General features: G+C 38.0%; 1 protein-coding gene across 1 annotated transcript; it reads left to right on the top strand.

Annotated features, from left to right (window-relative positions):
• Positions 1 to 28,224: 28,224 nt before the first annotated feature.
• CSRNP3 (cysteine and serine rich nuclear protein 3) lies at positions 28,225 to 110,044 on the top strand. The gene is made up of 4 exons (XM_010602861.3): positions 28,225 to 28,490; positions 81,302 to 81,561; positions 106,723 to 107,019; positions 108,937 to 110,044. Exons 1-4 carry the CDS (start codon positions 28,343 to 28,345, stop codon positions 109,984 to 109,986), a joined length of 1,755 nt encoding a protein of 584 aa, XP_010601163.1. The 5' UTR covers positions 28,225 to 28,342; the 3' UTR covers positions 109,987 to 110,044.
• Positions 110,045 to 144,179: the final 34,135 nt, after the last annotated feature.

Here is a 144,179-nt window from a genome sequence, read left to right as displayed (position 1 = left end):
ATCCAACTGTGGGTGGGTTGGTTTGGAGGATCCAAGGTGGTTTCACTCACGTGTCTGGTATCAGGAATGGCTAGAATCCTGGGCTCAGTTCGAACTGTTGACCAGAGTACCTACATATGACTTTTAGGACATGGCAGTCTCAGAATAGTCAAACCTCTTAAGTGGCAGCTCAAAGTTTCCAGAGAGTTTTCCTAGAAGCCCAAGTGGAAGCTACAAGGCAGCTTTTGACTTAACCTTAGAATCCCCAGAACATCAACTCTGTAGCCTCCATTGTGTTAAACAAATTTGCTAAGGTCACCTTAGAATCAAAACCCAAGCCCAAAACCCAAACCTATAGCTGTGGAGGCAATTCCAACTCATACTGACCGTGTAAGACAAAGTAGAACTGCCCCATGGAGTTTCCACAGAGCAGCTGGTGGATTCAAACTGCTGACGTTTTAGATAGCAACCAAGCTCTTAACCACTATGCCACCAGGGCTCCTTAGAATCAAGGGAGGGGAAATTATACACTGACTTTTAATGGGGGGAGTAGAAAAAAAATTGCAATATATTTTATATATCTATCTATATATAATATATATATATAAATATTTTAGTATGAGAAAAATGTTCTCTCTTCTAGGTTACAAGATCCAAAAGGAACATAACATAATGATATTTACAATTTGACATTTACCTTTTTTTTATTGTTCTTTAACTGAAAGTTTACAAATCAAGTCAGTCTCTCCTACAAAAATTTATATACATGTTGCTATATACTCTTAGTTGCTCTCCCCCTAATGAGACAGCACACTCCTTCTCTCCACTGTGTATTTTCGTGTCCATTTGGCCAGCCTCTGACCCCCTCTGCCCTCTCATCTCCCCTCCAGATAGGAGCTGCCTACATAGTCTCATGTGTCTACTTGAGCCAAGAAGTTCACTTCTCACCAGTATCATTTTCTATTCCCTGGTCGAGTCCAATCCCTATCTGAAGAGTTGACTTTGGGAATGGTTCCTGTCTTGGGCTAATAGAAGGTCTGGGGACCACGACCTCCAGGGTCCTTCTAGTCTCAGTCAGACCATTAAGTCTGGTCTTTTTACGAGACTTTGAGATCTGCATCCCACTGCTCTCCTGCTCCCTCAGGGGTTCTCTGTTGTGTTCCCTGTCAGGACAGTCATCAGTTACAGCCGGGCACCATCTAGTTCTTCTGGTCTCAGGCTGATGCAGTCTCTGATTTATGTGGACCTTTCTGTCTCTTGGGCTCATAATTACCTTGTGTCTTTGATGTTCTTCATTCTCCTTTGCTCCAGGTGGATTAAGACTAATTGATGCATCTTAAGTGGCTACTTGCTATCGTTTAAGACCCCAGATGCCATTCTCCAAAGTGGGATTCAGAATGTTTTCTTAATAGATTTTATTATGCCAATTGACCTAGATGTCCCCTGAAACCGTAGTCCCTAAACTACCACCCCGGTTACGCTGGCCTTTGAAACATTCAATTTATTCAGGAAACTTCTTTGCTTTTGGTTTAGTCCAGTTGTGCTGACCTCTCCTGTATATAATTTCATATTTGATAAGTGATTTTTTTAAATTATGCTTTAGGTGGAAGTCTACAGAGCAAATTAGCTTATCATTCAAAAATTTATACACAAATCTTTTAGTGACATTGGTTACATGATAAAAGATCATTAATTACAACAATTTCTGATTTTACAAAACACTATTGAAAATAAATTGTTTTGATTGTACATAAAAGATATGTTCATCAATAAAATACTCAAACTTTAAAAAAAAAAATGTTCTTCTTTGCCTTCCTGTAATACACTCAACAGTTTTTTTTTAAGATAGAGAGATTATGATCTTTTTGGGAACAGTATATATTTCATTTTTATATCCCTAGCAACTGTCTCAGAGCTTGGCACATGGTAACCTCTCAATAAATGTTTGTTGAATTGAATTAGTCCTGGATTTTGAGGTTGACATGGCCAACTTACTGACGTCTCTAAATGTGTTGTGAAGGAGGTTGAAATGTAGCAAGAAAATTCACGCTGATCAAGGGTAAATCCAACAGGAGGTGTGGTATATATGCCAATTCATATGGCTCTAGGAAACACAGGTGATGGTGTCTGCTAATCCTTTACTTCCCCCACTAGACAGTTCAAGGGCTCTTCCTTTTAGCATAAGTAAATGCCTAAAATTACTGCATGAGCTGGATAGCAAGTATTTTGGATTACTTCTGACAAGGTTTGGTTATTTTGTTGAAAGGGGGAGCAAACAAAAAGATTCTGTAATGCTTCTTTGTCATTAGGGAAAAACCAAGCTGGTTAAGAGGCAATAGTAAGAGTCAAAATATATTTTTCAATTCTCAGCTTTTAATATAACAAAGTGAAGTAAACTGTCCTTTTAATATTCGATGGAATTTGCTTCTTTAAGCTGTGATCTTGGGTTTCTCTGTTAATTTCAAATTTAAAGAACTCTTGGCTGATGAAAGAGTTATATAAGCAGAGGCACTGTTGTTCATTGTGTGATATAAAAATCAGAAACTCTGCTGAAATTCTCTTGCCATGTTGCTGACAGAGAGTTCCTGAATTTTGATTGGAAGGATGGACATGTTTTGTAATTTGTCTTAATCCTGAGGCAATTTTTTTGAGATTTAAAAAAGTTACTTCCTGAATTAATTTCTTTTTCCCTGCATATATTAGATAAAAATCACCTCTGTTTCCGGAATTGACGGCACTGGGTGGGTGGTTTCCAAAATTCCTGTCTACTTATTGTATCTGTTTGTCTGTGCTATTAGGATAATTCATTTCAAAATTCTTTTAAACAGTTATTAGAATTTTATAACATTTCCTCATTTTACTACTATTGGTTGACAATGTTTGGTGAATACCAATTTAGGGAATTGAACTACAAATGTATTGCTATATATTTCCTTGTCCTGTTTTCCAAAGACACTCCTGCTCTTGTTTTACAGATTTGAAAACTAAGGCGTAAGATGCTAGAATAACTCATCAAGGTCAGAGTAGACATTAGTAGACCTGGAAAGATTATTACTATTTCATGATTCATTCTGTTTCTTTTTAGCTCCCTTGTCTGCCTTCAAATCCCTTCTCAACATTAATGAATACAAAAGGCTGTAACCTTTTAATACATTAAGGTTATAGACCATAGTCTTCCCACCGGATACTCACAATTTTACTGGTAATTTATTTTAATTGCTTGCTGTTTTTATATTGCTTGTATTTATGTTTCTTAAAGCTAAACTTTTCTTTACTATGTACACGCAAACGTCCAAGAACTTGGAAATAACTTAGTTTTTTGCTGATTCTTTCCTTTCATTTGGCAACCATTTTATTTCACTGTTTTAGAAGTGATGCAGTAAAAGAAAAATGGCTGCCTTTTGTTTATTTCCTTGTACATTAGCATGATGACATTATCAAAGATATTAACTAGAATGTACATATGTTTAAGAATTAGAGGTACACTGTAAGCTGGGAATACTCCATTTTCATTTTTCTGTTAATGCCCCCAAGGTTTTGTAGCTTTAAGGGTAGTTCTTGTGTGCAGAGGGAAGATTGAACATGAGCCTTTTGGAACAAGTGCACTAAAATGGTGACATTAAAGACATTTCTGAATATTTCTTACAGTGTTAAGAAAACACTCACCAACATGCATTTATTTAAATCATGAAACATAATAAATCAATGCTATCCCAACTAATAAAGAAAAATGTTAAATCATTGTGGTTAGGGGCTGGGCTCTTTAGTCATGCTTGCCTATTCTGACTTAAATTATTTTTAAAAATTTCAACTGACATTTAAAAAAATTTTCAGTTACAATTTTTTCCAGAAAAAAGATATATTAATAATGGAAGGCTTAAACAGTGATGTATATTCACTCTTTTTGGGTTAATTGTTGTATTATTTACAAACATTATTAATATCCACGGAATATAATATCTGTATCTAGCTATACAATTTATTTTTCTAATCTTCAATTATGGTGCTTCTGACTTTCCTGTACCATTATTAGGAAGTAAATTTTCTGTGCTCTTTGTTGCACTTTGCATGTATTTGTCATGAGATTTTCACTGAAACTTAAAAGCAAGAAGGTTTCATTTATCAATTCAATTTACACAGATTATTAGAGGTAAGAAATTGATTTTTTTCAACAAATTCTAATGACTAAAATTCTTTTGTAATTTGGGCAACCTATAATTTATTTTCAAAAGTTGAGAAATTTAAGTATTTTTTAATATTTCAAGATTATATATATACATATATATATACATATATAAACTCAGCATCTATGCAACAGAAAATTCCTGTAAACGTTGAGCAGTCATCTCTAAAACTACTTGTTAACACTGAAATCAGATAAGGTAAACCATATGCTCATTGAGGTAAGCTGTCTAAAATAAGTTACTGTGATTTTAAGAATTAATATGAACCATATGTCCCCTAGATCTTTAAATTGAAATCTTTATTGTTCTTTTAAGTCAGCTGTTCTTCTAGGAATATGTCATCTTTTGAGAAGAGAAATTAATCACTGACTTCATTTATATACATTAATAAAAGAGACTTGCCCTTTCATCTCTTTATTAAAAGTAATTAGAATATCTTCATTTTTATTTGTATATAATAACTATTAGTGATTGAGATTTTAATTGAGGGCATCTTGTGGGAAAAAAAAAAACCACTCATCCTTTCAGAAAATAACCTCGAAGAAAAAGAAATGCCAGCAATCTAAAGGTTAAAATATATTGTCAGATCATTCAGCAGAGCAAGGCTCTTTAATGACATTTGTACAAAAGTTCTCTTAGAAAGCATAAGGTAGAACAACAGCTTTTTGCCGTTTCCCTTCATTAAATTATTATTCAGCCCCTTATTAAAATAAAATCTAGTTAACTTCTTTTGAATGCCTGCTCAAACGTTTTCTATAACAAAAAAAAATCTTGTGAAGGGTATTTCCATAAGTTGAGCTGTATTAATGACTTAAAGCAGCTTCATAATCTGTTATTCCTTCCTCCTAGTAGACCTTAGCTGATAAAAATATCCATAGACACAGTGAAATCAGTGGCATGCCTGGCCCTCTCAGCCAAAACTCCCATGTGATCACACATAGGCAGTCTCAGTAAGGCTGATGCTGTGCAGCAAGCAGTAGGTAATGAGTCTTTGTGCAGAGTGAAGCTCTTGTCGCTGAACAATAAAGCATATGGTACCAGCAATAAAACACAGGGCTGGGAAATTTAAGAAGATTCCGCTGAACCAGAAGACACAGTGCCTTCGGTGATGCTGACACATATTATAAAATGATAATCAATTTCTTTTGGATTCTAATGAATAAAGAGTGCAAGGTCTAGGACTACAGCTATTTGAACAAACAGGTCGGTGATTTTATAAATTACTCCAACACTTCCTTACGTTTGATTGGATTTAAATTAGGATGGGCTGATGTGTTTTGCCTTAAACAAAAACTTTGCAAGATATTTGTGGTGTGTAATATGCAGGATGCACTTGAATAGACCCAATGCGATTACATTGTTGATGTAGTCAGATGTGATAGAGAAATGTTTATGTCATTACATTAAACCAAAAAGTTATTTATTCTATTAAAAAAAGTATGGATAAGAAAAAACCATATAATTAGTTATAATCATCTATATAAGCAGAAATAATATAAAGCAGAATACTACTAAATAGATAGCTCAGGTAAAAAGCTTCAAAATTAATGTTTCCAGTATTAAAAAATTCTTTATTGCAATAATTTACATGTCTTAGAAATTAGATGGTATATAATTCAGAATTTATTGGTATCTTTCAGTATATTGCAAGAGGAAGGTTTGGAATATTTAATACTTAAAATAAATTATAAAACTAAAATTTTGGAATGTTTAATAGTGCATCTATAAGAACAATATATTTTATATTTAACAATAGTAGTGTATATATAAACTTGCTGTGTGCTTTTAATTTTTCATGTTATATTTCTTTTGATAAATGGAAAAGGTTATTTCATAAAACCTTTTATTTCATAGATATTATTCCATCACGTATTAAGAAAAACAAATTAGCTTAATTTTAAAAAGAATGGATTAATTATGTGATGATGCATATTGCCACTCATTCACCATTTAGAAAAGAAGAATATGTGCTTTCATGTGTATTTCTAAAAATATGTATACACATGACCTTTATGTAGAAAATAACCACTTTTGGGGTTTATGAGCAGTAGAGAAGTTTATGTTTCAAATAGAGAGATTGCTGTGTGTAGGAAGACAGGGGAAGAAATAACTCTAGGAAATAATAGCACAATACTGCACATCTTTGCCAAAGACAGACAAGCAGTAGTGCTGTGTGAATCTTTAGATTTAAATACAGAGTTTAACTTTGCTCAACATGTTTGCTGCTGTATTGTTTAAAGGCATCCTGGGACCTAAATTCTTTACAGTTAAATTCTTGGACACCATTTAGGATGATGATCTCTAAAGCACTAGGGCACATTTAACGTTGTATAGAATTACTATAATGACCTCATGTATTTGTATACTGACTAATATAAATTTATGCCTGTATGATGCTGTTGAAACCACAATAACACAAATACCTCATGCCCCTGCTTATGTGTGCAATATGTATTTGAATGAAAAAAAAAAATCTGTTTCCAAAATATATAAAAAAAAAAAAAAAGAAGTTAATGAAAAATTTAAATTGGCCTTCCAAATGTATTTAAATAAAGGATTTGACTATTTGGGTTTCCTTGGTTACCATAGTCGCTGCCGGCAGTTTCTTTGGGGGTGGGGGGAGCGGTGAGAATAAGACTCCGAAACAAAGAGTTAAAAACGTTTAGCCATTAATAGACATGGAGGAATGTGATACTGACAGCCCAGTAAAATCCGTGCCCACTCCCCATCGCGTATGCCTGCTCCCCCGTGATTCAGGTATTCTGGCAGACCTGCAGTTCCACAGCTCCTTACCCAGCATTCCATTTCAGCTGCTGGAGGACTGCCGGAGCCTTATGCAAATGAAGCAGCTCGGAAGCTTTGACTGCAGAAGCGAGAGGAGGGGGGGCAGAAGCGAGTTCAAAGGTCACAGGGCTGGTGGAAAGCTGGATCCGTTGCCTGAAAAAAAAAAAAAAATGTACTGGGCTCCTCTGCAGCAGTGTTTTGCAGCAGTGAATGAAGTGTGCTTTATTTCTCAGAGTGAAGATTTTACAGCGTGTGCGCCGTAGTCCTTTAAAGTGCACGCAGGTATGGTGACAGATTTCATGATGGGCCTGCTTTTATTTCTAAAGAAGACACTAATGATGAGGCTTGGCTATTTTAATTCATTGGGGACAGTGGCAGGGTGTTCCCTTTTTTTTCAGATTTCCCTTAACTAGGTTATTCTTTCAACCTTATCAACGTTTTCTGTATTTGAAACATAGATGTTTTGTTCCAATGGAGTAATTTTATGTATGAAAAAATTGGGTTTGGGTTGCTAAATAACTGCATTTTTTGAAAGTTTTTGATTGCAGAGAGATACCTCAGTTGAAACACCTAGATAAATATCAAGACTTTGAACTTTTAGAGGGTTTTTCAAATTATTAAAAGATGTATTTTAAATAGGAACTGGATTTCTGGACTAAGATTCTTGTGAGGTATCTGGAATTAAATAATGGAGTCCTTTTGTTCATATCCTACAGAAAATCCTATGGACAGTTCTAAGAAAGTTACATTTTCATTTCAAGAGAAGGTGTTGGTTTTGAGAATTTTCATTCTGTATTTCCTGGCTAAACATCTTATCAGAAAAATCATTTCTAATTCTGGGATTAGATCTCTTAAATGCTTTGAATTTCCTAGTTGTTACTAATTTTCTTTGGGACTTCTTAGAATGCTGTTTTGAACTCAATATGTTCAACTTCCTATGACTTTTCCTTTCAGTTAAGTCTGGGTTGTAAAGTGATCCTGATAAATGTCACAGGATAAAAGTCTTCTTTTTCCTGGCACTAAATATCACACTTTTGTAAAATGTGTGATTAATGATGTGATTACATCATAGTAAATCTGACCCGCACCAAACAAATATGCCCTCGGTTTTATTGTTCATAAGCCTGTGTTGTTTTTATTTTCAAAACATATATTTTAATAAACTTCCTTGAAGCAGCAGATCAAACTATGTTTATCCATTTCATTAAAAATTTTAAATATATCAATTCAACAGTCACAATGTTGATGGAAGAAAATGTTTCCATTTGCATCAAGTGTGCATCTGTCTGTATTACAGGTTGTGTGTGTATGAAGATATGTTGGCAAAACGAAGGGGCAAAATAGCGTTTAGTCATGAAATTACTGCTTTATGCTTTTATATTTGCATAAGATGTTTAAAAATGAATTTTATGAAGCTTTCACATAAAGAGCTAGTACATATTTAGATAAACTGAATTACTTTCTTTGCATTGGGAAGAGGGAGTTAATTTTATCATAATGATTAAGACTTGGTTGTTTGGCAACAGTATCTTTTATTAAAAAATGTGGAGGGGAGGGGTGTGGGGGGGGACCCATCAGGAGGATAGCCATTTAAAACAATGAAGGACAATTATTTCAAACATTTACAAAATTCACTTTCTAGTGGTCAGTCAAGGCCAGATTCTCATTCTTTGTTATGGGGGCATTATGACATTTATCCAGGATCCTGAGATTAATTTAGGAAAGGAATTCATATATTGTGTGAATGTTTTTAAAATGCAAAAACTGCCATTTTCTTCTAAAGTCTATTTTCCAACTTTCAATAATGACTCCATCTAAAGTGGGTATATTTTAAATAAATTGCTTCCTTCTTTTGTCGAATTAAATATGCTTTCCTCTGGTCCAGACAAAATATTTGTAGACATTTGCTCTTATGTATATTTGTAAACTTTTGCTTTTCAGGCAAAAAACAAAATCTTTCTAATTGGTCAACCATACATAATTCAACTATTTTGAATAGCTCAAGCAGTGCCCTTAGTTTGTATCCAGTAATTTCTATGTGCTCTATGTGTAGGTTCTAGGCAGAGCACAGGGGGGAGAGAAGAGTGAGTTTAAAATGGATTTTGGCAGCCCAATACTATTAACTTTGTAAATGCAACCAGTTAGAACATTCTGAATATAAAAATAAACACATAGTGCCGGCAAAGAAAGACAGCCCATGAAGATTCTTTAAGAAAATGTGATAACAGACAAATGTGAAATAAAGAGAATTGTTGTGGCTCTGTGAGCCACGAGAGAGCTATATATGTCTTCCAGCAAACTTATGGCTTTGAATATCCTGGATAATTTATATCTCTATGCAAATTCAGTCAAAACTTTGAAGTCTTTTTGCATTGGCTTGAGCCATGCTATTTTCGTACAAATCTCAACACATGTACATAGTAAGTTCATGGTCAGGATAGCTTAATGTATATAGAAGGAAATATTTGTATAAATACAATTCAAATCAAATTTGAGAAGTAAAAAAGTAAATATAGAGCAATCCAAACAAACCCTTGAAGGATCTGCAGTTGGAGAATATGGTATACTTAGAGAAATAGTGTTATATCAGACTTCAAGAGAATCTTTAAGGATTTTTCAAAACTGATTTTCCTGCTTTTTGATTACCAGTCTGTCTTTGTCATCATTTGAAGCCAGAGATCACATTGTAGCCTTGAAAAAGATTATAGGGCAAACATGTTTTACTCAATCTAGCAGCATGGAACATGGTCTGAAATTTACAAATAACTGTTACCATCTCAAAACCTCACATGTAGGTTTTCAGCCTTGTTATTATCACTATATATGTTCTTCTCCTAAATTGCTGGTTTTATAAGGTAGAAAAAAGAACAAAATTACTTGGAACATAGAGAAGGAAAATGCTCGAAATAAATAAGTACTCAAAACAATCACATTTCTTTCTTTATTTTAACTGAGCATCTCTTAAGAAAGTAAATTCTTAGTGTTAGGCAAATGATGAATATTCTAAACCCATATGTCTGCTTCATTTTAGAGATAATTCTTCCCATATGCTCTCTCTAAATTTTTATTCTCTTGCTTTTCAGTATTTCACAATTTCATCATTTTTACCAAAGTTGTGCTAAACACAAAATAAGTTTTTAATGAAAAATAGGATGTCTAAGCTTTACATAACCTGCAATGAAATATTGAAAATGGGTTACATTGATCATTACGTAGGTAGTATATGTATTTAGACGTAAATATATATATATATATATTTTTTTATAGGTGAGCAGGGAACTAGACATTTTAATTGTTAAAGGTATCTCAAAACAAAATGCATTCTTTCATCACCTGTTCTAGAATTTAAGTAGAATTCTATTAATTTTATTAAAAACTATAAATACAATAAAATTGTAAAATGATTATAAGGATCTTTTATTTCATATCATTAGAGCTGTAGTGATGCTACAGCAATACGTTTGTACAGCTGGAAAATTACATGTACTACAGAGACTAATTTTCCAGATAACTAAAGTTTACAACTTTAAATGCCAGTTTTTAAAAAAATATTAATGGTTTTCATGGAAGCAAAATATAGTACACATCATTTTGTCTTGTTGAGCAAAGTGGAAATCAGTTTAGGCTTTTCTCTATGGTAGAAGTACCATTATTCTCATCATTATATTGACCTATTATGGAAGACAACACTCTTCTCCAACTGTAACCCAACACCGAATGGACTCTTGCTATTATATGCTTTTATAAATCTTCTGTGTAGTTTTTAAAAATAATTTTCCTCTCTACTTTCTCGCATTTATATTTATTATTTTTTAATAGTTAATAATTTCTCCTAGCCTGAGAGCGATTCAAATATCAAGTTTATACTCTTTGTCTTACATTAAATTCTGAATCATTTAGATTTTGGTGGGCAAAAGGTGAAAGATAAACATGCTGCCATACAGAAGTCCTGACCTTGTGTTGAATTTCTGACACACACACACACATACATAGTAACATCTAAAGGAGCCCTGGTGGTGCAATGGTTAAGCGCTTGGCTGCTCAACAAAAGGTTGGCGGTTTAAACCCACCTAGCAGCTCTGAAAGAGAAAGACCTGGTGATCTGCTCCCTAGATTACAGCCTAGGAACCCCTATGGAACAGTTCTACGCTGTCACATGAGGTCACTATGGTGGAAAATCAACTTGATGGCACCTAACAACTAACAGCATATAGTACCTGCGGTCCCTGGGTGGTGCAAATGGTTACACTCTCCGTTACTAAACAAAAGGTTGGCAGGTCAAGTCTATCTAGAAGTGCCTCAGAAGAAAGGCTTGGTGATCTAGTTCTGAAAGATCACAGCCATTGAAAACCTTTTGGAGTGCAGTTCTTTTCTGACACATATGGGGTCGCTATGAGTTGGAATCAACCTTACCAAACTTTTTTTTTCTTTTTTGTATATAGTACATAAAAAAAGAACCTAGGAAATAAGCGAAATTTAATTTTAGTTTTTCCTATGTTCTGAAGTGTTCGAGATATTAAAAATCTTTTGGACTTCAAATAAATGAAAACTATTCTTTTTTACTGCAATGAGGATCTGTCATATTAAGCCATTGACAGAACTGGGAATTACTTTATGTCAAATCTCTAGCATGTATATATATATATATATAAAACTCAGATCGAATTTCTTTTTACTGCACTGGACTAATTATTGGGTGCTCTATACCTCTTGGAAACCCCGGTGGCGTAGTGGTTAAGTGCTACGGCTGCTAACCAAAGGGTCAGTGGGTTCGAATCCACCAGGTGCTCCTTGGAAACTCTATGGGGCAGGTCTACTCTGTCCTATAGGGTCTCTATGAGTCAGAATCGACTCGACGGCAACGGGTTTGGTTTGGGTTTTGGTATATAAAAAAAAAAAAAAATTTTTTTTTTTTTTGTACCTCTTGCCAATTTCAGGTCAGGAGTTGTAGTCCATTTCATTCACAAAGCCTGGAGTCAAATTCACCACCTGCTACCACCTTGCTAACTGAAGAGTGGTTGCTTGGGCAATCCTTTACCTCCATGTAGGCTCATGAATCCATATATTCATTTAGAAATACATTTAATTGTGCGTGTGTGTGCGCGCGCATGCGCGCCTTTTGTTCTCACCCATTCCATGGAAAGAAAGTAGGATAACTGAGCCATCAATTACTATTTCTTTGAAAATTCATTAATACAATATATGTGTTAAGATACACAAGGCAGCTAATTCCATTTTAGTAGGTGTTCTCATGTTTTTTTTTTTTTTTCCTCATGTACTCTGAAGCACTTTGAACATCTAAAGGAGAGTTTTTCCGAAGTAGGCTTCATGAAATTAGTACCAAATGGTACTCTGTCAATAGTAACTGGTCCAAAATATTTCAGGAATAGTGTGTATTCTGGTTCTTTTTTGCACATTAGCATTTTAAAAGGCCTGAGAAGCCCTACTTCAACAAAGCTGGCTAACTTTAATACAATAAAACCCTGTAAATTTGCAGCAACTCATAAACAACTAAAAAACTAGATAATATTGTATACCATTTTCTTGACAGTTAGTATTTTTATCAAGGAGCCCTGATGGCACAGTGGTTAAGTGCTCGGCTGCTAACCAAAAAGGTCAGTGATTTGAACGGATCAGCTACTCCACTCCAGGGAGAAAGATCTGGCAGTCTGCTTTTGTAAAGATTCCCACTCCCATTGTCGTCGAGTAGATTTCGACTCATAGTGACGCTATACGACAGAGTAGAACTGCCCCATAGAGTTTCAAGGAGCACCTGGTGGATTCAAACTGCCAACTTTTGGTTAGCAACCAAAGCACTTAACCATTACACAACCAGGATTTCCTCCATAAAGATTACAACCTTGGAAACCCTTTGGAGAAGTTCTACTCTGTCCATAGGGCTGCAAGGAGTTGGAATAGACTTAACGGCAAGGGTAATACTGTTTATCACGTAGTTTTTTGGGTGTGGGAGGTCAAGCTATATCACGAAGTGCGAAGAGTTTGAACAAGATAGTGCCTAAGAGCTTAGGTTCGAGTCTCAACCCTGGTGTCCCTTCAGGATACGCTCTGCCACTTACAAGCCATGTGGAGTTGGATATAGTACTTGAACTTTATAAGCCCTGTTTTCTTCATCTGCAAAGTGGGGATGATAGTATCTGTATCAAAGGGTTTTTATGACAATGAAATTATATGATGCATGAGAGCATTATAAATGATAGCTGATAATATTTTCAACTCATATGAATTGGTTCCTTAGTGTTGATAAGGCAAGTTCAGCTTATGCCCATAGTTACAGAGTCGTGAAGGAACAGCTTAGGTTTCAGTGGAGAGAGAAATGTTTTCCAAAAATAGACAACCAGCACTTTAGTGGAGGTCATATCTAGGTAGGACTGAATAGCTAGGGGCTAGTGCTCTGACGGAATTTATTAAAAAGGCAGTCACCATGGTAACTAAGGTTCAAACTATATGTTGCTTTATAAGTACCTGGAATCTTTCCAACTGGAAGCACAATCTGCTGCAGACATGATGTGGCAATGTGTACTTTTCTGAGCTGTCTTTTGTATCCTCTGTTGCTTTTCAAGGAAACCTGGTGGCGTAGTGGTTAAATGCTACGGCTGCTAACCAAAGGGTTGGCAGTTTGAATCTGCCAGGCGCTCCTTGGAAACTCTATGGGGCAGTTCTACTCTGTCCTATAGGGTCGCTATGAGTCAGAATCGACTCGATGGCACTGGGTTTGGTTTGGTTTTGGTTTATTGCTTTTAAAATTTCCATCTTTGTGCCTTTCCTGTACTATATTTCCATTTCGACTCTGTATGATGAAGGCATCAGTTATTCATCTCTGCTCCTTCCAGAGCCTCTGTCTTATCCATAGACTCTGAAGTTTTCCATTACAGAAAGAGCCTGGTACATATTAGGTGCTCAAGAAATGTTTGCTGAGCAAATGCTGCTGTGAAACATAAAGAAACATAATTCTATCTGATGACTTAGAAGTGCTAATTTGTATGAATCATGAAATGATCTTTGTGTCACAGATTTATTGCTATTTTAAACTTATGTGTCATAATGACATTTATAAAATATTGCCTCGATTTAATCACAAGGATTTTGAAAAGAAGTTTAGAAAATGTATTGACAGTTTTTAGTTTAAAATTACATTAACAGTATACCCGGAAGTGTTTTTGTTAAATATGCACTGATAACAAGTTTTATATAAATTGCTGGAGAGGAACATCATGACTCTCTGCTGTTGTGAAACTCATGTGAATGGTGAAGCTTCTCTAAACAGTCAATTTCCACTGTTTAAATGTTTGGTGTGACTTATTTGCGTTATGAATGGGTTTTAATTTGTGCCAATAGGACATTCACTGAGACTTGAATATCCAGGTATTTAATCTTACACTATGTATCATTTTTACTAATTGCTCCTTAATGCAATGTCAGCTGCAGGTTGAATAACTATTGTTCTCTGCTTTAGAAATCTATATTGTACCTAAGGTGGTGATTCATTTTAAAGAACGACCAAAGCAGTTTTTTCTAATTTTTAAAATGTTCTTGCTTTTCTGTGCAGTATCTTTGGCATGATCCCAGTGCTTGGTTGAGTATGGTCCTGAAACTTGGTTGTGTTTTATTCTGATGTCCACTCTAGAGTACTTTATGATGAGTATGGGTTTTTTTGTTTGTTCTTTTTCTTCCTTTAGATTCTTTTGGTGATTTCTCTTCAAGGAAAAGAATGTCATATCTCTTAAATGCCCTTCGAATCTACACTGGCTGGTCTATTTTATTATTTAATCAGACACTTTTCTGAAAGACTGAAGGGAAACTTCTTAAGTGCCAAGGAGGGGACAAGATGTTATCTTCCAGAGCACAGTAATAGTAATTCTGACTTCTTCCACATCATTGTGGTCTTTCTCTTCTTAATGTAGTAAGTCTTGCCAAGTCTTTCAAGGAATTAGATTAAGTACGTTCTTTAGTCTTAATAGCAAGCATACAAAATAAATAAATTTTTCATTGACTTCACTTGGTACTTTTATTGTTAGAGAGGGAAAAAAGCTTACAACAGGCACTTGGTCAATTTTCAACAGTTTTAAAATCCTTATCATATTGTTGATTTGTTTTATCTGCTCTTGCTAACTAAAAGAACATCCTAAAAGTTAACTTTAGGGAAGGCCTTTTGACTCCCACTCCAGTATGTACTTCATTATACTGTGTTGCCAAATACCAAATGTTGATCAATATTTAGGGCCTGGAGGCATTAAAATCCTAAGACCCTGCTTTCTTAGGTGAATACTACTAATCCCAATGGCACACAAGTACAGATAACATGGAAAGATTCTTAAGGATCTCCCAGCCAAACAGAGTCCTAGAGAATCTTTTTTACCATTGGTAAGTGGAGAAACAGCAGGACAGGAATCAATTTTGTCATCGCAGTTTGCTCAGGCTGAGGGAAGAGGGTATGGACAGTTATAGACACCAGCATCGCATAGAGAACACAGGCTTTTATCATTTACTTCCAGGCAGAGTAGCTGTAGTGCTTTGCGTCAGAGCCTATTTTTACTACTTATGCCCTGCCCATTATTTTGACAGGCGAGGAAACTGAGACCCAGCAGTGTGATTCTCTTATTTAAAAAAAAAAAAAAAATCATTAGTATATTAGTTTCCTACAGCTGCCGTAACAAAGTAGCACATTGTGAGTGAGTTAAAACAACCGAAATTTATTGTCTCATAGTTCTGGAGGTTAGAAATCCAAATGCAGGATTGCCAGCAGGGCCCCGCTCTCTCTGAATGCTCTAGGGGAAGATCCTTTTTGTCTCTCTCAGCTTCTGGTAGCACCAGGCATTGTTTGGCTGTCAGCTGCAACTTAACTCCGTCTCTTCCTCCATTTTAACATGGCCGACTTTCCTCTGTGTCTCTGTTATAAGGTCATTACCCATACTGGATTAGGACTCCAGTATGACCTCATCTTCAAAAACCTATTTTCCAACAAGGTCACATTCATAGGTATCAGAGGTTAGAACTTCAGCATATCATTTTGGGGAACACAGTTCAACCAATAGCACCAATAATATAGTTGTTAGATCCAGGATTAGGCTCCAAATTAATGACCATTAATTTACTGAACAGGAACTGGAATACATATTCAGTCCGTGAAGAACCTTACAGCCAAGTGTGAGAAAATGTTGGGCAAACCAATAATTATATTATAGTGTGGTAAGTACTGATAAATGTATAGACCAGGTGCCATGAATGCAGAGAGGTTGCTTAACCCAGTGTGGGGCTAGTCAGGAAGCATTTCTCAGAGAAGGTATGGGTCAGGCCTAAGACTTTAGACAAGTGATCTAGACTTTCAGAATCTCAGTTTCCTGTTAAAACTACCTTGCAGCATTGGTGGGAAGATTACAGAGAATGAGTAAAGTTGTTTGGTACATAGTTGTTGTTGTTGTTAGGTGCCGTCGAGTCAGTTCCAACTCATAGTGACCCTATGCACAACAGAACGTCAGTTTGTCAGTACTATGGGGGCTTAGGTGTTGCTGTGATGCTGGAAGCTATGCCACCGGTATTCAGATACCAGCAGGGTCACCCATGGAGGACAGGTTTCAGCTGAGCTTCTGACTAAGACAGACTAAGAAGAAGGACCTGGCAGTCTACTTCTGAAAAGCATTAGCCAGTGAAAACCTTATGAATAGCAGCAGAACATTGGTCCATAGTAGGTACTCACTATATACTGACCGGCATTATTATAAATGGAATATGGCAACCCAAATACATTTATAAGAAAGACAGACACTGCCTGGGAAAGTGAACCTTAGCCTAAAATCATTGTAGTCAAGCAGCCATCAAGCCCCAGAGTTACAGATGAGGCCAGCTTTTTGGCTGCTGTCTTAGAGTAGTATGTGGCAACTGAGGTAGCACTGAAGAAAGGCACCATCAGAATCAGTAGGGACTGTCCACAGTATATGCAGTAGGCCCTTTGGCACACATGTGAGAATAAATTGAGGTCGCTGATGAGAACCCTACCCTGCAAAGTGGGTGACCCTGGCAGTAAAGGGAATAGGGAGGCCATTGATTTGCAAACTTCTTTGATAATTTGAACTAATGTGCCCAAAAATGAATCATTTCTCCAAGTTCTGGATATCCACCAAAGCTGAGGAAATGATATAAATCAGTATAACAGAGGTTCTTAACCCGGAAATCCAAGGACAGATGTTATGCATTTGTGCTTATGTATACTTTTTCTGGGAAAAGTGTTCATTTCATTCATCAGAGTCTCAAACCGTGAATCACCAAACTACAAAAATGTTGACATCCAGACAAATTAAGTAAATGAGACCTCTAACTCAAGGTCAGTCAGTTCTGGCATGAGGAATTCATGCAAAAATGGAGAACCCCCTAATCATTATTTCTTCGGAAAAAATATTTATTAGGCAGAAGTGCTCCTAGCGTTCTTGGCTTAAGCGGACACCTGGATAAGAGAGGTGTATTTGGCTGACTTGTGCTTCTCACATTGGCAGGCCACCAAGCAGCATTTTTCACATTGGTGGTGCCCCATGGAAACACCTTGCAGGATTTTACCTTGTAAAATCACCGCCAAATCCCTGGCCTCTTGGCGACAGATAAGCTAGTCTCTTGCCAAATGGGTTAAGGCAGAAATGGCCTGAGTATTGTGGAAGAATTTTTTTTTTTTTAATAGAGAAATGCATAACCATTCTTAGAATGTGTGGAATAATTTATGTTTAATGATACATGATTCTTTTGCTTATGCCATTGCTTTTGTAGTGGCTTATCTTTTTTTTTATCTTGTAATAAACAATTACATTAAATAGTGCTGTTGAAGGAACATTCCCTTCACATACACTTTCACTTTTTTCTTTTAATCAGACTATTATCTATTGTTATTTCGTATTTGCAACCTGGAGAATCCCTCATAGGGAGGGAGCATAGTGTAGACAAACCAAAAACCAAGCCCGTTGTCACCGAGTCCCACTCATAGCAACCCAATGAGTGTAGGCACACCGGGTTCCAGCTCTGGCTTGCTGAGTAACTTTGACCAAAGTAGTTCACCTCTCTGAAATTTTATTTCCTTAACTCTAAAATGAGGATAATACTGCTAACACTGTTGGAAACAGTCAGTGAGATCAAGATTGTAAAGTAACTAGCACCTAGCGGATCTCAGGAAATTTAAGGCCTTTTCACCTTCCCTATTCTTCTGCACAGAGCCCTGGTGGCAGGGTGGTTAAGAGCTCAGGCTGCTAACAAAAAGGCTGGCAGTTCGAATCCACCAGCCACTGCTTGGAAACCCTATGGGGCAGTTCCACTCTGTCTATAGGGTTGCTGTGATCTGAAATCGACTCAACAGCGATGGGTTTTATTCTTCTGCATAACAGGCTCTTGCCTTGTACTTCTCCTGATCTATATAGGCTTTATACCAATGGAAGAAACACACACAAAAAGAATGTAAGCATGGTTGAAGTTAAACATTAGCAACAAATCATAGAACAGATACAAAAAACACAGTGCATAAAAACTTCCCTATATGGTCACTATGAGTCAGAATTGGCTCAACAGCAACTAGTTGTTTTTTTTTTTTTTTTTTTAGTGGGGAGGGGTTTGAATGACTGCTTAGTCCACGTTTAAGAGGCATCCTTAGGGAAAGAGCTGAGGCCAGGATCACTGTGACTGAAACTAAGAGCCATGTAGTAGCACAGAGAGGAGCTTCTAAATGACACTGGGAATTTACTTTTACCATGGTTGATGTAGGAGAAATCTGATGCCACATAATACTCAGTATTGAGGAGGTAGTCTTTAAAGGAGAAGATCATGATCACAATTCTGCAGTCCCCTACGCAAAGAATATAAGCACGGTTCAAAGAGAAGAAAAAAAAAAATTGTTTCAAGGTTGAACAAGAAAAGGGTTTAAAAACTGAGCCAAAGTCCTTGGGTAACCTTGAGAACTGTTCAGATATTATGAAACCTGAGAAGCCATTTCTTTTAGAAGGGTAACTGTTCAAACTAGTGATTATTTCTTTTAGTATTGAAACGGTAGTCTGTAGCCAACAGAGTGTAAGGGGAGAACATCACAGACTACCCAAGATCATAGTTTTTTATAGGATAGGATTTAGTATAAACTTACTTAAAATTTATACAGGTATTTAGGAACACATCTGGTTAACTACAGATGTCACCCAAAAGAATACAGCTAACACAGTGTAATGGTTTCTTAACTTAGCTTTTCTTTCTTGAAAATTGGAATACAACTGGTGGTGGTTGTTAGTTCCTGTCAAGTCAATTTTTGAACGCGTAGTGACCCAGTGTTACAAAGTAGAACTACCCCATAGGGTTTTCTTGGCTGTAACCTTTATGGGAGCAGATCACCAGGTCTTTTCTTCCACAGAGCCACTGGGGGAGTTTGAACCGTCAAACTTTTGGTTAAGAGCTAAGTGCTTAACCACTGTGCCATCAGGACTCCTTGGAATGCAACTTAAACACCTTCAGTTGAGTGACTGTCTTCATCCTTTGTGTGGCCTGGTAGACACTCTGGTTAATGTAGTGCAGCACTGTGAATAAACTTACTTTTGCCAGCTAAGCTTTTCCCACCTGCTGTCATCAATGACCTGGTGGGACAGTGGTTAAGGCAATCAGCCAAAAGGTTGGCAGTTCGAACCCACCAGCCACTCTGCAGGAGAAAGATGTGGCAGCCTGCTCCTATAAGGATTACAGCCTTGGGAACCCTATGGGGCAGTTCTACTCTGTCCTGAAGGATCGCTGTTGGAAACCCAATAGGGCAGTTCTACTCTGTCTTATAGGATCACTATGAGTCAGAATTGACTCAACAGCAGTGTTTTTTTTTTTAAATCACCTACAAGCCACACAGCTATATTTTTTACCAGTCTGCTTGCAATGTGTCTTATGCCATCATTTGCATTTGCTTAAGCAACGAGAAGAAACATCAAAATTATCTTCCATTCTAAGTGAAGGTAAAAAGGAAAAAAAACTTTTTCTATGGAGTTCAATCCAGACACTTGTATTTTCTAAACCACAGATCATTGCTGATTGAACAACCTTACCTTTTCCAGGTCATTGGAATATCATTTTCCCATAGTTTCTTAGCTTTTTATTTTTGCTGAAGATTTTGATGTGAATGAAAAATAAATTAATTTGTTTTTTAACAAATTATGAAAAATTTTCTCTCAAGCCACGCTGTAGTTCAGGTTGTTCAACATGCCCCTCGATCTATGCCACATTGTGAAGGTGGAATGGCCTTTGTTAATGATCCTTGCAGTTAAAGGTTACTTTTACTTTGATTAACTACAAAACTAGCAAATAAGCAATGCAATGGATAAACCCAACATCCCAGCTAAACGGAACAAATAGAATCATCAAGAACCCCTCTGTTCCTTTTACCTGGGATATTGCATTGCTTATTTGCGAGTTTTGTAGCTACTTCCTTTAAAATGCATTTCTTCTTGCATCAGTGATATAGGTCAAGCCTTCCCTTAACCAGTTAACCCCCACCTACTCCTCACCTTGTCCCATTTGATAATTTCCTGATTCTTTATAATGACCTTAAATGTTTTTATTTATTGGGTTTCATCTGATTGGTAAAGGGCAGGAATATTCATATGCTACACCCTGGTGGTTAAGTGCTACAGCTGCTTACCAAAGGGTTGGCAGTTCGAATCCTCCAGGCGCTCCTTGGAAACTCTATGGAGCAGTTCTACCCTGTCCTATAGGGTTGCTATGAGTCAGAATCGACTCGATGGCACTGGGTTTGGTTTGGTTTTTTTGGTGGCTGGAATTACTGGGGGGCTTTTCTTATGTAAATGTTTTTGCTGATTCACAGTCATTTTATTTTTTCACCAAGAGACCATTAGGGTTGCCAGATAAAATGCAGCATGCCCAATTAAATTTGAATTTCAGATAAACAACAAAATTTTTTTAGTATAACTATGTCCCAAATGTCACTCATTTTTTATCTGAAATTCAAATTTAATTGGCGTCCTGCATTTTATCTGGCAATCCAAACTGGTTATTCTTCAAATCAGTTAATCTGCTCCTCCAAAGTGGTGAATTGATGATATTCCTAAGGCATATTTTCTGTGGCCATTTCCTCGTAATAAATAACAACAAAAAAAAAAAGCATTAGAAAATAGGGATAGAACATAAATAGAAAACAGGACTAAAATTAGATGCCTATAAGTATGATAGTAAGAACTCAATGAGTTACCTATGAAGACTGTAAAATTTTTAGATTATCAAAAGAAAGTGATGTGAGCAAGATTCCAAAGAAACCCAGTATTTGGATTAAGTCATTCTTCCTAAGGCATTAAACTGTACATTTTTTATCTATCATCTTTTGGTGTCCTTCTCTTTATATCTTCCTGGCTTCTGATATTTTTCCCTTTGAGCTCATCATTCTTTTTGCGTTCCCAATAGGCAAAAAATATATTAAATAAGATAATTGTAATTTTAACCACAGAAAATCTAGTATGGTTTCTTTATCAACTTTTTTTTTGAGGAAAGAGCTAGAAATAGTTACATTTTCTACTACTTTTTCAAAAATGTGCTCAGAGGCTGCTGAACATGGTTACATCTGATACAAATAGGAAATAAATAGTATATGTTAATTAAGAATAATAGATTTCTAAGACCTCAAGATGTTTATTAAAAGTAAATTTGTTCTTAATTAAATTTTCAGTGGGCAAAGGGTTATAGATACAGGGGAAAGGAATCCTAAGCTGAAAAGCTGCCAAGTGGTGAAATCATGGACTGTATTGATAAATGAAAAAATAAAATAAATTGGTGTTAGATGAGGAGGAAATATTGGCTTTGAAATGAAATTTGAACTTACTGTAGCCTCTGATTGAGTTTTTCTGGAGCTGTGTGTGCCTAATTATGTGGTTCTCAGTTCACAAGGTTTCCCCCTCTGCCTACTGGCCATACAGTTGAATGATCAAGGAGCGGACTAACCCAAGATGGGCCATGAAACATTAAACTTGAACAGAGAGAAATAGCAGTTGCTGCAACTTAGACCTGGTAACAGCAGAGCTATAGAGAAAAGATCCAGGAATTTTTGCACCTATAATCATGGCTGTAATCCCTGGTTCCTGAATTTCCTGAATTTGGTCTTCGGTACTACCATAGACTGCATAAACTAGCTCAGTATTTTTCCAATAAATGCTTTTGCTTAAGCTAGCTATAGTTGACTTTGTGTTGTTTGCAAGTAAAAAAAGCTGAAAATATTGCATGGCATTTTGAGATTCTTTTCATCTTTCATTTTGAATCTCATTCAATAAGCTACTGTATACCGGATGTTGTGTTGGTCAGTGGAGATAGAGAGGTGAATTGAATGAACGTGATTTCTGCCTTCATAGAGCTTTCAGTCTAGCAAACCAAACAGGCATTGATAAAGTCATTAAAGTATGGAAATGAAAGGATTTCATTCACTTATCAAACAAATATTTATTGAACACTTATTTTATACCTGGAGTCCCTGGGTAAAGCAAACAGTTAACGTGCTTGACTGCTAACCAAAAGGTTGGAGGTTTGAGTCCACCTGGAGGCACTTCAGAGAAAGCCCTGGCAATCTACTTCTGAAGAATCAACCACTGAAAACCCTATGGAGCACAATTTTAATCTGACACACACGAGGTCACCATGAGTCAGTCAACTCGACAGCAACTGGCTTATTTTGTACCAACCACTGTTTTAGATCCTTTGGATCATTAGTATACAAAACAAAGATCCCTGCCCTTGTGTCTTCTAGCAAGGGATGAAAACAATAAATAATAAACATAGAAATATGTAAATAAATATTAAGGATTTACAAAGTGGTAAGTACTATAAAAAAAAAAGTAGATCAGAAGAAATGGTACAGCAAAGGGCCTCAGACTACAGAGAGATGGCAAGTGGGAAAAACTGAAAGGTCATGAGAGCTGAAGTATAGACAAGGCCAGTGACTCAAAATGAGGAGTAAGAAGTTGGCCAAGCTAGTCTGTTAAAGACTTTATAAACCATTTTGAGGATTTTGTACTTTATCTTAACCTGAAGCCACTTAAGAGTTTTAACCCATAGACTCCATGATCAGATTTGCATTTTAAATTTGTCATCCTTCCAGCCACCTGGAAAACACACTGAAGGAGAATAGTACTGGATGGAGGAGAATAATTAGAAGGCTCTTTTTTTTTTTGCGGGGGGGGGGGGGTGGTTAGCCCTAGTCCAAGCGAGAAATAGTGGTGTCCTTGATTAGTGCGTGTTTTATGAATTAGAAAATGATGGCTATGGAAATATGTCTATTACCTAAGTTTAGACTTTCAGTTCCTCATTTCTTGATTAAATGAATGTCTGCCCAGCTTTTTCTTCTATTCTTTGGGCTTCGATGGTATATAAAACCAGTTTGAAGTGCTGACCGGTTTTTCACTGGCTTTGTTTCTACCAAGTTTAACTATGCCTCCCCTTTAGGAACAGAAACACAAGATGTGGATCTTTCAGGAGCTATGGCAGCAATAAGACTAGTATTCCTTCTCCTCATCTGGATTTATATCTAGCTAGCCACATGTTGTTAACTGCAGTCCATTCTGACTCAAAGTGGCCCCAGGTGTGCAGAGTAAAACTGCACTCCATATGCTTTTCAAGGCCGTGACATTTCAGAAGCAGATCGCCAGGCCTTACTTCTGAGACATCTCTGTGTGGGTTTGTGCCACCAACCTTTCAGTTAGTAGTCCAGTGATGAACAATTTCTGCCATTCAGGGACTCCTAGCCAGCCATATAAAACCCATTGCCATCAATTCTGACTCATAGAAACTCTATACCGCAGAGTAGAACTGCCCCATTGGGTTTCCAAGGCTATAGTCTTTATGGAAGCAGACTGCCACATCTTTCTCTCTGGAGTGGCTGATGGGTTCCAACTGCCAACCTTTTGGTTAGCAGCCAAGTGCTTAAACGCTGCGCCACCACAGCTCCTAGCCAGCCATGCTGCCATCAGATTTTTAGAAAACCAACACAGGTAACAAGCAAACCAGGTATACACAGCTCCTTTACAGCTCCTTTATTAACAGGGCCTTTTCTCTAAATCTTGTATTCTTTCCTTGTAAGATTGTTTGGATGGTATAAGAGAAGACAACAAGCTACCTTTACTACTTCTCCATTAAGCCTAGATCAGGGGTTACATACTGGTAAACCACAGGCCATTTGGTCCACATATTTTGTTTTGACATTTTGTTATGCTCAGATGTATTTTTTTTATATTAACTTTTATTGAGCTTCAAGTGAACGTTTACAAACCAAGTCAGACTGTCACATATAAGTTTATATACATCTTACTCCGTACTCCCACTTGCTCTCCCCCTAATGAGTCAGCCCTTCGAGTCTCTCCTTTTGTGACAATTTTGCCAGCTTCCAACTCTCTCTATCCTCCCATCCCCCCTCCAGACAGGAGATGCCAACACAGTCTCAAGTATCCACCTGATATAATTAGCTCACTCTTCATCAGCATCTCTCTCCTACCCACTGTCCAGTCCCTTTCATGTCTGATGAGTTGTCTTCAGGGATGGTTCCTGTCCTGTGCCAACAGAAGGTTTGGGGAGCATGGCTGCCGGGATTCCTCTAGTCTCAGTCAGACCATTAAGTCTGGTCTTTTTATGAGAATTTGGGGTCTGCATCCCACTGATCTCCTGCTCCCTCAGGGGTTCTCTGTTTTGCTCCCTGTCAGGGCAGTCATCGATTGTGGCCGGGCACCAACTAGTTCTTCTGGTCTCAGGATGATGTAGGTCTCTGGTTCATGTGGCCCTTTCTGTCTCTTGGGCTCTTAGTTGTCGTGTGACCTTGGTGTTCTTCATTCTCCTTTGCTCCAGGTGGGTTGAGACCAATTGATGCATCTTAGATGGCCGCTTGTTAGCATTTAAGATCCCAGACGCCACATTTCAAAGTGGGATGCAGAATGTTTTCATAATAGAATTATTTTGCTAATTGACTTAGAAGTCCCCTTAAACCATGTTCCCCAAACCCCCGCCCTTGCTCCGCTGACCTTTGAAGCATTCATTTTATCCCGGAAACTTCTTTGCTTTTGGTCCAGTCCAATTGAGCTGACCTTCCATGTATTGAGTGTTGTCCTTCCCTTCATCAGATGTATTTTTAACAGGCAGTGAAACTAGGTAGTATTATACTTGGTTGCTGTACAAGCAATTTAGCACTTAACTGGGAATATATCATGAGTCAGAATCGACTCGATGGCAACAGGTTTGGTTTTTTTGCTTTATATTAAGGTTATGCCAGTATGGAATTATTTCAATTTTTTATCTCTGGCTTAGATACTAGAGCCTGCTCTCAGCAGCCAGTTCCTTCCTAGCTCAGGTTCGTTCAGTTCCAAAGGTCTAGGCAGAATCATATCCAACCTTCAACACCATTGCTTCAAGTCTTGCTAATCTCAACTGTAATACCAAAAAGAAAAAATAAAAAAAACACTGAAACTTTCCAATTTCCATATCATCCCTCAAAAAAATTCCCTCCTCTCATTCTTGAAGGAATGGGAAACGAAGAGAAGGGCACCAAGTATTACCCTTCATGGTGTTGTGCCAGGTTATCTGTAGCCCAATTGAATGTCCTTGATTCTTGAGAAACTTGCATTTCCAAAGGAAGATGGAGGATGTGGCAGTGAGGGGGTAGAGCTTAAGAAGGACATGGTTTTTAACTGTTCCATTGCAGTATCTTATTATAAAAATGTACTTTCTAAACATAAGTTTTCGTCTTGTATCACTTTAAGTCTTAAAGCCTTCCCCTAATGAATTACTTTGCATCTTGTTTGAAGTGAACCATTTTAAAATTTATATCTTGTCCTACTTTTATTTCAAAAACTTTACTTAAAATATCTTTTTCTCTTCATCCTGTTCAGATACGCATGAACATTTTATGCATTTCACACTCTTTAAGATAGAGAAAATAATATGCTAATGTGAATAGGTTTGCTATGAGTCAGAATCGACTCAATGGCAAATGGGTTTGGGCTTGGGTTAATGTGAATCGTGGTAAAATCAGAGTGAGGAGATTTCATTCTCAGAAGAGTAGACAATTCAGTATCTTCCTACTGCTATCAGTTATCTTCATTGTTAACATAGCAAAGTCGTGGATTACTAAAACAAGGACATCAATGCAGAAGTATTCCTAATTAGATGGAGGTGAGCCCTGGTGGCACAGTGGTTAAGAGCTTGGCTGCTAACCTAAAGTTCGTCAGTTTGAATCTACCAGCCGCTCCTTGGAAACCCTATGCGGCAATTCTATTCTGTCCTCTAGAGTCACTGTGAGTTGGAATCCACTTGCTGGCAACGAGTGTCATAGTGGAAAGAAGCCCTGGTGGCTCAACAGTTAAGCACTTAGCTGCTAACCAAAAGGTTGGTGGTTCAAACCCACTATCTGCCCCATGGTAGAAAGATGTGGTGGTCTGCTCCCATAAAGATTACAGCCTTGGTAGCCCTATGGCACAGTTCTGCTCTGTCCTATATTGTCGTTATGAGTCACAATCGACTCAATGGCAGTGGGTTAATGGTTGTCACGAGTCAGCATCCACTCGATGGCAATCAGTTTGATGTATCACAGGGTTGCTATGAGTTGGAATCGACTTGACAGCACTGGGTTTGATTTTGGTGGTTTAGTGGATATTACATCTTTGAGGGGAGTGGTGGTTCAGTGGTAGAATTCTCACCTTGCGTGTGGAAGACCCAGGTTCAGTTCCTGGCCCGTGCACCTCATACTCAACCTCTATCCATCTACTTGCATGTTGCTATGATGCTGAATATGTATCAGCAGAGCTTCCAGACTAGGAGCGAGCTTCCAGACTAAGGCAGACTCTTCTACTGACATGGGGTTCTTATGAGTCGGGGTTGAGTGAACAGCAGTAAACAACAATTCTGTTTCCTCTTGTATCCCCTACTGTACCCAAGAAGGAGTCTACTATATACGTAGTAGTTACTCATCAGGTACATGCAGTAAATTGTAATTAATAATAAATACTTATGGCACATCTAATGAAGTACTTAATTTCACTAGAAGTCATACTTTGGCCAAGGAAAAGATTTTGACAACTACATGAGTGCCAGCTTATGCGACTAGGGCTGGTGTGTGCGTGAACTCAAGGAAGGCTAAAGCCAGGGAGGAACTGCTGAAGATAGACTAGAAATTAGACAGGTGGTTCCCAAATTTTAGTATTCATCAGAATCACTTGGAGGGCTTCTTAAAGCACAGAGTGCCAGGCCCCATAGTCAGAGATTCTGGTTCAGAAGATCTGGGGTGGGGCCTAAAAATTTGCATTTCTAACAATTTCCCTGCCAGGTGATTTGATACTGCTGATCCAGGTATCACACTTTGAAAACCACTGAATTAGACCTTGAAGAGCTGGCTCAGCTAAGTGGATCTGAGCAGGTTGCTCTGTGTTCTCTACAGAGAAGGGATAATTTCAGAGATTTCCCAGAGCAGTACCCTGGCAGAGAAAGGACAGAGTGGTGTCAAGACTCTAAATGAGTTAAAAACAGGTGACGTAAATAAGTTGGAAGATGGAATGCATGGAATCAGCTGAGTAATAGTTTATGCTAAGTTAACCTCATTTAGCAATGTAAGAACGTGTACATCTAAGCTAAGGTATGTACCCTAAGGAAAGTTTGTGTCCATTAGCTGACTGTGCGTATGTCAAGGTAAATGGCGAAGATGGAGAAAGGATGGCCCAAGGAGAGGGGAAAGCCCATCTATTGTAGAGAAATGATTTAGAAGAAACCACACCCCACCACTCCCACTCAATTAGTGCTAACTCCCAGGTAAATGGCCATAGAGAGTTTATGAATTGGTGGCAACAGATTCAGCAACTGGGTGGTATGAGAACCTTGTCACATTATTGAAATGGAAACTACCTAAAATTTAGAACTGATCATATATGCTTCATTGTGTGCAGATAATTGTTTCCTGCGTTTTAAAACTTGAGTTTGATATTTTAGGATGCTTATCTGTTTCTTTCAAATGAAGTATATATAAAACAGTAATCATTTATAACTTTGGCAGACATCAGCATTTATTTTTCCTTTGCAGAATTTCATGGAGCCATGCAGGTTTTCTCAATTTTCTGACAAAAAGGAATAGAGGTACTAAGATGAAATGAATTATGTCTAAAAAAACGGATAGATTTTGGTAACCAAATAGTCAAGTGATCATATTTAATTTAATGTGACTTTTGTTAATTTAAAAATAGAAAAAAAAATCTGCTTAGTGATCCTTTCAAGGGAAAGTGATAGCTCAGCTCGTGTATAAAGAACCATGTAAAGATGACTCAGGAGACCTTGGCCACACATTCAGCGGTCAAATATTTCAATGCTTCGTTGCTCCCGTTCCTGTTACAGGTACATGTGACAGCGCTGCAGCTATGAGTGGAATTTTAAAGAGGAAGTTTGAAGAAGTTGACGGCTCCTCACCCTGCTCCTCTGTGCGGGAATCGGATGATGACGTTTCCGGCAGTGAAAGTGCTGACAGTGGGGACAGTGTCAATCCATCCACCTCTAATCATTTCACCCGTGAGTACTGAAGTCATAGCTGAAGCGGATTGTCTGGGTCTACGGCAAAAGTAATTGTCATCTTAGTCATTTTTTTTTTCATCTTTATTGCTATTTATCCTTGTTTTTTTTTTTTTTTTTGTAATTAATCTAAAACAAAAAAAAATGATTTACTAAAAATGAAATATTTTTGAGGCAACTCATTGGACTCCCTTATTGAGATTACTTTTTGCAGTGGATTTTTTGATTATGCCAAACAACTGATTCAATGAAAATGCTGTTGTATCATTTTTACTTTTCCAGCAATGGGCCTAGGCATGGGCATAGGTTGGGAAAGACAGGGCTGGCAGTAAATCCAGGCTCAAATAAATGCATCCTTCCATAACTGAAAAGGTATTCTGTGAGAACAGCCAGGGTGTGTTTAGGAGTGGAAGCTCAAGGTTATGATGAGAAAGAGCTTAGCCGTGCATGCATTAAGAAGAGACGAGAAAGCAGAAAAACTCTCCCCAGTGTGCAAGTGTGTGCAGCCTATGCCTCTTTTCTGCCACATCCCTTTGTTCTCTCATCCCCAAAGATAATATTAAAACCCACAAAGAGATAAAGAAGATGCATGCTTTCTCTTTGATTACTTTTTTGGCACACTAATATCAACGCTTCCTGTCAGGCAAGGTATTATGAGGTTTGCAGGACTGATGAGGAAAATTCTTAAGGTGGTACAATCTACATGCTAAAGGAAACTGCTACCAAAAACCAAACCCATTGCCGTTAGTCAATTCTGACCCATAGGCCCATAATGACCCTAGAGGACAGAGTAGAACTGCCCTATGGTGTTTCCAAGGCTGTGATCTTTACAGAAGCAGGCTGCCACTTTCCCCTGCAGACTTTCCTCCGTGGAGCAGCTGGTGGGTTTGAACCAAGGGCTTTTTGGTTAGCAGCCAAAGCACTAACCACTGTACCACCAGGGCTCCTTGAAAAGAAACTTACTAGAAGTAGCTAAATAATTTTCTTGAATTTCCTAAATAGGAAGGTTTGAATATATCATGATACCATGATAGATAACTGGTCTTGTTTTTTCCATTTTCCAGTTAAGAGGCTGATTGCATTAATATGTGATTCCATAAAGTAGAATTTATTTTGAAAATTTGGCAACCCAGAAAACTAAAGGAATCAATTCCATTTTTAAGAGTTAATGAGGAACACAATAAAACATTTGAACATGAGATAAGTATATTAAAATCAACAGCATTTTATAAACAAGCAAAACTAATTAGAAAATATAATGAAAGGGCAATTACAATTAATATAGCAGAAAATTCATAAACTATTCAGAGACAAAGTTAATGTGTGATGTAGATGATCAACAAAACATTTGCATATATTACAATGGTATGAAATGAGCCTCTGCTTTTGATTCAAAAGAAGCTTCCTGTGTACTTATATGATCTTAGCACTAATACCATATTTTTGCGCAAATAATGTGCATCTTTTGCTTTTGTTTGCCGGCCATGCCCCTCCACCCCCGTAAGGTATAGGTGCCACTATGTCAGGTTTTTTTTTTTACATATTACTGTAAAGAAAAGTTAGCATACCACGCTTTCGAGAATGCCTCGTGGAGGGGGAGGGCGCGGAGGGCAAACACAGAAAGTGCTCATTAAATACGTAAAAATCTGGTAGTTAAACTAATAATAACAAGAACACCTAACGGGTTTATGGTGATCAAACAGAATAAGTGAAATGCTATAAATGAAAGAACTTTGTAAACATGTCAAGTACTAAGCATGTGTTAATATTATTGGATACATGATGTGGTCCAATAGCTTTACATGCATTATCCCTACTCCTTATAGAAATCCTGAGAATTGACAGAGGAAGAATAACTGAGGTCCAGAGAGTCTAAGATCACATAGGATTTGAACCTGGGTACATACATACATACATGTCTCACTACATAGACTCCACCTTTTCCACTATCTCATCCTGCCCTTTAATTAGCATATACTGTTGAACATATCTTTAAAATGTTACTTATTGAGAGCTATAAAAGGAAACTTTAATTAGTGGAGAGACAAGTTATGTTTCTGGTTATAAAGGTAAATGAAGCTATCAGTGCTCTCCACATCAATTTGTAAATATAAGAGTACAATCTGAATAAAACCCTTTACTGAATTTACTTAGAAAGTAATAAAAATCTATTTTGAAAAATAAGCTGATAAGAATAAAGAGATATTTTTGAAAAGAAGACACAAATGTTGAAAAGCCTTTTTAGATATGAAATCATAGTAGAAAAAATACAATTTAAAACTTTTGGTACTGCACTAGATATACAAAAACATAGAAAATTCCAATGTATTACATATGAAAATATAATGTATATGAGAAAATCAGCATCATATAACAATAGAAAAGAGGGTTATTTAATAAAAAGATTACTCAGTAAATGGTTGTAGTGTATATTATTAGCACATTTAGGAAAGAGATAACTTAAATCTACACCTCATGCCATATGCCCAGATATGTCCCAGATTGATTAAATAGATATTTTTTAAAGTCAAATCATGGGGAAGTTGCATATTTGTCAGACATTTGCCAGAATCATTAGCTGAGCTTTGAAGCAATAGAAAAAAATCACACGAGAAAATACTGAACAGGTCTTACGATATGAAAATTTTGAACTTATCTGTTAATAAAAAAAAAAAAAAAAACCAAAGTAAAGGAAACGATCTATATTGAGAAAAAGTATTTGCAGTTAATGTGGTATAGATTTATTTTCTAGAGTATTAAAAAAGTGTATTTTTAAGATAAACACTAAGAAGATCTTCCCCCAAAGTTAATTAACATTATAAGAAGTATGGTTAGCAAGTATTAATAAAATTAATAGTAATAAAATTCAGATTAAAACAATACAAATAAGATGCCATTTCATTCCTGTGCAGTTAGTACTCCTCCCGTGAATAAAAAATACTAATACCTAAGTGCTAGTGAAGATCACAGTACAAATCTTAGGAACTTACATTACTATTGGTGGTGAAATTTAGAAAGCATTTTGGCAACATGTATAAGAGCCATAAAAATATTCATATCTAAAACTCTGCATTTCTGAGAATTTATCTGAAGGAGGAAACATCAAAAACAAGGGGAAAGCTACATAACCAAAAATGTTGGTGGTTAATGGTAACATAAAGAATGAGGGGAGGGGAATTACTTTATGCCAAGAGTGGGAAAATTATCCATTAAGTTATGGTAACTCATACAATGAATATGTTGTCATGATAGTTATGGAGATTTTATGGCAATATATGAAAGTCCATGAGATAATGTAAGAAAAGAAGAATTTTACCCAAGCTCCCAGGCAAAGTCTAAGAGTGTGTAAGGGTAGAGAGAGCCTGGGTTCCCTGCAAAATTGAATATGGTTTGATTTGCTGAGGTAATAGAATGATGGATGAATTCTTATATTATTAATTTTTATTTCTGTTCATATTATGTGTCTCTGCAACAAGTAAGTTTTAAATTTAATCAGCCAAAAATTGCTAACAGTAATGCAGATTATGTTCATGAATGCAAAGCAACAGATTGAAGTAGCATGATCAGCTAAATTATACAATACTAAAAAATTTTCAGCCAACTAGACTTTTGTTATGAGTTATGTCAACTCATAGATTATTTTTCCTATTGACTAAAATAGACATGTTTTATGCTGTCCAAGAAGTTACTGAAAGGTTTCAGGTCATCATTAATGTCAGTGGTAGCTGGCAATGATTAGTTTACTAAATTGCTGATTTGACTTTGTATTAAATGAAATCTAGCAGAGATCTTTCAGGACTTTTTAAAGATAATAAAAGAAATTATTTAATAAAAATTCCCTTTTTATTTAATAGCTTGCTTTGTTCATCATATTCATATTGTAGAGGGAGCTAAATCAGGAGAAATAACAAAGAATGAAAAGACAAAGTACCTAGACTGTTAGCTGTGTAAAAGATCTAAGCATTTTAACCAGGGTGAGAGGAGTAGTTAAGAGGGTTTCTCGTTTCTAGAAATGCATTTAAAATGATTCGCTAGTCCAAGATTTTATATGCAGATTTTGAGAAAATTGTTATTTATTCATCTAGCTGAAGGTATTTACTTATCTGCAGTATTCCAATGTATATTACTTCATGTCGTCTATGGTCGTAAACGTTTGGAAATGTTATTATTGATAAATTATATTTTTAATCTATTTTTCTATTTTCAAGAATAAAAGTAATTACCTATTTTAAAGTAAAGAAGGTTTTTTTAAGACTATCCAATTTATATAGCATTAGAAACTCAAATTTAGTTTCACAATCTCACTCACCATGGGCTTATCTTTAAAATTTAAAATATCCCATGTACTCAGTACTTTATAAGCACTGACATATTGTGTAACATAACATTTTGTTATCGTTGGAGATATAAACATCGGTAAGATTGTTTTTGGTACCTGTCAGCAGCTATGGTAGTAGAAAATTTCATGCTATTCTAAGCTTTCTATTAAATATTCAATTTGCAGCACATCTCATTATGATAATAAAAGCTTAATAGGTATAAATCAGTAAAGACGTGATGCCTTTTTTCCTTGGACTTTTGAGTTTTGCTAGGCAACTAGCATACTTACCAGCGATCAACCAAGGTCATATCTGGTACTTCCCTTGAGACAGAAGCAGCTGGATTCTGTATTACTGTGGAACGCTTTGTTTCATCAAATCCCTGTGGCTCTATAGCCCATCAGCCTGCACTTGAGCACTGTCAAAAGGAGAGCTACAGAGAAACTAGAGAGGACTGAATTTTTTTTCTGCCCTCTCAAGGTATTTGGCACTTCACAAGGGTAATGAGAAGCTGTGTAATGAAGCATCCTCCCAAAAGGCACGTATGGCTTTTTCTGAAACAAAGTGTTTATGCAAATCAGTGTACAGTATTTAGGAAGTGAAAATAAGGAGAGGTAAAAGGATACTCTAAATTGCACGTAAAAGCAGGCAATAGATGTCTTGCCTAGAGATAGAATTTTACAAAACACTAACATTCTTGTGTTCAATTTGGTATAAAAAATGTGTGATTAGAAGCCATCATTATTAACATTTTGTAAATGTAGAAATTAATGTTCAGAGATATATTCATAACTTATCCAAGAGCTGGAATGCAAATCCATGTGTCTCTCTTTCCTTCCCTCCTTCTTTCCCTCCTTCTCACCATTCCTCCCTGCTTCTTCCTTCCTTCCTTTCTTAGTTACCTCTCTTTCTCTCTGAATATGCAATGCATAAACATGCAGCTAAGTCAGAGTCTTCTCCAATGCCATTTCCTTCTCACTGACTCCACATTTTGTAATGGAGCTGGAGATAAAAATCAACAGCAAACACATTTGGACTTGAAACTTTACTGGATGTATGACTGAACCGTGTCAGCTCTGTTAACTAAGCAGGAGAGTGCATTGAAGATTTAGATTCAGTTTCAGCAAGTATCATGTGTCTTACAGGCTCTGTGCTAGCTGTTTTCAGACATGTCAAAGTGAGAGACTCCAAGATTAACTATAACTTGGAGATACAGTGACAGATCATGTCTACCCAGCATTGTGGTTTTAGTTTGAGAACTGAGTATAACAAAGACCAATGTAGCAATCTACCCCTCAATTAACAATTTTCCAGATACTAGAGGAGTGTTCAGGCAGAGATTGAACACAGGGGTTTTAGGGGATGTCTTTAATTTAAGCAGGAGGTAGAATCACATGACCCACAAAAGCCCCTTCCTACTCTGTGATAATGTGATTCTAAGAACAAGGATCCAAAATAGCATTGTAAGTTAGAGCTGAGACCAAGTAGGAAGAGATAAGCAGCATAGGACAAGCCTGCTCTGAAATGCTTCTGTTAAATCAAAAGATGCCCTTATTCTCTGCATCCTCCTGTATTGAAAAAGAACCAATTAGCCCGGGCTTTTTTTTTTTTTTTTTATGGGACCAGTCCTGGAGCCAGCTGAACATCTGCCTGTACTAGGTCAGTGTCCATACTTGAACACCAAACACTGGCCAGTTGAATCATTAGGTGTTTAGTTTGTTGGAGGTAAGAGACTTAAGCAGTTGGGATAGTCAAGAGTGAAGGAAGGTAGATATGAACTAGTGATCCTTTTAGAAAATGCTCACTTGAATGTACTGTAAGTCCTATTGACTAATACAGTGGAATTGTTATCAGATCATTTCATTTGAGAGATCATGGACTCCAATAATAAGGAATCAGAGATAGTTAACTCTTGCTGCATCCCCTGGCCTTATTTATTATTCATCCTTCAGGCTGAAATGTCCTCTCCTCTGTCTTCCAATCTCTGACTATTGAAGTTCTTCACCTGCTACGAGGTTCGTATACAATGCCTTTCTCCATGAAAACTTACCTAAATCTTTCATTTTACTCATCCTCTTTGCCATCGCCTCAGAATCTCCTGGTATTTCATGAACATTCAAAAACTTTGGCAAAGATCTCCCTTCTTTCCATCCCAATATCTTCCATAAAACTGAGTGATATCAGTAACTATGTGGTAACCCATTAGCCTATTTCTATTCCATTCATGTTCTTTGCCACCCTTTTACCATTTAGCGTCTTATGTCCATGGTCTCGCCCAGAATGTTTTTGCTAACTAGAATAGCTCTACCCCTGAAAAACAAATTCCAGTGTTCCAAAGTCAGACCACAACCCCTTTTCCTTCTTTCTTTGTCTTCCTACCCATTTTTGTTACTTCTTACTCTTGTTTTCCTTCAACTTAGCAGTGTCTTAGTCATCTAGTGCTGCTATAACAGAAATACCAAAGTGGATGGCTTTAACAAAGAGAAATTTACTCTCTCACAGTTTAAAACAAAAAAAAAACAAACACAATGCCGTCGAGTCGATTCCAACTCATAGCGACCTTACAGGACAGAGTAGAACTGCCCCCATAGAGTTTCCAAGGAGCACCTGGCGGATTCGAACTGCTCACCCTTTGGTTAGCAGCCATAGCACTTAACCACTATGTCACCAGGGTTTTATCTCACAGTTCAGGAGACTAGAAATCCAAATTCAGGGCACTAGCTCCAGGGGAAGGCTTTTTCTCTCTGTCAGCTCTGGGGGAAGGCCCATGTCATCAGTCTAGGAGCTTTTCAGTACAGGGACCGCGGGTCCAAAGAAAGCATGCTCCTGGCTCTTCTTGCTTGGTGGTAATGCGGTCCCCTATCTCTCTGCTCTCGTCTCTCTTATATCTCAAAAGAGATTGACTCAAGACACAACCTCATCTTGTAGATTGAGTCCTGCCTCATTAACATAACTGCCTCTAATCCTGCCTCATTAACATCACAGAAGTAGGATTTACAGGACATAGGAAAATCATATCAGATCCCATAATAGTGGACATTCACACAACACTGGAATCATGGTCTAGCCAAGTTGACACGCATTTTTGGGGGACACAATTCAATTCTTAACAAGGAGATACTATATTTCTTTACATATCTTTCTGTCCTTCATCATTTGCTCCACTATTCAATCTTTTTTTCTTTTTTTTTGCAGGCCAGGATTCTTAACCACTTTACCCCATATTCTTCAGTCCATATCCCTTTTTCACTGAAAACATCTGAGAACTTTTAAGAAGTTTTGGAGATAATGATAAAACTGTGTGTTTTTCTACTCAGCAGTTCATTATCACCACACAGCCATTCTGCTAGGGGCCTGCAGTCTATTTTCTCTCCCATCTCAAAGCACTAGGTGTTCATCAGGCTGCTCCAGTTGTTTTCCTCTCCTCCTCCTGCTCACAGTAGATCTCCTTACCTTCTCATCATCTTGCACCCTGCCTTCATATTTTCCTACATCCACATGTCCTTACCTTAATAAGCCGGGCAGTTGAAATGAATTTTGAAGGAATGAATGTAAGCTCATTAAAGGTAGAAATGAGGTCTTTGTATGTCTAACACCTGTACTTAATAAATACTTGTATAAATGAATGGACACTTGTTAGACATTTACTATTTGCCGTGCACCGCACTAGAATTAGAAGCTGAAAATCTAAAAGTAAATGAGACATGATCCAGTTTCTGTAGAAACTCATGTTAGTATTCTTCCAACACTTACTGTGTTCTACTTTACATTGTAGTTATTTGTGTACACACCTGATCTTTTCTGGAGATTTATAGAGCTTAAGTGTGTATTCTTCTCAGTGCTTGGAATGGTACCTAGTTCAATGACTACTGAATACTTGATAGATAACATTTAGTTTTCTAAAGGGTTGTCTTTTCTTAATACAACTGAACCATATAGAGTTAAAAAAAATTACTGTGGTACTTCATAATGGCATGAACGTTAGTGGAAATAAATTTATGAGTTAACTTTGTAATATATGATTTTGATGGATGTTGTAGTGATATATCAGGATCCTGATTTATAGGTCATTGTATGTAAATCCATGTAATGGTGAGCCATGTTTTAAATAGGGTCCCCCTGTAATTATGCATTCCTAACATGTGCCTTTCTATTTCATTGGCTTATATTTAGCTTTCCCAGGCAGAAACATCAGTGTTTAATTGGATGCTGTGCAGCTATTTATGCAGTAGCTTTATAACACACTTGAGGGAATCCAAGTTGCTTTCACCTTCACCATCCTTTGAATCATCCAGGATAAAAAGGCATTACCAAGTCAGATCATTAACATTATACCAGTACAGTTCATTTTTTATTGTTTTATTTTGTTTTAAATTCAATATCAAGACCTCATATTTAGCCTTAATAATGGTAATTTCTTAGATTTAGCTCTTTGTTCCAGCCTCCTGAGATTTATTTAAATTCTGTTTTTGTTTTACTTATTTGCTTTTTCTCCCACAGTCATGTCTTACACAAATACAGTGCAAACCTACATTCTTAATTCCATCTTTGTGGTACCATGATGTCCATATTAACTGTCTTCTCTCTCCTGAATTATGGAAAGCTAAACTTGGTCATTAATTAGAACTAATTTTGATATATTCCTTCAGAGTTTTCATCTTGTCTAAAGGTTGCCAAGTGACATTGTCAAATGTTTTGTTGAAATTTTTTCATATACAATCATTGCCCATGACCTAAAATGTAGGGAGTCAGATCTTCCCCAGGTGTTAGGCTCTAGGCCCAAAAAATGACATACAGACAAAATCACCCTTGAAAATTCCTTTTTGTGCTTAAAAAATACAGTACACCTCAACATAAAGAAAATAAAAATCCTCACAACTGGACCAGTGAGCAACATCATGATAAAAGGAGAAAAGATTGAAGTTGTCAAGGATTTCATTTTACTTGGATCCACAATCAACAGCCATGGAAGCAGCAGTCAAGAAATCAAAAGACACATTGCATTGGGCAAATCTGCTGCAAAGGACCTCTTCAAAGTGCTGAAGAGCAAAGATGTCACCCTGAAGACTAAGGTGCGCCTGACCTGAGCCAGGGTATTTTCAATCGTATCATATGCATGTGAAAGCTAGACAATAAATAAGGAAGACTGAAGAAGAGTTGATGCCTTTAAATTGTGGTGTTGGCGAAGAATATTGAATGTATCATGGACTGCCAAAAGAACGAACAAATCTGTCTTGGAAGAAGTCGCCCAGAATGCTCCTTAGAGGCAAGGATGGCGAGACTGTGCCTTACATACTTTGGACATGTTGTCAGGAGGGATCAGTCCCTGGAGAAGGACATCATGCTTGGCAGAGTACAGGGTCAGCGGAAAAAGAGGAGGACCCTCAACGAGGTGGATTGACACAGTGGCTGCAACAATGAGCTCAAGCATAAGAACGATTGTAAGGATGGCGCAGGACCAGGCAGTGTTTTGTTCTGTTGTGCATAGGGTCACTATGAGTCGGAACCAACTTGATGGCACCTAACAACAACAACAACAAAATACAGTGTGTATTGTTACTCAGCAAGTCCCACATGGTCTTATTTTTATTTTTTCCTCCTGTGTTAAATGAAATTATTATTTCTTTAGTTGACCATCAGTAAAGTAGTCGGTGTATGTTTGGGAACCATTGTAAAAGAAAAATATTTAGGTTTGCTATGATTTTTCCTTTTCAAGTGTATCAATTCACTAAGTTTTATATGTAAGTGAAAAAGCAGAAACCTAGGAGCTAAAAGATCCTCACTGTAGTTTTAACTTTGTTACAACTGGCTCTGACCTTTTGTTTGTTAGATGTGAGAATGGGAGTAGATTGATTTTCTACATGTTATAATTTGCAGAGGTTTCAGGTAATGTCTCTTCCCTCCTGTTTACAGTATCATATTTGAGGACATTTTGGTGTTTTCAGTGTTGATGTGTGTGTGCCATTAAAAAAAAAAAAAAAAAAACACGGTCGTCGAGTCGATTCCAACTCATAGCGACCATATAGGACAGAGTAGAACTGCCCCCTAGAGTTTCCAAGGAGCACCTGGTGGATTTGAACTGCCGACCTCCTGGTTAGCAGCCATAGCGCTTAACTACTACGCCACCGGGGTTTCCAATGTGCCATTAGTGTACCATATATAAGTTCAATAGAACATTGTATTTGGTGCATTTGGCTCACAGATTCCATGAAAAACGAAAAACCATGTGAATTATTTTAATTGGCTGTGTTTTCGGTTGTCTTGATTAAATAGATAATGTGCTTAAAGTACAGTCCTTTAAAACTGTGAAAAAAGGCAATTTAATAATATCAGACTGAGTGATAATAGTGATGGTAGTTGAAATCAGGAACTGTGTGTATTGGACAGCTTGATGAGCAAAGAAATATTAAAGACATGAGTGCAATATTCATGTACTTAATGATTTTTAAAAATTATCTATGATGTCTTTAGCTGAAATGTACAAATGTTTAATCAGAGACATTTCATTACCACAAAGAAATGATCTAACTGAAAATATCTAAAGAAAGTTAAAAAAAAAATGAATAATTAGGATTGATTTATCCAGAAAATTTTAAAAAGCGTTAATTAGAAGCATAGTCATCTGATACCATGAAGCGCTATTTATAAAACTAAATACATATGTCTCATCCAGTGTATGTGCTAATTGTGTTTTATATTGGTGGGCTCAACCCTACTTCTCAACAGAGTATGGGGGGTTTTAAGCAGTTTATTTTAAGAGCCTTTAACTGTCTTAATATATCTTCCATCACATGACTGCAATTCCCACCGTTAATGTGACCTCTTTGGGATGACTGTTAAAATCCATAGATGGGTGGCAGTCTATCATAGTGGTTAAAAATGTGGTGTGTGGAGCCGGATTGCCTAGGTTCTCATCAAAGACTGTCTACTTAAAAAACAAAAAATCTCTTCACTATGGAGTCGATTCCAACTCATAGCGACCCTAAGGGACAGAGTAGAACTGCCTCATAGGGTTTCCAAGGAATAGCTGGTGGATTTGCACTGCTGACCTTTTGATTAGTAGCTGAGCTCTTAACCACTATGCCACGAGGGCTGTCTACTTAGAGACAAGAAATTTAATGTCTTTGACCTTTGGTTTCCTCATCTATAATTGCTGATAAAAATAGAACCTACATTATAAGGTTGATGGTGGTTTAAATGAGTAAATGCATGTAAAATACTTTACAGTGTACTTGGTATTTAGTAAATGCTCAAAAAAAAAAAAGTTAGCAATGATAATGATGACAATGACCATGTTGTTTCTAAAGAGAGAGAACACAAATTTTCTTAATGGCTGTTCTGGAAAACTAGCCAAACAGAAAACAGGTCTCCAGAGAAAAGAGACATACAACAGTTACATTTTTGGTAGGATATGAAAGAAGCCTTAGAAAGACCTACATTAGAGATGCAAAGTCAAATATCATCAGAGGCAGGAAGGTCATACAACTGTGAGAAGCAGCCAGGTATGAGACAAGAGGGGGTGGTATAACTAGAGTATGCCTGCCTAAAAGGCATTATATTTAATAATAACAATAAGCCTGTCTAATCAAATAAAACAATTTTTAGGGCCATATTCCATTTGCCAAATGCCAGTTTGCTACTCCTGTCTTAGGTGTGTCACTTTATCCAGGGAACATCATGAGGTTCAAACTCTCCAGCTACAGAAGTAAGAATTTCCAGAGTTTGCTCTCTCAACATTGTTGCTTGCAGTAGTCCTAAAGAATCATAAGAGTTCATAATAATAATCACAACAATAATAGCTGGCATTTGTTAAACATTCATTAACATTCATTCAGTACTAAAGACTGCCCTTATATTTTACAATTTGCTTGCATTAACTTGCTCACAACAATGTATGGGGTACATGCCATAAGTACTTCCATTTTTTTGCATGAGGAACCTGTTGCTAGCAGAAAAGTTAAATAGTTGTCCAGAAGCATAAAGCTAATAAGTAGTGAAGCCAGACTCAATCTTAGGTCAGTCTGACTCAGCATTCTGTACTTTTATACCATTATATTAAATTGTTTTACCATAATGATTCTCATGAGAAATGGAGAAAAGATTGACGTTGTCAAGGATTTCATTTTACTTGGGTCTACAATCAATGCCCATAGAAGCAGCAGTCAGGAAATCAAACGATGTATTTACATTGGGCAAATCTGTTGCAAAAGACCTCTTTAAAGTGTTTAAAAAGCCAAGATGTCATTTTGAGAACTAAGATGCCACTTCATCCAAGGCATATTTTCATTTACCTCATATGCATGTGAAAGCTGAAAAATAAATAAGGAAGACTGAAGAAGAATTGATGCATTTGAATTATGGTGTTGTTGAAGAATATTGAATGTACCATGGACTGCCAGAAGAATGAACAAGTCTGTTTTGGAAGGAATACAGCCAGAGTGCTCCTTGGAAGCGAGAATGGCAAGTCTTTGTCTCATGTGCTTTGGACCTGTTATCAGGAGGGACCAGTCCCTGGAGAAGGACATTGTGCTTGGTAAAGTAAAGGGTCAGCAAAAAAGTGGAGAGACCCTCAACAAGATTGACACAGTGGCTACAGCAATGGGCTCAAATATAACAACAATTGTGAGAATGGCACAGGACTGGGCAGCGTTTTGTTCTGTTGTACATGGGGTCACTATGAATCAGAACCAACTTGACAGCACTCAACATCAAGGGCACTGATTGTGGAAAATGCCATCAATCTTTTTCATTCTAGCTTCACGTTTCAAACCTATTCTGAAAACATTTTATAATATTTTTCATCCAATCAGAAAATATAGTCAAGCCTCCTGCTAATTAATAAAATAGCACATGTATTCCATTTTAAATGAGAGAAGCTCAATAAATATTACATGGATTGGTTCAAACTGAATCTTTTTTGCTTACTAATTCTTTCACGCACACAGCTTTTTGTATCGGTATCATAAACCTTTGTATTCAAATGCCATGACTGAGAGTCAGAATTTTGACCTCTTAAATTTTTCTGAAGCTAAGCCACTCTAGTCTTTTCTTGAGAGACTTTCTTTTCATTTTCTCAAAGTAAAAGGAGCAGGGAAGGCAGAGTTACTGACAGTATTATGACTGAGACCTAGGGCTGGGCATTGTGGCACCTCTCAGACAGGCCTACTTCCCTTCAGGAAATGTTTCAGAGCTGCAGAGAAGGGGGTGTTTGGGCAGCTGCCTCCCCCTTTATTGACCACATCAGACTTTAAAAGTATCTATGGGCTCATTACTGCAGCCATTTGCAGAGCTCTCTCCTAGACCATTTTAATGGAAACATGTGAGAGCTTTTTTGAGTGCTCACCAAGATTGATTTATGGGCAATAGTCACAGCAAGTGTTTGCTTCAAGTCTTTGAATACATTCCCTGAACTCTAGGCACCATGGGAGCATCAACAAAGTGTGACTTTTGTGTAAGTAGCAGGATAGGGAAGTAAGTCTTGGAATGAGAACTTCAGTAAATTTTTCTATAACATTTATCAAGGACAATTTACTAGAAGAAATGGACAGCTTAAAAGTTAAAGATTGGGAGGGGAGAGAGAAGCTAATGTAACTGATTGGACTGAAAATGCATTTTTATGCACTCAGAATGGGAGTTCCAGGGTACAGACTGTTAACATGCTTGACTGCTCGCCGAGGTTAGAGGTTCCACCCAAAGGTGTCTTGGAAGAAAGGCCTGGTTGATCTACTTCCAGAAGAAAAATATAGGATCTAACTGACAACAGCAACTCGAAAGATTAGATAGGAAACCTAGGGGGCAGTGATGTTATATTAATGGGGGAAGGAACAACTCAGAAAAGGAGGGTGAGAGTGGTTGCACAAAGAAGAATGTAATCAATGTCACTAAAATGGACATGTAGAAATGGTTGAATTGGTGTATGTTTTTCTGTATATATTCTTGACAACAACAGCAAAATAATTAAAAAATATGTATATGTTAGAATAGTTCTTTAAGTATTCTTCATTGGCATTTCAATAAAATCTACTTGGTGAGTTAAAATAAAAAAAAGTTACCAAATTCAAAAACTTTTAGTATATCCAGGATCTGAAATCTCTAAATATATTTAACCTTTTATACAATATTACATAGAAAGAGCTCAACATATATTTGATAAATCAATGAATTACATTTTTGACTGGGTGATCACTGAAAGTATGTTGCAAGTAACATGCTCCTTTGTTATGGAGATTAATAATTGAAGTTTCCGTGATCAGAAGTGTAAAAGAGCATGTTACTTGCAACAATAACCAATAAGATTGATTTTAAAGATAACCACGGAGCACAGTTCTACTCTGACACACATGGGGTCACCATGAGTCAGAATCAACTCAACAGCAACTAGTAGTCAGAATATGGAATTAGGAAAGGAAAGCTGGAGGCAAGCAGGAGGAGCATTGCGGAAGGGAGGCCTACGCTTGGCTCAGACACACAGCACAGACAGCAAAAAAAAAAAAAGAGTGATAAATAGTAACATACATCCTGAAACCAATTGCTACTCTTCCAGTAAGCATCTCTAATGGTTTCACTTAAGAGACTGAATCCATTCCAACCTCACAAACCCACCAGGGTGGGTTTCTTTTCAAAAGTAAAAGAAATGTGAGCTTTTAAAAACATTTACTGTTATACACTTGTCCAGGGTGCTACTGTTACTAAGTGGTGGAGCCAGATTCAGATCCAGACCAGCGACATGCCAGTGTTTGAACTCTGAGCCATATGCCTTTCTATGGAAACCTCAAAGTACTTGCTCAATGAAGCCTTACTTTTCTTCTCTGATGTGCACTTCTTAATCCAGGCTTTATTCTAACACTCTCAGAATTCTTTCTGAATGTTATTTAATTTTCTAAGCATAAAAAAATTTGTCAATTTTTTAATTAAAATAAGTTGGTGTTCCTTGTACAGCTTTTATTAGTATTGCAAAAAAAAAGTAAATACACTTATAATTTAGCATATTTGCTCTTGCCTTTACTCTTATTTTTTACAAAGGTTACCTTTATATTGTCTAAGTAATATTTGACAAAACCATAAGATGCTTGCCAACATATTAAATGCTCTTGGCCACATGGAAAGATCTTTTTTAACATTATTTTTGTGATTATTCTCACTAATCAATTAGTTCTTCTATTTTCAAAACTGGACTATATCTATAGCAGCAAAATCAACAGTAGTAGAATTCCCGAATAATAGAAGTATGCATGTGTAAAGAGTGTGTACAAGAGGACTGTATTACCTGCCTTCATTTTACCAAAGGTTTAAGGCTATTTGGGTGAAAATATCCATTACCAATATCCAAACAGAGAAATTCTAAAAATGTTATTTTATAGATATCAAATAGCTCTTTTTCCTTTTGACTGTATGTTTATTTTGTGGTTTGGGTCATTCTCATAAAAAAATTATATTAATATAATGTGTCAGTTAGTCCAAGAGTGTGCTGGGGTGGTCTCGTACTGGCTTGCAAGAGCTGGTCATTAAATGCTCAAGAATACTGTGAACTGGTTGTTAAACACAGCCATTATTAAAAACTTAAATTAACAAAATTATAATTAATTAAATATAATTACAGTTAATTATACTAAAAAACAAAAGTAATAAACATTCAAAAATAATTTCCTAAATATTTTACTACATTTTGCTATTATGTATGCTCTTATCAATAAGCTTATTGTGCTTATTGCTTGTTGTGCTTATTGTGTCTCAGTGATGGAAATACTATTTCTTCCTAGCTCCACCTTCAGTAATGTTAGCTTACTAGCTTGAAATCAGCCACAGCAGGAATATTTTTACACCATGGAATCTGGCAAATGCTTCAAATCAGAGCTTGACTTTTTTGTTTTGTTGATTGTTTAAACTTAAAGAAGTGATAGAAAAAAATGTGAATAATGCAAATTAAGCTTAAAGTTTATCTTTTCTGTAGCTTTTACATTGTAAATAGAATAGAAAATTGAATAAATATCCTTTCAGTATTCAGAAAGTATCTGATTTAGCAAAGAAGTCACTCACATCATTGATGAACAAGTGAAGTTTTAACATGCCTTTGTTGTTTCACTTTCCTCTTACTCATTTACTGAAATGAAAATGTCAACTAGTAATCATGTCCAAACTGTGCCCACCCGTCAATTGCAACCATAGGTTGACTATGGATACAAAAATTAGACAAAAATCAATTAACACATTCTATGATAATCAATTGATTATATGGAATTGTAATAAAGTATTTATATTTTATTATTTGTAAATTGTATACTATGCATTCCTTATATTAATAAAATTAAAAATAAATGTATGCATTTTTTAAAGAGCTAGTTGTTAAACATTTGCCAGAATACTATTGAGTTAGTCCTACAATTTTTTTAAAACTCACCAGGATTTTTTTTTTTAATTTTCCTGCACTTTTCTTTTGTTCTTTTGAATGTTTCGGGTGCAGAAATTCAATGTTTCTTTATTGATAAACTGTATCTTGTTAATTTTCATAAATATTAACTCATTACATATTCTTAAAACTAAGATGTTGAGTGATGACTTATATTTTTTATTTAAGTATCTGTTTTAAATAACCCACCTTTTCTTTTATGTTTCTCAGCTATTTCCAGTCTTCTTCTGCTGTAAGTTTTTGTGGTTGTCTAGCTCCTTTAGTTATAATTTGAGTTTAAAAGTTTCAAGGTCAAGCTTAATCTCAGACTGACTACTACATCAGCTTTGTTCTGTAATAAATACTGAAAGGATATTTATTAACACAAAACCCAGTGCCATCAAGTCAATTCCGACTCATAGCGACCCTATAGGACAGAGTAGAACTACCCCATAGAGTTTTTATTAACACAGGCTAGCCGTAATTCTAGTCAAATAGCTATGCTGTCTGTTCTTCAACACTATAACAAAGTAAGAGAAAATGTATCACAGTAGCTGAAAAGCACAGTTCTAAGACAGAAGTGCTGGATGATCTTTGTACATGGACCATAGTCACATACACATCTGTGACTTTTCATCACAGTGGTGATAGGTCTTTTTGCTGGGCTGTCTGCAAGTAGTTGCTTAAAAAACTGAGAGGGTCTTTTCTTTCCCTTCTTGAAAATTGACGTGCAGTTTTCGTATTAACGTAGCTGTCATTGTCATTAATATTAGCTAATATTTACTAACCACCCAAAAAGTGCTATTATTTAATCATGCTCTAAAAAATTAAGAAAGTTAGGCATCCTTGATTGGAGGAAGACTCACTAACAACCTGCAATACGTGGATGACACAACCTTGCCTGCTGAAAGTAAAGAGGACTTGAAGCACTTACTGATGAAGGTCAAAGACCACAGCCTTCAGTATGGATTGCACCTCAGCATACAGAAAACAAAAATCCTCACAACTGGACCAATAAGCAAATGGAGAAAAGATTGAAATTGTCAAGGATTTCACTTTACTTGGATCCACAATCAACACCCACAGAAGCAACAGTCCAGAAATCAAACGATGTATTACAATGGGCAAATCTACTGCAAAATACCTCTTTAAAGTGTTAAAAACCAAAGGTGTGGACTAAGGTGGGCCTGGTCCAAGCCATGGTATTTTTAATTGCTCATATGCATGCAAAAGCTGAAAAATGAATAAGGAAAAGACCAGAGAAGAATTGATGCATTTGAATTATGGTATTAGCAAAGAATATTGAATTTACCATGGACTTTCAGAAGAACAAACGAATCTGTCTTGGAAGAAGTACAGCCAGAATGCTCCTTAGAAACAAGGATAGCAAGACTTCATCTTACATACTTTGCACATATTGTCAGGAGGGACCTGTTCCTAGAGAAGGACATGCTTGGTAAAGAAGAGGGTCAGCGAAAAAGATAAAGACTCTCCATGCGATGGATTAGCACAGTGGTTGCAACAGTGGGCTCCAACATAGCAACGATTGTGAGGATTGGTGCAGGACTGGACAGTGTTTTGTTGTTTTATACATGGGATCACTGTGAGTTGGAACCAACTCGATGGCACCTAACAACAATAACAGCCACTCTTGCTGTTGAAGAACAAGAGTATTCAGGAGGAAGACGATATGATCCAAGAACTAAACAAATTGACATCTACGCAGATTATACAGCTTCATATAATTGTACAGCAAACCTTAGGAAATCTTTGTTATCCATCCACACTTTTCTCCCACCCAAAGCCCACACAGAGAAAATCATATATGTTGAATGATTACGGAGTGCTAGCAATAAATGACCTTGAGCCAGTTTCATAGGGATTGGAAATGTGCTGAAATTAATTATGGGGTATTAAGAGAACCAAATTTTTAGTAAGACTTAAAGAATGATTTGATAACATATTAGAATTTGAAGAAAGAGGCATATACATATGCTGGAATGTCCTTTTGAGTGTTGTTATTTATGTGGTGTGAATTTATGAGGCCTTTCTTATTCCAAGACACTGCAACATGTTAGGAACACATTCCTTTTCATTTAGACCCACACTTCCCATTCTCCTTTAGATAGGTAGATGATAGACAGACAGACAGATAGCTAGATAATTGATTGATCTACTGTCCCATTTTTCCTTTAGGGATAGTTAAATATTAGGGTTTTAAAAGGACTCGGAGCTATCAGTTACACCTCAGGTAGTATGAACAACTTTGTCCCTGATGAAGGTACCCAGGGCCCTATGAATGTTTCAGATGTGTGAATTATAAAACAACAGTAAAGTCAAGAAAAAAAGCAACAAAAAGAACTAAATCCAAATCTCTTCTTATTTATAGTTTTACTTAAGATTGTTCCTAGAAAAATGCAGATCACAAAGAATTTACTATAGGGAAACCCAATCCCTCTTCTGTGTTTGAATTTTCCATTTATTGAATTGTGAAATTAAAAAATCCCAAGTCAGACTTTTTTTTTCTTCCTACATAATCTTCTTTTAAGTCAAATCACACAGTCTGAAAATTACAACTATGGGATTACATTGAATCTTTTTGCTATAATTTGTTTTTAAAAAAAAAAAAACACTGATAAACTGTGATTGATTTTCCATTATATTCTATAATGTAAGCACATACATAGTCGGTGGTATTAGTATTGGTAGTCCATAAATGCAGTGGCTGATACCTTACATTTGTCAAGGGCTTTAGAGATGCCTTCTCATTTGATAAAAGAACCCTCTATTTTCATATAAGGAATTCATCTGAAGGATATTACATTTATAATTCCTTTTCTACCACCAAATTCTCAATATTGCCTATGGATTAAATGGCCTCAAGCTTTGCTTTTCAACTGCCAATTTTATCCTCTCTTTTTTTATTTCTATATGTACAATTCTTTAACTGACCTCCTTCTGGTCTACAAACAAAATTTCCACTGTTACAGGTAACCAGGCTTCTCTTATTTTAATTTCTTTCCCCTTTGTAAAATAACTTAGGGATGTAGTCACATTATATATCTTAAACTGGAAATCAGAATCCAAACTAAGCAAATGCCAGTTTTTGGTAAGCAGTCGTGCATCGTTATAGTCCAGGTGTTATGCTGAGTCTTGTGACCACAGCTGCTCTTGGCAGCTCTTACAGCAGACATCCTACCAAAATATTATTTGTGTTCTGCTCACCTCCTTCCATCTTTTTTTAAGTACCACCGATGCCAACTCTGGCTTTCTTTTCTGGCTTTTCTTCTCAGTTTCCTCCCAGCAGGCACAATTTTCCTGAAGTGTTCTTCCACTTGATATGCTAACAAAGGAAGCTACAAAGAAATAAAACATGACATGGCCCTCAAGGAACACCTAGTTTTACTGATGGGGAAAGGAGATGCAAACAATTTCCAATGAGCATAAAATGAGTCAGTAGGAATAAAGAAAAATGTGTAAATCAGCACAGAGGAAGAATATTACTGTCTAAAATGATACAAACTGGCAGAGTCTTACTACAGAGGGGATGTTTGGCCTGATTAGTTTTTCTTTATCTAATTACAAAGATTAACATATCTTCATTAAAGAGAATTTAGTAAAAGTTCTCATAATTTTCCCTCTCTAACTTTTTTTTATTCTTCATAAGTTTGTACCACTGAAAAACATTAATCTATTTTAAACGGCACTGCCACGTTTTAGTCTTCATATGTGCGCATGCCATCGCACACGCACCATTCAATGCTTTGTCTTCCCTCCCCTGTTGCTTTGGCCTCATTTACTCCTTGCCTCTTGTTATTTTGATTTCCCACTTGATATTTATACCTATGTATGTTATTAAATGTTTCCACAGATGAAAATGTTTGTTTTGCACTTTACCCTTCAGCTTTACGACTTATCGTATTTTCGTCAGGTCATTAAACACGTTCTACTTTCACAAATCTCCAAAGGCATGCAGAGCTTCTCTCTTTGTGCTGGTCTCTTCTTTATTCTATTTTTGAAACGTCTCCTTTCTAACAGCCATCCCACTGTTTTTCTACCACATTTTCCACATTAAAAAATGATTCCTGAAGTTACTATGGCAGTTAGGAAAGACAGTATATTTCCATTTTAACTTCTTCCTTGCACATGGCTATTTTTAATTCTACCAGCCCATTTCCCTTCTTTCATATGTGTATCCCACTGTTATTATGCAGCTAAGCCTCTTTAATTCTCATCTGGCTTTATAGATGTCTTGATGAGTTAGTTCTGAGTTTATAGATTTTTCTAAGAGTCAAAATCTCTTTTTAAAAATAGTAAATGCAACCATGTATTTAAAAAGATTTTTCTCTAGCACCTATGTATTAGTTTGGCTGCTGTAACAAAATAATAGTAGCTTTAGCTACTATAACAAAATAACTGTATCTTAAACAAAATAGAAGTTTATTTCTCACGTAAGGGTTTAATCATAAGCAGTCCACTGCGAATAGAGCAGCTCCTTGGTTTTGCAAACTCAGGAAACTTATATCTTGTTGTTCTGCCATCCTTAACCATACCACTACCATCTTGTATCTAAAAAGTTGGCTACTAGGCCTCCTTCTATCACGTTCACATTCCTGTCAGAGGGTAGAGTGTAGTAAGGAAAGGGAGGAGAGGACTACTTTTCTTTTAAGAGCAAGACCCAGAAGTTGCATGTATTATTTTTACTCATTCCCATTGGTCAGAACCTAGTCACATGACCTCACTTAACTACAAGGGAGGCTGGGAAGTATAACTGTTAATGGTGTAGCTTAACATTACTAAAGGAGTGAAGAACATATGCTGAAGAAAGAACTAGCAGTCTCTTATCACAATCTATACTCCTATATCCCAGTTTCATTTTTTCCAATCCAGACTTCATTTCATTAAAAAAAATCATTAGGAATCTATTTTTACTGTATCTTTTTAAAGATTGCATACTTGGGCCTCTTGACATAGTCAAGCTCTTGTACAGCACTTACATACTGATTTCTTATACCCCTAAGCAGCAGGATCTTTAGCCATATTTTGATAGTATGTATTCATTGATTGTGTCTTTCCCTCCCTTCTGAATTCCCATTTCTGAGACTTGGATTTCACTTAAAGGTGGATGTTGTCTAGATTTTTGTCTCCTGCCATTACTTTTTCAAAATCTTTTTCCTTCCCATTTGGAGCTACCTCAAGTGAGGTAACTCTTGTCTATCTCCTTCTCTCCACAAAAGATTTTATCTCTTCGTTGGGCTTTTCCTTGGCTTTTCTTGTTGTAGCAGCAAATGAAGTCTGTCAGCTTCATTTTTTCTATTCTTGACTGGAGTTTTCTCTTCCCACCCTAGCCCCTACAAGTAATGACAAAAGAGCCCCAGCTGCTTTGAACAATTACTCAGTTCAATTATCTTTCCTCTTTCATCCTGAGTGGTAAAAAGTTTCACGTAAGCCGTCATGGAATTTTAGAGGGGAGGAAGGAGAATAGTTCTTATTTTAAATAATTTTGATTTTCTGATAAAGGAATTTTATTAAGTAAATATTTTTTATTTATTTTAAGCTTTTCCATAAACATTCAGAAGCTAAAGAACAAAACAGTCTGAATATATGTTCACCATTCTGGCTACCATGTGACCTACTGAAGAGAAGGAACAAAGCCTTCATTGCCCGCTCAATAGAATCACCACAGAGAGCTTCCATTAGTCCCTTTCTCTTTTTGATGTAAGCCCTCAATTTCCTGACTTTCAGGGATGTAAAAGAGTACAAATGTCCTATGAGTCATCCATTTTGAGACATCATAGTACCTACAGAGTCCCTTGCTGGCCAGTTGCTCTCATCCATTGTGAAATTGGTGCCTCATAAATTTGCTTTTAGAGGTCCTCCCTCTTCACAAAAGCTGAATGGATTTTCTTCTAACTCAGAAGCCACCTTTTCATCCTGCAAAATAGACTGAGGTTCTCACGTTTCCTTCTCTGTTTCCTTCTTCCTATCACCTCATTCCTTTATTCTGTCCATTTCAGTTGTCTCAGTTACCATTCACTAGGCTCTTTTGGTTAGGGGCCAGATGTTACACACGTTAATCCTTACAACCCAATGCCATAGATATTCTCATTTTACAAAGAAGAAGCTGGCGTAGAGAGAGAGGTTACAAAGCCTGAAGAAGGTGGGAAACAAAATAGTGACTGAGCAAGGGTTGAAATCCCAGTGTGACTCTGAAGCCAACGCTGCCCTTTACACCTTTGTCACATTATGCTTTTTGAGAAGTCATGCAGAGTAACTGAAACAGTGTGACAGTCCAAAAGATCTGATTTCAAATCCTGACTCCATCATTTTTTGTTGTGTCCTAGGCAAGCCACTGAACTTCTGAGTCCCTTTTCTGTTCTGTCAAATGGGGCTAGTGATCCATTCTTTCATTCAGTATTTACTGAGCAACTCCTATGTGCCAGGCACAGTTCTAGGCACTGGAGATATGGAAACAGCAGTGATAAGACAGACACTATCCTGCTCCCAAGCACCTTAAATTTTGGTGGAGGAGACAAATGATAGACAGACAGACAGTTATAAGTGTGCTAAAGAAAAATAAAACTGTGAAGTGAAAGAAAAGAGGATAGAAAAAGGCGTTTCCAAGAAGGTGAAACTTAAGCAGTGAATGGAAGGAGGGAGCCAAAGGGATATCTGGGGTAAGAATATTCCAGGCAAAAGGAAGAGTAATCACAAAGGCCCAAAGACTGGATTTAATATAACTAACTCAAAAGTTTATAAGTATCAAGTTAATCCTTATAGTGTGTATGGATTGGTATATTACAGGTACATAAATATCTTTTTTCACCCTTTCAAGTTTTCTCATATAGCTAACACTAACTATTTCCTTTTCCAAAGCATGAGATAAATGTTCAAATGCTGAGCACATCTAAAAACTAACTGGTTTCCTTCATTGCTGTTACGTGCAGTTTCTTTCACCACCCTACAAACAAGTTAGACAACCTATTGTGGCCCCCTTTGTGTTCTGCTACCATACTTCACTCCACGTTCATTCTCCTCTTTGCACCCAGTAGTCATGTGGCTTTACCCCATTGTGGACCAACCTCCCCCATAGGTGAAAGTTCTTGATTCTTCCCTGCGTATGAACATAAGGATAAAGATATTCTTCCTCAAACCAGGGAAATCCCATACCCATACCCCATGTTTTCCATATACTCAGCTACATCCCATTTCCTCACAGACACAGTGAACTGATTCTTTTTTCCTTTCTCTGTTGCACTTCCCTCACCATTGTGCAGCCAGAGTCTCTGGCCTCCTTATGTGACACGTATTGCTTATTCTGGCTTTATGCACTTTTGCAAGGTTAGTTCTTTCATAGCTTCCTTTGAACTCCCTCTCCTCCCGTTTGACCACTCCTTTTGATCTCAGATGTTCTATCAATAACTCCTTTCTGACCACTATTTGACGACATAGAGACCTTATGGGGAGGCCATATAACTGGGCTTGTTATCCCCCCTCGATATTCTCCTTCTCCTCCCAGCCTGAGAAGGCCTTGACATCTGAAGCAGGCCCACCCCATCTCCTCTCTTCAGCAGGTGCAATAATTTTTTCTGCAATTTTCTTCATTTCTCTGTTGTCTGTGCCTCCATGCCAGGCTGTTGCTGTTGTTGTTAGGTGCCGTCGAGTCGGTTCTGACTCATAGTGACCCTATAGGTCAGAGTAGAACTGCGGCATAGGGTTTTCAAGGAGCAGCTGGTGGATTTGACCTTTTTGGTTAGCAGCCAAGCTCTTAACCACTATGCCACCAGGGCTGTGCATGCCAGGCCAGTTTGTTTTTCTTTTCCTTGTTTTTGTTTCCATCACCTGAACTCCTTTGCCATTTCTCCTGAAAGCCTGTTTCTACCAGCTGTTCTTTTTATGCAGCCTCTGGTAGCTTTCCTGAGTTTTTTTCTCTTTCGTTCCAGGCCCTTGAAGTAGGCATAGGCTCCCTTTACTGAGAAGTGATTGGGGGCAGCCAGCAAAAAATAGCCTTTTGTGCCTCTTTTTAAAGAATGTACTGATGTTCCCTCCTCACTGAATCCTTTTGTGATCATTGGGGTTATGTGTCAACTTGGCTGGGCCATGATTCTCAGTGGTTTGGCTGTTATGATGTAGTTTGGCAGTCATATAATGATGTAATCACCTCCATGATGAGATCTGATAAAATGTGATCACCTCCATGATAGAATCTGCTGTGAGTAGCCAATCAATTGAAAGGGATTTTCCTTGGGGGTCTTACCTGCATCCAACATATGTGGACTTGCTGGAAAAACTCTGCCCTGGAACCTACATTTGGCTCGTCAGTGTCTGAAGTCCAGCTCTTGAGACTTGGGCCAGTAGCCTGCCGTCTTGCCTGCTGATGTTGGATTTGTTAGCCTTCATAGCCATGAGCCAGCAGCCTACCATCTGACCTGTGGATCGTGGGTTCATCAGCCCCTGCAGTTATGTGAGTCAGAAGTCTCCAGCCTGATGCCTGACTCACAGACTTGAGACTTGCTAGACTCTACAACTGCATGAGCCATTTCCTTGAGATAAATCTGTGTGTATACATGTGTGTGTGTGTGTCTGCTTCACTGGTTTTGCTTCTCTAGAAAACCCAGCCTAAGACACAGCTCTTCTCCCTTCACATTGCACTAGTTGCTCGAACCGCATGCAGACCATGTTCTTGGGCCTTCCTCTATTGGAAATAACCCCTTCATGCCTAAAAGAAAACTCTATGTCCAATGAGTAATACTTTCTTCCTCTTGCTACACAACCTATAAGACCTTTCTTTTTGCAAGTGATTCCCTCACCCATTAGTAAATGAGGTTGAACCAATGACCTCACTTGATCCTCACATCAGAGAATTGATCAGGGTATGCCTTTTTCTCTTTCATGGATGAAGAACTGTTCTCAGGTTGTGCAACTTCTCCTATAACATACACCCAAAAACAAAGAGCTGCCACTTGGACCTATTCTTCTGTTGGTTTATTCTTTCTCTCCAATGCCTCTTCCAGGTATGTGCATGTCCCAGTAAATTGTTTTGGGGTTGTTAATGCCTCATAGTGTTTACTTAAAAAAAAGAAAAAAAAAAGTTTTTTGCTTTTGTTTTTTTTCTTTTGGCACCATTGTTTAGTTCCTGAAGAGGGTGTTTACTTTCTCAGCTTCAAAATTGTTCTAGCAAACCTACTCTGGTCTCATTTTGTAAATGAGCTCTAACTTGATTTCTGAGTGGTTACTCTTATTCTTGTTCAGTAGATTCTCATTATAAATGCGATCTGGAGGATATGCTCCAGAGATTTTCCCAACCCCCAACCACAAACACGTTCTTCTTTTAGATCTACTCTGTTCTTGATACACCATTTTATGCCTTTTTTAAAAATCTTTTTTCCTCTCATTTTCTTTTGTTTACCGTTATGCCACAGCTTTTCGTTTCTTCTGTACTTGCTATCTCCAGAGTTTCTTTTCATAGACCAGTGGTTCTTAAAGTGTGGCCCCTGTAGTAGCGCATTAGCACCACCTTGGAATTACTGAATCAGAAACACTGGAGATGGGGCCCAGCAATCTGTCTTAACAAGCCCTCAGGCTGTAGTATATTGGAACCAGCTGGAACAGACTCCTAGCATCTCTTCATTAAATTGGTCTTCAGGGACACTATGTTGGTAGCTTGAAATTGGCCATGGTAGGAATATTTACACCATGGAAATTGTAAGCACTACAAATCAGGGCTAAGCATTTCTCAGCACACCGCTACCTTCAGGTGATTCTGATACATGTTCAAGTTTGAGAAGATTTTCACAGATAATATCTGACACTCCATTCTGGGGAAATAGCCTGTTCTCATCTTCTTCAGGCTCTCACCAAGTTATAAAGAAAACATAGTTCCTGACATTCCTCCCTCCTTCATGCTTCAGGTTCTGGGGACGCATAGAGGACTAAAGTGTGCGTTCACTGTCCGCCTCCCCCTGCCTCACTACATAATATGCACCAACAGGAGGTTCTGCAGCCTTGGAACTCTTCCCACCTCCATTTCACTGGTTGTATGCTATGCTTTCTTGTTCCCTAGTTTGTGCATCTTATTTGCACAGGTAAAGCTTCCACAATTTTATTCCAAAATGCTATGAATTCAGGAATGCAGTTATGACCCCTCTTCCTAGGAGAAGCAGGTGAAACAGCGGGTACATCGACCTGTTCAAGGTCATTTGTTGAATTGTCAGGTCAGGAGAGAGGCCAAAAGTAGAGTGAAATTGTCCTCCTCCAGGATCATTCTTGAAATATTCTACCAAGTGAGAAATGAAAATATCTCTAAACAAATTTGATTCAGAAATTAGTGAACATTGAACTCCAAAACCATCAGACTGCTGTGTTTGTGAAAACCTGAAACAGCAGTCTAGCATTAATCCTCTTCGATCACCCCTTCTTTCTTCCACTTAAAAGTTTTCATCTTTCTTTGTCTTCATTTTGCACTTTACCTTTCATTGATTCCCTCCTTTATTTCTGGCTGCCCTGCCTACTGCATTCTGCAAGCCGTCCCTTCTCTCAGATCTAGAGAACCCCAAGCTGATTTCCTGTGGTTCAGTTCTCAACCACTTAAGAGAAAAGTTGCCAGCATTTTCTTTTGTAGTCGGTTGGATTTGGTTGTTTAAAACAAGCTTTCTTTCAAAGAATCTCAACAGACTGTACAAAAGCTTAATCACTTAATCAAGTTCCTTTTTTGTTTCCTTTTCTGCCTGAAAAATTAAATTCAGTGCTTTTAGTGAACAATGCATTCATCCTAAAAGCTTGTATATGTATTTTGAATTGGTCTTTTCATTTTCTACTAAGACAGCATTTAGAATTAAAATTTCTATTTCTTCTACACCTAAATCTGATACCCTTTCCTCCAGGTTTTTATTTATTCCTCCCCCTGCATTTTTCCCTTTCACTCTTTACCTTGTAGTCTTACGCATTTGTAATGCCGTCTCTTTGATCACTTTAAAACTGAGTGAAGTTTTCCTGTTTATTCTCCCTGAACATCCTCATGTTTACTATCTTACATTACTTTATAGAAAATGTTTGTTAACCTCTGCTGTAAAATATGTATAAATCTGTTTCAAGTGCGTGGTGGACACATTTTGTATACCCAGGAGAGCTGCCATGGATCTTTGTCCCTTCAGCTGTGCAGCAACAACTCCCCCAGCCTGGCTCCCCAGGATCCTCTCCAAAACTGTTCTTGCAGACTATGTATCTCTTTCTCTCCCAGATATCAAATGAAAGACAAAGTAGACATTTCTATATTTACTCTGCACATGCATGTGTCACTCACAATGAATTGCAAAACCATTTAGGAAACCCTGATCTTGTGTAGCTATCCTCTAGTGGGCATTTTATCAGAAATTCTTTTATTTTTTGTATCATTAAATTGGTAATATTTAACATGTTCAAAGTCAGTTCTTGGATTCTTCAGAGCTGGTGTAGCATTCACTTAACAAATGTTTATTAAGAGTCTATCCAGGGACCTATAGAGATATGCGAATGCCTGAGGGAGGCTAATTGTTCTACATTTTCTTATTGGGGTTTTCAATTATTGGTATACCTTTTTCCTTATGTTCAAAATAAGGGATTTATTACACGCACTCAACATTATGTAACATTATATCTTAACCATAATTGCCTTGTTCTTGCAATTTTCTGAACCAGATAACTTCTGAGGAAGCATATTCAAGGGTTGTGAATTTAAATGATAAACTAAATCACTTGTTCCTGGTAAACAGCAGTTATCCACGCATTGCGCACTTTGAGAATTTCAGCTCTCAATGATTGCAACTTCTAGAAACTCGCTGGGGGTTAGGCGACATGATCGCTCAGGGAGGCAGCTCTGTCTGTAGTTGCTTGGGGACAGCTTGATGTGTATGCTGTGAGTATGCTCAACAGAGTGAATGGTACCAATGAAGGCTTTTTTATGTTCTCACTCAAGGGAGCTGTTTACCTTGGTGGGAACAAGATTAATTCACAAATTGCCAGCCTCCTGTGGAAATCCAGGTTTATTGGCTTGTGTATTTTACTTATCCCAGTGATATTCTGTAACCCTTGTGGATGACCTTATAGGAGCTCTTGACCAGTGCTCTTCATGTATTGGGAAAATTAAGGAAAACCAAGATCCACTCCATGCCTAGAAAGATGTCAGTCTAGAAGAAGAGGCAGAAGTGAAACAGATAAGTTACACAAATCAGTAACTAGAGAATCAGAATGTTATTGTTATGTTTAAATTACATTTTTATAGCAGTAATCTACGCACTGGGTTTTTAATCTATTCTGTTAAGCAGGGGCCAGTAAACTGTGGCCACTGCGGGCCAAATTCATACCTGCCACTTATTTTTGTAAATAAAGTTTTTTTGGGACACAGCCACTTACATTTGTTTGCATATTGTCCGTGAGTGTTTATGTGCTGCAGTGGCAGAGTTGAGTAGTTGCAGCAGAGAACGTAAGGCCCACAAAGCCAAAAATGTTTACTACCTGGCCCTTTATAGAAAATGTTGGCCTCTGATATAAAATATGTATGAACGTGTTTCAAAGGGATGAGTTCAAATACCACTGGCATTTAAAACTTTGAATCAAACGTTGTTGTTGTAGTTGCCATTGAGTCAGTTCTGACTCATGGCAATCCCGTGTGTGCAGAGTAGAACTGCTCCATAGGTGTTTCAAGGGTGATCTTTCTGAAGCAGGTTGCCAGGCCTGTCTTCCAAGCACCTCTGGGTGTGTTCAAACCTTCTGCCTTTGTTTAGTAGTCAAGTGTTTAACCGCTCGTGCCGCCCAGGGGCTAAATACAGGTTTGCTTGTAGTATTTTCACAATTACTGAGGTACAAGGACAGGCCTACAAACAATAATGAAAGGAGCTAGGTGGCACAGTGTTTAAACACTCAGCTGCTAACCAGAAGGTCAGCAGTTCAAACCCACCAGCCGCCTTGCGGGAACAAGATGTAGCAGTCTACTGCTGTAAAGATTACAGCCTTGGAAATCCTCTGGGGCAGTTCTGTTCTCTCCTGTAGGGTCACTATGCGTCAGAATTGTCTCAGCAGCAGTGGATTTTTTTTTTAACCATCATCACACTTAAGATAACAGAAACCATTAAGCATTTTATGAGTGCTTAGATTACAGCCTAGGTATTAATTCTGAATTTAAAGAGAAAATGTTCTTTTTATTTTCTTACCAATGTCACAAGTCTTTTGTCGTATTAAGAATAAAAAGTGAAATTAGAAAAACTGAATATTCTCTCTCCTTTAACGATCTATCTCTGAATTGAGATTTTAGAGCCTTACATTTATGTTTTTAAAATCTAAATCTAGAGATCAATAAATCTAAACCATTTATGTTTTAATATATTCTCCATCAGAATAGTCAATTTTGATTCATTAAAAAAAAAAAAGTTGGATTAAATGAGTATTTCTGCATGGGGTATTTCCAGAAAGTATAATAATGACATGCCCCATAACCTACCCACAGCTTTATTTTGCTACTGTTTTTCTCAGAATTTTGCACTGTCAAGTTTAGTCGAAACAACACAGGGTAAGTGCCTTAAAAAAAGTGCCTTACCAGGTGTCAATTTCTGTTTCCTATCTGCAAAAGAGAAACCCTTTATCACTTTCGTAGAGCTGTGCCAAGAATTAAGTGAGATAAAACCTGAAAAACATTTAGCACTGTAGTAGACATGTAAAAAATATTAGCTTCTTTTCCTCTATTTCCTCACATCATACTTAATGCAAATGTTCTGTCACCTTAACTTGACAAAAGAACCACCTGAGTGAACCAGGCACTGATTGTGCGGTTAAGCTTCTTTAATACCTCTTAAAGCATTCATTCCAACTGCCTGACGATACCAATTCAAGTGATTTAAACCTGGGGACACCCTACTCCACAGAATTTGATAATGCAATAATATTGTTAAATGGCAGGTAGCCAGGACTGCCTTTTATTGTTTCTATCATTTAAATCACCTGTAACTATGTCAGACCATGGACCATTAACCTCCTGGAGTCAGCAGGCTTTGAGTCTCTGTCTTTAAGAAAAAATGTAATGGCCCATCATGAAGCTTCAAATTCAGGCATAAGTAATTTTTTCACTTTGTTACTTTTCTAGGATTTCCTATGAACCCGTATGGGAAATATTTAGGTACTTTTTAATTACAAAAAGAAAGCAATCTTTTCTGATAACTGCAGCTTCTTTAGTCTTGCTTTATTCTAATGCCTTTCTTTGTTTTCCACATAATAACCTTAATGCCCCAGCTCACCAGCTTTCTAAGACACCCCACTGACAACAGAATAAATCCAGACTCTTAATACAAAAACTAAGCTTAAAACCAAGGTAGTCTGTTCAGTACCTACCACATGATGAGCATCAGGGCTTATGTCTTATTCCTTTGTCTATTTACTCCATGCTGAGAACAATGCCTGGCACATAGTAGGTGTTTAATAAATACCCGTTAAATTTCAACTTTTACTCTACACAGTAAATATACTTTAGTAAGTATATTTGAAGTATAAATAGAACCTCCTGTGCCATCACCCCCATATAGGGGCTCCCTGAATGTGTTCTGCCCCTTGCAACGTCTGGGTACTTTCCAGAACCATTGAAATCCTGCCCACACCTTCAGGCCCTGCTCTGTGATGTTTTTCCTGGTCCTTCAGCACTCTCTACATCTGTTATAATATTAAACCAACTCATTCATTCTACAGGTATTTATTTGTAGAATATTGTTGTAATGTATTATTTGTAAAACACGCACTGAACATCCATTCCTTCTGTCAGGCACTGTTCTAGGAACCAAGGATACAGCAGTGAAAAAGATTGACAAGGACCTCATTCTTACAAAAGTTATATTCTGGTGGCCAAGATGGATAACAACAAATAAATAACATTATGTATATGGATACATATGTATATATACATGTATGTATGTGTATACATGTCTATAGCGGTTAAGAGCTAGGCTGCTAACCAGATGGTTGGCAGTTTGAATCCACCATCCACTCTTTGGAAACTCTATGGGACAGTTATATTCTGTCCTATAGAGTCACTATGAGTTTGAATCGACTCCATGGCAACAGGTTTGGGTTTTGGTTTTTATGCATATCTACGTCTAGGTATGTGGGCTCTGAAGAAAAATAAAAGAGGAGAAGGAACTAGAAAATGATAGGAGGCTATTCTGGACAGGGAGGTCAGAAAAGGCCACTCATAGGAAAAGACGTGCATAGAGACCTGGATCACCCGAGGAAGTAAGCCGGGCCCTGTGCTAGGTGCTGCGAATATAAAGACCAGTGAAGCATACTTCTTGCTTTCAACCTAGTGAAGACACCTCCCAGATAGAGGATAATAAAGGAAATTGCTCTAATACAATCTGTGGAGGAAAACCATCCTAGCACAGAGTATGATTGTTATTTTATGTGCTTCTCTCTTCCTTACTAGTTGTAATCTCGACAAGGAGAAACCGTGTGTTGCTCAGCCTGGTATCCCCCAGCGTGTTTAACTGTCCCTGATGTATTCAAGGCCCAGCAGGCTGTTGGATTCAGGCAGTGTAGTTCTAAGGAAAGTCTTCCAGGCACTTAGGCTAGAGCTGGGGGAGGAGCGGGCCTGGAGCACCAGTCATGGTGTTCTCAGCAGAGGGAGCTGATTGCTCTCCCCTGTGAATTACTGTACACCCTGAGAGGCCCACAGCAGCATATCTGATGAGCTGGAGAGCTGCCAAGGCTAGGAGGCCGGCCGGGCGCCTATGAGGTCATCGCCTTCCTTTCATAGTGCTGATGGGTGGACAGAGCCTGAAGAAACTCTTCTTCTTTTCATATTTATTAAAAATGCACCCCCACACTACACAGAACGATTTGATTCATCTTGGTGAAATCCTGTTTATTTTTTCCTCCTAGGAAAAGAAAGAATTTTAAATGGAAACTTTCAATTCCAGTCTTCAAAAACCTTTACCCTTATTCTCAGAGACATATCTGAGACTATAGTCTCCCAGATAATCAGCTGCTTTAATAAGGAGGTTGGCATTTGGTGAGACAGAAAGAAAGAGGACAAGTGAGAAAGAAACTGGATCATTTGTGCTGAAGTAGGTAGGAACATGGCATCATAGAATGTTCCTGCACACAGGAAAATACCTATTTCAAATCCCTAATTTTATTATATTATTTATAGATGAGGCAATATTGCCTTGTCTAGAGGCAGTATCTTACTTAACAGCATGTAATCAACCAGCCATAAAGAAAACAAAAAGTCTGTTGCCATAGAGTCGATTCCAACTCAGCAATCCTATAGGACAGAGTAGAACTGCTCCATAGGGTTTCCAAGGAGCAGCTGATGGATTCGAACCGCCAACCTTTTGGTTAGCAGCCAAGCTCTTAACCATCGCGCCACTAGGGCTCCAAACCAGCCATAAAAAAAAAAAAAAAATTTTTTTTTTTTTTTTTTTTGCCATAGCCAGCACCAAATCATTTGACTATCCCATCCATTTCCCTCCAAATCTTATATTGCGTATGAAGATCCTGACAATGTGAAAGAAGCTTTTCTAATAAAATTTCACAAAGTGTATCATCAGCTATAATATAGTACAGGCCACATAGTTTAGGACCCTGAAATTCTGTTCTGATTATCCCTAGATATTGTCCTATACACAGAATTGGAATTTAAAATCTGATGGTCTGTGTCATTTATTAATGACACCCTTTAACCTGCCAAAGTTTCAGATTATCATCACCTCTTCTATAAGCGGAAACACTGGTGGCTTAGTGGTCAAGTGCTACAGCTGCTAACCAAAGGGTTGGCAGTTCGAATCTGTCAGGCGCTCCTTGGAAACTCTATGGGGCAGTTCTACTCTGTCAAGTGGGGTCGCTATGAGTTGGAATCTACTTGACGGCACTGGGTTTTTTTTTTTTTTTTTGTACTTTTAAGTGATAGGGAAGAGCTCTGAAATGTTAGAAACAAAATATAATTCTTAAAAAAAAAAGTAAATGAATAATGAATTGAACTAGACTGAGGAAATATGCTCTTCCATTTCTCGGACTCATCTGTGGTTTGGGTTCTTATTCTCTGAATGTCAGCTTTCACTCAGAGGTGGCTAGTGTCTCAAGACCTGACTTGGCTGCACCTGTGAGCAGGAAATATCCTCACCCTGAAAGGCCAAAAGGTAGTAAGGTGGGTCAGCCCAGGAGAAAGGAGTCCTGCTTCTGGCCTAGGCTCTATGTTAAAGGGACAGTAGGCATCTAAATGTTTTAGTCATGATTCAGTCCAGCTCACCAGGGTTAAAGGTCAAAATTATATGATTTTGCAGAATTGAAAGTCTATTAGAGCATAGGTAGTCATCGATGATGAAATGTGCAACCTTCCTCCATCTCCCTGGCTCTACTCTTCCTTACGCTGTATCCACTCCCTCTTTCCTTCCTGAATTGATCCCTGAGAGCTATAAAAGCAACTGTCTCCATTTTCCAGAGCCCTTCAGCTCCATCTAGCTTCTGCTCCCAAACTTGCATACCTAAACACAGACAGGGGTCCTGTAGCAGACCCAAGGTTAAAGAAACCTATTTATTGTTGTAACCCAGTTTCCTGAACCTACGTAAACACATGACACTAATTTTGTGTGTGTGTGTGTGTGTATAGTTTTCCTATTAACATTAAGAAAAACAAAATCTTCCACTGGATCAGATGAACTTCCTTGATCTTATCAGCTGTGACCAGTGACAAACTCGTATGTAAGCAGATTGACAACTTATGTAGAAGCCAAATAAAAATTGCCTGGGTTATAGGTGCTTGATATATATTTATTCAGTGAATGATTAAGTATGAATGCGTGAATGTATGAATGGATGGAAAAATTAGGAGTCTACAAGTGGGGAACTCTTAGAAGAAGGAAATAACGTAGGAGGATAATCTCTGTTTTTAAAGATCTGTGTATGAGGATAACTGTTCTAACTATCAGTAAGACATGTATTTGTATTCTAACTCATAATTCATGAGACATTTAGTTCTCATAACCAGCAGCTTCGATGTGCAAGCCAGGACAGGTGGTCACTATTGCCATGTATGACCTGACTTCAGTAGAACCATATTGTAACCAAATTAGCAAATGAGTTTTATATACTATTTTAATAGGTATGTGACTATAAAAACATACATATATGATATTTGAATTATGTCACATGCATATTTTAATTCTAGCAAGACTTAGTCTGTATGGATGTTTTTCCATCCATTCCAAAATTCCACCATGATTATGCTACTATACTTTTATTTTTTTAATAATTAGGGTGCTAAGTATTAGTTAATTGCTAAAAATTATTTTGGTTTTTTACCAATGCTGGAGCAGAAAATCTAGAGCAGAGTAAATAGTGATTTGGTAAATGACTGGTGGGGCTGGAACTAAGGACAGTTGTTGTGCAGTAGGACTGACTCCTATGGAAGACAATCAACAGGCCTATTTATAACACCAGAGGTATCACGGGTATGTAGGTCTGATCTAGGCTGGTTTTGTTTACGTAAAGGGTCTAATATGGTGGAAAGGAGTATGGCAGAAGATATTCTTGGATCAAAGAAACAATCACACTACAGAGTATGATTCTAGGTTGATTCAATAAGACTGTAGCATGAACTCATAAAATAGCTTCAATTAAAGGAGCAAGACCAAGTTCTGAGTAGGAGGAAACTGCTGAATAAGACTAAGGCTCCCACTAAGAAATCTTGATTCTAACAAGGAAATGGAGTGCAAATCCAGAGCCAGGAATAATGGTGTATCAAGCTGGGTTTTTATAAAGAGATTTGGCAGAAAGACTACTACCTGTAGTGGGTGTGAGGATACCCGCAGATAGAAAAACAGACTAATTCTATACCTGGCATGCTAATGAAGATGGAGCTATTAATGTATTTGCAGGCTCATTCTCATTGGCTCAGAATTAGTTGGGATTAGTACTTACAGCTGGTCATGATTGGAACAGGCAGAAAATGACACATTCATAACCATTCTTGGGTGGTTTATGCTCTTGAACATACTTTGTAAATTTCTATGAAGTACTTCTGCTTATGGTTAGTGGAATTTTTGAAAATGTGAAACATACGGTCATAAGTGCCAGGGTATAAAATGACTCCTTTATAGCAATTCCATTTCATGAATGTGTTAAACAGTTTTATTATCTTATATTCAGAAAACTATAGTAGAAGTGTTTCTTAAAGTACAAAAGGAGAATTTACAGTCTTTATAAAGTTTTCTGCTTTTTATAGTGTTCATTGTATAAAAGTTGAAAATAGGGTAAAGAAACATATTTTTAAAAACTGTAATCGTATCACCCAGAGACGACCAATACACCTACTCCTCACTCTCCAACTATCGTTATCCGACATTTTGCATTTATGACAATAGTAAAAAATCTACTATCCAACTAGTTTGTGTATTAATGATGTGGCAGTAATGAATGCTGCCTGTAATGGTTAAGGTTATGTGTCAGCTTGCCTGGGCCATCATTCTCAATGGTTTGGCAGTTTTGTAATGATGTAGTCATCCTCCATTTTATGATCTGATGTGGTATCCTCCATTTTCACATAATGCCAGTTTCACATAAGAACCCAGTCTTTGGAACCTAACCATGTCAACAAGTGAGGAATGGGTGTATTAGCATTGTGGTGTATTATTCCAGTATTTTTCTATGCATTATTTTATTATATGTAGTTGCTACATATGTTAAACCTTTTTTTCTAATCTGCTTTTTTTTTTACTGAACACTATGTCAGACATATTCTATTATTGTTTTAAAAGCCTGCAAAATCACTATTAATTTTATTGTCCACAAAATATCCCCTCATATGGACAAAGCCTCATTTTACTCAACCATTTCTTCAAAGTCAAGCATCTAGGTGGTTTTCAATTTGTCATTTAATGACGAACATTATGTTTTGATTTAAGTAATGTTCTAAATTTCTGTTTATGGCCTCAGGGCTGATTCCTAGATTCAGAGTTATTTGTTCAAAAAAAAAGAAGATGTTCTAAGACTCTTAGTATATGTTAGAAAATTGCTTTCTGAAAATGCTGCAATAATTTATATACCAATCATAGTATATAGAAAAGTATCCATCTTTTTGTATTCTTGGCACAGCTGAAGGTGTTATTGGCTTACTTGATGGGAGAAATTTTACCTTATTATTTTAATTTTTATCTTTGCTAGTAAGAGGGAATGCTCATATATTTTAAATGTTTGAAATTTTTTTTGTTGTTGTTCATAAACTTTGCTCATCATTCAATTGTTTCAGAAAAATGTCCCATGAACAGAGAAAAAGTAACTTCATATCTTAGTGATTTGGGTACAAGGTTAATGGTGATAAATATGGGTGAGTAAAGAAATGAACGAATGGGTGAATAATATAAATCTGCTAATTTTAAAGGAAACAAGTCAGAAGAAAAGGGTCCTTTTAATCATATAATTTTGAAATATAGGCAGGATATCTATACTCAAAAGCAAATAAAGTGTGAAACTGAGAATGACAAAGCCAGTATTCTGACACATGAGGAGAAATGGCAGACAGGGAACTGGAAAGGGTGCGGACATGAAGCCAGCCAGAGTCGAATGTGTCATTTACTAGCTTTGTGACCTTGGATGAGAACCACTCTGAGCCTCCATTTTCTCTTCCACAAAATCAAGATGAAATATCTTCCTTAGACTATATGACTCTTACATTTCATCTCTCATTCACAGTTATAACCCTAGGGTTTATAGTCCTAGGGCTTGTATATCAGTTATAATACTGATATATGTCAATCATCTGTCATATGTATATGTCACATAATCAATGTAAGTCACCTTTCTGTACTAAAAACAAATGTAAGAACAAATGAAAAGCATCTAAGGTCCCAAGTACTGCACATTTAAACTCCAGAATAAAACATTTTTAGTTACTGCTGATAAATAGTTAACACACATTGATCACTGTGTGTCAGGCACTCCATAAACACTTTATGTAAATGATTTATGTGAATTCAAATTATGTGCATGATTTATTGATGTCTTTATTTAACAAACACACAGTATTTACTATATGTCAACCATTGTTTAAATGCTTTACTAATATTAACTTACTTAGTCTTCATAACTAAACTATGAGGTAGGTCTTATTATTAAAACCATTTTATACATGAAGAGGCCGAAACGTAGAGAGATTAAGTCATTTCCCCAAGGTCAAACATGGCAAACCTGGGATTCGAAGGAAGGGCTTTAGCTCCAGAGCTCATGTTATAACCACTACTTTTTCACAATAGCCCTGTGAGATTACAGATAAGGAAACCGAGGCACACAGGGATTAAGTAACTGATTCAAGGTGGCAACAAACCTACTGGAGTTTCTGACTCCAAAGCCTGTGTTATTAGGATTTATAGCTCCAGGACACTAGTTAAACAAACAAAAAAACCATTGCTGTGATTCCAACTGATAGACACCCTAAAAGGGCAGTGGCTTACAATAGCTTACTGTACTTATATGCAATCAACTTGCTGCCCCTTCCTGTTTTCTTAATACTGCAGGTAGATTATCTTTGCCATAATTCTAGATTTTGTCCTTGGTCCTAGGAACAGGCCTTCATGGAATATAAGAGAGAGTATTAGCCCATTCCAGAACCAGGAAGGGAAAGTCATATAGTGTCCAGATTAATCGCTTGGGCATTCAAATCAGGCTTCTCTGCTGCCAGCTGTGAGATTTTGGTCAATTACTTCACCTCTCTGACCTCAAGTTTATCTATAAAATTGGTACACTTTCACCTATGTAAACCGTGATCATGTTTATGTGAAGATTGAACGAATTAATACCTGTAAGCACTAAGAAAGGTACTTGTAACATGGTAAACATACAAATAAAACTTTATTAATATAAGCAGTATTTTAAAATTGTCCAAGTCTATCTTTTCTACAGTTCTACCTCTGTTGTGTACTAGTAAGTCTCCAAACTTTTGTGATCACACAGCACTATCATTGAAATTTGTGAGCATGCACACCAATACCTGTACGTTATATATAAATTATAGAAATGTGTTGCTATAACAATAGACCGTGTGCAGTTTTAACCAGACCACAGCAGTGTTCACCAAGTCCTAGTTTATGTTTCCTCTATACCAAGAGATTGGCAGTTCAAATCCGCGAGGCAGTCCTTGGAAACTCTATGGGGCAGTTCTACTCTGCCCTATAGGGTCGCTCTGAGTCGGAATTGACTCCTCGGCCCTGGGTTTGGTTTTTTTCTATACCCCTGAGCTGCCCTGGCCCACCCAGGGTGTGAATCACCCCACCTGGAACTCCCCTCTCCAAAGAATTCTTTGTTCAAAATAATCTACCTCCTCATTCCAACATCTCTAAAGAAAGGGGGGTCTTTTCTTCAGTGTGTAGTATCTTCTTCTGTTGAAGGAAAGTAATTATAACCGTTACAATAATAGTCCCTTAACTCTCCCAGGATTATTCTCATAGTCAAAAAACATCCTGTGTTATCCCTACTGAATCCTTCAATCAGAGTTCAGAAGCCAGGGGACAAAGGGAGGCTCTTCCTTTTTCCAGCTCTAAGCTTACAGTTTCTCCAACAGCCCCTCTAGTGAGCGAATTGGACTCTGGCAGGGGTCAAAGGTGAATACTTTGCTCATGCAAGTCTCTAAAAATTGTCTTAGAGAATTAGAGACTTTGCGTAAAAGAGAAGGTCAGGGAAATTAATTAAAGGAGAACGTTGAGAACCAAGTAAGTTTGAGATTGCCCCAGATGATAAAGGACAAGTGATGCTCTTTAAGGATAAATAAGGTTGAATCTTCCTATTATAAAATGTAGTATACTCATTATTCTGTTCATTTTTTTTTTCTCATCAATTCCAAGGAACATAAACTCTTCAGCTGCACAAAGGAAAGAAACCTTGTTATACCTCTCCCTCTCCCTTATGCAGTTCAACCATGAGGTTGCATTGGCTTTGGAAAAAATATTTCTTTTAACAGATAACCCACATGTCATGAGAGTAGTGTAGAAAAGGGCAATATGAGTCCATTGGGACTGTTTCTATGCATCCCGGAGGTACCTGAGAATAGGTGTAATTCCCTGTGTGCTCCAGGGATGAGACAGCAGAGTTGTAGATGAGATCACTCATCTGTAAAAAAAAAAATCTGTGGAGCTGCCATAATCGTTCCAGAGCTCTTTGCACTAGTTTTCTCCTTGGACAAGATGTTTACAAAGGAAAATGTCTGTGAGCTAACAGGAGAACTGGAGGAAAGATGGCATACTTCACAGGAATGAAAATACTTCATTGACCATTCTTTTGGGAACCCTTTATTTTGCAGACTCTTTGCAGGGAAATATTATTTCCTTATGTCCTTTCTATATTGCTTTCACATATTAAGTGATAAATAGTATGATATCCATGCTTGTGAAAGTATCATTTTGCATGAATTGTGGTGTTTAATAAGAATTGGCAGTGATTAGAAATTATGCCGAAAACTTATTTTTGGCTCACATGTTTTTAAAAAAGATATTAGCTTTGGAAATTCAAAAATATTAATTTTGCTTTCAAAGAAAAACACACTTTAGGAAAAGTTTCATTCCTTTTTAATTTTCTGGAAGTCTTAAAATGGCTATGCATTTTTTATAATATCGATACTGTATTTTTTTTATTTTTATTAATGGACCTTATTCTACAGATTTGCTCTGTGCTGTATTGTGTTGTTTAGAAACTCTGATGAACACTGAATTTACGTTACATACAGAAAAATAGAGAGGATTCTAGAGAGTTATTCTATCCTTCCATGGGTATTTTAGAGTAGGCTGTAATAACACAGAACCATGTTTTACGATGATACGGTGTAAAGTGTACAGCATAACTGTATCATACAGGTTACTCATTCATCCAACAAATATGTATTAAATATCTATGTTAAGTGCTATTCCAGGTGTCTGGTATACATAAATGAACAAAATAAATAAAATCCTCTTGGGGGGCACTTCTCTATGGGTCTCACGCACTCCTGCTGTCTTTCTCAATGTACCAGAAATACAGGGCTCTGACTCCTCTTACCTGGACCATTTCTCAAGGTTGTGTTTGCAGCAAGCAACCTTGAGGGATGAGGCAATGTCTCCCTCAAAGACAAAGATTAGACTTGCTTACTCCTTGCTGTATAACAGTGGGCTCCTCCGCACAAACTCACTGTGTACTAACAGCACAAACTCACTATGTGTATAACAGCTATTTGGCTTCTCCACATTGCCTTGAAGGAAAGGAGATTTGAAAGGAAGGAGAACCAAAAAAAATGTGATACGTGGACTGCCTCATGTGCTGTGAGTAACAAAGTCCTTTGTTTCTGACACAAGTTTCATGTCGTTTGCCAGCCTCCAGGAAATGGTAACAGGATCAGTTTTTAATCAGTCCCACAAGTGACAAATACCTGCCCTCATTCAACTTATATTCTTGCCCATATGGCTTCAGTTCTATCTTGCTTTCATATTTCAGCAAAAATTTAAAACCTTCTTGCTTATCTCTATTCCTTGTCTCAGGATCTTATCAACTACACATTTTATTTATGCCTCATCACCACCACCGCCAATAATAATAATAATAAATTACCTGTTTTAGACCATGGCTGTATATTATAAAATTTCATAGGAAATTAATAAATCTTAAACAATACAAAATACAGTCTTCGTCGTCGTCTTCTTCTTTTTTTTTTTTTACAGGACAGTCACTGCTCTAAGGCAAAGATGACAATTTAAATACTAAGAGTACTAAGAGTCAAAATCATTTTGTAAATCTATCACTAATGGACTGCTAAAGGCAGGAACTTCAGTCATGTTTTTGCTGGAGGTCAGTACCAATTAGTGGTACATTATCAGCAGGAATTTCCTTTCAAAGTCATTTTATAATACTCAGGTAACTCTTCCCGTACTAGCTACTTGCTTTTTAGTGATGGGTTTACAAGCTTGTTATTGAAAAATTGATGGATTGTTTAGAGGCTTATGGAGGTACCAGTGTTACCTGGTGATGTTAGATCTTCTAATATGTAAAATATAACATATTTCAAATGGTTTCTAACGCACAATTATGTGTACCCTCAGGCCATGAGGGTGGTATGTCCTCTCTGCAATAAATAATTTTTTCTTCATTGAAGAGTGCATGAGGAAAAATAGACAAATGACTAGAAATTAGTGAGAAAGAAAGGTTGACCACGAGGCTCCAGGAGAAAACACATCCAATGCTAGCTTGTTATCATTTAAAATTAAGGAAAATGTATGTAGGAAATGTAAATGTTTATTGGTTTCATCCCTAGTTCAGTTATCCATTCGTTTAGTTTAGTTAAACAAGCATTTCTCAAGTGAATCCTAAGTGCCCAGCAGTGTTCTGTTTCTGAGGCTTCCACAGTGAATATGAAGCAGCCCTCAGCCTCTAAACCCTAAGGAGCAGTGGAGAAGAGAGAAGCTCGCACACTCACGTTTTTACTATTAGTGTCAAGGCAGGGATGCTTTGGAAATGTGCAGGAAGAGCACTTACCTCATTCTGGGGGTTTTGAAGAAGGCTTCCTGGTAGATTTGACTTTTGAGCTGAGCCTAAATTTTATTTTTCCAGTAGATATTAAATGATAATTCTGGGCCAGACATTGTGTTTATGCAATTTCTTCGTTCATAGCCTTAAAAAGTCTTAAAGCAGTGGATGAGGGTATTATGAAACCTTGAAGCATATGCTCAACCAAAAACATGTAAGTTTATAGAAAGCCACGGTTAGAAGGTTTTCTTTTTCTTTTTGGTGTTTGCAACCCTCCCTAATCACTCATTGACAGCCAGGAAACAGAAGGCACCCCCAAAACCCCAGATGTCCCTCTCCCTGCCTCCCAACTTTTGCATTTGTCTCAGCTCTACAGCCCAGATCTCTTCGTAAAATCTAGAATTTCTGGTATATGGAGTCAATAATGCAACACTGATTAATTTCATCCTTTTATAGTTAATGATTTGGGCTTTTATTGGAGATGAATATAGCAAAGCTTTTTAGGCTCAAAAAAAAAAAAAATGCCTCCAGATTTCATCCTTCCTGACAAAGTTCAAAATTCAAGTGCATGGTCTTTCACCCAGTGTTGCTTTGTGTAATAACTTCCAAGAGGTCTTAGAAGAGTTTTGTTGCTCTTGTTGTTGTTGAGGATTTTTATTGTTTTGGTTTTTGTTGCTGTTGTTAAGTAATGTTGTGACCTGGATTATCATGATATATTAGGCTTGACAGGGCTATATTGTTGGGCTAGATGAAATACTGTGTGGGAAAGTCATTGAGCAGGTGGAAAATGCTGTTAATCCTTCTAACAGGAGAGGATCATAGTGGCATTGAGAAAATGTAAAAAGCAACGAAACAGGTTAATAGAGCCAAAGAATAGCAATGTCTCCTCCTGTCATTATGTGAGAATTATAATCAAATGGGTTCCTTCATGCAGCTTTATATTGCGTTGAGATATTCCTTGTTCCCAAAATATTTCTCCAGTGGTGGTAATGAATTGCATTGCCTTCTCGGTTGTAAGAGTGCTGGTATTCTGCTGAGGAGCCATATGGTTCACATTTATTTTAATGTGTCTTTGACATCAGGAGAATTGCTGAGACAGCAGAGGAAAGTGGTTACACCTTGGACTGCAGCCAGAACTGCGATTATTTACGTTTAGTAACGACTACCTTTTTTTTTCCGCCAATAAGAAACAGTGGTCTTAAAATGTTATCTATGTTGGGATTTTGATAAAACTAGGATATAGATTTTATATTTTGGAAATAACTGTTACGTTAATGGCAGGGAAATTTGTATCCTTAAGCATGAAGTTTTAGGGTTTAATTGCACATATAAAAGATTAAGGAAACAAGCTGGGAAGTAAGTGGTACTTATTTTCTCACTGATAATAAAAGAACACATTTTTGTTTGATTTTAACAGCATCACCAAAATAGTACTCTGCATATGTACTACTTTCTATCTGGGATTCATAAGGCTTTTCAGAAATGTAATTATTTCTGATTATATTCCTGTGAGGTAGGTAAATATAATTCTGAAAATATTAATGGAGAAACTAAGAAATGTAGGTGCTCACCAATGTAGTCTATATAATGGACCTTAGCAAGTATTAGAATTCAGATTTTTAATTTATTACATTATTTGACAGTTTATTCTTCTTCAACTATCAGGACAGGAAAGTATTTTCTCTGATTCATTAGAAATATACAAGCTTACAATAAAGAGGCATCCTTTAAAAATAAAAATAAAAAAATAAGTAAATACCTGAGTAGTTAAGTCCTATATGTAAATGTTAATTAACATTATCTTTCTGGATCATCTTAAATATTCCCTGGGACATTTTAATGTTATCCAAAGAAACGTGGGTAGTTTTAAAAGAAAAAAGAACTGGGAACGTTGATAAAAATTCAGTAAAATGGTTGGTTATCATTAGTAATAACATTAGGTAGCCAGCTGAGTAGAGAGAAAAACAGAAAAATCCCCAACCTCCACTCTTCTTTGGGCAAAACTGAGCAGGATGCAGGGTATCGAATTCGCAAAATACTTTAATATTACGATGTGTTTCAAATATTTTTCTTACTGATTTTATTGTATAAGCTTTATTTAAGTGATGCACAATGTAAAGATAAAATTGAACCTGAGGGAAAGAGTACATGTCAAACATAGAATTGGAATGCCAAAATTTATGCCACCTAGTACTATAAATTTGATGGATGAATTGATGTTAAAAAAAAAAAAAGTATACATTAACATGAAAATCAGTAGATCACCCAGTTAGTGGTACAGTTTTAATCAACAGCTTAATCTAAACTTGTTTCAGTCTGCCAATTCACCATCCCCAGTACTGATCGTGTTTTGTGTTGATGGCTTGGGCAATTCAGCAGTCACGTCACATTTTCAGTGGGATGTCAATTTTATCCAAAGGAGAGGACGGTCAGTGCTAAGACTAAATCAGTTACATATAAAGATCATGTATAAAGGAGAATATGGTTTCTTTTCTTTTTTCTCTTTTAATTTTATAACTTTGAAATACAGTATTCGTTTGCTTTTGTCATAACAAGCATGAAAACTAAATGGCCAGTTATTTTTAGATTATTCACAAAAATTATGAAAAAAGGGGAAGGGGCTTCTTTAATAACAGAAATGCATGCATGAAAAATAGCTATTTCTGAAAGTGATCACCTTTCGTGAGTCAACAATTTTAACATTTTAGGCATTTTAACCACCTTTTGTGGCATCAAGATTGAAAGGGCAAATTTTACTTTTTTTTTAAATGCAGCTCTCTGAATTTATATCAAAATCCTGGGTGGTAAATTTCCTCCCCCCTACAAACTGAGAATTTCAGTTAGATGATTACTCTGTTGGACCACCCCTGTAAAGTCAAATTCATTATTGCAGTGTACTAAACAGCCTGGGCGGTGTGTGTCAGGGGAGACCCGGATGAGAGCTGGTTCCCTCTATGCAGATCTCTTGCTTGCTTGTGTGGATGGAGCCGAAAGACTGAACAGATGAAGACGTGACATGCATGTTCATGATCCACAACAAAGCGTGTTAGTCATTCGGCCACAAGGGTCATCTTTTTATATTATTTCTACTCTTGCTGTTTGTTTGTTTGTTAAAATGCATTTGCAGCATTTGTCCATATCTTAATAGAATGCTTATTGTCTTACATAGTTTAATATGAGTAATTTCTTTTTATAAACTATTGACTTCAGCAGAAGGGTCCCATCTTGAATTAGGTCCCACAGAAGCTGAAATGCACAAAAGACGTTATTAGTCTCGAGGGTTAACCCGTTGTGAAAATTTTCAGCTTAATATGAGAGTGGAAAATATCTGTGGCTAAATGGTTAAGTCGCCTACTCCTGTCTATGAGTCATAAGTCTATATCCTCCTCAACAAATCGGAATGATGACAGTTCTTATGCGTGTTTATTACATTTTCTATGATCCAGTCTACTTTCTGCTTTATTGTTTGTTTAATACATAAGTTTGTTAATTGGTTGGTGTGGGATGGGAAAGAGTGGCATTCAGAAGCTGGGGAGAAAGATGTACTACAATTTTACAAGTACTTAAAGCTCTCATTTATACTATAGGGGATCAAATATATCAGTAAGAAATAAATAGACTTGGTCTTAATAACATAAGCACCACTGTAAGTGGGAGCTGGTTTTCCTTGATTTTTGTTTTTGAGGGCCACTTTCAAAGTAATTAAAAAAAAAAAAAAGGCTCCTGGACATGCGGCCCATTTGGTGGATTCTAACATTTTCTTACATTTATTGCCTCTATATCAGTTTTATCTTTTTGGGAAAGCAAAGCACTTCAATTTTAATGTACTGGGTAAACTGAATATAGTTGCCTATAATATACATGGTCAGTTTTTGAGATAGTCTCTTTTGTTTGTGATTGTATATATTTTATACTCATCATAACTGAGGATCTTTTGGAATTTGATTTGATTTGGCCATAAATAATGCTTCAGTTTAAATTACATACTTAAGGTAAGGCGGATTTTGATCACGGTTGGAAAGAAAATATTCCTAAGTAGTCATTAAAAAAAAAAAAAACTTTTTTTTTTTTTTACACTAGTCATTAATGCCTCCCATTCACACATGCCCAAGATATTTCCTTACAATCACTCTTTTGGAGTTTCTTTCACTAGCAATGATGTACCACTGCTGTTTTTACCTTATAGGCCAAAATAATGTGAAAGGCATGACAAGGGCAAGTATATTTGCGTAATTTGAAAATGCGATGCAAAGGAATCCTTCCTGTTATTAGTTGCTTTGAGTCTATTACAACTCATGGCAACCCCATGAACACTTAACTACTAGCCGGAAGGTTGGCGGATCAAATCCACCCAGAGGCATCTAGACAACAAGACTAGTGATCTGCTTCTGAAAGTTACAGCCTTGAAAACCCTATCGGGCAGTTCTGCTCTGCACACATGGGGTTGCCATGAGCTCAAAGGAATAAAAGAGGACAATTAGAATAAGGAAAATTGCTTTCGATACCAAACTAATTTTCAAAGGAACTGTTCCTGTATTTCCTGGTTGTTAGATCTAGCTTCACTCCCTTTTTGTGGTTAAGACTTAAGACCATGAGGGTGGCACCCTGATCAAGACAGTCATGGCAAGCTAGAGAAGATGAGTGAACACAATCCTAGAACCTTTGTAAAGGATATGTAGAATCCTAATCAAAAAGAGAGAGAATACAGAACAGAATTCCAAATTCTCACGGAATACAGACATTGAGGCTAGATAAAACTTTAATCTTTAAACTGTAAATCTTAAATCAAAAATATTCCTTCAAGTCTTCTTTAAACCAAGCTTAATTAGTAAAGAATGTCTGCCTTGAGCATTGTGCTTTTTTAAGATCTATATATATGGGATTAAATTAACAGCAGCAACTTGAAAGACTAGATAGGTAATTTAGGGGGCAGTGAGTTTATGTTTATGGGGAGGAACAAATTGGAAAAGAAGGGTGAGAATGGCAGCACGACTTGAAGAATATAATCAATGTCACTGAATTGCACATGTAGAGATTATTGAATCAGTGTATGTTGTACTATGTGTACTGTCAACAACAAAAATAAGATAAATTAAAAAAAAGAACTTACCCTGTAAATTGACTTAATATCAATTTGTTACCCCAATATCTATGTAAGATAATTTGCTCGTAAGCTATGCTTAATGGCTTGATAACCGATTTAATCATGACTTATTCTTCAAAAAGTAAGAAATAATGTGCACTTTCAGAGCCCATGATTAATTCGGACTGTATGATTTAAAAATACAAATTTTTATGGCCCACAATTTACCAAGAAAACTATTTAATCTCAGCAATAGTATTTCACTCCTACTAAATTGCCCCCAAATAAACTCAAAATACAGGTTTACAAATCATCCGGTATTTTTTGTTTGCACGTAAGAGTGTAGGGGAGAAAAGTTTATTATTGAATTTAAAGACAAATGATAGGATTAATATTCTCCAGAATTCTCCACTTTAACTTCAGACTGGGCCACGAACTTTAAACTTTCTGTGTTAAATTTGGTGCCCAACTACATAGTTCTGTTTACTGCTTTCTGCCTCCCCAGTTTTAGCTGGGCTTTGCCCGTGGTTGATGACACTAAAAGGAGCAAGTCTTGCTGAAGAGACCAATCACTCACCGCTCAAGCAGAAGCTCTAGCATGATGGTGCTATGGTGGAATCAATGGTCTAGAATCTGATCTTCAATTTTACAGGCACAGATATGTGATTTTTCTCTGTACATGCAGAGACGGCCAATCTCCAGTGGAAGGACACACAGTAACCACATCTACAAATCGCTAAAGTATAAATCTGAAAGCAAATTTGATCATTTTCAGCAAGAAATAAAATTAACAAGTCAACTATATAATCTTGATGATTTATAGATATATGCCTTCCTCTCCCCACACTTTTGCATTCCCCTCTCATTTGGAGCTTATGTGAGTGCCAGATTATAAACAGCTTGGTTTACAAATGTGGAAATGGAACAAAGCCAGTTGAATTATCTTAAAGCCTAGTGTGATTTAACTTTGATACCTTGATATACTCACCTCCTCTGTGGGATCAGAGTATTCGGGATATTTGGCTAATGGCAGCACTTGCTTCCTGGATGGTGCTGGAAACATACTTTCCAATTCTTAATCTTTGGTTTTTATTTCTAAACCACTTTCTTCATGAATTCTTTGTTTCTATATTTTATGGTACTGATTATTGTATTTTATTTACCTACATTGTTTTTCTGATGTTGTAAATTAGTCAGTTTTGTTTCTGGGGTCCATTTTTAAAGCATCTTTTAGGATGGATAACTTTTGTAGAGAGTTAATATCAGTAACTCTCTGCTGTGTATTACTTTAATTCATGAAGATTAATATCCTACATAATCTGGGATCATTTTACAGTGACAGCAGTATGACCTGATGTGTGAACCGTATGGTGTTCCCAAGTGCTGTGGCCTGGGCACTGTATGGAGTGCTGCTGTATTTAGACACTTCTGCTTCACGGTGGTAACTGAGAAAGGAATAAAAGAAAAGAAGTTGAAAGAAGCTGAAAAATTGGTACCGTGTTTGAAAACAGAACTAATTATTTTTTAAGCAGTAATGAAAGCCCTGTTCTCCTCCCTTTTTTTCTTCCTCTTGACCTTGCAGTAGTCAAGCCAACAGTGAACTCTGTAGGGACACAAAGTGGAGTTCAGTCATTCTGCAAAGGGCACAAATTACTAAGTAGGTATATGGGGGGGGGGGGGAGTTTAGATTCCCTACGGCAGAGGTGCTGAGTGAATTTAGTCCATTTTTTCTAGGCTTGAAGGTCACAGATTTTATTTTATGACTTCATTTTGTGATGTTAGTCAAATTGAGGCCTGGAGGCAGGAGATAACCCATAAAGTCCCATTCTAGTGCTCTGATTCAATCATCAGAAGAGAGCCGTGGGTGGCTCCTAAATTCAGGAAAGCCACACTTAAAATATCCCTGATAAGAGTGATCCTACAGTATTTCAAAGGCTTCCTGTTAGAGTCATTCCATAGGCTTTTGGATCACATTGTTCTTACAGTGCTATTTATAATATTCAAATGCTAAAACAAATATAAGCCCATGTTTGAATTAGAAAACCTAGTACATAGGACCAGCACTAATCCTAGCACACTTTGACAATGTCCACACTGCCAAAGGCCCAGGTGAAGGGGCCCTGCTCTCAATATTGTCATTCTCAAAGCCTTGGAAAATCATCTCCAAGCTCTGGCTTTTGGGGGTAGGGTAATTTGGCTTTGTGGGAAAGGGTGATACGATTCATCCAGAAAGTTGAAGAGTTTTTCTGATAACCTAAAAAATATATAAGACATAATTAATCTTACAAAAGACTTATCTAGTTGTCTAAAGAACAAGTCAGAGGTATGTAATAACAAATGATAATAAACAAATAATAATTGTTTTAAATAAATACATTTAAAATCCTTTCTCTCTTTTCTGTAAATTTGTGGCCTTGAAAGGTAATGTCTTAATGGCATCATTTTTATGATATCAGGAGTGAAAAAGAGATTGAAGGTTGTCACCCAAAAACCAGAGCCTCTATTCTGCTGTACAGTGGTGACAGATGTGGTTGTCAGATCTGGTAGCAGATTACCAGGCAGATTGTTGGATTTTGCTTTCTATGGTGATCTTTTACATTTTGACAAATGCTTCTCTGTTTTGAGATGATTTAAACATACTGTTAGGAAGCAGATCAGAGCTTTTAAATCAAAGTTGGAAATGGTCTTTGCTGCCAGGAGAACAAGTATGTTGCAGTGAACGTATACATAAATAAATGTAAGAATTATGTACACGTTTGAAAGCATTTGCTTTCTGGCAATCTCTCTGGAGAAGTAAAACAGTAGAGAGGAGAGAAAGTTGGGAGAGCTGAATTCTTGCCCAAATGGCATAAATCTCTTACTCTGTCATATTCTGAGTCTATGTATTCTGTCTCAGTTTCTCATCGCAGGAATGTAAGTTCTATGAGGGCAGAGATTACCATCTGTTTTTTTTTTGTTGTTGTTGTTGCTTTTAATGATGTATCCCAACCATCCAGAAAGTGTCTGGCACATAGTAGGTCCTCGATTTATATTTGTTGGATAAATAAATTTGTCAAGTGAGATTAATCATCAAAACCTCTCTGTATTTGGCATGAATATCAAATTATTTTGGAAAAAAATTAGACAACCGAGTTTGAATTTCCTTGGAAGAAGATATTTGTATAAACACAAAGAGATATTGTAATCATTTTTTTCATTGCATACACAGCCTTCCAAAATCAAAATCATCTTTGAAGTCAGCCACAGTTGACATGTAACAGAAATAGTATGTCAAGTCTCAGCCTTGTTCCACTCCCTTACAATGGCTTCAGCTCTCTGCTGTGGCATGGTGGCCAAGAGCCTGGTCTCTGGATTAATGAATTCCAATTTCACCACTAGTTATGTGATCTTGGGCATGCTATTTAACTTTTGGTCCTTAGCTTTCTCAAAATGGGTAAAACCAAACCTGTTGCCATTGAGTCAATTCTGACTCATAGCATCCCTGTGGAACAGAGTAGAACTGTCCTATGGGGTTTCCAAGGCTATAATCTTTATGGAAGCAGAATACCCCATCTTCCTCCCTTGGAGCAGCTGGTGGGCTCAAACTGCTGACCTTTTGGTTAGCAGTGAGTGCTGTAACCACTGCACCAACAGGGCTCTTTCCAAAATGGGTATAGGTAATATCAACCCAAGGAGTTCTCTTGAAGATAAAATGAGATAATTCATGTAAAGACCTTCACATGGTACAGCGCATGGGAAGAACTCTATAAATGTTAGCTTACATCATTTTTGCATCCAAGTATTTCTTCTCAGTTCATTGTTTCTTTCTCTTTCTATTTGATCATGATTATAGCTCTTTCTCAGTTCAGTGTGCCATTCCTGTCCCATGAGGGAAGCATCGTTTAATATGACACCAGACTGGGAGCCTTTGCGTTTAAGTTTTAACTCTGCCACTAATGCTACATCCAAAGAAGTCACTCAAAATCTACAAACCTTGGGTTGCTTTACTATAAAAGGACTGAGGTAGATGACGTCTACTGTCCTTCCAGTCCCAAAAGGGCGTGATTATAATGTGTGGCTCACTTTCTCTCAACTCCAATGTGGATCTTGAACTTTCTCAATACTCTGTGCATCTTACTCTCCCTGTAGCTAAAAATAAGGCTTCCGGTATATATCATGACATTTTCATTTGTCTCATTGTATGTTGTTGTTGTTAGTTGCCCTGTGGCAACTCCCGGTGGGCAGAGTAGAACTGCTCCACAGGGTTTTCAAGTCTGTGATCTTTTAGAAGTAACCTTTTGGCTACTAGTCAAGTGTTTAACTGTGCCACCCTGTACTTGGAGTAAAGAGCCCTGGTGGTGTAAACAGTTAAGTGGCAGCTAACTGAAAAATCAGCAGTTCGAAGTCACCTAGCAGCTCCTAGGAAGAAAGACCTGGCGTCCGTAAAGATTACAGCCAAGAAAACCCATTTGAGCGTTCTACACTGTTAGACGGGGTCACTGTGAGTCAAAAAACAATTGACAGCACCTAACAACAATGACAACATTCTTGGAGTAAAATTCCACTATCCATAATGCTATTGAGAAGGAGCCCTCGTGGTGCAGCGGTTAAGCAGTGAAGTGTTAACCAAAAAGTTGGCAGGTTTGAACCCACCAGCCGAGGTGTGGGAGAAAGATTTGGCAGTCGGCTTCCGTAAAGATTACAGCCTCAGAAACCCTATGGGTCAGTTCTACTCTGCCCTGTAGGGTCACTATGAGTCCGAATCGACTCGATAGCAGTGGGTTTGTTTTTCTGTAATGCTATTTAGTGGGAATATTGGTTGTCGTCAAATGAAAGCTTTGTAAGATTCATAATGTTAAAAAATCTAAGTAGTGCCAGTGAGCTTTTTGTCTATCTTTATTGCTTTTTGGAATTTTCTAAATTTTATAAATACATAAAAAATTTCATGCTAAATGCCCTCCATATCAGAAGAAGATGAAGAGGATGAGGGTTTGTATAATGTATCTCTTCTGATTATAGCACAATACCGCTCATGTGAATGTCATAAAACCAAAACTCAAAAGATTAGGGAAAAATGAGAAATGAAATTCTGTCACTGATTTACAGACTATTGGCAACTTTTCTAAAAGTTTACTTATACTGCCATTATAAAAAACAAACAAACCAAACCCGCTGTCATCCAGTTGATTCCAACTCATAACGACCCTATAGGACAGAGTAGAGCTGCCCCATAGGGTTTCCAAGGAGCGCCTGGTGGATTCAAACTGCCGGCCTTTTGGTTAGCAGCCACAGTTGTTAACCACTATGCCAACAGGGTTACCATACTGCCATTACAGAAGTACTTAAAAGTCTACCCTGCCACAGCTAGAAGAAAATTTAAGAAAGGAAATTTAAAGAAGCCTGTGCTAACCATGGGCTATGACATTTCATCTGTCCTCTAGCCAAAAAAGGGTTGACCATAGACTCTAGATTGTAAAGTTGTGCCTTCTAATTCTTCCCCTCATCTGAAAACCACTGTCCTGAGTGTTCACTGGGTTGTTTCTTTCTCTTTCAGCTTCCTCCATCCTCAAAAGGGAGAAACGACTGAGGACAAAGAATGTGCATTTTAGTTGTGTCACTGTGTACTACTTCACCAGGAGGCAAGGCTTCACCAGCGTGCCCAGTCAAGGGGGCAGCACCCTGGGCATGTCTAGCCGCCATAACAGCGTGCGCCAGTACACGCTCGGCGAATTCGCCAGGGAGCAGGAGAGGCTCCACCGGGAGATGTTGAGAGAACACCTCAGGGAGGAAAAACTGAACTCTTTAAAACTGAAGGTAAAAAAACATTAGAAACTTACGTTTTGCAAAACCTTTTCCCTTAATCTGGTTAAATTAACCATTTTCATATTTATAGTCATGAACTATAGACAACAGACCTCCTACTGAGTCTTTTTTTTTTTCTTTTCTTAAAGCAAAATAGTATGGTCTCTTCACTGAAAAACAACCCCGTCATTTCTTTATTCATTCTACAGATATTTATTGAGTATTATTCAGTAGTAGAGCCTGTGCTTGAGCTGGGGCAAATTGGTGATGCAAAATAGATGTGGTCCCTTTTCTCCTGGGACTTACAGATTAATAGGAATAAGTAATTAAACAAGTGAAATGAAATTGAAACTTTATTAAGTGCTATGAAGAACAGTGGGAAGGTGCTATCAAAGTGTGTAACAGGGAATTGACATGATCCAGGAGGTCGAGTAAAGCTCCCTCAACAAAGTGACGATTGTGCAGAAATCTGAATAGGTAAGTAGCAAAGAGGGTTGGCAGGAGTGTTTCAGGCAGTGGCAAGAGCCTAGGGTGGAGAAGGGGAGAGTGTTGACACATCGCAGGGTTGGCAAACAATGTCGCAAGACAATTTGTGATTAACTATTTAATGAGAAACTAACTTGCTCTGTTAACTTTCACCTAAATCACAATTAAAAAGAAAAGAAAAAGGATGACTTCTAAATTCCTGGCATGCGAAACTGAACAGGTTGTGGTTGATAGTACCATTTCCTTTGATAAGGAACACAGGAAGAGGAGCAGGTTGTGTGTGTGGAGGGAGAGGATAATGAGATGTCTTTTGAACATACTGAGTTTGAGGGCTTTTGAGTTACCCAGGTGCAGTCAGGAAGGTGTCCAGGTGGAGATACTTACTGTTGTGCCAAATTCGGGATTCAGTGGAAAAAAACAATATAGAAAACATTCATCAACCAGTGACATTCTACATTTGTATTGGTCCATCACTCTACCAATACACAGAAAATATTCTCCCATCATTGTTTAATAACAAAGGAAATCTTTTGTATGTAATCTAGGTTACTTAGCATACAAAACCAAACCCTTTGCTGTCGAGTCGATTCAGACTCATAGTGACCCTACAGGACAGAGTAGAACTGTTGCTGTCAAGTCAATTCAGACTCATAGTGACCCTATAGGACAGAGTAGAACTACCCGATAGAGTTTCCAAGGAGCACCTGGTGAATTTGAAGTGCTGACCTTTTGGTTAGCAGTGGTAGCACTTAACCACTACACCATCAGGGTTCCCACTTAGCATAAGGGTCACTCAATAAATAGGTGAAGCACCATAAACAAATCTATGTTATCTTTAGTTTCCAAGACAGAGTCAATTGGCAGAGGTGGCATGTGTGTTTCAAAACGTCTTATTTTTATGTATTTTACAATTTATGTATGTGTCATGTTGCCATTTGCATCACAAGACAGTCACTTAAATTGAACTGGAAACAGCCTAATTCTTTAGTATGTTTGTGTGTGTGTGTGTGGGTGTGCATTAGGTGTGAAAGTTTACAGAGCAAATTAGCTTCCGGTTCGATAGTTTGTACGTAAAGTGTTTCATGACCTTAGTTTCATTCCCTACAATGTGTCAGCACTCTTCCCATTTCTGCCCTGGGTTTCCCATTTTCTTTCATCCTGATTTTCAACCCTTTCCTGCCTTCTCATCTCTGCTTTGGGGCAAATAATGCCCTTTCGATCTTGTATAATTTATTATTCTAAGGAGTACATTCCTCTCAGTTGTTCTCATTTATCTTATGTACTTGTGTATTGTTTGCCTGGGAGGTGGTCTCCAGGAAGGGCTTCAGTTCCAGATTCTAAGGACATCTTAGGGCCATAGTCTCAGGGGCTCGTCCAGTCTCTGTCAGACCAGTAGGTCTGGTCTACTTAAGTATATCTCTCATTTTCTTTGGCAGTATATTTAACAGGTTTCATTTAAAGCTCCTTAAGATTTTTAGATATCAACCCACTGTTGTTTTTCATGATTGCTTTGCATATAGTTTAATGCAGTAATAATTTTCAGATTTGCTTCTGAAATCCACCCCCTCCACCTTTATAACTCATAGCAAACAATTTCCATCCCCTGTCCAAAAAGTGGAGCCTTAATTGGGCAGTGGGTAAGAGGTTGGCTGCTAACCAAAAGTTCCGAAGTTCAGACCCACCAGCCACTCCTTGGAAACCCTATGGTGCAGTCCTGTTCTATATGGTCCCTATAAGTTGGAATCGACTGACGGCAACAGGTTTGGTTTTTTAGGTGTCCAAAAGTAGGACCCCTAGTGATGGAGTGGTTAAAGCACTCAGCTGCTAATGGAGAGATTGCCAGTTCAAACCCACCAGCCCCTCTGCAGGAGAAAGATGTGGCAGTCCACTTCTGTAAAGATTTATAGCCTTGGAAACCCTGTGGGGCAGTTCTGCTCTGGTCTGTAGGGTCACTATGAGTCAGAAAGGACTTGACAGCAGTGGGTTTGGTTTTTTTTGTTTATCCAAAAAGTGAAGTCATTCTCCAACATCAGATATTGATAGAACAATAGTAATGGCTGTCATTTATTAGACCCGCTGCCATTGAGTTGATTCCAACCCATAGCGACCCTGCAGGACCGAGTAGACTAACTGCCCTGTAGAGTTTCCAAGGAGTGGCTGGTAGATTCCAATGGCTGACCATTTGCTTAGCAACCTGAGCTCTTAACCACTGAGCCACCAGGGCTTCAAAATTTATTAGTGATTGTCATTTGCGAGGCATTTTATAAACGTTATTTAATTTAACCCCAACAAGACCCAGTGGGATAGGTAAATTATTAGAAGATGTTTACAAATGAGGAAGAAGAAGCACAAATATGTTAAATAACTAGCTCATTCAGTAGAAAATGGTCTGTATTATCTTTTTACTCCCTATTCTTAAATTAATTGATTATCCCCTATAGGCTTTGGGAAAGACAATCTTGTATCTACAGGGAGTCATCCCTTTCTGGGGTTTGGTACAGTGTGCACTGGTTTTGAACAGCTGGGAGACTATAATTCTATCGGAAGCTCAATGGATTTATTGCGGTGAACTTTGAGGTGCACCATATATGTGATGAATGTTAGAGGGAAGCTTACCTACAGCAACCTTCCTCCATACCAGGCTGTGTTATATTCTGATACTATAATTTGTATCCAGCTGCTTCCAGTCTTAAAAAAAAAAAATAGAAGGAACAAAAATAGCACCCAATTATTGGTTCATTTTTCAGTTGTGCTTAGTGTTGTAACTAGGAAAGTGGCAGTCATCTGAGTGGGTATCATATCTTTTTTTTTTATTGACGTATGAGAACGTACAACTTTCTCTTTTGGTGAAGATGTCAGCAAAAGGCATTTGTTATTGTTGCTACTTTCAAAGTAATACAAAGCTGAAAGATAATTGGATTCTGAGGTGATCTGATCATAGCCTAACTGCGTTTGAAGTATTCAGAATTCTCAGAAGCACACGTCACACAAAGTTAATAAAAGATCACAGCAATGTGTACCAGTGTGTTAAAAAATCTGAGGGGAATTAATGGAGGAAACCTCATATAATTATCTTTCTTCCAGCATATTTTTATGATGTTTTAAATATAAATGACTATACTTGTCTAAGGAATGCCAAAATCATCAGCTATCTAAAAATTTCACTCTGATACTTGAAATTTCTGTTTTAATATGACTTTTTAAAAATTTTATTGTGGTAAAATATATACAACCAAAAAAAATGCCATTTTAGCCACGTTTAATTGTACAGTTCAGTGACATTAGTTACATTCATCATGTCGTGCTACCACCACAGCTACCTATTTCCAAAAGTTTTTCATCATTTCAAAGAGATACTGCAGTCACCCTTATCCCCATCCTCCCTCAGCTCCTGGTAAACTTTGACTCCCTGCATTTGCCTATTCTAGATATTTTGTATAATTGGGATTATGCAATATTTGTTCCTTTGTTTCTGACTTATTTTACTGGGCGTAATGTTCTCAAGGTTTATCCATGTTGTAGCATGTATCAGAACTTCATTTCCCTTTTTGGCTGAATAATATTACATTGTATGTATTACCCCATTTTGTTTGTCCCTTCATCTGTTGAATGGATAACAACACTTGTGTTGTTTTCACATTTTTGGTTATTGTAAATAATGCTGTGATAAGTGTTGGTGTACAGTATCTGTGCCTCTGATTTCAAGTCCTTTGGGTATGTACCTAGAGTTAGGATTGCTGGGGCATATGGTAATTCTATGCTTAACTTTGTCAGGAACCGCAAAACTGTCTTCCATAGTAACTGCACCATTTTACAATCCCACCAACGCATGAGGGTTCCGATTTCTGTATATCCTTATTATTTTCCACTTTCCTGGTAATAGCCATGCTAGAGGGAGTGATGTCTCATTGTGGTTTTTACTTGAATTTTCCTAATGACTAATGACGTTGTGCATCTTTACATGTGTTTATTGGCCATTTGTCATATGTCTTTTTTGGAGATAAGTCTATTCAAGTCCTTTGCCCATTTTTTAACTGACTAGACTTTTTGTTGTGAAGCTGCAGGAGTTCTTTATATCTTCTGAATATTAAACCCTTACCAGATATATGGTTACCAGATATTTCTCACATTCTGTAGGTTGTATCTTTACTTTCTCGATAAAGTCCTTTGATGCACAAAGTTTTGTTTTTTTTTTTAATTTCAATGAAGTCCAGTTTATCTATTTTGTCTTTTGTTGCTCATGCTTTTGGTGTCATATCTAAGAATCCATTGTTAAAGTCAAGGTGTTGAAGTTTTACCCCTATGTTTTCTTCTAAGAGTTTCATAGTTTTAGTTCTTTTATTGAGGCCATTGATGCATTTTGAGTTAATTTTCATATGTGGTAGGAGGTATGGGTCCGACTTTATTCTTTTGCACCTGGAGATCCAGTTTTCCCAGCATCATTAATTAAAGAGACTGTTCTTTCCCCATTGGATGGACTTGGCACTTTTGTTGAAAACCAATTTGTCATAGACGTATGGGTTTATTTCTGACTCTCAATTTTATTCCATTGGCTTATGTGTTTATTCAGATACCAGTACCAGACAATTTTGATTATTGTAGCATTGTAGTAAGTTTTGAAATCAGAAAGTTTGAGTTTATCTACTTTCTTATTTTTCAAAATTGTTTTGGCTATATGGGACCCTTTGCAATTTCATATGAATTTGAAGATTGGCTTTTCCATTTCTGCAAAGAAGGCTGTTGAATTTTGATAAGGGTTGCATAGAATCTGTGGATTTTTTTAGAGCCCTGGTGGCGCAGTGGTTAAGAGTTTAGCTGCTAACCAAAATGTCAGCAGTTCAAATTTACCAGCCACTGCTTGGAAACCCTATGGGGCAGTTCTACTCAGTCCTGTAGGGTTGCTATGAGTTGAAAGTGACTCATGGCAATAGGTTTGGTTTGTTTGTTTTTTATTCACATCTTAACAATATTAATTCTTCCAATCCTTGAACACAGGATGTCTTTCCATTATTTAAATCATCTTTAATTTCTTTCAGCAATTTGTATAGTTTTCAGTGTACCAGTCTTTTCCTCCTTGGTTAAATTTATTATTAGGTATTTTATTCTTTTAGATGTATTGTGACTAGGATTGTTTCCTTAATTTCCTTTTCAGTTTATTCATTGCTGGTATATGGAAGCACAACTGATTTTTGTGTGTTGATCTTGTACCCTGCCACTTTTCTGAATTTATTTATTAGCTCTAGTAACTTTCTTGTGGGTTCTTTGGGATTTTCTATATATAAATAGGATCATGTAATCTGCAAATAGGGATTGTTTCATTTCTTTCTTCCCAATTTGGATGCCTTTTATTTCTTTTTCTTGCCAAATTGTTTTGTATAGAACTTCCAGCAAAATGTTGAATCATAATGGTGAAAGCAAGCATCTTTGTCTTATTCTTGATCTTAAGAAGAAAGCTTTTTTTTTAAAAAATATTTTTTTGTGTTTTAGGTGAAAGTTTACACAGCAAATTAGATTTCCATTCAACAATTAATGCAAAAATTGTTCTGTGACATTGGTTACATTCCCCAAAATGTGTCAGCATTCTCACTATTTCCACCCCGCTTGCCGTTTCCATCCATCCAGTTTCCCTGCCCCTCCTTCTCTTCTCATCTTTGCTTTTGTGTAAATGTTGAACGTTTTCTCTAGAAATAATTGATTGTTTAAAGGAGAGCATTCCTCATTGGCGTTATTGCTTATTTTATAAGCCAGTCTTTTATTTGGCTAAAAGATGATCTCTGGGAATGTCTTCAGTTCCAAGTTAAAAGGGTACCTTAGGCTGATAGTCTGGGGGGTTCCTCTAGTCTCTATCAGTCCAGTAAGTCTGGTGTTTTTCATGAATTTGAGTTTTGTTCTACATTTTTCTTCTGTTCTGACCGGGACCTTCTGTTGTGTCCCTGGTCAGAATGGCACCATCTAGTTCTTCTGATCTCAGGCTAGAGGAGGCTGTTGTTCTTGTGGGCCATTGGTGTCATGGACTAGTTTCTTCTTTGAGTCTTTGGCTTCCTACACTCTCATTTGCTCCATACGAGAAGAGATCAAGTGTTGTATCTTAGATGGCTGCTCACAAGCTTTTAAGGCCCCAGACACTACTCACCAAATTAGGATGTAGAAAGTATCTCTGTGAACTAAGTTATGCCAGTTGACCTAATTGTCCCATTAGACTGTGATCCTGAGCCTTCAAACCTAGTACATCAATCCCATGAGGTATTTGGGTATGTCTAGGAAGTATTCATAACTGTACCCCTATATTCTTTATATATATATATATATGCAGCATATATAAAGATGTATATACATATGCCCACAAAATCAGGCTTCAAACTGGTTCAGACTGGTTCAGTCATGGCCGACAAAGAGAAAGAGGAACAGACCTGAAGTTTTACGATTTGGGTGATATGCCACGGTACCCAGAACGGGAATAATTACAACTTGAAGCCTTGGAATGGGAGTCGCAGAAGAGGTGTAGTGAGCCCTTTTAGGATCCTGAGATTGGATTATCAGCAGAACTGTAGAGAGAGACACACATTCAAAATGGCTGCCATCTTTGAGTAGGGCTTCACCATCTTTGAGCAGGACACTGCCATCTTTGAGCAGGTAGCACTGTTTCCAAATCTGCTCAAAATCTGTGTGCAAGAGATTTGGTTATTCGTCAATGCATACGCTGCCCTTGTTTTCTAAGGAAATTAAGTTTCTAGCTGGGTTTCAACCTGTAATTTTTCCCTCTCCAGTATCAAGGCAAATCTCCCAAATTTTAAAAATTTGGGTCTGTTCCAGTGACACTTCCTCAGCCATGATTGAACTGGGCAGAACCAGTTGAAGCCGTGCCACAAATATACCTATATATGCATGCCCATGTACACCCATATGCCTTCCCACCCCCATATAGCATACATATCCACCTATGTAACTACTCACATAATTTTTGCTTTTTATTACTCTTGTTGCAAAATTGTATATCCTTTATTCTTGCTTACCTCTCAGTGTCTTCATTTACCTTGGTCAGTTATGCTGACTTTCCCCATATTATATATTGTCTTTCCCATCACCAGAATTAACACATGTCTACTCTGAGTCAGAATCGACTTGACGGCACTGGGTACTATCTAGTAGGTGGATCCTCCTCTGTCCCCCACCCATACCTAGTAACCATCAAAGAATGTTGCTTTCTATGTGTATACCTATTCTTGACTTTTTATAAAAGTGATATCTTGCAATATTTGTTCTTTTGTGTTTGACTTATTTCACTCAGCATAATGTCCTCCAGATTCATCCATGTTATGTTTTGTGGACTCATCATTATTCTTTAATGTTGCATAAAGGAGAAACCTTTTAGTCTTTCACCTTTGATTATTATGTTAGCTGTGGATTTTTCATAAATGCATTTCATCACATTGAGAAATTTCCCCTCTGTTCCTACTTTACTGTTTTTGTCATGAAAGGGTGTTGGATTTTGTCTAGTGCTTTTTTTGTGTTTATTGAGATTATCATGTGGTTCTTTTCCTTTGTTCTATTAACTAGATGTATTGCATGGATTGATTTTCTTATGAACCGCCCCTGAATTCGTGAAATAAATCCCATTTGATCATGGTATATAATCCTTTTAATATGCTGTTGGATTCAGTTTACTAGTATTTCCTTCAGAATTTTTGCATTTCAATTCATAAAGGATATTGGTATGTAGTTTCTTTTCTTACACTGACTTTATCTAACTTTGATATCAGACTAATGCTGGCTTCATGGAATGATCTATGAAATTTTTCCTCCTCTTTATTTTTTGGAAGAACTTGAAACGGATCAGTGTTAATTCTCCTTTAAATGATTGGTAGAATTTACCAGTGAAGCCATCTGGTCTTAAACTTTGCTTTGTTGGGAGGTTTTTGATTACCAATTCAATCTCTTCACTTGTCTGTTTACATTTTCTATTTCTTCTTTAGGCAATTTAGGTAATTTGTGTGTTTCTAGGAAATTGTCCATTTTATCCAAATTATCTGATTTGTTGGCATACAGTTATTCATAGTATTCTTTTATAATCCTTTTTATTTCTGCAGAGTCGCTAGTAATGTCTCTATTTCATTTCTAATAATATGACATTTGTTTTGAAATATAAGTACCCCTAGGATGATTAACAGATGTGACTAAATTGGTTCCATCATTTTAACTGGGCAGCAAAAGGGTCACTGGAACAGAAGAGAGGCCCAAATAGAACAGCAAAGATTGTTGGAAATAAACTTTGCCCACTTTGGTTTAGCCTAGCATTGGCTCTCTGTGAGTGGCAGAGACCTGTCAGTTGAGTGAAGAGAGAGGAAAGGCAGCATCTAATAAGACAAACATTTTCCAAAGCCATTGTTATGGAGACCAGGTAAAATATTCCACAGGAAACTCACTAGACTTGGAACTAGGTAGTTTCCCTTCTGCTTACTTTAGAACCAACAGCCTCAGAATAATAAGGAAAAGTTTCTCTTTCCACTGTACTGTTAGGTTAGGTTCTGTAGAGAAGCAAAACCAGTAAAGTGTATAAATATATATGTTTATATCAAGGAAATGGCCCACGTGGTTGTAGAGGCTGGAAAATACCAAGTCTGTGGGTCAGGATACAGACATAGCCACAGAGGATGATGAACCCAAGGTTAGCAGGTCAGAGAGCAAATCTCTTGCTCACAGGCTTCAAAGATTGACAAATCCCAAGATAGGCAGGCAAGACCACAGGTAAGCGGCTAGCTCAAGTCCCAGGAACCAGAGGTCAGATGAACAGGAGCCAGCTGCAGGATCCAGAGTGAACAAAAGCCCACAAGCCTTGTGAGAATGTCCACTTATATTAGATGCAGGCCACACACACAGGGAAACTCCTTTTCAACTGATTGGCTACTCGCAACAGATCCCATCATGGAGGTGATCAAATTATATCAAATCTCAGCAGGGAAGTGATCACAACATCATATGACTGCCAAATCACTGAGAATCATGGCCCGGCCAAGTTGATACACAATCTTAACATCACAGCAACTCCTCCAGTGGGGCCTTAATAAAGATGAGTAAAAAGAAACACACACACACACATATAAACACACACTTCTAGGTGTTTTCTTATAATAAATATTTTGTAAACAAAATAGAAATTTAGTTTTCCATTATGAAGTTCTTATTTTGTAATTCAGATTTAATTAAGCTATGAGTTAGATGTATTGAGAAATAATGTATACTTAGATTTGTAGGACAAAGCCAATTCCATTTTGAGGGTTCCAGCGGGTCTTTTTTTGTTGTTGGTGTTCCAAACATTGTATCTATAAACAATTATTAAAGAAAACTGATTGCATTAGATGCTGTTCTTAGAAGAAATAACCAGCTTTAAATTGCCAGATTACAGAGCACAGTCCTCTTTCTCTGTCAAGCCCATTGAAACATGCCATACTCTTCACAGTAGTCAATGCAGTCATCTTAATACTATACTCTTCCAAATTAAGTGCTTGGATTTCATCATCTGCACGGCATTGTTGAACAATTACATTAGCCTTTATTCCCATTTTACATTCCCTGTTGAAGGGAGACAAGGGGCAGGGCTCCAGCCATGATGAAGGTGGAGAATTACAACGTTGCATGGGTAAGTCACTTGCGGTGAGGAAGATTTAGACAGAGATTTTTTAAAGGTTGATTATTAAAGGAACAGTTACCATTTGGCAGCAGTTTTTTATAAGGAAAGAGAGCAAAGGATTAAGGTTTGAAGAGCTTTGGCATTCCAATTGCCTCTTGGTTCTGTTTTACTGAATTCTACTACCTTGTTCTTGAAAACTTAATTTAGTTTTCACAACTTCAAGTGGCCTCTTTTTCTCAACGTTTTTTCATCACTGGTTGTCCTTCTTCTCCTTTCTGAGATTCCAGGCTTATCTCCACTTTTCGTTCCATTCCCAGTCACTTTCCAGGGTTATGCATTTTTCTTTATTTCCCAGTCTTGTGTTTCTTGAGTAATGATTAATCCTTTGCTCTCTTTCGTTATAAAAAATAGTTACCAAATGGTGACTGTTCCTTTAATGATCAACCTTTGAAAAAACTCTAAGTCTTCCTCACCCCAAGCAACTTAGCCATGCGACATTGTAATTTTCTACCTTCGTCATGGCTGGAGCCCTGCACCTTGTCTCCCTTCAACAGTTTTGTGATTTCTCCAGTAAGTAAAGATCCTAAATGTACTGGGATATATAAAGGATTAGGTGTTTGTGAGATAGTTGACACTATAATTTCAAAAATTTTGAATGCTTTCTTAACTGTTTCCCCATACTATATATAGGTCTTTATTAAATGGGTCAAAGCCTGCACGTCATGGTATTTTTTATACCTACACTTCTTATACCTACAGACCTGACGCTGTTAGGCTCTGTAGAGATTACTGAAGAGCATACTTAGCACCAGTGCTTCCAGAATGAGTTCCTAAATGGAAGGATGAATCAGCACCCACCCAAATGTTAATGTCCCAAAACCTGTACAACCTATTTTGACAAGTACAGAGAAAATTACACTGAATCTAAGTGATGAAGACTGACAGGGTGGGTCACCTTCAGCTCTGGGTTAATGCAATATATTTAGGAATAAGTTCTTTCAAAATATTGCCTGCATTTTTTTTTTTAATTTAAATGGAATAATTAAGCATATGTCATTAAATCTTTACATTTCTTCCTGTGCAACTAGCATTGATCTTCTGGTTCAGAGAAAGCCAGTTGAAGTGACTCTCCTGATGAAAATGTAGGATGCATCCAGGAGTTTGCTGAAGCCAGCTCAGCAAACTAATGAAAAAAATCAACGAATTTCTTTTACTTATCTAGTGCTGCTGTAACAGAAATACCACAAATGGATGGCTTTAACAAACAGAAGTTTCTTTTCTCACTGTTTAGGAGGCTAGAATTCCAAATTAGGTGCCAGCTCTAGGAAAAGGCTTTCTCTCTCTGTCGGCTCTGGGGGAAGGTCCTTGTTCCTTCAGCTTCTGTTCCTTAGCTCCTTGGTGATCTTCATGTGGCACGGCATCTGTCTTCCCACATCCCTGCTTCCTTGCTTAATCTGCTCTTTTTATATCGCAGAAAAGATTGGTTTAGGACACACTCGACACTAGTACTACCTCATTAATATAACAAAGAAAATCCATTGCCAAATAAAATTACAGCCAAAGGTATAGGGGTTAGGATTTACGAAGCATATTTTGGGGGGGCACAATTCAATCCAAAACAGTATCCAACCGTACTCTTAATCAGCTCACATTCCATTTTTCCATGCAAAGAGCAAGAAAAATTATGTCAGAGAACTCTCAGGGATACAATACTGGTTTCCAACTATGCTCCAAGAGAACCAGGATTGGGAGAGAGGGGGACGGAAGGCCCAGGAGGCAGAGCTTTGTGCACCTCACTTGGCTTTTATGTTGAGATTCTGTGTGAGGTTTTGTTTAAAAAATGGACAGCCTCTCCATAGTAAACTCATGTGATAACTTAATACTCACTGCTTTCTTTCTTCCCATGGAGAGAGCCCAGCTATTTGAATATTCCTTTCTAGAAGTCTGTTGTCAAGAATTAGCATTCAAAACAATTTTTGCTCCCATCTTTGATCCTCTTTTAATTTCTTTCTCCATGACTCCTCATGAACTTTGAGACAGAGCAGTCATGACTTTAAGCTTTTTCATAGCTCTGAAGCACAAATTGTCAGGGCCTGGGGATTCTTCTATGAAATAGCTGAGTACTCTTTCACTGTCTCCCACCTCTTTTTTTTTTACTTTAAATTCTTTCTAACATGTCTATTCTCCAATTTCTGGTTTGAAAGTTTTCTTTTTAATAGAAACTATGAAATGAGAATAGAAAGTAAATCATTCCACTTTGTATCTTTGTGTCTAGCCTTCCTTTTTTTTAACTTGTCTATTATTTCCCCTCCCTGATACTTCTATAATGTGCACAAATGTTTTGTTGCATTTACCAACTATAGCACCTTTATTTTATGGTCATCTCCCGAGCAGAGGAGAAGTTCTCTAGGTAGCAAAACTATCATACATCTGTATAACTCTAATACCCAGCAAAATGCCTGGCAATATAGCATAGTGTTTAAGAAAATCATTCATTCAGCACATATATATTAATCAATTACTATGGGACTAGCATAGGCACAGCCTCTGTTCTCACTGTGCTCACAGTATGGTGGGGGAAAAGTACATGAAACCCAACACCAAAACTAGCATATTATTACAAAACTAGACAGCAAGATATACTGATTAAATGCAGGCCAGGGAAAATAAGTTAAAAGTTGGTTGAGAAAATCGAAGGAGTAAGACATCAGTTCACTAGTGATAGCTGTCACTTAGACTAGCTTCTTTTGCTGGTATCTCCACTAGAAAGGCCACCTCCACATGCCTACAAAATAGGTACCCAAAGGAAGTGCTAACTGGTGAGAATGTCTTATCTTCAGCTTTCCTTCTTTTTGAGCTCTTTTCTGTGTATCTGAATCATAGAGTTCATTTTTTAATGAGCTAATTCTAAGGAAGCTTATGCTGCTCTTTCCTCTTCTATCCCACCGCCCTGAGATAAAGCTCTTGGAGCGTAGCTTAAACTGAATCCTTATTTTTTCTATACAGTTTTTCTACCATTACCCTCAGAATTTTTACTCCAAGCTGTAAAGCCTAGCTCAAGCTTTGGAGTCAAATAGACTGGAGTTTGAATCTCAGAACCATCACTAATTAGCTATGTGGCTAGACTTTGGCAAATTATTTTCTCCAAGGTTCAGTTTTCTCAACTTTAAAATAATACTTCATAATATTTTTGTGTAAGTGAGATAATTTATGTAAAGTACAGAGCTGAGTGCCCTGTACTCAGTGTATGCCAACTTGGGTCATTCTCAACATAATCATCTTTATTATAGTAGGCAGTAATCACTGTTTATGGAACTGAATTATTTTTTCACATTATTTCTACTCTCATTTTTACATGTATTAATAACTTTGTAATGATCAAGAGATTATATTAGTAATCTCTTTCAATTGCTGAAAGAATTTAATTTTTTTTTTTTTAGCATTTTAGTCAATAGAGATTTTCAGTATTGTTCTTCTGTCTGTAATCATTTTGAATTGATTAAGTTTTTCAGGCACTTAATGACACCAAAAGTTTCATCTCATTAGAATTTATAGTGGAATTCATCTACTGGATCATATTGAAAAAAAGAAAATAGGTTGAATGCTGATTTTCATTTGAGCATCTCGTATTTGGCCCAAAGCAGTCTGAAAACCACTCCACCAAATCTGGTAGAGTGTGTCCTATTTCTTAGGAGTATTTGGATGAGCAAAAGTTGTAATCTATTGGGCTTTGGGAACTGACTGTCATACTTACCAGAGGACGATAGAGTTGCAAAATTAAGATGTTGAATTCCGTCTTAAAAAAGTTATACTGCTTTATATTGACAGAGTGAGCCTCTACAAGTTTACACAATGACTCAAGAGCCTCTACATGTTTACACAATGGCTCAAAAACTGAGTTCCATCTTAAGTATCATCACTGAAACAAAAGAAGCGTACACACTCAAACACACCATACAGTTCTTGACTTTGATATCCTTCTAATACCTTTAATGCATACATATGTAGCATAAATATAAAATAAGATAAAAATCATTAAATCAAATCATGAGTTAAGTCATTATTTATCACCTCTTAGATGGTTAAGGCAAGGGAACAGAGGAGCTACTCTCTGAAGGCCTGCTGTATGTTTACTTCTTGGTCTTTGCTTATGAATCAAGACAGGGAGTGATCCCATACAAACCCAGTCACCTGGATAAATTGCAGCTCCATGAATGCATCGTGCACTGTCTCACATCAGGCCTTTAAAACTGGCATTGCTTAGCGTGGAATGCTTTCTACCTTCACTGTTCATCTACTCCTTCAGACCTCAACTTAGTTCTAAAAGTCTTCCTTCCTCACTCTACCACCTCTTCTACATAGTCTTAAATGTCTTGTGCTCACCCTAAGCCAGGCAATCCTTACAAACTAGATTAAAATTATTGGTTTACTTGTCTCTCCACTCCAGTGCATTGAGTTCAAGACCTGCATCTTGTGCACTGTTACATCTAGTGCATAATATAAAATAAGCACAAAAAACTATTTCATAAACATGTAAAAACAGTATCTATCTATCTACCTATCATCTATCTATCTATATATCTATCTATCATCTATCTATCTATCTCTATATATATATACCCACCACTGCCGTCGAGTCGATTCCGACTCATAGCAACCCTATAGGAGAGAGTAGAACTGCCCCGTAGAGTTTCCAAGGAGCGCCTGGAGAATTTGAACTGCTGACCTCTTGGTTAACAGTTGTAGCACTTAACCACTACACCACCAGGGTTTCCATATATATATATACCGTTAAGTGGCTAAGAGAGGGCAAGCTGTGGACTCAAAATATCCAGGGGTTGTGACTTGGTTCACACATTGAGCACTTGCAATCTTGAGCAAGTTTTTTTTTAGCATTCCGTGCCTTGGTTTCTTCACTAGTTAACTGGATATATTTATACTACCTACCTCACTGGATTGTTGTGATGCTAATAAATTAATGCAGGAAAAGTACTTAGAACAGTACCGGGCACATAGCTTCAAAAACTGTTATTGTTATTATCATATCCTTATCTATTTATCCCAACTCTCTTTCCTTCTCTTTTCGCCTACCAAGCCCCCATCTCTTATTCTTTCTCACACACACACACCCACCCACCCACCCACCTACCCCAAGAAACAAAAGCAAGTTTGAGTGCCAGGATTATTTGGTGATTTCCTTAAACCACATATTTGACAAGTTTTCTTTGAGCTCTTGGGGAGGCAACATTATTTTGGGGAAAAGAACAACAAACTAGAAGTGATCCGAGCCCCAGATTGCTTCCTCAGGTGTCCACCTTAAAAGAGAGCATTCATTTGAATGTGCTGTTTGCTGTTCATGCATTTAGCTTACAAGCTGAATGGCTTCTTAGACACATTGTGTTTAATTCTGTGTTAGAATCCCAGCACTCCATTAGGTACAATAAGAAGCTTAGAATCTATCTGGAAAATATAGAAAAAAGCATACTGGAATAGGAGTCAGAAATTGGAGCTGTATGTGTCTTCTTAGGCCACAATTAACCTGGTCTTCATCAGTGCATAAAATACAGAGGCTGCATTTGTTGAAAAATTCAATGATTCTACTTTGAGATGGAAAAGAGACATTTAAAGTTAACACTCATGTCCAGAGAACAAAGTATGGTACAAAATGTATATTCTTGTGAGAGTGGGTCACAGAATAAAGGAATCAGCCAAAGCAGGTGAGATAGTCGTGACAGACTCCCTGGATTTCTTTGCACTAGGTGTCGAGATCACGATGGACAGGAGTTGGTGAACAGAAATACAATACTCGTCGACTTTTCCTACTACACTATATATAATACGGGAAAATGCATTTGAAAATAATCTATGTAATACTCTGATTTTAAAGAACAGTAAAGCTCAGTAGTTGTTGGCCTCAATTTTAAAGGAGCAAATGGACATAGACTGGAGGAGAGAACTGGGGGAAGGTTTCCAAACAGATGGTGGAGGGTAACATGTCTCAAAGGCTTTGTGCCAAACCAGAAACTGTAAGGAAGGGAAGATAAGCCAGTTGACCAGGCTGGGTTGGAATATTTCCAGCCTTTATTGGAAATGACTGAGATGATATTGGAGAGGTAAAAAGAAAACCTTGCCAGTTCACTTCAGTGTTAATGTGAGATTTTCAAAATCTAGCCTAGTGCCCCATAGGTTCTTGAACAAGAATGAAAATAATATGTAGCTCTGTGTAAAGCACTAGTAGATTCTTAAATAAAGATTTATTTTGAAAGGAAATTGTGCATTGTAACTTAAGTTTTGGGAATAAGAATTGCACATTTTATTTCTTCTAAGGGCACTAATATTTGCACATTTTATTTCTTCTAAGGGCATCTGTGATTTATTTAAGGTACAGTTTTGGTTTTTTTGTTTTGTTTTTCTTTTTAATTCTTAGGTACCAATTGGTTATTCATGGTATCCTAAAATTTTTATATGTTTTTTGAATGCTAAAATTATACTTTGTGTTGACTTTTAGATCCTCGTGTATTGTATGATAGCAATCTTTTTTTTTTTAATCAAATCTTGTTGATATAAAATGGGGATTTTCGTTATTGTGATGTTACCAAAGGCACACACACGCACACATGCACACACACAAAAGAGTTGCCATCAAGTCAATTTCAACTCACGGTGTGTCAGAGTAGAAGTGTACTCCACAAAGTTTTCAATGGCTGATACTTTGAATGGGAGAAAGATGTGGCTGTCTGTTCCAGTAAAGATTACAGCCTTGGAAAACCCTGTGGGGCAGTTCTGCTCTGTCTTATAGAGTCACTACAAATCAGAATCAACTGAATGGCAGTGGGCGTGGGTTTGGATATTTTGAAAGTAGATCGCCAGGCCTTTCTTCCAAGGTACCTCTGTATGAGCTCAAGCTGCCAACCTTTCTATTAGCAGCTGTCATGGATTGAATTGTGTCAACTTGGCTAGGCCATGATTCCCAGTATTGTGTGATTGTCCACCATTTTGTGATCTGATATGATTTTCCTATATGTTGTAAATCCTATCTCCATGATGTTAATGAGGCAGAATTAGAGCCAGTCATATTAATAAGACAGGACTCAATCTACAAGATTAAGTTGTGTCTTAAGTCAATCTCTTTTGAGACATAAAAGAGAGAAGCGAGCAGAGAGACAGGGACCTCATACCACCAAGAAACAAGAGCCAGGAGAATGGCACATCCTTTGGATCAGGGTCACCGCTCTGAGAAGCTCCTTGACTGAGGAAGATTGATGACAAGGACCTTCCTCCAGAGCTGACAGAGAGAGAAAGCCTTCCTCTGGAGCTAACACCCTGAATTTGGACCTCTAGCCTAGTAGACTCTGAGAGAATAAACTTCTGTTTGTTGAAGCCATCGGCTTGTGGTATTTCTATTATAGCAGCACTGGGTAACTAAGATAGCAACCAAGGGTGTTAACCATTTGTCTTAGTTATCTAGAGCTGCTATAACAGAAATACCACAAGTGGATGGTTTCAACAAACAAATTTATTTTCTCATGGTTTAGGAAGTTGGATGTCCAAATTCAGGGTGCTAGCTCTAGAGGAAGAATTCCTCTCTGTTGGCTCTGGAGGAAGGTCCTTATCTCTTCTGAGCTTCTGCTCCTCGGTGATTTTCATCTCTCCTCCCTCATCTCTACTCTGCTCCCTTGTTTAATTTCTTTTATATCTCAAAAGAAATTGACTCATAAATTCATCCACCTATGGGCAGCTGATATTTGACAAAGGCCCAGAATCCATTAAATAGGGAAAAGACAGTCTCTTTAATAAATGGTGCTGGCATAACTGGAAATCCATCTGCAAAAAAGTGAAACAAGATCGATACCTCACACCATACACAAAAACTAACTCAAAATGGTTCAAAGACCTAAACATAAAATCTAAAACGATAAAAATCATGGAAGAAAAAATAAGGACAACACTAGAAGCCCTAATACATGGCATAAACAGAATACAAAATATAACTAACAATGCACAAACACCAGAAGAGAAACTAGATAACTGGAAGCACCTAAAAATCAGACACTTACGCTCATCAAAAGAGTTCACCAGAAGAGTAAAAAGACAACCTACAGACTGGGGAAAAAATTGTGGTACAACATATCTGATCAGGGTCTAATCTCTAAAATCTACAAGATACTGCAAAACTTCAACAACAAAAAGACAAATAACTCAATTAAAAAATGGGTCAAAAAAATGGATGAACAGATGCTTCACCAAAGAAGACATTCAGGCAGCTAACAGATACGTGTGGAAATGCTCGCAATCATTAGCCATTAAAAAAAAAAATTAGAGAAATGCAAATCAAAACTACAATGAGATATCATCTCACCACAACAAGGCTAGCATTATTCCAAAAAAACACAAAATAATAAATGTTGAAGAGGTTGTAGAGAGACTGGAACACTTATACACTGCTGATGGGAGTGTAAAATGGTACAGCCGTTTTGGAGATCAATTTGGCACTTCCTTAAAAAGCTAGAACTAGAACTACCATAGGATCCAGCAATCCCACTCCTTGAAATATATCCTAGAGAAATAAGAGCCTTTACACGAACAGATATATGCACATCCATGTTCACTGAGCACTGTTTACAATAGCAAAAAGTTGGACACAACCAAGGTGCCCATCAATGGATGAATGGATAAACAAATTATGATATATTCACACAATGGAATATTACACAACAATATAGAGCAATGATGAATCTGTGAAACATTTCACAACATGGATGAATCTGACAGGCATTATGCTGAGTGAAATTAGTCAGTCACAAAAGGACAAATATTCTATGAGACCACTATTACAAGAACTCAAGAAGAAAAGGTTTAAACACAGAAGAAAACATTCTTTGATGGTTACCGGGATGAGAAGGGAGGGAGAGGGGAATTCACTAACTAGATGATAGACAAGAATTAACATAGGTGAAGGGAAGGACAACACACAATACAGGGGAAGTTTGCACAACTGGACTAAACCAAAAGCTAAGAAGTTTGCTGAACACAACCGAACACTTCGAGCGACAGAGAAACAGGGTTGGGGGCTTGGGGGCCATGGTTTCAGGGGACATCTTGGTCAATTGGCATAACAAAGTTTGTTAAGAAAATGTTCTGCATCCCACTTTGGTGAGTGGCGTCTGGGGTCTTAAAAGCTAGCGAGTGGCCATCTAAGATGTGTCAATTGGTCCCAACCTACCTGGAACAAAGGAGAATGAAGAACACCAAAGACACAAGGAAAATATTAGCCCGAAAGACAAAAAGGTCCTCATAAACCAGAGACCCCATCAGCCTGAGACCAGAAGAACTAGATGGTGCCCAGCTACCACCAGTGACCACCCTGATGGAGCACAACAGACTATCCCTGACAGAGCAGGAGAAAAATGGGGTGCAGAACTCAAATTCACATAAAAAGACCAGACTTAATGATCTGACTGAGACTAGAGGAACTGCAGAAGACATGGCCCCCAGACTTTCTGTTAAAAAAAAAAAAAAGCTTTTTTTTTTTTTTTTTTTTTACCCAGCACTAAAACCATTCCTGAAGACACCTCTTCAGACAAAGATTAGACTGGACTATAAAACATGAAATGATACTCATGAAGAGTGTGCCTCTTAGTTCAAGTAGATACACGAGACTAACTGGGCAGCTCCTTTCCAGAGGTGAGACAAGAAGGCAGGAAGGGGTAGGAGCTGACTGAACGGACACCGGAAATCTGGGGTGGAAAAGGGGAGTGTGCTGTCACATTATAGAGATGGCAGCTAGGGTCACTAACAATATGTGTATAAATTTTTGTATGAGAAACAAATGAGCTGTAAACTTTCATCTAAAGCACAATGAAAAAAATTTTTTTAAATGGACTCAAGATACACCCTACACTAATCCTGCCTCATTTATATAACAAAGACAACCCATTCCCAAATGGATTATAACCACAAACATAGAAGTTAAGATTTACAACACATGTTTTGGGGGGACATAATTCAATTCATAACACCGTTGCACCATCCAGAGACTCTGCCCAGTGAGCTGGGGCACTCAATATTACAGAACAGAGAGATTAAGTAGGAGGGAGCTGTTGAGATGAATCTTGCTAACCAAGACTTGATGTTCTACGTGTGTTGTCAAGTCAGAAGCTTGATGAAGTTCATACAGGCAAGCCAAGAACTAATGTAAATAAGTTTAAATTCCACAGAAGTGACACAATAGGAAAGTTAACACTTCCTGTTTGTTAATGTAGGTTTATCTACCGTGGAGGATTGAGTATACATTAGGCAATTATATACTCGAATTCCTTAAAAATCAGTTCTTTACAGATATAAATAATCTACAAGTAGTAAATAAAAATTAACAGAAATGATAGCAACCAATCAAAGTAAGAGTGTAGTAATAGACATCACAGAAAAATGAAAACAATTTAATCGGTACACATATAAAGAAATACTAAGAAAAGATTAAACTGTAGATTATAAAGGAAAATGCCTATTTATGCAAGAATACAGATTTAAACTCAAATATCTCTGAAATATTTTTTAAAATATAATTAAGTAGCTTTTTAAATGTATTTCAAGAACCTTTTGTAGCATATTCCAAAATACGTTGTATTGTTTCCTATGTGGTGGTTTCTCTCTCTTTGAGGGCAAAGACCAGTTTTCAGTTTGCTTATACACTCAAGAGTCATACACTTTGCATTTTTTGGCCAGTAACAAATATTCTTATCTAAATGTCAGATTTTTCTTATGAAGATGAAAGAATGTCTATTGTTACCACAGTATTTGAACTGTGGAATGACTAAAATGTTGTTAAGATTAAAAAAGCAGGATAATAGTTACAATTAATGAAAACTATGAAGTAAAAATAGCCACATTCCATTTCAGCTCACTAATGCCTAGGATATTGGTGTTTGTTCATTCTGTTTCGTTTTTGACGATTTCCAGTTTTCCTAGATTCATACTTTGTACATTCCAAGTTCCGATTATTAATGGATGCTTGCAGCTGTTTCATCTCATTTTGAGTCTTGCCACATCAGCAAATGAAGGTACCGAAAGCTTTACTCCATCCACGTCATTAAGATGGACTCTACTTTGAGGAGGCAGCTCTTCCCCAGTCCTCTTTTGAGTGCCTTCCAACCTGGGGGGGCTCATGTATCAGACAGTGATCCGCTGCTATTGATAAGGTTTTCACTGGCTAATTATATTCAGAAGTAGACTGCCGGGTCCTTCTTCCTAGTCTGTCTTAGTCTGGAAGCTCAGGTGAAACCTGTCTGCCATGGGTGACCCTGCTGGTATCTGAATACCAGTGGCATAGCTTCCAGCATTACAGCAACACGCAAGCCCCCAGTACAACAAACTGATAGACATGTCATATAGCCTAATATCATATAGTCTGCTATGCCAAGAATGACAGCTTAAAGAGAAATGGTGTTGCATTCATTGTCAAAAAGAACATTTCAAGATCTATCTTGAACTACAACGCTGCCAGTGATAGGATAATATCCATACGCCTACAAAGAAGGACTGTTATTCAAATTTATGCACCAACCACTAAGGGCAAAGATGAAGAAATTGAAGATTTTTATCAGCTTCTGAGGGCTGAAATTGATAGAACCAGCAATCAGCATGCATTGGTAATTACTGGTGATTGGAACCCAAAAGTCGGAAACAAAGAATCGGTAGTTGGAAAATATGGCCTTGGTGATAGAAACAATGCCAGAGATCAAATAATAGAATTTTGCAGGACCAACAACTTCATTGCAAATACCTTCTTTCACCAACATAAACAGAGACTATACACGTGGACCTTGCCAGATGGAGCACACAGGAATCAAATCGACTACATCTGTGGAAAGAGACGATGGAAAAGCTCAATATCATCAGTCAGAACAAGGCCAAGAGCCAACTGTGGAACAGACTATCAATTACTCGTATGCAAGTTCAAGCTGAAACTGAAGAAAATCAGAGCAAGTCCCCAAGAGCTAAAATATAACCTTGAGTATATCCCACCTGAATTTAGAGACCATCTCAAGGACAGATTTGACACTTTGAACACTAATGACTGAAGACCAGACGAGTTGTGGAATAACATCAAGGACATAATCCATGAAGAAAGCAAGAGGCCATTGAAAAGACAGGAAAGAAAGAAAAGACCAAGTTGGATGTCAGAGGAGACTCTGAAACTTGCTGTTTAACATCAAGCAGCTAAAGCAAAAGGAAGAATTGATGAAGTAAAAGAACTGAACAGAAGATTTCAAAGGGCAGCTTGAGAAGACAAAGAAAAGTATTATAATGACATGTGCAAAGAGCTGGAGATAGAAAACCAAAAGAGAAGAACGCACTGAGCGTTTCTCAAGCTGAAAGAACTGAAGAAAAAAATCAAGCCTCGAATTGTAATCGTGAAGGATTTTATGGGGAAAATATAAAACAACGCAGGAAGCTCAAAAGAAGATGGAAGGAATATACAGAGTCATTATACCAAAAAGAATCAGCCAATATTCAATCATTTCAAGAGGTAGCATATGATCAGGAACCAATGGTACTTAAGAAAGGAAACCAAACTGCACTGAAGACATTAGCAAAAAACAAGGCTGCAGGAATTGACAGGATATCAATTGAGATGTTTCAACAAACTGGTGCAGTGCTAAAAGTGCTCACTCATCTATGCTAAGAAATACGGAAGACAGCTTCCTGGCCAGCCAACTGGAAGAGATCCATATTTATGCCTATTCCCAAGAAAGGTGATCCAAACAAATGCAGAAATTATCAAGCAATGTCATTAATATCACATGCAAGCAAAATTTTGCTGAAGATCATTCAAAAGCAGCTGCAGCAGTATATCGACAGGGAACTGCCAGAAATTCAGGCTGGATTCAGAAGAGGACGTGGAACCAGGGATATTATTGCTGATGTCAGAGGGACCCTGGCTGAAAGCAGAGAATACCAGAAGGATGTTTACCTCTGTTTTACTGACTATGCAAAGGCATTCAACTGTGTGGATCATAACAAATTATAGATAACATTGTGAAGAATGGGAATTCCAGAACACTTAATTGTGCTCATGAGGAACCTGTGCATAGATAAAGAGGCAATTGTTCAATAGAACAAGGGGATATACTGAGTGGTTTACAGTCAGAAAAGGTGTGTGTCAGGGTTGTATCCTTTCACCATACCTATTCAATCTGTATGCTGAGCAAATAATCTGAGAAGCTGGACTATATGAAGAACAGGGCATCGGGATTGGAGGAAGACTCATTAACAACCTGCTTTATTCAGATGACACAACCTTGCTTGCTGAAAGTGAAGAGGACTTGAAGCACTTACTGATGAACCTCAAAGACCACAGCCTTCAATATGGATTACACTTCAACACAAAGAAAATAAAAATCCTCACAACTGGACCAATAAACAACATCATGATAAACAGAGAAAAGATTGAAGTTGCCAAGGATTTCATTTTACTTGGATCCACAATCAACACCCATGGAAGCAGCAGTCAAGAAATCAAAAGATGCGTTGCATTGGGCAAATTTGCTGCAAAAGGCGTCTTTAAAGTGTTGAAAACCTTGACGATTAAGGTGTGCCTTGGTATTTTCAATCATATCATATGCATGTGAAAGCTGGACAATGAATAAGGAAGACTGAAGAAGCATTGACACCTTTGAACTGTGATGTTGGTGAAGAATATTGAATATACCATGGACTGCCAAAAGAAGGAACAAATCTTTCTTGGAAGAAGTACAACCAGAATGCTCCTTAGAAGCAAGGATGGTGAGACTGCGTCTTACATACTTTGAACATGTTGTCAGGAGGGATCAGCCCCTGGAAAAGGACATCATGCTTGGTAAAGTACAGGGTGAGCAGAAAAGAGGAAAACCCTCAACGAGATGGACTATCAAAGTGGCTATAACAATGGGCTCAAGCATAATAATGATTGTAAGGATGGCACAGGACTAGGCAGTGTTTCGTCGTGTTGTGCATAGGGTCGCTATGAGTTGGAATCAAATCGGCAGCACCTAACAACAACAACATGAAGAAAAAAATTGAAAATTAGAGTTAAAATATTTTCTGCATTTCAAACTTCCTTGATTAATCTACTATGGAGTTTCTACATTTATTACTGTGCCAGGATAAGTTCCTTAGCTCATAATTAGAGAAAACTTCTCTTTTTAAATGTATGTCAAAGAAGAAACATAATATGTGGTTAATAGTAAGAAGTGGAATACTGATTCGGGGTTTACTGTTGGATGAGATTAATTTAGAAAAGAAATATCCATAGAAGCAGAATAGTTATGCGTATGTGAGACGTGGTTGTCTACATGAGCTGTTACGCAGGAGGTATCACCTTGGGCAAAGGTTTGTGTGAGCTCCTTTGAGAACCAAATTTATTATTTCAGTTGTCGGTTGGTGAGAACTTGCCAGCACTGCCCCCTGCTCCTTGTCTTACCGAGAGCATGCTGACCTGACTATTTCATATCAAGCCCTTGTTCTTGGAACGTTCGTTAGGGTAATTGTGTTTGTAATCCCAGTAGCACAGTGCAGCACAACTTTATTTCCCAGATGATGGTTTTGCCGGTGCCCAAGAGTCAGGGTCATTATTTCAAGAACATATTTGCTGAGTCAGTGGTGATGACTTCCACTAAGATGCTAACACCTCTGAACAATAACCTCAAAACTGCCCATCACGACTCTAAAGATGACTTTAACCGATGGACATCTATAACTTTGGTCTTTTTCACATCAACCAAGCTAAAAGCTCTAACAACTGTAGTTCCTGATATTGGAACATTAAGAGTTCTAATTAAGAGCCTTTTGATTATTATCAGTATATTTAAAAGCCTAGCATTTTTGATGCCTTCATTTTCCTTCCTGTGACTTCTCTTTAAAAAAAAGAAAGAAAGAAAGAAAGGAAAATTATTTGATTCATGACCCCTTATTGATTATGGGGACGTATTGTTATCAGTTTCATTCTTACCAAGTGTAAAAAGAAGGGATTTTAGATGCTGGCTATACTAAGTCTCTTACTGGTTGCTTGGTGTTTCCAGATGACTAAGAATGGCACAGTGGAATCTGAAGAAGCTAGCACTCTCACAGTGGATGACATTTCTGACGATGACATTGATTTAGACAACACAGAGGTGGATGAGTACTTCTTTCTACAACCCCTGCCAACAAAAAAACGAAGGGCACTGCTGCGAGCTTCTGGAGTGAAGAAGATAGACGTGGAAGAGAAGCATGAGCTGAGAGCCATCCGCCTATCGCGAGAGGACTGTGGCTGCGACTGTCGAGTGTTCTGTGACCCAGAAACATGTACCTGCAGCCTCGCAGGCATTAAGTGTCAGGTAAGGATTTGGATTACAGGGAATCCAAGGACAAGCCATTATATGCCACCTCAAAAAGAGGCGTTCATGTTCCATATAATGAAGTTTCCCAAATGTAGAACAATTTTGGCAAGGTAAGATACTTAATCCGGAGACTATATGGCCCACAAAACCTGAAGTATTTACTCCTTGACTGTTTACACACACACACACAGAAAAAAAAGAAGAAATTACCAACCCCTGGACTAGATAACTGTAAGGTCCCCATCTATCTATAATAGTGGTGCTCCATGATTAATTAGGTGTTATTATTTTATGAGGTAACTTAGCTTTTTCAATAAGGAGATCCACTCAGGTAGATAAAGAGGAAAGGAACAGTTCTCATCAACTGGATGGAGCTTGAGATGGAGTCACAGAAAATAAATGCATAAGTAACAAAAAAGCTGCAGACACTGGCTCTGACATCTGCTGCTCCTTTTTGGTAGGACCAGGATGACTACTTGGGTCTGTTTTCTCCTGTGTAGCACAGGGAATTCCCTGGGCTGGGATAAGGTAGCAAGTAGGGCAGGCTCTTCTGTTGCCTGTACTCTGGTCTGCATACAGGTTATTTGTGGAGTCTGAAACAATGAGAACCTATCTTAAGAGTGCCCTTGGATTGCCCACAATTCTGTCACCTTAGTGGACAGGTCAGTCCACCCAACACTTGCTGATCCCAGTCACTGTATCCACAGAGCCCAGTAATTCAAATAGTTCTGGGACATTGATGAAATTAACATTCCCTTCCCTCAAGAAGCTCTTAGTGTAATAAAGTGGGGGAGTGAAGGGAGCCAGGACCTAAACACGAGTCCACCAGCCACAATTACGAATGTGCATACCCAGCACAGCTGTGTGGTGCACACACATGCACCCTGTGCTAAGGATCCAGAAGAATAAGTAAACCAATGAGAGAGGGCTATCAGGGTACATGATGTGAAAGTGGTGCCAATCTGGACAGCTTGGGCAGAGAAGTTCATTTTACAAGAGAACAGCAAGGGAAAGGAAAAGAGCATGACTAACACAGGGAATATCGTACAATTTAGATTTAAAATAGTAGGATGAAGGCAGTAGGTAAGTTTGCTTGTTTAAAGCTGGGCATGCGAGCTGGGATGCAGCAAAAGGAAAAGGAACTTGGGGAAAGGATAGAAGCATTGAAAAAATTGAAGCAAAATGGATGAATGGAAGATAGGGGAATGGAGAAAGAAGTAAAGAAAGCACTGGAGAGGTCAGTGAACTAAAAAACACACGTTTATGACCATACCAATTGCTGTCAAGTCAGTTCCAACTTACGGCGAACCCACTTGTGTTAGGATATTACTGCGCTCCATAGTTTCTCAATAACTGATTTTTCAGAAGTAGATCACCAGGCCTTTCTTTCAAGGTACCTCTGGTGGACTCAAACCTCCAGCCTTTCAGTGAGTGAACAAGTGTATTCACCATTTGCTCCACTCATGGACTCCACTTATAGTCATAACCCATTTTTATTTTGAATATAAAAAACCAAACCCGTTGCTGTTGAGTCAATTCTGACTCATAGCAATCCTACAGGACAGAGTAGAACTGCCCCATAGGGTTTCCAAGGGGCAGCTGCTGGATCTGAACTGCCGACTTTTTGGTTAGCAGCAGAGCTCTTAGCCACTGTACCACCGGGGCTCCATAATGGAGCACAAACTGTTTGCTCCACCCAGGGACCTCCTTCTCAATGTAGGTTTTTTAAAATTTAACATTTATGTTTTAAGTCTTCATTTCTCCTTTTCTTTTCCATTTGCACTTTGCATGCCATTTGCTCTGGCGTAGGTAGAATTAAGTAATCTCAGATTCAAAGGGGTTGGTGAAAGGTACTGGATTTTTACTTGGTTTGTAATAGTTCCTATGGGGCTAATCTGTGTTCTTACTTCCAAGGTGGATCGGATGTCTTTCCCATGTGGCTGCACTAAAGAAGGATGTAGTAACACAGCAGGTAGAATTGAATTTAATCCCATCCGTGTCCGGACTCACTTTTTGCACACAATAATGAAACTTGAACTGGAGAAAAACCGAGAGCAGCAAATCCCCGCGCTGAACGGCTGCCACGGTGAGATAAGTGCTCACAGTAGTGCCATGGGCCCCGTTGCTCACTCTGTAGAATATTCTATCGCAGACAATTTTGAGATTGAAACTGAACCCCAGGCTGCAGTGCTACACCTGCAGTCCGCTGAGGAATTAGATTGCCAGGGAGAGGAAGAGGAGGAGGAGGAGGATGGGAGCAGCTTCTGCAGCGGAGTCACCGATTCTAGCACACAAAGCTTGGCACCGAGCGAATCAGACGAGGAGGAGGAAGAGGAGGAGGAGGAAGAGGAGGAGGATGACGATGATGAGAAAGGAGACAGCTTTGTGGAAGGTTTGGGCACCCATGCTGAAGTTGTCCCTCTTCCTTCAGTCCTTTGTTATTCTGATGGCACTGCTGTTCACGAAAGCCACTCAAAAAACGCTTCTTTTTATGCCAACTCTTCAACTCTGTATTACCAAATAGATAGCCACATTCCAGGAACTCCTAACCAGATCTCAGAGAACTATCCTGAAAGAGATACTGTCAAAAACGGTACCCTCTCGCTGGTGCCTTACACCATGACCCCGGAGCAATTTGTTGACTATGCCCGACAAGCAGAAGAGGCCTACGGCACCTCCCACTACCCAGCCGCCAACCCCTCCGTAATTGTTTGCTGCTCCTCTTCAGAAAATGACAGCAGTGTGCCCTGCAATAGCTTATATCCTGAACACAGGTCCAATCATCCTCAAGTGGAATTTCACTCATACTTGAAAAGCCCCTCCCAGGAAGGGTTTGTCTCTACATTGAATGGTGACAGTCACATTGCAGAGCATCCTGCTGAAAATTCATTGAGCCTTGCAGAAAAGAGCAGATTGCACGAAGAGTGCATCAAATCACCCGTGGTGGAGACCGTCCCTGTTTAGTAGCTTAAGTTATTCTAGGACCACCTGCCCCCTATTTAAGGCAATGTATTTAATTGGATTTCCTGGGCTCATCATTCTTTAAACTGTGGACCAAGAAAACTTGGATTCTGGCTAATGTTCCAGACTGAATTTCATTTTTTTTCCTTTCTAGCTACATGACTGTGGCATTGCACAAATACAGTCTATATAAGGATTTTAAAAGATTTCAGACTGTTTTGATAGAAAATGCTAATTTTAAAAATGCATATCTCACAGTTGCCTACCTGTCAAACTGTGTGAAACCTGCCAAGCTGTGTAGATCAGCACTCCAAGTTTTGCATTATCGGGCCTGTGCAAGATTGTTAACTGAGACTGGGAAATAATAAGATTTAGAGTCCTAATTTTCGATATATCTGAAGATTACGGTGACTTTTTAATGTAAAAGTAATTATTGTAAGAAAAAGATTTAATTGTTCTATGTGTATTTTATTTATGGTAGTTTAGAAGTCACGTTTTGATGAAAATGAACAGCAGCATGTTCATTTAAGCTGAAGACGCATAGTACGACAGAGCATGCCCACATGGATTGCGTCGGGAATCCATTCACGTTTTTATGATCATGACTGATCAGATTTGCAGATACTTTCTTAAGGGTGAAATAGGCTTATTTTTGCTATTTTGGACAAATAATTGAGTCTATACGTGCAGGTCCTTACACAGTTTTCTCTGAAGTTAAGAGTTAGGACAACCCTCCCAGGAGGGTCTAGTTCAATGCCCTCCCACAGTTGACTCCAGAGATGGAGGTGAAGGAATTGCCTTTCTTTTTTAAATAGCATCATCTTGGTTCTTAGCTTGGACAGCACCTTTAAACTCTACCCCCCTACATCAAAATGCACTTTAGTGCCCCTTCATGGTACCTTGTGAGGGGTGGGGACTGAGAACTCTTTGAGATGAAAAATCTAAAAAACAGATCTGTAATTATTATAATGTTCATATAATTAACCTAGAGGAATCATCCAGTGATACTTTGTGAAGGAAAAAAAAAGACATATTTTCCTTCGCCACTCTGAGGACCTAACTCAGTAAAAGCAGAGGAGGCTGAGGAAACATGGAAGAGACACCACCTCAGCAACCAGCCTTTTCTACAACGTGATCAATCCATCTCTGAAAAATAAGTGTATAATGAGATTTCCATTTAGTGACTAGCCGATTGAAGGGGGGCCTCTACCCAAATACTCAACTAGGCCTTACTTTTCTGAAGCATTTTGATTTCTCTTGCCTGGGACGATTAGCAGAACAGTCTAGGATGCATTGAATATTTTCGAATTACCTCACGTTCTCTTATTAAAGGGGACAGATAGAAATAAAACATGCACTCCCCGTCTTAATTATCTGCACTTGGTTCACCAGAGGACTTCTAGGATCCCATTCTTCTGTAAACTAATTTAGGTAACTAAATAGTTTGCTCTACATTTTTTTTTTCCAATGCAATGACTATGCTAAATTTGTTTTGCATTTTTGACTTTCTATTGTTATATTACCTGCTTTTTGACTATTTGATTGTGGACATGCTCTGCTATTCCGTGACTGCGTCGCTACTTACTTTTTATGTCTTATACATTTGGATGTTTAGAAATACGAATATAGTGTAGATCCAAATTCCTTTTTAAAAAAAAAATAACACCCTTTTATTTAATTGAACCTAAAAATGCTTGATCTAGGGAAAGTCCTCCAGTGGAAAAGTTTCTGCTAGAATTTGATTTGGGGAAGACATGTTTACTTGGCAGCTCTTCCACTGTGCAGTTGGTTCCTGCCCCTTCTCTACCCTACTACTGGGCCAAATGTATAACCACATTTATATGAACATTAGAGGAGATTTGGGTTTATCCTCATGTAGGAAGTACTAATGAGGGCAGAGACTGTTCCTTTTGAATGATTAGCCCTTTGGGTTAGTCAGATTGTGGTTTTACCCAAATCTCTGTAGTTTATACTGTTTTATCTACAATTTATAGTTTTTAGTACCTGATCTCTAATTTTTATTTCCATATGGACACAATCTAAAGACCGTAGGCCCAAAGAGAAGATGACAAGAGGCTATCGTTCCTTCATTGAAGCACATAAAAGATTCATGTGTACTCTATCTGCTGGACCATCACAGGTTTTTGAAGTATCTATGCGGGAAGCACTCTGGGGTTTCTCCCAGAAGACAGAGGGTGGGGAGTAGGAAAGAGACCACTCTGGCTGGGGCAGCATCGAAGGGTGGAATGACAGTTCAGTCTCTGAAAGAACAGATATTTGGTTTAGCTCAGCTTTATTTGCAGCCTACTTGTTTATATTTGAGGAGCCCTGGTAGTCCAGTGGTTAAGTGCCCAGCTGCTAACTGAAAGGTCAGAGATTCAAACCCACCAGCCGCTCCACAGGAGAAAGATGTGGCAGTCTGCTTCCATAAAGATTACAACCTTGGAAACCCTACGGGGCAGTTCTACTCTGTCTTATAGGGTCACTATGAGTCAGAATCACTTTACGGCAACAGGTTTGTTTTTTGTTTACATGTGCCTAGATCACTTTTTGTTGCTTTGTTTCCAAAAGGATCCTTATCCTAAAAAGAGGCAAACAAAAATCAGAGCTTCTTCCATTACCTGTCCAACTGGGGTAGAAAGTCACTGCACTACTTAGAGTCATTAACCTTCCAACCACGACAGCTACTGTTCCAAATTTTCATATGCATAAGCTTACCTTTAATTGTCTCCCTCAAACTACACACACAGGCTGCCTATCAAAACACTCACACATACCTAACACACCCACATACACACTCATACACACACATTCATACAAGCATACCGCACACTGAAGAATAACAGATTTTAGGCAAAGGCCAGTAATGATGACTGGGTTTTTCCTATTCTAGAAACCATATGTGTTCTATGATTTGAAATTGCGGCCTAGGAAAGAGAATAATTTTTAAAACTATAGTTTGAAAATATTGGGTCAAAATTGAAAACAGTATTAATGATGGATTCATTTCATTGTTACTTTCTTTCCCAGGAAAGCTGAGAGAGCACAGCATTCCATCTGACTTTTTTTTTTTTTTCCATTAATAGCCTTTCTATTTTTTTTTTTTTTATTCATCAAAAACTGCCCACATGCCAGGAAGGCGCTACAGTTATTCCCAGCTTTTCAAAATGGGGATCAAGCTAGATGCAGACAGTTGGGATACTTAAGGTCTTTATATCAAGACAATAACCTGACCTGCAGCTGTTGTGTTGCCCCCATAGTATATCCAAACAAATTATAATCTCTTTTGACACACAGCTTTTTAGTCATTCACTGTCAGTTGCAAAGCTTCATCCTCCAGTCCGTGTTATTTTAGCACCAGCCCTATACCTTTTAATGGGGCTTAATTCTCATTTATAATCCAGGCCGAATTAATTTGCAAGTCAAGTGGTTGGAGCAGCTTGCATCTCTTTTGTCATTCTCAGTTTCCTTTGGGAGAAAGAAGTCAATGAAAGAGATTTACTTAAGTCCCCCCACATCTCTTGATCATTGATTATTAAGACATAAGTAAAATCCATTTGTCTTATGTCTATTAGTTAATTGAATGATATAGTCACTTTTTGAAAACCAGTTGTTTCTTTGTGGTGGAACTATATATTTTCCCAGTATGCCAGCCACATATGAAATGTAAAATTCATATTTATTAGAATGATAGATTCTTCACAATCATATATGACCCACCAACAATGTTCCCACACAAAAAAATAATTGAGTGTTACAGAAACACTGGCTGCATATTAACTAAGAAACAAAGGGATTATGTTCTTTAAAATTTTACACTCGGTAGCAGATGACTTCTAGGCAAAATTCTGGTGTGGTTATGATTAAATGGAAAATATGTCATGATTTATTTCCAACAAATTGGCATATTACTGTTTTTAAATTTAGGATGTTATTAGGTAAGTTTATAGCCCTGAGTCTTGATATTTAGAATTTATTAAATATCAGTTCTTTCAAGAAATTTATTGACTACCTGCTGTGTTAGAGGAACTGTCTTAGACGGTCAAAAGAAGAGGGGGAATCCTACCAGTTCTAAGAGATGATGATGATGGTGGTGGTGGTGAAGGGTGCCATGCAATAACTGAGCAAGCCTCATTTAAACCCTTTGAATATGTGATTCTATAAAGTGAAATTAGAAAAACTTAAATCAATTCTTGTCTAATTATATGGAAGCTGCAACTGAAATGAGGTTTCCTTTTTCTAAAGTAATAGAACTCACTGGACCCTCCTTCATCCTCACTCCCTAGCTGAAATTTATGAATTAAATCAGAACTTAACTAGAAGGACTGAGTCAAATAAAAAGAGATTTTCACCTAATTGCCTCTTCAGCATTACACCTACATAAAATAAAAAAAAAAAATAGGTGATGCTAAATTAAGCAGCAAACTCCTACCAGATACTCTCAGAGGCAGATTTGACTCATGAACAACCCAGGAAACCATTGAAACAACAATGTGGAACACAATCTCTCTTACTTCCGATCATAAAAAGCCTCTCAAAATAGCAAAACCCTTGTCCAAAGTTCCAAAGGCATAACCCTACAGCAGGTAGAAAAGAAAAAAGTCATTCTACACCCTCACCTTTGGCTGGGGTTACATACCATCAAATTAGCAGGTGGAGAACTGATATTCCCAGAGGTCAACAGGAGATTTCCTTTTTAAAAGATGGCAAGAAGCCCTTCATTTCTCAAAAAAATAATATTTCTCTTTAAATGGCGTCTGCTCCTTATTCCCTCACGAAGCCTACAGTCTTAGTTTATAGTGCCATTGTTATAGTCAGTGTATAAAATCCTAACTTTAAATGAAAAGCACCTTTGTACTTTTCGAGGCAACACGACCGTAAATTGAAGTTGTCTGCTGTATCGTTTGTGACCAACGCCTAAAGCTTAAAGCCTTGATCATTATTAAGTTCTAATACAAATTTGCAACTTCTGATTGCATTGCTTTTTCTGAGATCTGCTACTTGTGCTAGAGTAACTTAAATGCCTAAACCAAAATGCCACAGCTTTATACAGATAGCACAGCTCATCGAATATTTTCTGTTGCATCAAAGAACTTAATTGGCTTAATTGAACTGAATATCAGCAATTTGAAAACTCACTGGAATTACGGAAGCATGAGGGTGAGAGTGAGGGTGGAGTGTAAGTTTAATAAGTAGTGTCTAGGAACCATTGAAGGGTTCAGCAGAGCCGGGCTAGGTCTTACACTACAAAACTAGAATCTCAAACAGGCTGAAATATAGAAAAGGCAGTTAAACATGGACAGTCTAATGGCCCACTTGGTGCTCACATCTGCTGCCCAACATTCACATCGTCTACCTTTTACTGTCTATAAATCATTAGATTCTTTAAAAAATAAAAACAGAACTGCGACATGCCAGAAGAACTATTTTTAAGAAATTTTCAACACATTTTATATGAAAATGATGATAGATGACTGGCATTCTTGTCAAAAATAAGGAATATGGAAATAAAAGAGCTCTTCTTTAATATTTTATCTGCCAAATCCATAAATTCAATGTGACTGTTTTAAAAACAGTTAACTTCTTGGTTTTACTTGACTACTCACATGGTATTTCAAGCTAGTTTTGTGGAGTACTCGTTAGACCATGAGACACTCTTCCTAACCAATGCAGGCATTTGGTTTTGTTTTTCTTACCAGAAATTCAAACTCAAAAGCTTGATATGATTTGGGTTTCACTGATGTCTTGGGGTTTGTCTGAGTTGGTGCTGTCTAGTAAATGGCATGTCTTTGATTTCATATCCTGAGAGTGGTGATTCAACAGAATTACGGAAAGGAGAAGGATGCATACAACCAGATTCAAAGTCTAAATCAGTATGTCTTATTTTCTTTTTTATACGCAGATTTTTGTAATTTGTTACTGTATAGCCTGTTAATAAATACAGGCCCTTATTACATTCATGGAAAATGAATTAATTTCAGAGATTAAAGTTACTTTGTGACGACTTTCTTTTGCTTGTGATAAATATATCACTATTTACAGGGTAGTTATTATTTATAAAAAAAAACTTGCTTATAATTCAAGTAAAGTCATCTCTACTGTGTCATTTTATCTCAGCTCTCATAAAAGTTTCTGGGGAGTAAAGCTTCAAAGGAATATGATGGAATTTATTTTAGATAATATTTGTATGCTAATGATGTAATTCCTTTCTTGCATTACACCTTAACGTGCTGACAGTCAAGTCAGCTCAATTTTAGTGACATGGGTGAAGCCATTTAAACATTTTAAAGATAACTGGTACTGATTAGAAGAAGCTAAGAGAAGACAAATTTATGGTAGAAGTTAGCCTTGCCTTTGTCTAAGTTAATTTATGTAACCTGGTTGAATGACTTTTGTTGTAATTTTGAAATAGCTTCTTTGTTGGGTATACCTTTCCTTTCTTTTTTGGCTTTCTTCCAATATTTTTATCTGGCTTGTGATTATCTTTAAAATTATCTGTTAATGAGAATTTGGAAGGAAGTTGGTTTAGAAAATGTCTCTGTAAAAATTATCTAGGACCTTCTATCACCAGACTCTTTATCACATCCTGACGCTTCCCTGGCTAAGACCACATACACCGTTGTCAAGGATGTGGCCTTCTAATATTGTTTTATTGTTATCTCTACATAGGAGACATACAAAATAGGAATATGAAATTTCTAATTTAGTAGCACATTTGACCCAGTTTTGTTTTGCTCTTCCTTTTTATGTTGGCCACCAAATTTTTGCCCTTAGTTATTAAGAAAGCCACTCATCTCTAAATTCAAAGATGCTTATTCCATGTTACAATTTTCTTTTAATATGAAAAAGAAGGAAAGAATGAAATAAAATCTAAATCTGAATTCTCCTAAAGAGGAAAAACCTAATCTCTGAACCTAGAAAATGAGTTGCCTGAGTTTTTTTAAAAAATTATTTATTTAGCGTTGATCCTCGTGTAACTTAATGGTATCTAAATGATACCTGAACATCATAAATTTTAAAATTTAGTAGTTGGCAAAACCATTTTCTTTGTACTATAATCAAATAGAGTCCACTGCCAAAGGTTACTGTCTGGACTCAAAGGAGGATCTCAGAATAGCTTAAGCTTTTCAAAGATATTCACAATGGCCAACTGTGTGTAAATAATGGAAAGTTTGAGATGCTTCTGTATTCTTCAAATTTTCTAGTCCTAAGACTAGAAAAGATCTCCAGAGGTCATCTGGCTCATCCATCTACCTCCAGGGAGGACTGTCGCTCAGGCGTACCCAACAGGGTAGATACTCATCTATTCTTAACATCTCTAGGGAAGGTGGTTTCCTTGGCAACCCAATCCAGTTTTCTTAGGTTTTTCTCACAGTAAGAAAATATCTTGGCTGGTCTTTGTGGGTTAAGCACCTGGCAACAGTTGTGGTAATTTGGGCCGTTGTACTGGGAGACTCAAGGAAAGTTGGGTTCCCTACATTTGATGATTATTACATTTGATGATTCCACAAGCCTTCCGCAAAATCAGATCTTTTAGTAAAGATGTGAGTATTGACACATGCTGAGCAACAACAGAATGCTGCTGTCAACCAATGTGGCTGTGGTTGCTTTTAATTTTTGTGTTTTTGTCATTGCTGTTTTTTAATTGGAGGTAATTTGAGAAAAAGTGACTTTCAAATCCCCAGTGACAAGTATAACATCAGAACTAGTATCAAATGACTTGACTTTTACACTGTTCAATTATCTGAGAAGTTACAGTGACAAAAAGTATTTTCTGCCTTCATGCTTCTAAATAAGTACCTTCTCATTAATCTTTCTTTAGCCTAAAATGACAAATAAGAATCTAAAGATCTTTCCACTCCTTCTGGGGAAGATGTGACTAGTTGTGGAGAATCTGACGTGGAATAAAAATGACTCCAGAGAATTACTCAGCCACTATTTGATCCCAGCCTTTGTCCCATGTTAGTTAAACAATGGCTGCTTGCCTTCTCAGGGATCAGGAAAATAATTTTAAAATTTGTCATTTTGACAAGACCTGAAAACGAAGGGAGGAGTCTTGGAGGGTGGTAATTTTTTTCTGATTGTATCTCTTGATACAAGCCTCCCTCCTTTCCCCCCACCCCCTCCCACAGTTTTCAGAGCCTTTTCCGTTTGCTCAGAGTTGATGCAACCCAGAGTCAGAACTAACCGAAGATGAGGAACACCCCCAAAGTCAACGTTTCCTTTCTCTATGGGATTTTTCACAATCTAGGCGCAGCTGCTTATCTCCCTGACTCAAATGCGCTTATGAAATAACAGCCACATCACTGTGGTTGCTTCCCACAAATAACACTAGGGGAAGATGACCCTTTTTACTTTAAAATAAAAATGTTACAGAATGCTCATGTAAAGAATGTTGAATAATTTGGCCCATGTTTTAATTGACTCTAGGCTCCTCTCTGAAAATAAGTCTGAGGCATAGTTTGTGAAACATGTTTCAAAAGTGTTTGATGTAAAATAAACGCTAGACATTTACAGTGCAGAAATAGTAAAAAAAATAAAAATAAAAAACTGTAGATTATGACTCTGTTCCTAAGAACCTCAGCCTTTATTGTGTCTTAGTAAAGTTAATCTGCTTTCTTTTTAGTTTATTGCATTTCTGGTGTAATAGCCTCTTAAGATAGAACTGTTAATACATATGTACTGGTTAATGCCTGTTAATGCAGAAAATGGCACTTTGTTATTTCAGTGTGTTTCCCTCAGTGTCACAGGGTATACCAATTGGATAGGAAAAGGTCATTTGACATTGTCAAAAATGCATTTTCCCCATTTAAGTATATATGTATAATTGGTTGCATAGACAGATGTCACCTTTTGCAGTGTCTTTATCTTATCATAGTTTTAGACTTCAAGACTATCTCTACCTTCCAGCTGCCATAGAAACTTGGTACATTTGCGAATTCTGATGAAATCGAATGTGCTGAATGTAATGGTAGATCAAATGATCCAAAGGACTTGGGACTTATTCTTCAGTCTACATCGAACCATTCGGACATTGGGAATGGTCTTTACACAAGGGAAGTCTTCAGAGAGTTGTTTTTGTTGCTGTTGATTTTTGCTGGTGCAAGAAAAAAAAAATTAAAAATTCAGAAAAGCCACTGTACTGTAACATATTTTGTTTGACATTATGATTGGTTTATCTTTCACTTGATTTTATTATCACTTTTACTCAATTTCAACAGTACTTCAATAGATATTTTATTACTGTTATGTTCAATCTAATCACTTCTAAAGGGTGGAAGGGAAGAAAATCAAACTGCAATCCATGTATACAGTCATTTTACACTAAGATGTCATGTCATTTGTTATATAGTTTCTAGATTGATTTCTCTTGTGTATAAGTTATAACATCAAAGATGCCAAAGGGTATATAAAATAAGCTACAATTATATTCAACAGAACTTAATCTGAACGTTATGTTGTAATAATTTATTCATATTAGCTGTAGTCTTCTGTATTTATACTTTCAGTATTTATTATGAATGACATGGAATTGTGTGTATTTATTGTGGCTTTTTATTGCAGTGTGTATATATATATATATAACAAATAAGCATTTTTAAGCCTTCTCCTTAAGTTTCTTTGGTTAGTGGCACTTGTATTATGCTGTACTTTTTATTATATATTGTACAATATCTTGTCCATTTGTTTGCAGCAGAGTAAAGCCAGTTTCTAAGTTGTATCTACTGTTGCATTTTTGTATCGTAACTCCTTTGTCTTTACATCCTGAACTGTTATGCCTTGTGCTGTCATAGCATACACAAGAATACCTTCGTCCCTCTATGTAGCAAATACATTCTTGAAAAGCTGTGTGTGAAGCCAGTGTCTGTGAAATGGCTCATTACATTGTCATTTCAAAGATGTGCTAACTTTATTATGATTGATTGCTAAGTGGAGATGCTTACAACACCTTTCTTCCACAGCTATTCAGCCCCTTGCAGCCCCTTCATCAAGTAATGTGTAAACAAACCCGAGGGCCAGAGGGGAACTCCCTGTTTGAATGAAAATTGAGAGGATACTTTTAGAAAGGCAAATCCGATCTCTTATAAGTGGCAGTCTTTAATTCACCTCCTTAGTATTTTGGGTTTGCTTTTTTTTTTTTTTTTGCCTAAAGCAGAATCTGTGTGATTTGATATTTGGAATATATATATACAAATACAGACATATATATACCTGTCTGTTTAATGATACTGGCTCAATGCCACCAATACCTACTTTTATTGGCAGTAGAATGAGGAGAAAAGAAAACCCATCCTTCCTCTAAGCTCCTATTATATACAAGACACTGTCCTCAAGCAGCTTGTTTCTTACATATGGAGACAGGATCTGTATTTTTGGAAAGTTAAATAATAATATATGATTGTGTGATCTTTCTAAAACTCAAATTTGATCATGTTATTCATTTACTTAAAAATCTTCCATGGTATCCCTTCTTCACTGCCAACAAGATAAAGTCCAAACTCCTTGGAAAAGCTCACAGGGTCATCGAAGATTTGGCCTCAGCCAACTCCTCCAGGCTTTTTGTTCTTCAAGGTCTTCCTCTTTGCCTTTCATGTCCTTCCTACACTCAAGACAGACTACTTAAACTGCCTGTGAGTCCGTGTTTCCCCACCTTTGCTCAGCCTGCCCTTTCTGCCCAGAATATACACCCTGCAGCCCTATCCTGATAGCACAATTCTAATGACCGTCTACTCATTTTTCAACAAGTAAACTTAAATGCCCCTTCCTTTATGATGCCTTTCTGATTCTCCTGAAAATCAATTACCTGCTCTTTCTGGCTAATCCAGACCTTTATCAGAGCCCCTTCAAGTCTCCCTGCACACACTTATGTATGTACCTACTCCCTCTACAGGACTCCTTGAGAACAGACACGTGTCTCATTACTCTCCATGTCCTGAGCATCCGGCTTAGTGCCTGAAACATAGCCGCTTACAAAAGTTTTGCTGATGAATATGAAGTACAACAATGAATGCTGCATAAGTGTACAACTGTTCAGGTGAAGGAAGGATGACTAGCTAAAAGGGTGGTGAAGGTGTCAAATTTAGTAGTGGAGCGGGGGGGAGAATTTCACCTGGCAGGAGCATCCCATATTCCACATTGTGGAACAGCTTGAGGAAAGGCAGAGTCAGGACAGTCACCCTCTTCTGTGTGGGACCAAACGACCTGGCTAAGAGCATATGATTTATCCTGGGGAACAAACGAGAATTCAGAGAGGTAGAATGGACTCAGATACTGCAAAGTTTTTGAAGACCAAGGAGTCTGACTTGTATACTGAGGGAAATAAGGAATTCCTGAAGATATTAAAAAACGGAGTTCAACCAAATAAGAGTGATGTAATGGAATATCAGTGTGGTGGAAGTACACAAGAAGGCTTGGGAAGATGGAAATGCAAGTGCAAGAAAATCTCTCTTGTAGGTATTGCAATCATTATTTGTTCAAAATATAATTGTTGAGGACCTACTCTGCATAGGACAGTGCTGGAGAATGAGGAGGCAACAGTAAACAAACCAGACAGGGTCCCTCCAGACAAGCAAGGATATGGATCTAGGTAATTATGGCAAAAAAAAAAAAAAAAAAAAGTCAGTTATTAGAAGGTCTATTTCGATGTGAGAGATTAAAGCTCACAAGGTTGTTTTAGTTAGCTAGTGCTGCTGTAACACAAATACCACAAGTGAGTGGTTTTTTAAAAAATAATTTTTATTGTGCTTTAAGTGAAAGTTTACAAATCAAGTCAGTCTCTCACATATAAACTTATATACACCTTACTACATACTCCCATTTACTCTCCCCCTAATGAGTCAGCCCGCTCCCTCCTTCCAGTCTCTCCTTTCATGACCGTTTTGCCAGTTTCTAACCCTCTCTACCCTCCCATCTCCCCTCCAGACAAGAGATGCCAACATAGTCTCAAGTGTCCACCTGATGCAAGTAGCTCACTCCTCATCAGCATCTCTCTCCAACCCATTCTCCAGTCCAATCCATGTCTGATGAGTTGGCTTCAGGAATGGTTCCTGTCCTGGGCCAACAGAAGGTTTGGGGACCATGACAGCTGGGATTCTTCTAGTCTTAGTCAGACCATTAAGTCTGGTCTTTTTATGAGAATTTGGGGTCTGCATCCAACTGTTCTTCTCCTCCCTCAGGGGTTCTCTGACGTACTTCCTGTCAGGGCAGTCATCGGTTGTGGCCGGGCACCATCTAGTTCTTCTGGTCTCAGGATGATATAAGTCTCTACTTCATGTGGCCCTTTCTGTCTCTTGGGCTCACAATTACCTTGTGACCTTGGTATTCTTCATTCTCCTTTGACCCAGGTGGGTTGAGACTCACTGATGCATCTTAGATGGCCACTTGCTAGCATTTAAGACCCCAGACACCACACTTCAAAGTGGGACGCAGAGTGTTTTCTTAATAGAATTTATTTTGCCAATTGACTTAGATGTCCCCTGAAGCCATAATCGCCAAACCCCTGCCCCTGCTCTGCTGACCTTCGAAGCATTCAGTTTATTCAGGAAGCTGCTTTTGGTCCAGTCCAGTTGTGCTGACCTCCCCTGTATTGAGTGTTGACCTTCCCTTCATCTAAAGTAGACCTTATCTACCATGTAATCAGTAAATAACCCTCTCCCACCCCCCTACCCCCTCTCATAACTGCAAAAGAATGTGTTCTTCTCAGTTTAAACTATTTCTCAAGATCTTATAATAGTGGTCTTATACAATATTTATCCTTTTGCATCTGACTAATTTCACTCAGCATAATGCCTTCCAGGTTCCTCCATGTTATGAAATGTTTCACAGATTCATCACTGTTCTTTATCGATGCGTAGTATTCCATTGTATGAATATACCATAATTTATCCATTCTTCCATTGATGGACATCTTGGTTGCTTCCAGCTTTTTGCTATTGTAAAAAGTGCTGCAATAAACATGGGTGTGCATATATCTGCTCGTGTAAAGGCCCTTATTTGTCTAGGATATATTCCGAGGAGTGGGATTTCTGGGTCGTATGGTAGTTCTATTTCTAGCTCTTCAAGGAAACGCGAGATTGATTTCCAGAGTGGTTGTACCATTTTACATTTCCACCAGCAGGGTAGAAGTGTTCCAATCTCTCCACAGCCTCTCCAACATTTATTATTTTGTGTTTTTTGGGTTAATGCCATGTTCATTGGAGTGAGATGGAATCTCATCGTAGTTTTAATTTGCATTTCTCTAATGACTAATGATCGAGAGCATTTCTTCACGTATCTGTTAGCCACCTGAATATCTTCTTTAGTGAAGTGCGTGTTCATATCCTTTGCCCAATTTTTAATTGGGCTGTTTGTCTTTTTGTGGTTGAGTTTTAGCAGAATCATATAGATTTTAGAGATCAGGCGCTGGTCTGAGATGTCATAGCTGAAAATTTTTTCCCAGTCTGTAGGTGGTCTTTTTACTCTTTTGGTGAAGTCTTTAGATGAGCATGGGTGTTTGATTTTTAGGAGCTCCCAGTTATCTGGTTTCTCTTCGTCATTTTTTAGTAATGTTTTGTATTCTGTTTTTGCCTTATATTAGGGCTCCAAACGTTGTCCCTATTTTTTCTTCCCTGATCTTTATCATTTTAGACTTTATGTTTAGGTCTTTGATCCATTTGGAGTTAGTTTTTGTGCATGGTGTGAGGTATGGGTCCTGTTTCATTTTTTTGTAGATGGATGTCCAGTTATGCCAGCACCATTTGTTAAAAAGACTATCTTTTCCCCAGTTAACTGACACTGGGCCTTTGTCAAATATCAGCTGCTCGTATGTGGATGGATTTATATCTGGATTCTCAATTCTGCTCCATTGGTCTATGTGTCTGTTGTAACAGTACCAGGCTGTTTTGACTACTGTGGCCATATAATATGTTCTAAAATCAGATAGAGTGAGGCCTCCCACTTTATTCTTCTTTTTCACTAATGCTTTACTTATCAGGGCTTCTTTCCCTTCCGTATGAATTTGGTGATTTGAAGTGAGTGGTTTTTAAAAACAAGAATTTATTTTCTCACAGTTCTGGAAGCTAAAAGTCTAAATCAGGGTCTCAGCCATGTTGATTCCTTCCTTGCTGGTAGCCCTGGGCATTCCATTGTTCTCAACAGGTCCTCACATGTCATCTGTCTTCCCCAGTGTGTGCACAAGTCTGTGTCTAATCTGTTCTTTTTGTAAGTCAGAGGTGATTAGGCTTAGGAAACACCCTATACTGATATGGCCTCATTAACATAACAAAGAGAATGTTATTTCCACACAGGCTTACATCCACCGGAATAAAAAAAAAGGGAGGGTTAGTATTCCAACACATATTTAGGGGAGATACAATAAAATCTATAACAAAAATTATGAGCTTAAAATACTGTAGGTGGAGTATGGGGAAGGGCTTAAAAGGCCAGATGTGTCATTAACAGAAATTAGGATGGAATAGGGAAGAAGAGGCGAGTTCATTTTGGACAGGTTGAATTGATGCAGGAATACTCGTTGAAAGTAACAAAATATAAGTCTAAATCTTAGATAAAAATGTAAGGTTTGGAATGAACGAGTGTTTCAAGAGAAGAATATATAGAGAGAGATGAGAATAAAAAAGAGGACTGAGCCTTTGGAATGCCAAACATTGCAGGCAAGGTTCTTTAAAGGCAAATGCTGAGACGGACTTTAGCACGCAGGATATTTATCAGGGATCAATACCTACGGAAGCTGGGGGAGGTGGAGGAAGCAGATTGGGAAGATGGAGAAATCAAACTATGATGCAGACCTGTCAAAGCACAGTCAGGCCAACCCCACTTCAGAGCTCTGGAGCATAAAGAGCTCATCTGATTTGCCTTCTGGTGGGCTAAAATGGGTGGCAATATGCCACAATGCAATCAGTTATTAAATGTGGCCCACCCCAGGAAGGACCTACTCTTGGGAGAAATTACTCTCTGCAGCTGAGGAAATAACCTGATACTCATCATCTCCTCTTCCACTGTTAATTTTAGATTTTACTCAGGCTCAGCAAACACCTGCTCTACAAGTCTGGATGGCTTGCTTGGTGGTACAAATGAGACCAAAGAGAAGCTTAAGTGGATATTCCTTTCTGCCTTTTTTGTATAACAGAAGTCCTATCTCTTCCTGGTGATAAGGGTCAATTGCCCCTACCACGATAGTGACTATCCTCCTTGTCCAAAGTGCCCAAGCAGCAGCTTAGCTTAGAGTTCAGTGGGACTCTTTAGTCCCTTCGTAAAAGTGTGCCCTTTGGGGAATAGGACCTTTGACCCTGCAGAGCTTATCTAGTTATGAAGATAGACAATTTTCCCTAGTGGTTCATGGTAAATGGGACCACTCTTGCTTGCATCCTATAACTTCTGGACCTGCGTGTTCTTCCTACTGGGGCATAATACTATATAAAGATCTTTGATTTCAATGTCTATACAGCATCCTGGAGGACTTGCAGAATATCATCTCCAAACTTGCACTTCAACTGCACCCCCAGCAGGTTGATCAGCACACAGGCAGGCCAGCAGTTTCTGGGGTTCAGTCTGTGATATAATGAGTGGATTTGATGGTCTGATGGTCACGGCCCAGTCCCATGCCTCCTTTACTGTAAAGTGGTTCACCTGCTCTGACATGATGTTATGTGGGATCCCACATGGGTAGATCAAACACACTGTAAGCTTTGAATAATTGTGCTGGCTCAAGCCCTACAAGTAAGAAAGGCAAACTCAGACTTGGAATATGTACCTATTTTAATTAAAACAAATCTCTGGTTTTTCCAGGATGGGAGCGGCCCAATGTAAACAATCTGCTGACAAGTATCTGGTTAGACTACAGAATAGTGCCATATCCAGCGCTCAGCATCTGTCTCTGTTGGTGGTAGGTTGTACATTTGTCAACGGCAGTAGCTTTATCAGCCTTGGCAAGTGAAAGTCCATGATCATGGGTACAAGCATAGCCTTCATCTCTCCCACTATGTCCCCCCAATTCATGTGCCTATCACGTCAGCACTGGGAGAGCCAATGACTAAGGCTGGCTTGTGTCAATGGGCCAGGTTATTCTGCCTATATCAATACCATCCAAAACAAACCTAGCATGAGCCACAAATGTGAACCACATATGTAATTTTAAGTATTCTAGCTGTTGTTGTTAGTTGTCATTGAGTTGATTCCAACTCACATGGCAACCCCACATGTGCAGAGTAGAACTGTGCCCCATAGGGTTTTCAAGACTGTGACCTCTTGGAACCAGATTGCCAGGCCTGTCTTCTGAGGTGCCTGTGAGTGCGTTTGAACAGCCAACCTTTAGGTTAGTAGTCAAGTGCTTAACCATTTGTGCTACCATTAAAAATCATAAAAAGAAATAGATAAAATTAATTTATTTAATGCACTATATCAAAAATACATCATTTCAACATGTAATCAATATAAAAATTATTTTTTTAATTTTTATTGTGCTTTAAGTGAAAGTTTACAAATCAAGTCAGTCTCTCGTACAAAAATTTATATACACCTTGCTATATACTCCTAGTTGGCCTCCCCCTAATGAGACAGTACACGCCTTTTCTCCACTCTGTATTCCCGTGTCCCTTCAGCCAGCTTCTGTCCCCCCTCTACCTTCTCATCTCCCCACCAGACAGGAGCTGTCCACGTAGTCTCATGTGTCTACTTGAGCCAAGAAGCTCTGCCCTCACCAGTATCATTTTCTATCTTTATAGTCCAGTCCAATCCCTCTCTGAAGAGTTGGCTTTGGGAATGGTTCCTGTCTTGGGCTAACAGAAGGCCTGGGGACCATGATCTCTGGGGTCCTTCTACTCTCAGTCAGACCATTAAGTCTGGCCTTTTTATAAGAATTTGAAGTCAGCATCCCACTGCTCTCCTGCTCCTTCAGGGATTCTCTGTTGTGTTCCCTTGTCAGGGCAAACATCAGTTGTAGCTGGGCACCATCTAGTTTTTCTGGTCTCAGGCTGATGTAGTCTCTGATTTATGTGGCCCTTTCTGTCTCCTGGGCTCATAATTACCTTGTGTCTTTGATGTTCTTCATTCTCCTTTGCTCCAGGTGGGTTGAGACCAACTGATGCATCTTAGATAGCCACTTGCTAGTGTTTAAGACCCCAGGTGCTACTCTCCAAAGTGGAATGCAGAACGTTTTCTTAATAGATTTTATTATGCCAGTTGACCTAGATGTCCCCTGAAACCATGGTCCCCAAATCCCCCAAAATTATTATTTTTCATTATTTTTTGTTTACTACTGAGTCTTCGAAATCCAGTGTGTATCTTACAGCACATTTCAATTTGGACTAACCACATTTTAATTTGGCCAGTGAGACAGTATTGCACAGCGCAGGTCCATATTGTTGTTTAGTGCTTCTTCTGTGGTGGATGTTCTCTGATGGGTGTTAACATGTGATACAATGATCTTTACACTTTGTGCTTACTCTCATATTTCTGTCCACATGGTTTTACCCCAGATGTCCTTGTCTTCAATCTTCTAATCTCCCTCCTTTCAGGCCCCTGACCAGCCAATCAGGCCATTTACCAATGAGTTTATATCTGTGCTAACATAGCCACTTCTCCTTCAACATGAAGTGAATAACCAGATTCAATATCAAAGCTCTGCCCTTTTTAAGGACTTTTCCCAGCCACTCTCTTTTAAGGCCACTTCTGAGTGAGACAATCGTGTAGTTGCTATCCATTTTCAACTTGCATCCACCTACCAACCGAACTGGCCCATCCATGGACCAAATTTGAGCTTTTTCCTCCTCTACCAATTGGCCATAAGGAGTCCTCGGTAATGGAGTGAGGGATGAGCTGAGGGAGAAGTGCTGGTTCAATAGTGACAGATGACACGGAGGACAGGATTACCCACTCATGCAGCTTTCTAATGCCTTCCAGTCCTGTTCATACTTCATCCCAGTTTTTCTACTTCCATCTTATAATGGATTGCTGCTTGGCCTGCTTGATCCTTTGACTTAGTGGCTGTGTTAGACTGGAGCATGATCCGTAGCTCCAGACGCATGTTCACTTGGTGTCCCATAATCAGGCACTCAGTCTCTAACCGGGTCTCAGTAGTATGCCAGAAGTTGGTTTTCAAAAGGCATGTAAATTACTGCTACATTGTCTATGCCTTGATCCAGAACCCCAGACCTACGATGTGATTCTCCCGCTGGTGCTTCTCATAACCTGCACAGAACATCTTTTCCAACCACTGGTACCTCTGATATGATAGTGTCTGTTGGGCCATATGGCCCAAGAAGCAGGGCTTTGCACAGGGTAACCAAGAAAGTCTACACAGACCTTTTCTGCTCTATGTCCCATTTAAAGCTGGTGGCTTTTAACATTGCCCAGTGCATGAGTCACAGCAGTATTCCTGGATGTGGAATATGCTGTCTCCAGAACCTGGAGAGGTGTACTAGGTTTTGTGCTTCCCTTCTCATGGTGTGAGGTGCAGTATGCAATAATTTCTCTTTTACTTTGAAGGAGGTCTCCTGGAATGCCTCAGACCACAGGATCCTAAAAATAACACAGATGTCACAGGTCTCTGAATTTCCAAAGGGTTTCTCTCCCAGTCTCTGGTGTAAATGTGTCTTTCTAAGGCCTTCAGCATACTGGCTGGCCATTTGTTGCTCATCTGAACTGATTAGCATGATATCATAAATAGGGCGGTATTCTATGGGATATCCAGATAGCCTAGATCTCTTTGTACTATGTTACAGCAGAGTGCAAAAACTATATATCTTTGCCCATTCCATGTGAATGCAAACATTTTTTGATCATATTTTCTAATTGAAATACAAGGGAACACATTTGCCAAATTGATGCTGAGGTGAGTTAATCTTCTCTAAAAAAAGATAATGTACCTGGCAGAATAATTTAACTGGTTGGATTTTAAATAATCTACTCTGATTCTTCAGGATCTGTCTGTGTTCAGAAGGGGCTAGTCATTGCATTAGGTGACTTAAAGGGGGATATGATGGTACACACCATGCCTGTGTCCTTTAGACCCTTAAGGGTAGCACAAATTTCCATTTCCCCCGGGATACAGCGTTGGGTTTTTTGTTTTTTGTTTTGTCTTCGATTTTTGGAAGTTTTTGTTGTTGTTTTGTTTTTACTGTTTTGATAGGGGAAAGGGAGGAATCCTAATTTCCTGTGATGGTTCAAACTGAGAAGAAGTACTCTTGTTGGCTGCCCATCTATTTTTTCCATAGGGCACCAGGTTCTATTAACCATCTCCATAACTCTATGAGTCAGAACTCCTTAGCTGCCACAATTATTCTGCTGCTCATTATGATAATTGCATCCATGTAGCTTTCAACAGCAAGTGCCACTACCTACCCTTTTATATTTTAGGGTCCTGTCTTTCCCCATTGGACTGCCACTATGTGCCAGGGGATGTCTGTTCTCCATATACCACCTGTATTTGCTAGCCACGTGGCAAGTGGTCCAGCTCCAAAATTCCACCTAATAACCGCTTTTTTAGACCATTCCTGGTACTAAATGTTGCAGATTGGGTTTTCTGGAAGAATATTGAAATAGAGTTTGACATGCAGGATATTTATTAGGTATCAACACTTTTGTAAGCAAAGAAGAGGATGCAACTGAAAAGAGAAAGAAGACAAACTGTGATACAAGCCTGACAGAGCGTCAGCTCACACCACAGCGAGCTCTGGATTCTATACGGCCCATTGGAATGGCCCCTAGCAGTTCCAGTTGCAGTCGATTCAGACTTGTGGCAACCACATATGTGTCAGATTAGAACTGTGCTCCACAGGATTTTCAACAGCTGATTTTTTGGAAGTAGATCGCTAGGCCTTTCTTTTGAGGCACTATCGGGTGGATTCAAACTGCCAGCCTTTTGGTTAGCAGTCAAACATGTTAATCCCAGGGATTCCAGTGGCCCCCTAAACCCATTGCCATCAAGTCTACCCCAACTCATAGCAACCCTATAGGAGAGAGTAGGGCTGTCCCATAGGGTTTCCAAGGATCGGATGGTGGATTAAAACTGCTGATGTTTGGGTTAGCAGCCAAATGCTTAACCACTGCACCACCAGGGAGTGGCCCTCTAGTCGGCCAAAAATGTCAGGTCCTTATAGCCCCACATGATCGGTCATCAGATGTGAGTACTCCAAGAAGGGCATGCTTTTGAGCAAAGCATCTCTCTGGAGCTGAGGTCATCCCTGAAAGAGGGATAACAAGTCAGCCCTAAAAGGATCTCAGTGTACATCACAGCCAGATTTAAGATTCAAAATAAAGAAGTGAAGGTGTGGTTCTGCATCCAAAAGAATCCAGTGTAACAGTTAAGAGTTAAAAGTAAAGTCGTGAACTTAGTTTAAAAAAAAATGAATATATATACTGAACAGTATAAGATTTGTCCTTCATACTAGTCAGAACCCACATGGAGTAGTGAGTTCAATTCTGGTTTCTGAAACTTAAGAATATTCACATACTGAAACATATTTGAAGGAGAATGATTAGTGAAGGGGCTAAGAACCACAACAAAAGAGGATTCGTTAGAAGAAGTGATATTCACATTGAACAGAAGATTTCTTCCAATACCTAAACTTATTTACCTGTTGCGGCCGAGTCATTTCAACTCATAGTAATCCTATAAGGGGTTTGAAATTATTCTGTATAGAGTCAATAGCTGAAAATCTAGGAAGGCAGAATTTGGCATAATATAGGAAAGAGGAGAATTTTAATAATTAAAACCAGATGAAAAAGAAATGAAGGTAGATGCTAGCAAGATAAAGGAGCAAAAGCTGTTAGGAAAGGAGGAGAAGTTCAAACTGGCCAAATATAAGACCACAAGAGAGTGGCAAAAACGGAGACCAGCTTGATATTTAAAAGGGTAAATCTGATAGCACGGGAAAGAATTTCTAAGGCAGGGGTACAAAGACAGGAAGCAGAGAAACCGATTAAGGGTATCCATAATCAATGGAACCGTGTCTGTCTTGCTTATCATTGTGTTTATAGTACCTTGCATTATACCTGCACATAGTAGACTCTCAGTAAATAACTATCAAATGAATGAATGCTCAAAGAAAATACCAGTAGTAACTTGAACGAAGATAATAGCAATGAAAGAATTGGGAGGCAAGGGCAGGTTCAAAAGACAAAAAAAAGCTGAATGGAAATTAAGGGTAAGGAAGTTGTCAAGGTTAGTAGTGGACTTCTGGATTTGTGTGTTGTGGTAACACTTGCTGTAGACTGGAAACACTGAAGAAATCAAGTGAAGGAAAGGACGAGTGAATTCTAAAAGTGCATCTAAGAATCTACTATTAGGAGCCATCCATTGTTGATATTTCTCAACATCTCTACTAGTGTGCCTTCTCTAGACATTTTCAAAGCACAAGTTCCCCTTGATTACCACCACCCTGTCAGAATGAAGCAGCCTCTGCTTCATTGTCAAGTTCTCACTGGTAAAGCAAAGCAGCAAGCCAATTACTGAGATCATTCTGATGAAAATTTTACTTTTGCCTGAATTAACCAGAGAATTGAAGCATAAATGGACCTTTTCACTTGACTGATTGAGATAATTGCCTCACTTTGCTAGGGGAGACCTATAGATGAGAGGCTGTGTTTGGTCACCAAAACATGTTCATAATATGCATTATTGACTTTTCCTGAAACAACTGTGCTTGGCCAGGTGCCACACTCAAATTCTTGCCCTCATCTCTTTAGGTATCTGGAAACAACACAGAGAAAATCCCTACCTGGGAAACCCTATGCTTGAATTCTTTCATTTCTGGCCAGGCTTGAAACACATCGGCTTAGGCCTCCAAAAGGAGAGATAAAATGGCATCTAGGGGAGTCTGGGAGGAGGCGGTAGGGCAGGAGGTTGGTTCGGTGGCTAAGATGTGAGAAGTGAGAATTAGCTCCAGGTGCATGGGAACAAATGGCTTTTCTTAAGAGAAGTGGGTAGGTGGACTTGAAAGAAACATGTAATTTACATTTATTATTGGAGGAATGAGGGGAGTTAATAAAGAGACCCGAGTAGGGGCAGGCAATTAAAGCAGCAGCAGGACTCAGATCTGAGCCTTTGGACAGGATTCTATGTAATCGAAGCTTTTTCTAACAGCATGGGACTTGGGGAAAGAAGGAGACCAAAGAAACAGCACAGCATCTGGGCTTTTCTGCAGCGTTTTCTTTCTGGTGGACCATCGCTGTGACAGCCTGGGTGGCACAGACAAAGAACAGTCAGTGATGACTTCGAAATTCACCAAGGGCAAGATGTACATTATTAGGAAAGCCACCACAAACTTTTAATTCTATGAGACAAGGCTGTCATGTAAATGTGGCTATAATCACTTTGTGATGGCTCCCCTTACTGGCCAACAGACAGAATGTCTCAGATCCTGCAGAGAAACAAAAGGACTTAACATTAAGGCATTTTACTTAATCTCTAAATTTGGGTAACTTTTAAAAATATGTTGCTAAAGTTGATTCTGTTTTCTTACTGTCAAAGAAAAAGAAATCTCAGCCATGCTATTTATAAAACCCACCAGAATCATCTTTTTAACTTTTATATTTGTTTATTTTCAGCAGACGTTTGAAGAGTCTGATGGTAGGATTTGAGATTGTAAAATGATACTAGTGATTTAATTTTCTTAATTTAAAAAATTTTATATCATATCTAATTTAAAAAACTATCTGAAGTAATAGATACAGTATAAATACACACATGCACTCACACACACATCAAGATTGATATATCCAAATAATCTGTATTTCTTTGGGAGACATACACTTACCATAATGGGTACAGTAACGAGGCTGTCATTAATCAAAGCCAACTTCAATTTTTTTATTGTTTAGAATATCCTCAGTTGTGGTGAATATTAACACTTTAAAGATATATTTGACTTTTTATTATACCCATAAGTCATTCAGAATCAACTATGTTGAAACATAGGTGGACTAGTGAAGTTAAACCATTATATCTAAAATAATGAATAAAAATAAGTTTCTTATTTAACAAACTGTTCCCCAGGGTTCCAAAAATAATTTTTAAAATGTCAAATAATGTACTAAGTGTCTATCACTCACTCCTCTCACAGGCTATGTACGTTACTATTTATTTAAATAGAAGGACTAGAATATTTTATTTAAAAAAAATGTTTTATTTCTGTATTATATGTAAGGATCATCAGGGCTTTTTATACATTTTGTCATCAAGAAGTTGGAGTACCAATTTAGTTGTTAGTATCAGGCTAGTTTTTTGCTTTACTATAAGCCAAAATTAATAAATCTTGCTTGCAAGACAAATCGTATTGTCATAGGAAAAACACACCATAAAACCAATTGTTTTTTAAGCTGACTGTGTTTAGCCTTAACTCTTATGCCGTCAAGTTGATTCCAACTCATAGTGACCCTATAGGACAGAGTAGAACTGCCCCATAGGGTTTCCAAGGACAGACTGATAAATGTGAACTGCTGACCTTTTTGTTTGCAGCCATAGCTCTCAACCACTATGCAGCCAGAGTTTCCTAACATTAACTATTTACGTTGACATTGTTTATTCTCATCAGATTTTGCCTTTATTTTATTTTTATTTTGGTATATACACTGCAAAGTCCCTGGTGATGCAAACAGTTTGCACTCAACCACTAGCCAGAAGGTTGGCAGTTCAAACTCACCGAGAGGCTCCTCAGAAGACAGGCTTGGCAAATCTGCTTCCAAAACGTCACAGCTTTGAAAACCCTATGGAACAGTTCTACTCTGTAACACATGGGGTCGCCATGAGCCAGAATCAACTGGATAGCAGTGGGTTTGGGTTTGGGTTTATATGCACTGCTTTGGGAGATTCTGAATTATTCTACAGTAACAAACGACCCCCAAAACCTGAAAGCTTCAGATTCAACTCAAATGTGTTAAGAGCTCTGCTCCAAGTCCTCTCTCAGGGACAAAGGCTTGTGGGGCCTCCATCATCCAAAACATTGCAGGCAGAATGAAGGAATGTGGCTAACCATGTACTGGCCTTAAGGTTTCTAACAGGAAGTAATATGTGTCACGTCCACTTACGTTGCATTGGCAGAAGTAGATTTGTATATTACTTCCTATTGTCTTGTGTCCCAACAAAGATATTTTAATCTTCTATACAAAATAAAGAGGGGGATTGGGTAATACTACTCTACCATGTGTTTGGAAGGAGAAAAACAGAAACATCAGAGAACATCGCCAATAACTAACACATTCATAGGAAATGAGAGACACTGTCTTAATGCAGGAAAAAGATGCATTACTTCTAAGTTGGGAATCAAATACGGCAGCAAGATACATTGAAGTGCAATTGATATTTTGAAGACTTTTGTATTTTTTTTTTTAAGTAGGAAAAGGCCTAACGTATATTTGCTGGTTAGGTTCAATGGCTGAACTTTTTTCCAAGTCTTACTTTTTACTGAAATTGTGTTTAAATCAAGCTCTCCAGGGATTTCACAGTGATTGATTGGTTAGACTGGTTAGGACCACTCAGGATGGATGTGAGGAGTGGGGCAGTGGCATGAGAGCAGCTGCTTTCAGGGCTCTGGTCTCCATCTTGAGGGTTGCCATGGTGACAGCTGCCTGAAGGAACCACTGGGAGCCCAGTAGGAACATTGGCTGCCAGAGCTCTGTGTCAGACAGACAGCATGCCATTCCCAGCCTTTTAGGAATAAGCATAATGAACTTTTTAGCCAGAATGTTTCTGCCTCCTAACATTCGATTGTCTGTCAATTGCAAGATGTCAGCTAAGATAAACAATTTTCTCTTTCCTCTTGTCCTTTTCTTCTCAGCTTTTTTTCATATCATACCCCACTCTTTCCCAATATTATACATAGAGAATTGACCTCAATAGCATAACAAAAGATAATGAGGATAATCACCTCAGATCACAAAATGGAGGATAATCACATTAGATCATAAAATGGAGAATGATTACATCGGACCACAAAATGGAGGATAATTATATCAGAACCATGACCAAGCCAAGCTGATACATAACATTAAGAATCTCAGTCCTCCCCTGTCAACACAGCATATGTACAAATCTCCTTAAACCATACATAATCTCTAAATAAAGACAATTATAAGTTCATACTTGTACCTAACATGATACAACTAGCATGGGTACAGCAGAAAACTCATTAGCCCGATTTACATTTTGTATTTTACATAACGGAGGGAAGGAAAAAATATTTGCAGTATACATTTATATATATGCACACCTACATGTACAATAAAACAATGGAAAAATACTATTAACAATTACAGTCCTTGTTTCTACAATTTGTCATGTGACATAACCGGTATTTAGAACTACCTTCTTCCACCATCTGTTCCCTATTCCCTTTGCCTTGAGCAAACACGTCAGCTGGAAGGGTCTGGGCCATTAATACTCATGTCAGAATTGGGTTTTAGTAGTACTAAGTGATGCCTTAAAGGATCTCCTGCATTCCAGACATATTCTTCTTTATCTCCTTTATGCAAAATCAACCTGATTTCATGCCAGCTAAAATAGTAACTTTCTTCTTTGCCTGTTGATCCAGAGGCATGAGGAGCCAAAAGTGGCCAGGTGATACTAACTTCTAGTTCAGTAGAATCAGTGTGTGTCTCCAGGTGGGAGCATTCCTCCATTTGGAACTAAGACCTGAAGACCCACAAAGCATAGGGTTGCAGGCACAGGAAGGAAAACTTTTGTGAGTGAGTCACCAGGAGTAATAATAGATGGTGCCACTTCCATCTCCACCCCTTGATTCCTGGACCCATAAATCCTGGCTGTGGGAGTAACAGCACTATATATTGGACGCTGGTTTAGAGCATATATAATAGCCTCCTGGAAAACACTGGCCCAATCCAACAAAGTATTGTCACTAAGCTGACACAGTAATTATGTCTTTAGAAGGTCATTCCATCATTCTATCAATCCAGCTGCTTCTGGATGGGGAACATGGTAAGATCAGTGAATTCCATAAGCATGGGCCCATTTCAGCATTTCATTTGCTATAACATGGATTCCTTGATCCAAGGCAATGTTGTATGGGATGGCTTGATGGTGGATAGGGCATTCTGTGAATCCACGGATGGTAGTTTCGGCCAAAGCATTGCATGCAGGGAAGGCAAGTCCATATCCAGAGTATCTATCCCAGTAAGAATGAAATGCTTCCCTTTCCATGATAGAAGTCGTTCTGCTGGCTGATCACCTGGAGAGACTCAGTGTTGGTCTCTGCTGCTGGCAGACTGGGCACCACTCAGCAGTGTCTGTAGTGAAGTCAGCCTTGAAGAGTGGGAGTCCATGTTGCTGAGCCCATGCATAACCTTCGTCCCTGCTACCATGGCCACATTCTTCATAAGCCCATTAGGCAAAGGAAGGAGTGGCTGGGGAAAGAGGATGACTGGTTTCCATAGACTGTCATCTTATCCATTTGATTGTTAAAGTACTCCTCTGCTGAGGTCACCCTGTGGTGAGCATTCACATGACACACAAATATCTTCACTTCTCTGACTCATTCAGAGAGTCTATCCACACACTTCTACCCCATACTGTCTTGTCACCAATTTTCCAATCATATACCTTCCAAGTCCCTGACCATCCAGCCAAACCACTGGCCACAGCCTACGAATCAGTATACAATCACACATATGACCATTCCTCCTTCCAAGCAAAGCAAACAACCAGGTTCATGGCTCGAAGTACTGCCCATTGGGATGGTTTCCCTTACCACTGTCCTTCAGGGAGGTTCTAGAAAGGGGCCGCAGTGCTGCCACTGTCCACTTTTGAGTGGTGCCTGCATATCAAACAGAACCATCTGTAAACCAGTCAACTGATCATAAGGAACTCCCCCATGAGACCATAGGTACAGATGAGAGAGGGAAGGTAATATGACAGGAGTGGAGACCATGGGCATTTGGGCCATTTCCTCATGCAACTGTACTTGTGCCTTCGGGTACTGCTTGAGCCCTGTCTTGTATATACCTCTTCCATTTAATGATGGAGCGCTACTATGCACATCCAACTTTATGACTCTTGGGTCAGACAACACTCAATTCACGATGGGCAGTTCAGGCCACATGGTGACTTGGTGGCCCATGGTTAAGTGTTCAGTCTCTCCTAAGCCCCAGTAACAAGCCAAAAGCTCTTTCTCAAAAGGAGGGTGGTTATCTGGAGAGGATGGCAGAGCTTTGCTCCAAAATTCTAAGGGTCCGCACTGCGATTCACCAATAGGGGCCTGCCAAAGACACCTAACAACATCTGTATCTGCCAGTGACACTTTAAGCAGCATTGGATCAGCTAGATCTCATGGCCGAAGTGGCAGAGCAGCTGGCACGGCATCCTGAACCTGTTGTAGAGCCTTCTCTTGTTCTGGGCCCCCTCAAAACCAGCAGCTTTTCAAGTCACTTGATAAATATAGGCTGGAATAGAATACCCAAATGAGGGATTCGTTGCCTCAAAAATCTAAGGAGGCTCACCAAGTGTTGTGCTTCCTTTTTAGCTGTAGAAGGATCCAGGTACAACAACTTATCCTTCACTTTAGAAGGAATATCTCGACATGCTCCACACCACTACCCTCACAGAAATTTCACTGTGGTGGAAAACACCTGAATTTTTATTGGATTAATTTCCCACCCTGTAGTATGCAAAAGTCTTACCAATAAGTGTAGAATCATTGATACTTCTTTCTTACTAGGATCAATCAGCATAATGTCATCAATGTAATGGACCAGTGTGATGTCTTGTGGAAGGGAAAGGCGATCAAGTTCCCTGTGATCTAAATTATGACAAAGGGCTGGAGAGTTGATATACCTCTGAGGTAGGACATTGAAGGTATATTGCTCGCTTTGCTAGCTGAAGGCAAACTGCTTCTGGTGTTTCTTCAAAACTGGAACTGAGAAAGAGGAATTAGCTAGATCAATAGCTGCATACCAGGTACCAGGAGATGTATTAATTTACTCAAGCAATGAAACCTCATTAGGAACAGCAGCTGCAATTGGAGTCACCACCTGGTTACGTTTATGATAATCCACTGTCATTCTCCAAGATCCATGTATTTTTTCACAGACCAAATAGGCTAGTTGAACGGGGTTGTGGTGGGAATCACCACCCCTGCATCCTTCAAGTCTCTGATACTGGCACTGATCTCTGCAATCTATCCAGGAACGCAGTATTGCTTTTGGTTCACTATTTTCCTAGATAGGGGCAGTTCTAATGGTTTCCACTTGGCCTTTCCTACCATAATAGCCCATACTCCACATGTCAGGGATCAAATACTGGGGTTCTGCCAGTTACTGAGTATGTCTATTCCAATTATGCATTCTGGAACTGGGAAATCACTACAGGATGGGTTTGAGGACCTGCGTGAGACAAACCTGAGCTAAGACTCCATTAATAACCTGACCTCCATATGCCCCCACTCTAACTAGTGGGCCACAGTGATGTTTTGGGTCTCCTGGAATTAGTGTCATTTCAGAGTCAGCATCCAATAATCCCTGAAAAGTCTGATTATTTCCTTTCTCCCAGTGAACAGTCACTCTCATAAAAGGCCATAGACCCCTTTGGAGAAGGCTGGGAGAAAGATCAACAGTGTACATTTTTGGCATTGTAGTGGGGTTCTTCCTCAAGGCATCCGGCCTCCCCTTCATTCAAGGTGTTGTGAGTCTATATACCGGCTCAAATCAGGGAATCAATTGAGGGCTGTGGCTCTCTAGTCTGGTGATTAAAGTTAGGCTGCCATTCACTTGACCTAGAATTCTTCCACTTGTACAAATCAAGTAAACATTTAGTAGATTTTCCATCTATTTCACTCCTAGGGACACGATGAAAGTAACAAATATCATAAGTCCATATAAGCCAGAAAATTCTGATTACTGATTTGACCCTGAATTCTTCCACTTGTACAAATCAAGTAAATATTTAGTAGGTTTCCCATCTATTTCACTCCTAGGGACACCTTGAAAGTAGACAACGTCATGAGTCTCTATGGTCCAGATAATTCTGATTACTGATTTGACTCTGCTGTCTCTTCTGGTAAACATGCCCACCTCAACTTTGTTGATCGAGAGCTGCCACTCTGACCCTACCACCATGGCGTGCAATCTACCCCACTGTAGTTAGGTGTCTTAATTCAGTTAGGATGGCTCCCATTGTCAAATCTGACTTACGTAAAATAGCAATCACAGCAAACTTCCAGGATGCTGGGGCTCCCTTTACAAATTTTTTCTTCACCATTGTAGTAAAAGGTGTATTCTCTGGACACTTCATGTGTGGGTCTGTGGGCCTAACCTGATAAATCCACCCTAATATGTGAATTTCCCTAAGCCTTTGGGTATCTTCTTCTGCAGTATACCAAGGCAAGTCTGGTACTTCAACTCGGTTAATGTAGGCCGATGTGTAATACATGCTTCAGTGAACCAACCAAATAAACTATTAGAGCCTTTCCTAACATATCAAGCTGAAACACTGAATGAAGAATTTGTGCTTAGTGGCCCATATCAATAAATTCAGACTGATCCAACTTAATGTTCCTTGCTCCATTATCCCACCCCCTTAATAGCCATTGCCACACATATTCCTCAGATTTCTGTTTGTACATACTAGAAAATTGAAACAGTTCTTCTGGAGTGTTGTGCACCTCCTCCTGGATCACATTTTGTACTTCACCTTTTGTGGCTCACTGGAACTTCGGTCTAGTTATAGTTCTAGAAGCAAAAAATGGGTGGCAGGGGTGAAGTAGAGAAAATATGTTTCCTTTGGTGTTTTAGTATTGGAATAGAGAAAATACATTTCTAGTGTTTTAGTATAGCTGTATTTAAAATAAATAAATAAATAAATAAACTGTGATTAATTTCTAGTTTTTGAAACATAATTACTTGATCTAAAATCTGTCTCATGATTGTTCCTATAAAGAAAAATAAGGTAATCAATTTTTAGCTGTTGATTAAACTATGTTCCTCTCCCAAGGAAAAAAAAACACACAAAACTGAGGTAGCTGAACAAAGCTTAGATGCATCTTGTGACAGAAGCCAGGATGGTGTGAAGGGACTTGCAGGACTCCAGGATGGCATGAAGAGACTTGCAGAACTTCAATAATAGATCACTTTATCATCGTGTCTACCTCAAAGAAAAACCAACATTCCTGAAAACCTCTAAACCCTGACCTTCCCCTTATAAAAACCCTCCAATTAGTCTTCCAGTTTTTAGACAGAATTTGAGAGAAATTTAACCCTCTCTGTCTCTTGAATACCGGTATTCAATACAGCCCTTTTGGCGCTCGCCTCCTCCTGCCTCGGTATTGGCTTTGCGGCAGGCGGCACGAATCCATGATTTGCAGTAACCGGTGGGTCCCGGAAATATTCAACAATGTCTTGTAAGGCATGGACATCAGGCAATGCCTCAGGCACTGCCCCAGGCACTGCCCCAGCAACATCTCAGACAAAGACTCTTCAGGCAAAACTGGATTAATTTAATCAGATGGTGGTAGAAAGGCTAATGGTTTTACTTGGGAGGGTGGCTTAGCAGACAAAGATGGAGTAATCTTTTCAGATCACAAAATGGAGGATAATTGCATAATACTGAGAATCATGGCCTAGCCAAGTTGACATATAACATGAACCATCACAGTGACTTCATGTGATGGAGTAGAGCTGCCCTGTAAGGTTTTCTTGGCTATAATCTTTACAGAAGCAGATTGTCAGACCTTTCTCCCACAGAGCCACTGTAGATTTGAACCACTAACTTTTTAGTTAGCAGCCAAGTGCTTATACATTATGTCACTAGGGCTTCTTAACACCAAGAATGCCCATATTCAAAAATAATTTTCAGAAATAATTCTAAACACTAATTTAACTCAGCGAATGTGGTAAACTAGTTTATGGTTAAACAGATTAAAAAAAAACATCAGATGTCTTCATTCTTCCTGGCATAGTAAGCAAAGCATCATGCATATTTTTTTGCTGGGATTTTATATTACCTCAAGCTTATCATCTGTGTAATAATAGTTTCATTGCTACAATGGATAGAAAAGATAGGGTCTAAGTCTATATTGCTATCTAGGAAACATGCACTCAACCTAGTAGTCACACATATCCAAATCAAAATTCTAGCATTACAATCCACCATCAGGAGATCCTTGGCCCAGATATTTAACTTATCTGAGCCTCTTTTCCGTCACTGGAAAAAGGGGGACAGTCATACCAACCATATAAAACTGTTTTAAGATTTGAAACAATCCTGTCTCTCGCATCATATTTACCTGTGATTGTTGTTCAGTAAAATGTTAGCTGCTTTTCATCTCTTTCAATATCTGTTTGCCCCAAAACTTTGTTATGGGATAGAGGGTGATTAGGTAAAATGTTACCTAAAGTAGGGATATTGGGGAAAATAAAATATCCCATTTATTTGGATACCAGATATCTCACCCCATGAGGGACTTCTCCTTTCCATTAGCAACACTTTCCGAACACAGCTGAGTAAGATTATTATTTGAGAATACAGGTTCTGGGCCCCATTCCAGACCTCCAGGTAGACAGCTGGGGCTCTGTGTTCTAGCAGATTCTCCAGGGATTCCAGTCACTGGCCAAGTGTAGAAAATTGATGCTATATCTTTTATTTCTTTCCCAGAAAGATACAAATCCTTGAAGTTGAACATTAAAGATAGAATGTAGTCATCTTGGCTGCTGGGATAGAAATGGTGCTAAATAATTCAACAGGAAATTTAGTCAAGACTATAAGAATGGGTGCTGGGAAAGACTTATTTTATCAAGCACAGGAATGGCAAGAATTTATTTGGAATATCCTTAGGCAAATGATGTAGTTATATGGGTTAACTCACTCACTGCTAACTTAAAGGTTGGTGGTTCAAGCCTACCTATGAGCTCCTAGGAAGAAAGGTCTGGCTTCCCATATCCCAGCCAAAACCCTCAATAGCCCAGCCAAGACCAGGTTGTATGGCTATACTTAAATGAGTATGTGCAAAAATAAAAGTTATTTTGATTCAAAAGGAAAAAATGCACAAGTTATTTCTTAATTTACAGCCTTTGTTCCTAAAGTTATCACTTAAGTATTTTTTAGGAGATGTAGTAAATAGTTAAAATGGTTAATAGGTTTTCAGATTATTGCAGCACATTAAACATTTATTGAAAATAACAAAGCATAAGAATAGTTCAAAGAGACCTATCCTAAGTTCTGGAAATAGATGCCATGGGAAGCTGGAAGGAAGAAGGCACAAAACATGAGAAAAGAAGAAACAAAGGAAAAGTGCATTTCCACATCATTCCTGAATGCAAAATTTACCTTATGGAAAATTCTGAAATTCTGCGGAATGTTTTGCATCCTTCATTGTCTTTTCTGCCTCCCTCTCCTGTGGGCTGTAGTGCCCTCATAGGTATCCTGCCTTACCCCAACTAAACGTCTTCTCAGTAGACAAAATCCCTGTTCCTCCAGCACAGTGCAAAAATCTCAGATAAATTTTAGAAGGGAAGATCTCTGCTTATCTTATTCATAACCCTTTATCACCCCAAAGGACCTACCTTATTTTATAGAGACTGTGGTGTAGTGGTTAAGAGCTCGGTTGCCAACCAAAAGCTTGGCAGTTCAAATCCACTAAGCCACTCCTTGGAAACACTATGGGGCAGTTTTACTCTGTCCTATAGGGTCTCTACGAGTCAGAATCGACTCGATGATGGCAACAAATCACCCCAAATATATACATAAAATATGGGAAATATTAGGCAATATAAGAAACTGAAGAACAAGAATAATAACAACAACAAAATCAGACTGTAGGTAGAGATACCAAGGCCTCTAACTTTATCCTGCTTCTCAAAACTTGAAGGGCACCAAAGACAACTGCTGATAGTATCTATGGTTTGAAATGTGAAAGTGTCTATCAAGTCCTAAAAGACTCAAATTCCTTTCATTCACATACAGTCCCAATTCTCTTAAATGGGCAGTATTTAAAATAACTCTAGTTATAAAACAATATTAAAAATACCCAGCTTTCACAATACACCAGGTAAAGAAAGATGGACTCAAATCCTTTGTCTAAATTAAATTTGTGTCACAGTGTTTCCATAGGACAAAGTGGAATTCAGAATGGAGATCCAGAGTGTTTTGTTGTTGCTTTGTTCTTAGCTTATTGCTGTTGTTTCCTTTTCTCTTTTTATTTTGACCTAATTTGAGACTTACGGAGAAGTTATGAGAGTTGTACAGATAATTTCCATAGACCTTTACCTAGATGCACCAAATATTAAATTTAACCATATTGGCTTCATCTCTCACACTTTTTTTTCACCCTTGAATCGTTTGAGCATAAGTTGCAGAAATAATGCCCCTTCATCACTAAATCCTTCAATATGCAGTTTTGATTTGTGTTCATTCCACTAGCTGGGTGAGTCTTCATGCCCTCTGAAGCACACCTCCTTGAGCTTTCGGATCAACATGGCTCAATCCTTTACAGGCTGGAACATCTGCTCAGGAAGTTGGAGCAGCTTCACTCCTCTGAAACAAAGAAGGCAGTAGCTATTTTCCATCCTGTCAGAGGCTTTGCCTTCTAACACTTTCTGATATCCAAGGCTGCTCCAGTATTAAAGAAATACAGTTCCCCTCCTACCTTAGCTGCTGACCTAATTTAGTGGAACACACACTATTAAATATTTATTAAACATCAGTTCGTGGAAGTACTATATCAAATGGGTACATACAGCAATGCCCACTGGGCGGGCTGCCAGCTAATCAAAATGCATGGTTCTGAATTAGGAGGGTGGTCGGTGCTCCAAAAGGAAGAAGTGTAACATGAACTTGACTCTTTGGGAAAATGGTTCTGCACAATAGTATGAAATATAAAAAGACAGGTTAAAAAGCAGAATCAGAAACATCACCAACACGGCTTAAGATAAGCGGCGTTTCATCATCCTTTGTGGTTATGGGAGTGGACTTCTTCTGTTTATCGCTTTATCTTTCACGTTAGAAATTGTTCATTTTTCCTGAGCACCAAGGGCAGATCTTGGCATCAGGAAGATCGAAGCTTAATGTAATTCTTCTCATTAAGAAAATAAAACATAAAATTATAGAAAGCAGTAGAAAGGTAAATATTTACTTACAATGAGGATATAAATCTCAACAAATAAAAAATTGTGAAAAGTTGACAAATATAAAAATGTTACAAAATCAATAAAAATAATATAATAGATTTATTAATTACCTGATATGTCTGTAAAATATTTTT

Source organism: Loxodonta africana, chromosome 6, assembly GCF_030014295.1.
Source record: "Loxodonta africana isolate mLoxAfr1 chromosome 6, mLoxAfr1.hap2, whole genome shotgun sequence".
Taxonomy (NCBI): domain Eukaryota; kingdom Metazoa; phylum Chordata; class Mammalia; order Proboscidea; family Elephantidae; genus Loxodonta; species Loxodonta africana.
Note: the sequence above shows the minus strand (reverse complement) of the source record. Positions and strands in the feature narration are given on the sequence as shown.

Coding starts and splice junctions, on each gene's coding strand:
- CSRNP3 (XM_010602861.3), top strand. CDS start 28,343: ATGAGTGGAATTTTAAAGAGGAAGTTTGAAGAAGTTGACGGCTCCTCA. Junction 28,491..81,301: donor CACCTCTAATCATTTCACCC/GTGAGTACTGAA, acceptor TTTCTCTTTCAG/CTTCCTCCATCCTCAAAAGG. Junction 107,020..108,936: donor TCGCAGGCATTAAGTGTCAG/GTAAGGATTTGG, acceptor CTTACTTCCAAG/GTGGATCGGATGTCTTTCCC.